Source organism: Hyperolius riggenbachi, chromosome 6, assembly GCF_040937935.1.
Source record: "Hyperolius riggenbachi isolate aHypRig1 chromosome 6, aHypRig1.pri, whole genome shotgun sequence".
Classification (NCBI taxonomy): Eukaryota; Metazoa; Chordata; class Amphibia; order Anura; family Hyperoliidae; genus Hyperolius; species Hyperolius riggenbachi.
The window spans coordinates 32,057,654-32,179,549 of record NC_090651.1 but is presented as its reverse complement, the minus strand read 5'-3'; the positions used below and the strand labels follow the sequence as shown (position 1 = coordinate 32,179,549).

Sequence of the window (121,896 nt, the reverse complement as noted above, 5' to 3'; positions counted from 1 at the left end):
ACTATACCCTGCCACTGAGCCTGCCAGGCTGGGGAAGCCACATTTCCCCAGCAGCAAGAAAAATTTGGCCCTGCAGGTTTAAAGGACAACTGAAATGAGAGGAATATGGAAGCAGCAGTATTTTTTGTTTTTCTTCTATACCAGTAATGGCTAACCTTGGCACTCCAGCTGTGACAACACTACAAATCCCATCATGCCTCTGCCTCCCTGAGTTATGCTTAGCTATCAGAGTATTGCAATGCCTCGTGGGACTTGTAGTTCCACCACAGCTGGAGTGCCAAGGTTAGCCATCACTGTTCTATACACAATACCAGTTGCCTGGAATCCTGATGATCTTTCATGCATGAGTAGTGTCTGAATCACCCACCTGAAACAAGCATGCAGCAAACTCAGTCAGACATAAGTCAAACATCTGGCCTGCATGTTTGTTCAGAGTCTCGGACTACAGCCCATACACACGGTATACAAATGTCTCTCAAAACAGGCGACGGAGGACAATTTGTGCAACAATTGCTCTGTGAGAACGCAGCACGCGACAAAGACTGCCTGCCGACAAGCCCTAGCATGAAGGATCAAACCGTCTGATCATGCACAACTTTTGTAGTGCACACCATTGCATAATTTAGAGGAGTTGTGTGTATGAATGTTTTAAAAACGGATAGCTTGGAAGCAGGCGACGATGATTAAGTCCGTTGCCGGTGTGAACTGTCGCTCAAAACCGCATGCTGCAATCGTCTTGTCTTTAGTTCCTGCCTCGCAGCTAAAGTCATTTGTATGCTGTGTGTATGTATTCTTAGGGTAATAGAGGCAGATGATCAGCAAGGCAGCCAGGCAATTAGCATTATTCAGAAGGAAATAAATATGGCAATCTCCCCTATCCCCCCTCAGTTCAGGTATCCTTTAACCTGCAGTTTTGACGGCCCTCCCATGATGCACATTTTTAGCATCAGCTCAGTTCACACTGCCCAGCTTTGTGACAGGTCTGCATCCAGTCGCCGGTACTTATAGCTTATAAGATCAGAAGCGGCGGCGAGATCCCTCTGCCTGGAACTACGTATTACTGTCATCCCCTCTACATGAGATCCACATGAAATGGGAAGCGAGGAATAGACCCAACATCTCAACACAAAACAAGTATACTCAAAAAGCAACAAAAAGAAAAAAAATATATATAAAGATCAAAAAGGACAGTAACAAAAAAAAAAACAGTATCACAATGAATATAAATGTAACGTAAATAAATAAAACAGCTGAGAAGCTATTAGTGGAAGTTAAATAACGGCCACTCTGGAAAAGAGCCGTACTGTGTGTCTAGGTATAGTGTCGTACTTAAGTCCCTTGTAAACATCTGCGTACGCCCGTAGGGCTGGCGGCTCCTCAACCAACGGGCGCACACCGCAGGCAAACTGTAAGGTTTCATTTTTTTCTGCTTTTTGTTTTGTTTTTTTGTAGTTTAAGAACACTGCAAAGTAGAGCAAATTGCTTTGAGACAATTGTCGGTTGCAGTAGGCGGCCTTAAGAACATAAACATGTAGTGTAAACGGTAACATGTACCTTCCACCGGTATCACCTGGATGAGTTCTGAAATTGTTTAACGCATTAACGATTTTCAGACTTGCGTCTGGTATGTAACGTTGTCCCCCTCCCATGTACGGATGAAAGATGGACGATGGGATGGTGACACGATCATGAGACTACAGCGTGGACAGGTCTTGTGCGCTCCTAAGTTGTACAAAAAAGGGATAAAATATATATCTATTGCTGCACCTGCAAACAAGGACTCAATGAGCGTCTGCTTTCATGCGCTCAGGCTGGTTCGTGAGGACATTACAGGCGGCGTTCTCCTAGCCATGCACGCGCTGAACATGGGGGGCGGGGTATACAAACATACAGGTAAGGAGTTTCAGGCTGGTCTCCACAGTGCAAACTTTGAGTTAAGTTGAACGAGTAAAACGCAACAAGCGAACGTCTGCAGCGATGGTCGCAATGAGGTCAATGTGTGATTCCTGATAGTAACTTGGGTAGTCTGTCTCTTTGCATCATCTACAAATTGTCTTTTTTCTCCCCATTCTGCCTCATCCACGGTCGCCCCCGGGCTTATATATATACTTGTATATTTGAAGCCTCTGGCTCCGAACTTCCCATTGGCTATGCATAGAAGATTTAAAGCGTTCTGCTGTCCACTCTTGCGTCTTGACCTAGTACACGTGTTAGCAAACGAAAAAAAGAAAGATGAATCTTCCGTGAGTAAAGTGCAAATGGTTCAGCGGGCGGTTGTTTGTGAGGAGATGCTCAGGTCATCCCTACGAGATGTTCTCCAAGATATAAAAAATGAGTTCCATGGTCACTGGGCCCTCACTGAGCTGGCATGTGCCCCCATGAATCACCGGCACCAAGGCACTGTCCAAATCATGGGTGTAGCGAGCAGGTAGAGGTTGTCCATTGCTTCCTGCTTGGTATCCAACCTGCAAAACACACAAAAAAAACCATCAAAATCCTGTAGGTAGGTTGATTTATATTACTGGCTTGTTTGCATTCCAGTGTACCAGAGATGGGGCCACATGGATAAAATATATATACCTGAGGCTTGAGGAGGATCCTTTCTGGCCTGATCACGCCAATGGCAACCTCTTTTCCCTCTCCGTTTGCCCTCTACTGGCCCCGGAAATCCATCAGTCAGGTCCAGTCGGCACATGCGCCGTCCCGACTAGGCACGCTTCCCTGTAATTGCTCCCATTGTCGGGAGCATTCTGCGCCTGCGCAGTAGTACTGCACAGACGCAGAGCTCTCCCGACAAAATGAACGCGACCTGGCTGCGCATGCGCGGTTGGCCCCGGACCGGAGGACCAATTGTGGAAGAACGGCAAGTCTGAAGAGGACAGCTTGGGAGCAATCAGGCCGGTCTAGCCACAGGTATGTATATTTTATCCATGTGGCCCCGTCTCTGGGTCACTTAAAAGACAAGATTCTCAACAGGACAGGGACGCTCTCACCTGATCAGAGTCCAGAGTCACCCGCAGTCCCAGTCTTGTCATGCCGTCTTCTTTAAGTAGTTTGAGGTGTGGACACAACGCTAGACAGAAGGCTTTGGCCACATTCTCCGTCAGTCTGCTGTGGTCAGCCGGGTCGCTAAGGCCGCTCTGTTGCTCTTCACTCTCCAGGAAAAAAACCTGACAGAGATGAAATCAGAGCGTTAAAGACCACCTCCGGTCAAAAAGTTGAATGGCAATACATGTATGTAGTCTACGCACTGTGTACAGTTAGATGAACATATATAAGTGCATCTGTTCTAACCACTACAATGTACCAGTTGTAAAGTTTATATCTGTAGTAGCACATCCATCTTTCTGATGATGATGCTGCCTTGCAAGTACACCCTCAGCATTGTGTCCTCCCCTCCAGCCTGGTGCCCTCCCTTCTGCCTGCATCGAATTACATCTCTTTTTACAGTGTGTAGGCGAGAAAAGAGACAGCAGAACCGCTGCAGCTGCCAGCTCCTACACATTAGGTAGGATTATTAACAGTAAGAAGTGCAACTCTTCATTTAGCGTTACTACTTTAAACTGTTAATATCAATGGGTATTAAGCCACTGAAAGCTTGCATATATTTGTTTTAGCATTTCCCAGGTTGAAATAAACAGAACACGCAGACAAGAGAATTATCACTAAATATAATGTATTCTTGTGATAATGTACAGAGAATATACAAAAATTACATATAAAAAGTATATGATTAAGATGCCTATTGCTAGGATATCTGCTAACATATTATTAGGTCCACCCAAAAATATTGCATGAGATACATTACCAGTTCCTAGAAAACCGTTTAAAGAGAGTCTGAAGCGAGAATAAATCTCGCTTCAGACCTCATAGATAGCAGGAGCACGTGTGCCCCTGCTAAACCGCCGCTATCGCGTGGCTTAACGGGGGTCCCTGATCCCCCAAATCTCCTCCGTACAGCCGGGGAGCGCTTCCTGGTTGGGGCAGGGCTAACCGCCGCAGCCCTGCCCCACGCGTGTCTGTCAGCGCGTATCTCCGCCTCTCCCCCGCCCCTCTCAGTCTTCCTTCACTGAGAGGGGCGGGGAAGAGGCGGCGATGCGCCGCTGATAGACGCGACTGGAGGCAGGGCTGCAGACGTTAGCCCTGCCTCCAGGAAGCAATAAATCTGCGACCAAAAGACGACCAAGGTTTGCGGGGGGTGGGTTTGGGGGTGAAGGGACCCCCGTTTAGAGGCGCGATAGCGGCGGTTTAGCAGGGGCACACATGCCCCTGCTAACTATGAGCTCTGAAGCGAGATTTATTCTCGCTTCAGAGTCTCTTTAAGCAAGAGCAGCAGCAGCCTAAAAATCTCTCTCGTTACCTATTTTTATAGTGTTAGAACAAAGAAAGAAATCTAACTCCTCCTGCTGATTAACATATGCGTATGTCATAGCATATTACATCATCAGAAATAATTTCTGGAATGCGATCTGCTTTCACTTTCTCTTTCTAACCTATGAGTCATACTATGAGACCTCTGCCAAGTATTAGCTAATGTGCTTGCTAAAATATTTCAGCTATTGGTTAGGTCATTTTCAGCGTGGGAATAAATGAGAATAATTTCACATCATTACACTTTAAGCCAGATACACAAACTGGTTATACAAGAACTGATTATTAATCATTTCAACAGTAATGTAGAGTCTATGACCTAAAAGAAAATCAAAAGATAAAAATTAATGACATAGGGAAATAATGCAATGTTATATATTTGACACAGCCTGTCTTATGTCTGTTTGCCTGCGTGGATTACATTACATCTCTTTTCACCGTGGGTGTGGGCTGGGAGCATGAAGTGGGAGGTGGAGTCATAACATCAATCTCCCAGCATCCTTTGCACCCATGTCTTGAAAAGAAAAAAAAAATGTCAGGCCCCCTTTCAGACAGGGGGTGGGGATTTCAAGACCATATGTGGAATACGGGCCCTGGGGTTAGAAAATCACACTTTATTATGTGTGATTTCATACATCTTGGCAACTTATTAGGTTTAAAGCAAACTGTCATTTATAATTTAGGTACTCTTTAAACCAACCCTAAAACTAGTCAAACAGTGAAAGGTTAACACTATTCTCGTTAAAGGATACCTGACCCTAGGTCCCCAATGCTGGATCGCTGGTCTTGAGGAGGGAGTGAGAAGCCTCTGGAGGACCCAGAAGCTTCCCTTTACCGGGGTCAGTATGTGACTAAGTCACAGACTTACATTAAGGAGGTATGTTCATGCTGGACCCACATACCTCTGTGCATTACCTTACCCTCTCCTCGTTTTCCCCAGTCACTGTAATCACTCCTTGAAAAATATTAATTTTGGCTAAAGTCAAATTTTCAGACAGGAAGAGGCGGGCTTGCTGTGATGTTCTCCTCTTTGATTGGAGGGACTATCACTGCAAGCCCACCCCTTCCTGTCTATAAATCTGACTTTAGCCAAAAGTCACATTTTTCAAGGAGTGTTTGTGAGAATCAGGAGAGAAACGGACAACTCACACCAGTGTTGCATGAGTCTTTTTTTAAAGGGCTACTGTAGGGGGGTCGGGGGAAAATGAGTGTAAGTTACCCGGGGCTTTTAATGGTCCCCCACAGGCATCCTGTGCCCGTGCAGCCACTCCCCAATGATCCGGCCTCGCCTCCGGTTCACTTCTGGAATTTCAGACTTTAAAGTCTGAAAACCACTGTGCCTGCGTTGCTGTGTCCTCGGTTCCCCTGATGGCACCAGGAGCGCACGGCGCAGGCAGAGACCATACAGGGCCTGCGCAGTACGCTCCTGGTGCCATCAGCGGGAGTGAGGACACGGCAACGCAGGCGCAGTGGTTTTCAGACTTTAAAGTCTGAAATTCCAGAAGTGAACCGGAGGCGGGGCCAGAGCATTGGGGAGTGGCTGCGCAGGCACAGGATGTCTGTGGGGGACTATTAGAAGCCCCAGGTAACTTCAACTCATTTTCCCCTGACCCCCCCCCCCCCCCCCTTACAGTATTCCTTTAAGGGCAACTGAAGTGAGAGAGGTATATGGAAGCTGCCATATTTATGTCCTTTTAAGCAATACCAATTGTCTGGCTGTCCTGCTGATCCTCTGCCTCTAATACTTTTAGCTATAGACCCTGAACAAGCATGCAGCAGGTCAGGTGTTTCTGACTTTATTGTCAGATCTGACAAGATTAGCTGCATGCTTATTTCTGGTGTGATTCAGACACTATTATAGCCAAATACATCAGCAGGATAGCCAGGCAACTGGTATTGTTTAAAAGGAGGTAAATATGGCAGCCACCATATCATTCTCACTTCAGTTCCCCTTTAATGCAATATTCATTTTTCCACTTGATTCGGTGGCCAGCTACAAACTTCAAAAACTGACTAAGCTGAAATAGCACTTTGCAAGCATGCGTAATCTGTACACCCTCTGAAGAATGCACGGTCTAAAAATGTCCACCTTTCTGCATAAGTAATAAGCTAAAGAGAGCAGAATTGCAGACAGCAGACATACGGTACACATTTGCTTGTGCAATTTCTTAGGAACACTGGGGAACTATTGTGCTTTATATGAAGAAAAATAAAACAAGGTCTTGTCTAGAACTCATGGAAAAGCATGTGATCAGTTTGGTGATAGATATGGAAGTCTCTGATTTGCTACTCATAATCATGTGATAAAGCAGGATGTGATCACAGTAAATCAGAGCCTTGCAAATCTATCAGTTGACCAAATCACATGCTTTTCCATGAGTTCTCCCAGACATGACCTTCACTATGGCTAGGTCCACACTTGTCCCCTGCAGAACGGATCCATTTTTGTAAACATTTTTTTTCTCTCTCTGTTTTGAGAGAAATGGGGATTTTTGCAGGGACGTTTCTAGTCCGTGAAAACGTCCCCAGCCCTTGCCGTGGGTGGGTGGGAGGGGCGCAATGCTGAAGGGGAGAGCAGGCAGGGAGGGGGCAGCGGTGGGGAGTAGGGTTGGTCCCCCCCCTCCCTCACCTGGGTCCCCCCTTCCCCGCTCCCCCTTCAGCTAGTTTCAATCATTTAAAAATCGTCTAAAATAAATATAATGTAGCAGGCGGCGAGCGGGGAACTTACTTCCTTGCGCTCCACCGCTTGCCGTGTCACTTCCTGTAATGCCGTCCAATAAACATCAGAGGAAGGCATTACAGGAAGTGGCGCGGCAGCGGTGGGACGCAAGGAAGTAAGTTCCCTGCTCGCCGCCTGCTACATTATATTTATTTTAGACGATCTTTAAATGATTGAAACTAGCTGGATGGGTAGCAGGATGGGGGGGCCCAGGTGAGGGAGGGCACTCTCTCCCCGCCGACCAGTGCCACCCCCGTCCTGGCTGCTATCACCCTCCAGCATGGCAGCCCCCCATCCCCGCCCCCCCCCCCCCCCCCCCAGATAAGTTTCTGTGTCAAAATTTGCCTGTGTAGAAGGGGATCCGTTTTCCCATTGCCTGCCACTACTCCTCCGTGTATCCGGGTCCAGATCCGTTGCGTGAAAATGCAGCAGATCCGGACCTTCCGTTCAGGTTTTGAAAACGGGTCCCCGCACACACAGACAGATCAGTTTTTTTTCTTGGGTGAAGACGGATGCGATTTTTAAAGAGACTCTCTAACAAAATGTTTATCCTTATTTCTTCTATTCTATAAGTTCCTATACCTGTTCTAATGTGGTCTGTGTTACTGCAGCCTTTCCTAATTGCACAGTGGCTGTGTTATCTATGTTATATGATGTAATCTTCTCTATTCTGTCGGCTTGGCTCTGTCGCTGAGGCTGGAATGTGTGGAATGTGCTGCACTGCTTGTCATTGGCAAAAGCTATACACACCCTCTCCACACTGTGTGAGTCACAGTCTGAGCCTATCACAAGCTGGTTAGTTTGTTTGTAAACACTGCCTAAAACTCTCAATTACAAGGCAGGATTGCAGCAGGGAGTGGCAGAAACAGCTCAGAGGGGCCCAGGAGAACATAATGAAGAGAATGGTATGCTTTCTATTGTAAGAATTTTAGAGTACAGATTCTCTTTAACATTAATATCCGGGGCTCCGTTTTTAATCAGGGCTTAAAAACGGAGCCACGGATATATTTCCGGACCTAGTGTGGACTAGGCCTAAGGGGCCCGTTTCCATGAGCTGCCGTGTGTCCTGCAAGACGTGCGGCGGCACTTCCTCGTAGAGCGAGTACACAGCCGAATCCCGGAAGCCGTGCCATACATGGCTATTGGATTCCCTGCCACCCACATGTAAAAATGCTGCAATGTCGGCAAAAAACGCTAAAGCAAGTGATTCAGACAGCGGCAGCATTATAAAGCGATTTGCTTGCGGGGAAACTGTGGATTCGGCCCGATTTCCGCAATAGTGGAAAGGGCACAAAAAAAAAAAAAAAGCACAGCAAACTAATATTTCTCAATCATCTTTCTAAACAAAGAGATTTGTTTGCTTCTCAAGAGATTGCAGTTTCACTTTAGAGTGGGCTTTAACTCTGCAATGATTCAATCTCAACATGCAGGCCAGCAAAATAATAATTACATACAACCTGCTCAAAGCAATAAATTGTGTACTTTTTATGGTTAAAAAAGACCATTTCCTGGTTCTAATGGAGATCTGTCATGTGATTCTGCCGAAAGAACTACAGCCTGTCTTGTTGGCAGATGGAAAATTACCAGCAGTCTTTCTCTGCTGCTTCTGCTTACACACAAATCATTCTGCTACAAACAAACTAAATTGGCAATACCCATAAGATTTGGTCGGTCAGGACTTGAGCTAGTGTACTGAAAATGAAGCAATGTATTGCTCCGTGGGTTGTAAGCCAGCAGTGTTCAATGACTTATGGGTTACCTCAATAACTTAAAAAGAACTCAGTGCAAGTGGGAGGTCCTTGCTTATCTCTATCCCCCCCCCCCCCCCCCCACACACACACACACACAGCAATAGCAAATTTATTGGAGATAGAAGTGTGTTGAGTGTAGCTATTCCCACTACAAGGAGAAACTCAGTTGTGTCTTGAAGGATGGCCCCGCTCAACCACAACTGAAACACAAACCAGCAAATACAAATGGGTGCACTTAAAGCGGATCCGAGATGAAAAACTAACTATAACAAGTAACTTGTCTATATATCTTATCTAAAGTTTAGATAGTTTACACAGCAAATCTGGCTGCAAACAGCTTTAATAGAATATGATTATTTCTTCCTGTGATACAATGACAGCAGCCATGTTGTTTGTAAACATTACACAGAGGCAGGCTTATCTGAATCTTGAGAAAAAAACCTAATCCCCCTCCTCCTCCCTCCTGCCTCTGAAATCTCTGGCTAGTAATACCTCCCCCTCCTCCTGCCCCGACTGAGCTCCCATGAGCCCTTGCTACTGTCTGAAAGTGCCTTGGCTCTCTGAAAACCTGTGGGTGTGGCTTATTTAGCTTATAGGGAATTAGAGTATTAAAACAAAAACAAAGTATTTGGCTTGAGGAATGCCCTATAAACTATATGAAAGGAACACAATTATGCAATGTGTAAAAGTTCACCTCGGATCCACTTTAAGTATTAAAGTAGACCCTGTGGGGTTACTTACCTCTGGAGGGGGAAGCCTCTGGATACTAATGGGGCTTCCCGGGTCTCCCTCCGCCAGTTCGATAAATGTAGAGCCACAATAATATTTACATTCCCTGCCTTGCGCAGGTGCAGTAGCGGCTCCCTGCCTGGGCTCCAGTAGAAATAGCTGAGACCGATCAGCTCTGCTCTACTGCACAGGTGGCTTGTGCTTACACAGTAGAGCAGACCTGATCAGGTTCAGCTATTTCCGCCCAAGCGGAGAGCTTCTAGTACCCCTGCCCAAGACCCCCCGACAAGCAGATCCTTAGAGGTCCCAGCGCTGAATCCTCTCTGCTGAGGGGGAAGCCTCTTTGGGATCCAGAGGCTCTCCCCTCCTGATGCAAGTACTCCCTAGGGCCACTTTGTTTCACTACAGGTGCACTTTGGACAGAGGATAAGCAGGTCAGCCAGGCAATGTGCATTCCATCAGAGGTGGGAGTTATATGGAGGTTGTCATATTTATTTCTGATATAACTAATATTGTTTAACAGGAAATAAATATGGCAGTCTCCATATCCCTCTCTTGTCGGGTGTCCTTTAAAAAACTATTAAAGGGAACCTAAACTGAGAGGGATATTGATGTTTGCTTTTAAACAATACCAGTTGCCTGGCAGTCTTGCTCCTCTCTTTGGCTGCAGTAGTGGTTGAATCACACACCTGAAACAAGCATGCAGCTAATCCAGTCTGGCTTCAGTCAGAGCACCTGATCTGCATGCTTGTTGAGGGGCTAAAAGTATTAGAGACACAGGATCAGCAGGGGAGTCAGGCAACTGGTATTATTTAAAAAGGAAAAATCCACATCCTTCTCAGTTTAGGTTCCCTTTAATGCTGAGAATACACAATGAGTTTTTTTTGGGCAGATTTACTTTCTGACCAATTTTTAGATCATTTTTTCAAATAAATTTTCGAATCGATTTCCATTCACTTCTATGAGAAAATCAAAAAGAAAAATGATCGGACCTGTCAGAAATTATCTATCGAGCCATCTAGCTGCTGGAAAAAAACCTCATACACAATAGGAAAGGAACACAATTATGCAATGAGTAAAAGCTCATCTTGGATCCACTTTACATTCAAATTCAATTAGAGCATAGGCCACATTGGTTCACCTGCTACTATGCACCTCACTTCAGCTGGACCAATAAACATAACCTTCATAGAAGGGGAAAAATGCTGAAGTAGTAAGGGTGATCATAAAGGCTGTGCCTATACATATAGACAGTGTTAGTGTCAACTAGTGCTAGTTTCACTCTATACGAGCGTTGTCAGGAAAAATTAACAGTGTAAAGAAAATAAAAAATAGCAGAGCATCCCACCACCAACATAACATCCCCCAGCAATACAGCTCAAGTCAGAGCTCTACACACAAATCATTCTGCTACAGTTCAGAGCACACAGTATGTCAAATGGATTGGGCATGGCAGCGTAAGGTACATACACACCTTCAAATTCTGTCACCCGCCGGGATTGGAACTTGATCCCTCGGGCGACAGTCCAAGGAACATTTACTTTGGGATTACGCGACCTCTGAGGAAGTGGGCGTGGCCGACGACACGAATCAGGTCTAGGTCTGCGGACACTGCTCCTCGCCCAGGTATATTATTGCACTCTTTACACATCGTAGATCACTCAGCTCATACTGCTTTTTCATTCTTTGATCTAGGCATTCTGGTACTCTCTATTTAGCTGCGATTACTCATATTTTCAGGCGGTTTGCTGCACACTGATTCTGGTTTGCATCTTGGATCTTATCCATACGTTGTCTATATGAGTTGTGGCACTATGCACTTTATAGTCTTCTGACTCTTCATTTGCACATGCATGTTGCACTTTTTAGCGTGTGAGTTGATTTCACTTTTTCTGCCAGATTGGTGGTTTTCTCTAACACACAGATATACATATTTCACTTGTTGAGAGATATCAGGTACTCCCCCATTGGTATATATCTATTATTGCAATAATTTAAAACTGCAAACTATGGGGTGTTTTTTATAGTCTATTATGATTTAGGAATGGACACCTGTTATATGGATTGGCAAATTAAATTGATACAGAGGGTGTTGCTGCCACACCTTCCAGCTCATTTTTAAACTGTTTTAGTCCCATTTTGTGTCTAATAAAGGACTAAATTATTCATATTATCCTGGTGCGATCTGCTCTTTCTTTGTATATAAAGTAGAATGGCTACTTTGGCATTGGTCAACCACCAGATCAAGTTGCTGTCTGGGACGGGCTTCTACCACATCTAGAGCCAAAATAAATTATGGGACAGTAGTTATTCTTCCAAATGGTGCAACGTTCTCCAGTAAACCATACGATGGCGGGCTTCCAAAACGCACTCTTTCCACTGTTACTTCAATCATAATTCTTTCTATAATATCAGATGCAGCTTAGTTTGGAGATCTTCTGAAAGATCCATACAGAAGAATAACTGTTATATTTCTGAAGACAGAGGGCCAGATTTATCAAGAGTGTCTGAGACAAAATATTAGTAGGTTTTTAGAAATCTGTGCAGAACTGTCTCAGACTGCCTAAGATATCATTAGATAGTGCAGATTCCTTCTAAAACTGTTGTATAATAGGAGGAGCTAGGAGGAGTCTCTCAGACAGTGCAGTGTGTGAGGGGAATTGCTGTTGCTGAGGTAACCAACACACCTGCTGTATTGATAGCAGCAGGCTCTAAGGAGGAATTCAGCAGGGGGGAGGAGCACATCACAAATCATGTCTAGCCTGCACTCTGCAATCTTGTCTAGCCTGCAGGTCTACAACTGTAGAACTGCTATCAAGTACTTTTTAATCTGCACCAGTTTAGGGATGGATTTGCACTTTTCTTTGCAGCTCTAGAAATTCACGCTAAACTGCCACTATTACCTAGGATTTAATAAGGTTCTTATTATCATGCAGAACTGTTCTCCCTGCTGGTTAGAGATCACAGGACTATTCTCCAGTGAGAGCTGTCCCCATATCACCCATTTCTGTTACTTATCTATGGCAGGTGGCATGGCGGTTGCGCGCTACATGCTATATATACATCATGAGTTTTCTCAGCAAAAGCCTATATTTTTTGCCGCGTCACACGGCGTGGAGATCCTCACCTCTGTCCAGCGGATAATCTTCCCGTTGGCTTTGTATTCTGATCCATGGGAGATCTTGACGCTTGTGACAGATTCCATGGATTTCCCGTCGATAGGACTGATAATTCTGTGACAAAAAGAGAAACGAGAGTAAGGGAAGTGAACCCGAGGTGAAAATAAACTGGTGAGATAAACAATTGTATTAATCCTCCTACTCCTAAAAATGACTTTTTTTATTTAGATATTTTATGGTTTTATTTTATATTTAAACATTTACAAAGTTTTGTTGTCTCTTCTCAATAGCAGCCTATTAAGTGTCCTTGAGTGAAAATACATGAACTATTGACCTTTTCTATTCCCCTTCTACTATCCGAAGTTGTATTGTGCCAGGAAAACTTTTATGGCTGTAATCTGCTTATCAGTGATGTTTACTATATTCCTCACAAGGTACCGACAAGACAGAAGCCGTCACTTTCATGCCTAGACATTAACTCTTTTAGGCAGCAAAATAAAGCAAGTAAAACTGCCTGGTTATTAATACATTTTGCACTGTACAGACACATTTATCTCATCATGTCACATATCGCCTGGATGCACTTTAAGCTCTGAATGCAAATACAAAAGCATTGTATTTATTTGTGGCCCAGTGTCTCAAAAGAAAAGACAAAGTTTCAACGAATAAAAAAGATGATAAATAAAAGGATTCTCTAGGTAAGTGCAAAATGCACCAGTAACCAGGGGCGTAACTACAGAGGAGAAGCCCCTGTGACCGCAGGGGTCCCAGGGTTGTAAATAGATCCCAACTACTACTTTACTCCCTCCAATAAAGGGGTCGATGGACCTTCAGATCAGGGCCGGTTTTTGGGCAGTGCGGGCAGGGCGACTGCCCTGGGCACAGACCGGCAAGTAGAAGAAGGGGGGGTACAGAAGGACATAACCGCTAGGGAGCTGGTGACATGCGCTGCAGCCAAATGGAAGAAGAAAGAACATTACCAGCGCCATCATCTTCCTAGACTCCTCCTGGGCTGCCTGCGTCAGACGTCAAGTCATCATCACATCACCACCGCGGGACGACACCTGATGTCCTGTAGCGGTACTGCAGGCTGTCAGTGCGCGCAGCCCATGGAGGAGTCGGCTTTCCGGGCTCCCTTCACCTGTGTGTTTTCCTGGTCCCTGCTTCCTCCTGGATGAGCAGCTGGTCACTAGTAAGTAGGCAGATCTACTTGTGACCGGTGGCTGTGTGACTGTCCCTAAAGATTAAGGGTTCACGAGTTCAAGGGAGTGAGGGGGAAGAGCCACAATTTTTAAACCCTCGCCCTGGGTGCAGTTTAGCCTTGAAACTGCCCTGCTTCAGATCAGGTGTTTTCATGGCTACACTGGTAATGGGTGTGAACATTATGATGGGCACACTTGTTTTATGACCCTTGCCAACTGGGCCTCAGGCTGTGAGGGTCACCAGGGGAAGGCAAGGGAAAGGGGGTGTAAACATTGCCCCATCAAAGTTTTGCCAAGGCCCCCATGATTTGCCCCTGCAAGTAACTTCCTTGGCATGAGAAGGAGAATTAGTGTGGCCACCATGGACGAGAGATGACACCTACAGCAACAGGAGGACCTCCACTTACCCCTTATTGAAGTTCTTGTCATCCTCCACCCACTGTACATAGACATGTTCCTGGGTCTCCTCTGCATCTGCCTTCCCACAGGTAATGGTGTAATCCTTCATCTCCCTCAAGGCTTGTCTCAGGGCATCCATGCTCTCTGCTGTGATCTGCACCATCACCCCATCTGCATCAGCAAAGGAAAACAAATTGGTTAGTTTAGGGAACTCAGAGTAGCAACAGGTTAGTCCTTTTACACAATCATTCATTGGCAGACTGCAAGCTCCTGTTCAGGAAAGAAGGATATTCACTCAAGTCACAAGGGGTGAGATACATGGGAGTTACTAAATTAGATCCTGTAAGGACAAAAGTGCCCCTGGGGGGTACTTACCTTGGGAGGAGGAAGCCTCTGGATCCTAATGAGGTTTCCCCCTGTCCTCTTTAGCCTCTAGATCCAGCATTGGCTCCCCCAAACTGCGTGGCAATATAACCTACCCGCGCTCCTGCGCAGGCACAGTACAAGCTTCCTCTCGGGCTCCAGCGGAAACAACCGAGCCCAATTGGCTCCGCTGTACTGCGCATGTGCAAGGTGCCTGTGCAGTAGAGTGGACCCAATCAGGCTCAGCTATTTCCACCAGAGCCCGAGGGGACGTTTGTACCGTGCCTGCGCCTTGCCTTTTTAAAACAGAAGGTATTTGCAATTATTCAGGTTGGAGTGAGCTCTGATGTTCCCACAATGCATCACTGCTGAATATGCAAATCATTTCTTTGTTGTCTCTGAAAGCTTAACACACTTCCAGATCCGCTGGAATGCAATGATGTAACAGCTTGTTAACAGTACAGAGTCACACTAATTCAACATGCATACTGACTGTTTGGGATTGGTTGATCCTCATCAGTGCATGGCATGGATTAATATGGCTCTATGGGGGTAGGACTTGAAACACCCAGACTAACAGATTGCCCAGCAAGCTCATGGTGAACCAGAGTGTGTAAGGGACTGAAAAGGACCAAAAAAGCCCTCTTACTAAAAAGGCTATGTTAAACAGAATTTTATGTGATTATTCAGGTTGGAGTGACCACATGAGGTGTCCCACAATGCATCACTGCTGAATATGAAAACTGTCTTTCTGTTGTCCCTGAAAGCTAAACACACCTCCAGAACCGCTGGAATGAATGGTGTGTGCCGGCTTGTTAAAGCGGATCTAAACCAAACATTTTTTTAATTCAAAATATTTAGTTTCACCACTCTGACACATACAAAGATAAATAAACACTCCTTCAAGCCTATGAGCATTTCAGTGCATGCTTTTCACCCTTCTCTTTCCATAACTAGGGTTATACAGGTGGCAGCCATTACTTCTCAGCTTAGTAGGAGGTTTTAAGCCCCATCTACACGATGGGACATTGCAGCGATCCGGCGGCTCGATTAGCCGCCGGATCGCCTCTTCCGCGTGCCCGCCGCGTCCCCGCTCGCCGCGCGTGCGCCGGCATCAATACCCGCTCGATTCCCGCTCGTCCCTGCGCCGCGCCGCTTATCTTCCGCTCGATTCCCTGCCATTGTCCCCTAGCGGGGAGCGAGCAGGGAATCGGCGGAAGCAAGATCCGTCCTGTTGGATCTTATCAATCGAGCCGCATTACGGCTCGATTGATAAGGAGCATCGCGGCCAGATCTACTCGTGTAGATGCGGCTTTAGATCATGGTGCGTTTGTCATCAGCTACCCTTCCTCACAGGGGCGTCGTCTATGTAAAATCTCACACAAGCTGAGATCACCTCCCCTGTGACATCATCAGTAGCAGCCTGTGTTTTGTTTTTTATCTCCACCAGTCTGCCGGATTCTGTCCCGGCAATATAAAAGGAAAGGAGGGGTTCCTCTAATAAATGTAAAATATTTTATATTTGTCATCATGCAGCTGAAAAAGGGCTGCTATTTATTATTATAAGTTAGAAAATAGATTTTATTTCTGAAATCTTGTATTTTTTAATTTGGGTTTAGCAAAACAAGTTTGCATAAGACAGAGCCTGCTTCTCCTTGGCAAAAAAAACAACACTGGGTTAAATGTCCTTTTAAACGGACTACAAAGGTGAGATGAAATGGCGAGTTTACGCTGCCCTGTCTGCCGGCGGTAGCAGGAACTGGCACCGCACTTGTTTGCGGTTACACTAATAAATCCTAGGAGAAAACACTGTATGCTCCAATCATTTACTTGCCTTCTACAATGCTGGACTTTGCCAGGAACCCAGACGATGGCTTTAGGGCTCCGCTGAAGACAAAGAAGCTGGCGCCGGTCACTAAAGAGAGACAAAAGATTGTGTAAGGTCATCACAAGCTTGGGTAAAACCATTTGGAATTGTGGAGCGGGGATGGGCTTTCGAGTAGCGTACTACTCGAATTCGGAATTCAAATGAAGTCTAATGACTTCATGCATGACCGAGGGATGGGGGTGTTAACTTACCCAGAAGTCTTTGAGACGTCTGCGTTCCATTACGCGTCATAGGCTCACTATCGCGCTTCCTCTTTCAAGCCGGAAGGAGTAAGCGCGGAAGTGAGTGGTGGAACGCGGCTTTCATTACACCTATGACGTGTAATGGAACGCAGACGTCCCTGAAGACTTCTGGGTAAGTTAACCCCCCCCCATCTTGCAGTCACACGTGAAGTCATTAGACTTAATTTGAATTCTGAATTCGTGTAGTACGCTACTGGAAAGCCCAAGCCTGTTGTGGAGTAACCTGAATTGAGCAATAAACAGCATAGAAAGCCGTACCTTTCCTTGGCTGCTTGTGAATACTGATGGCTTGTGTCTGATAATTGCCGTCATCGTTCTGCACACACACCAGGTGGGAGTCGGCCTTCTGGTTGAAGCACGTTCCGCCGGCCAGGACATGCTCATTGGATTTATTCATGGCTTTCATCATCTGTGAATACAGGAGGAGAGCTCAACACGGGAGGCAAAGTAACCAAACAGTCAAGACACGGGTCAAAACACCAGAAACACCTATCAAGACAAAAAGTCCTCTACCTTGTAAGAAAGGAATAAAAAAGGAAACTATCCCTTTGTTGCTTTCTGATCAGAAAATGAAGTCACTCTTCGGGTTGTAGTGCACAGTCTAGCTTAAATAGTATGAAAACATGTCTGCCTACGCAAGTTCAGCCATAAGTTCTCTGCAGATTGTCCAAAGTGAGGCTTCAAGGACACAGGACAATGCAGAAAAGGAATTACTGTATTTTTTGGACTGTAAGACTTTTTCTCCCCCGAGAGTCACTGCGTCTTATAGTCCATATGCAGGGAGTTCCTGCAATATCGGGGACTACCTGTACTGTGCCCATGCAGAGGATGACACAGGGGGACAAATGGAGGACATGGGGATATAAAGGGGCATAGAGAAGGACACAAGGGGGACACAAAGGGGCATAGAAGAGGACACAAGAAGCAGACACAGAAGGAAACAAGAGAGACATAGGAGAACACAGGGAGACAGAGGAGAACACAGGGAGACACAAGAGGTACAAGGGGACATGAGGAACAAAGGGGCATAATCCACAAGATGCCCCATCACCATGGATGCACCAGGTTTAGTATATATTTTTTTTCCCTAGTTGTTGTCCTCTAAACCGAGGTGCGTCTTGTGGTCAGGAGCCTCTTATAATCCGAAAAATACAGTACCATTTTTAGTACACCCGCCATAAAAATGTATCGAAATTGCAACTATAGTCAATTTGCTACACCATAACAACTTGTTATGACAGTTAAGCTGGCCATACATCTAGCGACTTTGTGGCCGATCGCTCATCTAATTCGATAATTATTATTGAAATGGATGAAAATCTGTGCCGCAACAAGCATGTCGATTGACGATTCGACTGATTTTGGGCTGAAAACAATTGAATGCATCGATCAACCAAGCAGGAAATTTCCGATTTGGTGCACGTCCATAGTGCAATATCAGGACAAGCAACAAAAGCGAAAGAACCCACAGCTGATGTCCCATTCCCCCGGTCAATCACAGTGATCGGGAAGTAAAAAAAATGAAAGAGAGGCTCTGGTCATTAAAGAGCCAGTGCATTTCGGTTCGCAGCGTGTTGAGTAGCAGAATTACATACCCCAAAAACATAATCCAGTGTTCTCCCCAGGCTCTTTTAACCGGGTGTTCCACCCGTCTAGTTTTGGTGAGCACCCGGCTGTCATTGGCTCAGCTCCTCCGATGGTGTAAGCAAAGTTGTGCAGAGAAGCGCCAGCCCTGCATTCTCTCATCTCGCCCCACCCGGCTACTTTTTCATGCCACCCGGCTGGAAAAAAAATTCTGGGGAGAACACTGTAATCTAGTATACAGGACAATGCAGCTCTTGCAGTAACACATACCTCATTATATCGGTTGCTGGGAATTTTAATGCTGGTTTTTCTAACTTCCATATCCACCACCAATCCCTGGACCACTGGCAGTGTGTACTGGTAATTCCTGAAATCCTGGCATGGTGAAAAAAAGTTAAAATTAGGAAGGATGAAGACGCTGCATTCAACAACAAAGTACTCCTGTCTACACTTTCATTCATTTTTAAATCTATCTAATTAAAACTAAAGAGTGAATTCTTCAGTGCCTCAATGGGTCGTGCAAATGTATGGAGATAGGAATAGGACCACACACACTAGCTGATGATTGGTACAATTCAAGCTGGACACATTTACATTAAATTTGCAAAATCGTTTGCATCCTATTAACTATTCCAAGAATCCACAGATGAATTCCAGGTCAGGTTTAAAGGACAACCAAACAGAGTGATATGGAGGCTGCCATATTTTTTTCCTTTTAAACAATGCCCATTGCCTGGCTGTCCTGCTGATCCCTCCCTCTAATATTTCTTGCCATAGACCCGAAATAAGCAGGCAGCAGATCTCATGCGCTCTGACTGAAGTGTGACTAGAATAGCTGCATGCTAGCGATGCATGAAAGATCAACAGGATGCCAGCTAACCGGTATTGTTTAGAAATAAATAAATATGGCAGCCTCCACATCCCTCTCACTTCAGGTTCCCCAGGTGTCATTCTCAAATTTCATCTATGGTCTGAAGCATTAAACGCAGCATAACATTAACAGCTAAAACCGTTTGTTTAGTTTTAGGCAGGTACTGGAAGGGTTAAAAGGTGGCCTTACATCTCTCAACTTGGCGGCTGATCGACCATCCGATTCGATACTTATTATCGAATTGGATGAAAATCGGCGCCGCCAAGAGCATGCCCAATCAACAATTTCACCAATTTCAGGCCCAAATTGGTGAACGTATCGATCGGACATGCTGGGATGCATGCATGCCAATGTCGATCAGATGCACGGCGCTAAGGATAATCACGGATGAGATGGAAACCCCTGGCTGCAGTCCCCCTAAACGCTGTATGTGCCCCCTCCCCCTGCGCGTTTACACTTTACCTGTCACACCGTGTACACACTGTATTTTCCCCACGTGATTACCAGCATATAGAGCTAGGGCGTATGTGTGACATCAAACGAGCCCCAACGTGCTATAAGCCGGTAGTCACGCAGTGTGCCAATGAGGGGACAGCGGACAGGTATGAATGCACAGGCACCGGGGGGGGGCGGGGAGATGCACATAAAACATTTGGGGGAACGCAGCTGGGGACGGTGAGGAGACATGAGGCCGATTGGTGAAAAATGTCATGCTAAAATCAATTGAGAATCGGCCTGTGGTGTATGGGCAGCAAACAGATCTCTCTGATCAAATTCGATCAGAGAGAAATCTGTCTCTTGGTCAAATCTGCCCATCATCGCCTGATGTATGGGTACCTTAAAACGCATGCTTTTTACCCCATTAAGCTGCTAATTGATAAGTTCATATATTCTGACCAACATTATCAGATTGTTTTGGAAGTGTAAATGCTAGGTACACATCATACAATTTTCTGGCAGATTTACCTGCCAGATCAATTATTTCCAACATGTCCGATCTGAATTTCGATACATTTTTTGATCGTTTTTTCGATCGATTTTTGTTCAGTTTTATGAAAATTGATACAAAAAAAATAAAAAAAACACAATAAAAAAACGATCGAAAGATCGAAAAATCGATCAGAATTCAGATTGGACATCCTACCTAATAAGACGCAAGTGTCTCTGTGTCCCAAGTCCCTGTGTGTGTCCTTTTCTGCTGTGCGCATGTGCAGGGAGGGACGCAGAGATACTGAGGAGAGCTGGGGAAATGACGCGGCGGGGGGCCAGGAGGGCTGGCGTGTGTGCGGGCATGCACGTGAGCGCGTGCGGCGTGCGTGCGCGGTGACAAGGACACTAGTTTTGAAATAATTGATCTGACAGGTAAATCTGCCAGAAAATTGTATGGTGTGTGCCTAGCATAAAAACTGTGTAAACAAGGCAGAAAAGTTTCTGCTATATCCAGAAGCACAGAACACTCTCTCCTTTATTTGCTCACTAATTACTTAATTAGGAGTCAATATGATCATTTGTCCTGCAGCCACCAATGATATAAGTTAGCTGTAGTGAGGTGCAAATATGCCTCAAAGTAGTCTTATAGTGTTTCATACTGTGTTTTAATGCATTAGGGCAAAAAATTGATTTTGAGTATAATCCCACTTTAACCCATTAGCATCTTGTTTTGTTTGAAAGGTGCTAGTGCAGTGTGAGCCTCTATCGGCTTATATCATTTGACTGCCAAGTGCAGCAAAACAAATGCGTGGCAGTAAGCAGTTATATTTGCCTGCTCCGGATGGCTTCTTATCTCCTTCCACCAGACGCCTTGAACTTCCGGCAGGTCTTCTGGGTCCCAATCACATGATATGACGTGATTGGGATCCAGGAGGCTATGTCGGCGTTACAGCACCACCCAGTGGTGGAAAAAGGGTAATGGAAGAGACTCATCTCTTCCATCACCCTACCTCCACCAGGGGTTGGCGCTGTAACGCTGACAGGTCTCCTGGATCCCGATCATCATGTGATCGGAACTGAGAAGACATGTCGGGAGTACATCGCCACTGCGGTGAAGGAAGAAGAACCCGATCCAGCCTGGACAGGTATGCATGAAAGCTCCCTGCTGCCACCCCAACCCTGCCGAGCCTGCCGTCAGGCTGGGGAAGGCACACCTCCCCAGCGGCAGGAAAAATTTGGCTGCTAAGGGCCCTTTTGACACCGGGGTGGTGCGGTATTTTTACCCATCCCCACCACCGGGCAATGAGTCTATGGAGACTTTCGTACTTCCGCGGTACGGTGTGATGGAAGTGACGTTTTCACCGCATCCCTGATGGTGGTCTAAAACTACGCTACTGCTGCGGTGCTGCGTCAACTTCCAGTGATCTGTATCGTCCCGGTAGTCACGTTAGTCTATGGCGACACATGTTTCTTTAACCACTTAACCTCCTGAGCGGTATGGACGAGCTCAGCTCGTCCATCACCGCCGGAGGCTGCCGCTCAGGCCCTGCTGGGCCGATTTTCTTCAAATAAAGTGCAGCACACGCAGCCGGCACTTTGCCAGCCGCGTGTGCTGCTTGATCGCCGCCGCTCTGCGGCGATCCGCCGCGAGCAGCGGCGAAAGAGGGTCCCCCCACCCGCCTGAGCCCAGCGTAGCCGGAACAAAAAGGGCTGGATCGGAGGCGGCTGACGTCAGGACGTCGGCTGACGTCCATGACGTCACTCCGCTCGTCGCTATGGCGACGATCTAAGCAAAACAAGGAAGGCCGCTCATTGCGGCCTTCCTTGTTTATTCTGGGCGCCGGAGGCGATCGGAAGAACGCCTCCGGAGCGCCCTCTAGTGGGCTTTCATGCAGCCAACTTTCAGTTGGCTGCATGAAATAGTTTTTTTTTTATTAAAAAAAAACCCTCCCGCAGCCTCCCTGGCGATCTCAATAGAACGCCGGGGAGGTTAAGGACTGCAGTCTTAAAACCCCTTAAGGACCAGACACTTTTTTTCCATTCAGACCACTGCAGCTTTAACGGTTTATTGCTCGGTCATACAACCTACCACCTAAATTAATTTTACCTCCTTTTCTTGTCACTAATACAGCTTTCTTTTGGTGCTATTTGATTGCTGCTGTGATTTTTAGTTTTTATTATATTCATCAAAAAAAGACATGAATTTTGTCAAAAAAATTATGATTTTTTTAACTTTCTGTGCTGACATTTTTCAAATAAAGTAAAATTTCTGTATACATTTTTGTCCAAATGTACTGTGCTACATGTCTTTGATAAAAAAAAGATCCAATAAGTGTATATTTATTGGTTTGGGTAAAAGTTATAGCGTTTACAAACTATGGTGCAAAAAGTGAATTTTTCCATTTTGAAGCATCTCTGACTTTTCTGACCACCTGTCATGTTTCATGAGGTGCTAAAATTCCAGGATAGTAAAAATACCCCCCAAATGCCCCCATTTTGGAAAGAAGACATCCCAAAGTATTCAATAAGAGGCATGGTGAGCTCATAGAAGATTTTATTTTTTGTCACAAGTTAGCGGAAAATGAAACTTTGTGACAAAAAAAAAAAAAGTTTCCATTTCTGCTAACTTGTGACCAAAAAAAAAAGGAAATCTGCCACTGACTCACCGTGCCCCTCTCTGAATATTTTGGGGTGTCTACTTTCCAAAATGGGGTCATTTGTGGGGTGTTTACTGTCCTGGCATTTTGGGGGGTGCTAAATTGTAAGCAACCCTGTAAAGCCTAAAGGTGCTCATAGGACTTTGGGCCCCTTAGCGCACCTAGGCTGCAAAAATGTGGTATCGCCGTACTCAGGAGAAATAGTATAATGTGTTTTGGGGTGTATTTTTAAACATACCCAGGCTGGGTGGGAGAAATCTCTCTGTAAATGAGACTTTTTTTAAAAAAAAAATTTTTACACACAATTGTCCATTTACAGAGATATTTCTCCCACCCAGGGGGATCTGAGGGTTTGGCCGAGTGATCAGGAGCCAATTAGGGCCCGATCTGATGGGTAGGTGTGCTAGGGGGTGACAGGAGGTGATTGATGATGTCTCAGGGTGTGATTAGAGGGGGGAATAAATGCAAGCAGTGCACTGGGGAGGTGATCAGGGGGGTCTGAGGGCAATGTGAGGGTGTGGGTGGGTAATTGGGTACCCGCAAGGGGCAAATTAGGGTCTGATCTGATGGGTAGCAGTGACAGGTGGTTACAGGGGTGATTGACAGGTGATCAGGGTGTGATTAGAGGGGAGAATAGATGCAAGCAATGCACTGGTGAGGTGATCGGCGGGGGAGGGGGGGGGGTCTGAGGGCGATCTGAGGGTGTGGGTGGGTAATTGGGTGCCCGCAAGGGGCAGATTAGGTTCTGATCTGATGGGTGGCAGTGACAGGTGGTTACAGGGGTGATTGACAGGTGATCAGTGGGTGATTATAGGGGAGAATAGATGTACACAGTACGCTGATCAGGAGCCCCCAGGGGGGAGTTTAGGACCTAATCTAAAAAATAGCGTTGACAGTGACAGGGAGTGATTGATGGGTGATTAGGGGGGTGATTGGGTGCAAACAGTGGTCTGAGGGGGTGATCGGGGGGTCTGAGAGGTGCTGTGGGCGATCAGGGGGCAGGATCAGTGTTTGTGTGTGCTTACTAGGGGGGTTGCCTCCTGCCCTGGTGGTCCCTTGATCACTGGGACCACCAGGGCAGGAGGCAGCCTGTATAATACACTTTGTATACATTACAAAGTGTATTATACGCTTACTATGCAGCAGATCGGGGGTTAACAACCCGCCGGTGTTTCTAAATGGCCGGCGGGTTGACGTTGCGGGTGGGCGGAGCCTAATGCATCCCCGGCTGTTCAGTCCCCCAGGAGCCGCCGCCGATCGTCGTTACGCAGTCGTGGGGGTGCCCCTTTGCCGACGCCCATAGGTAGTGGGCGGTCGGCAAGTGGTTAAACATGTTGGCGTTGCAGCACGCATGTGTGGAAGCGTATTTTAACAATACCCTTCCACATACCCGAAGCAGGAAGTGACAGCAAGCACGTGTCACTTCCTGCTTGGCCGGTGGCAAGAGCGCGGTGTTCCTTGAAGGCCTGTTATTGGCGGTTCATCGCTAGCGCTGGTTTACAGAGTGATAACCAGCCTAAAGTGACACTGAAGCAAAAAAATTATGATACAATGAACTGTATGTGTAGTACGGATAATTAATAGAACATTAGTAGCAAAGAAAATAGTCTCATTTTTATTTTCAGTTATATGTTTTATAGCATTGCATCATTCTCTAATATTTGCAATTTACACACTACACTCTGCATTCTAAAATGAACTTTTGAACTTACTCTGCAGAAAAAAACAAAATACAGTGACAGACACTTGAGATAATAAGCTTCAGAAGACAGAGCTCTCTGGGACTTTGAAAGTCCTGGAGCTAAGATAAGCTCTTTTGCATAGTTAACTGGAGTTTTCTAACTCTTCCTGTACTGGAAACAATATTAGACTTACAGTATGTCTCTGCTGCTAATGTTTTATTTCTAAAGGTACATACCCACGTCGGATTTTTTTAAACGAAACACTTGGCAGATCGTTCAAATCCAGTCTTATTAGCTGAATGCCCGACCGTACACACGCCCGATTTGACGTCCAAACGACGTGTGTATTTACCTTTAGATGTACTACACATACAAATCATTATATTATAAGTTTATTTTCACTTCAGATTCCCTTTAAGAGCTTTCATGGTAGAGGCTGAACTCGCATAAGGAGGCAGAGTTTCAGCTACACCCCACACTAAGCACATGACAGCATCAGCACTGCAGGTAACAGGCAGCATTTTCTCTCATTTTACAGTCAGTTTGGGAAAAAAAAGAGCAGGAAATGCGATTCAGTTAAAGAATGCAGGAAGTGGATTCCTTCGGCTGCAGACATACAGGGATAATAGCACACTCACAGCCAGGACATTGATGATGGTGTGGCCAGTCTCTCCGAATAACGGCTTCCTGAATCTCACGCTGAACAGCGGACACGGATACACTGAGTGGAAACAGAGAACAGTCTTTAAGGACACACCCTGCCGGCTCGTGACTGCAGTCATACTGAAGAGCATACAGAGCTGGGTACAGACACCTGAGGCTTGCCAGGCACAATAGGACGGACCTGAGGATAGAACACCTACTGAGTGTCGCCGACTGGGCTAACACTGGGCTTAAACCAGCCATGATTGGCATCTCTAAATCTTGGGAAAATACCCCTACATTAGAGGACGGATTAACAAACGAGATAAGGACTGTAGGTTCGTTAACCTGAATCCGTTCTTAAAATGATCCTGAGGTGAGAGTGATAAGGAGGCTGCCATATTTATTTCCTTTTAGAGCTGGTTCACACTAGGCCCGGAAACGTATCCGTGGCTATGTTTTTCAGCCCTGATTAAAAATGGAGCCGCGGATAGAAAGGCTAAAAATAGCAGCCGTCTTCACCCAAGAAAAAAACGGATCCGTCTACGTTTGCAGGGACCCGTTTTCAAAACCTTAACGGAAGGTCCGGATCTTCTGCATTTTTACGCAACGGATCTGGACCCGTATACACGCAGGGGTAGTGGCAGGCAATGGGAATATGGATTTCCCTCTACACAATCAAATTTTGCCAGACCCCAAATTAGGGAACTGTAATTAACCACTTCAGGACCATAGGCTTACACCCCCCTAGTGACCAGGCTATTTTTTACAATTCAGGCCACTGCAGCTTGAAGGGCTCGCTGCAGAGCCGTACAACTCAGCACACAAGTGATCACCCCCCCCCCCCCCTTTCTGCCCACCAACAGAGATTTCTGGTGGTGGGCTCCGATCACTGCTGTGATGTTTATTTATTTTTTTTATTTGTTTGTTTTTAATACGTTTGCCTATTTTTTTTTTTAATTTATTTTTATTAAGACCCTCTCTCCCTCCCCCCGCCAGCCAATCCCAGTGATCAGCTCTTATAGGCATCAGCCTATGAGAGCCGATCGCTCTTGTGCCTCTCCAGAGGACAGCCGAGTGACACGGCTGTCCCCAGTACAGTGCTGTACAATGTAAATAGACGATTGCCGCTGTTAGACCGATGACGGAGCGGAGCCATTCAAGCGGTAATGCCCATGCATTTGACGCGCACGATCCCCTGCAAAACCCCTCCCCAGGACTTGACGCCAATTGGCGTTAGGTGGTTGCAAGGAGGTTAACACCACCTGGAGTTTCAGCAGCAGCAAGATGAGGCATCATTAGGCTCACCCTGTGCCAAAGTGACCGGGTGGCAAACTGACAGCTACGCATTAGGGCCCTTTTCTACTGGTAGCATTTTGCAATCAGATTCTGATTCGCTTGCAGACGAGAAAAGGCTAACTAATGGAATCCATGGCAAATGTCTTCATTAGTGCGATGCATTTCAATGTAATTTTTCCCCATCGCAAACACCTTCCTGCTGCATTTTTGTGTGCTATATGAGCGCAGGAAATTCGTAAAGCAGTCGCTGTCAGAAACCGCAAATGCTCAGCAATCACGCCATACACCTGACAGACTGAACGAAGATCGCAGCAGAATAACAGTACAGTAGTGGGAAAAGAGTAATGCCATTGCATTTCTTTGTGGAAAAGGGCCCTTATAGAGATGTTTGCCTAAAGCCTAGCTGGATTTGCAGCATGCTTGTTTAAAGGACCATTATCATAAAAAAAAATCTGACAGAACTGACAGATTTTGGGACGGTCCATCTCTTCTTGGGGGATACTCAGGGTTTTCTTGGTTTTTAACAGCATTTCCTGAACAGCAGCTGCAAAGTCTCAGGCAGGGAACACACTTGACTTTCAGTTTTCCGCACGTGTTTTTCTGCATACTTTTCCTGCACACCAAGGGTGGTTCTATGCAGGAAACCGCGCGTTCTTTCACAGCAGCTGATGTAATTGATAGAGAAAACTGACAAAGTGTGCAGAATTTTTTCTGCGCGCGAACAACTCAGTAAGTGTGTACTAGCACAATGATTATCATGAGTTCTCAGTTTTTCTGTGCAGCAAACGCGCACGAAAACAGTCAAGTGTGTTCCCTGCCTAACTGACAAAATAGTGTGCAAGTGATTAGGGAGGCTGGCTGGTATCTTACTATGTTGGCAGTTAAACTGCTGTTCAGGAAATGCTGTTGAAAACAAAGAAAACCCTGAGAATCCCCATGAGGAAATGGACTGGTTGGTTCTTTCAGATTTTAAAGGCCTACTTTTTTTGCGATAGTGGTCCCTTAAGGAGTGCGATTTAGACACCACTGATGCATGAAAAAGCAGCAGGACTGCCAGGCAACTGGTATTGTTTACAAGGAAAATATGGCAGCCTCTATCTCACTTCAGGAGCCCTTTAACCTTATTGTAGATACATGGAGATGCAGTTATCACCAACATCCACACTAATAATTACTTTTCTCGTCGTCTGTGCTTATGTACTCACATCTGTATTCCGCTCCCAGCCGCAGCATCAGCCGCATGGGGAAGACTTTGGCCCAGGGTGTCTCCCACTTTTGGATGAGGATTCCGAACAGGTAGGGCTGAGCAGGGAGCACCAGGTCCTGCAGAGACTGGTAGGTGGGTGTGACGTACAGGAATCCTCCGTGCTCCTTGCTGCCCAGGAAGCTCTGACTCACAAATGAGTGTCCCAGGTTCCCCACCAGGTTGCCTGGAGGGAGAGAAGAAGAATAAAACTCATCACACCTGGGAGAGGCCGCTAATGAAGTGTGTGTACTGCTACAGGTTACAACACCGCGAACAGCTAACAGGCATTACTCTGTAGCTGCTATTAAGCCCCTTGGCGATAATCCCGAGTCAGGCTCGGGGTGGAAAAATGAAGCCAAGCGCAACAATCCCGAGCCTGACTCGGGATGGCCGCTGGGAGGTATGGGGAGACAATGCAGCGTGGCAATGTTTCTAACTAACTTCCCCTGGGCTCCAGATGCTGAACGCCATTCTCCAATCCGGTCTTTTGGAGGTTCTGGATCCCTCGGGTGAGATTGCCGTTTGTCGTCATGATGACAAATGGCGATGCCACTATAAAAACTGCACCGCTTTTAGACACTAAAATATTCATACTGCCAGGGCAATTAAAGGAAACCAGAGACGAAAAAATAAAGGTTTATACATACCTGGGGCTTCCTCCAGCCCCATAAGGCTCGGATCGCTCTCACGATGCCGTCCTCCACTGTCTGCAGCTTCATGACCGGGTCCCGTAACTTCCTCCAGTCGCGGCCAGTCTGAGCAAGAGAAGTGCGCCCTCTATGTATCTCTCCGGCGACTGCGTCGATATGTAGAGGGCGCACTTCTCTTGTGCAGACTGGTCGCAACTGGAGGAAGTTACGGGCAGGGCCGGTTCAAGTAACAGTTGGGCCCTAGGGCAAAACTAGCCTGGGGGTCCCCCAACAGACACCCCCCCGACCAAAAAGCGTCATTAGAGGCTCTTTGTTGCAGCCACATTTCCCTCCTGGGCCCCTGAGCTGGCTGCTGACCCTCCCCCAATCACCTCCCAACTTAAAAGACTCTGCAGAGTCCCTGGGGAGCAACAGTTAACATGGGGAGGGACAACTTGGGGACCCCTACAGGCTCTGGGGCAGTTGCCTATTTTTTCCTATGGTAGCTCCGGCCCTGGTTACAGGAACTGTCATGAAGCTTCAGGCAGCGGAGGACGGCGTGGGAGCGATCTATGCCCATGGGGCTGGAGGAAGCCCCAGGTATGTATAACATTTTTTTTTTTGTCTCTGGTACACTTTAAAGAGGAACTGTAGTGAACAGGGCCATGCCGAGGCATAGGCTGGAGAGGCTCCAGCCTCAGGGCGCAGTGTAGGAGGGGGCGCAGAATTCATTCAGCTGTCATTCCTAATTGTGTTTGAAGCAGAAAGAAATAAGGAAAGGGGATACATAGCAGTGACTGCAAGCCAGATAACTAGATATTAAGGTGTTGGGGAGGTTGTGGGCCCTGTGGCCCTCTTAGTGTAATAGCAATCAGTGTGTGATGGCTGGGGTGGGAGGGATGGAGGGGCGCACTTTGGTGTCTCAGCCTTGGGTGCTGGAGGACCTTGTCCCGGCTCTGGTAGTGAAAATAAAGCAATGAATAAAATTGTCAATTTTACATTTATAAATGAATTAGTCAGCTTTTGCCCATTGTAAAATCTTTCCACTGCCAGATTTACATTCTGAAACAATCACTGGTGGTGACATCTTTAGTCCTGTCAGGTGCATCTCTGTGCAATGTTCGGTTACTGAGAGTTCTAAAGCCTGTAGTAAATATACCTGGATTCATATCTGCTCGGGGAGGGGTGGCCATTGGGTACTGAATCCAGAAAAACACACAAAAGAAGCTCTACTTGTCCTATTCTTTGCGAATCACATTACAGTGAGGTTGGATAAATCCTGCTGGTTGAGTTCAGAGTGTGTAGAGTAAGGGAACAGTGATTCAGTACGTTTAGCATTCCTGCCTTGATGAACCCGGATTCCCTTCCCCTTACCTGCCAAGGCCTCCCGATAGAGGTCCACAAAGTGGCTGAATATATCTCTGGGTAAGCACTTCTCATCAGGCAGGCACTGCAGCAGGATGACGATCTCTGCCTGGCCAACGGCGTGCATGCCTTTCGTGGTGAAGCACCAGCACTTCCTGTTCACATCTGTAGGGAGGAAGATGGCGGAAACATGAACTGAGGTCAGGATCGATCATGTTTAATCATGCAAATGCAATCTCAAGTTTCTTCCCAGATCAGTAAGGAAGTTTTAATCTGTTATCAATTTTGCCCTGCTTGAGAAAATCTGCAAATACCTCCCTGCCCCACTCATTATTTAGCTTCACCAATATGCCAGTCTGTACACCACACATCTTATGGGTCAGCCTGCTGCTATGACACCCTGCCTCCCCTTCCGACACACATAGGATTAATCCCATATCTGGGATCTGCACATCAGGTCTGACTAATGGTATCATGCCCAGATCATGGCTCATCAGACCAGTTTTACAGAAGTGAGTAAGGGTGCTCATACATTACTCGATTTTTGGCATCAATTTCCAGCTGAATTGATCATAATGATTGAGTCTGGCAGATACCGATGCCACAACATGGCCAAATGATCAACTGTTTCTGGCTGAATTTGGTTGAGAGGATTGATCGGGCTTGCTGGAAAATCTCGGTCATAAGGGCTCGATCGGGTGCACACTAGTAATGGCGTTTGATTTCCTGTCGCCCGACGGACCCCCAACTGGTGTCCCTCCCTCGATGAGTTATGAAAGCTCACTTGTCACACACTGGTGTGAATCCTCGCTTCCTCCGAGCACCTCTAACACTTGATACCTGTGCATGTACTGATGTCACTACAGGTGCCGGAGTCACATGGTACAGGTACTTGTGGTAACAATAAAAAAAACAAAAAACAACGCAGGACACCAGGATTCCCGCTAGCATCACAGGTGAGCTTGCAATACTAACCATGGGCACACGGGGGAAGGACTGTAGACATACCACTTAGGCCCGGCAGGCGGCAGAACTAAAGTTAGCCATATATCTATCGATGATTGGCAGATTCGACCAAGAGACAAATTTCTCTCTAATCGAACCTGATTAGAGCAGGTGTGTCAAACTCAAACACAAAGTGGGCCAAAATTAAAGACTGGTGGCGAAGTCTCGGGCAACCTCAATGTCTAAGAGCCACCTTCATCCCTTATGAAGTTCCCTGGTGTCTAATGGTGTCTAATGGCCCACCTCCAAACCATATACCATTCCCTGGTGTCTAGTGGACCCCACCCTCCACTATTAAATTCCCTAGTGTTTAGTGCTTTCCCCTAACTCCCCCAAATGGCTTCCCTGGTGTTCTAGGGCTTCACCTCCAATATAGCTTTCCCGGTGGTCTAGAGTGGGCCAAACATAATGCAAAGTGGGGAAACCCCCTGAGGGCCAAACTTAATGGCACTGAGGGACAGATTTGGCCCGCGGGCCGGAGTCTGACATGTATGGATTAGAGAGAGATCTGTCAGCTGCCCATACACCGCAGGGTGATTACCGATCGATTTCATGCTGAAATCGATCCGGAATCGCCCTTGTGACGCAGCATCCGCCGCTGTCCCCCCTAATGTTCAATGTGCCCCCCTGGTGCCTAGGTGCACTATACTTTACCTGACCGTGTCCGCCGTTTGTCTGCCACTGGCTCCGGTTGCCGCCTATACACGCACCCTATGTGGTTGCTGGCGTCACGTGGGCGCGTGTGACGTCACACCTGCGCAAACGGTACTCCGGCAACCATGTGGGGTGCGTGTATAGAGGAAGACCAGAGCCCGGAACAAGCTGCGTACAAAGGACAGGTAAAGTATAGTATACCGGGGTACATTTGATATTATGGGGGACAGCGCCGGGGGTTTCATTGCATTTGTCGCTCATCCTGATATCGCTCCCAGCTACCGACGTGCACTCAATCAAGCAAGTCGGCCCTACATCTTGCAGCACATCCGACTGATTCATGCGACCAATATCGGCCCGAAATTGGTTGCATCGTCAATCGGGCATGCAACTGGTGGCACCGATTTTGATCTGATTATGATAATCGATTCGGATGGTCGATCGGCTGTCAAGTCACCTGATGTATGGCCAACTTTAGACAATCGATTTCATGCTATTGTCTAAAGTCAGTAGTGGCTTATATAGCTGGATTACTGATCAGGGGACAATATGGCACTGAATAGGTATTTCACTTTTTTTTTAGGTGTTCTTGAAACAAAATGAACATGCTTCCTTCAGGGTTATATGTAGACCTAAATCCATCTGTAGCATTCAGGACAGAGGGGTCAGCAGAGGTTTGCAAGGATTGATAGTCTGGCTCCGTAGGCTGCAGCGTGCTTCTCAGTATACCGAAATAATAGAACTACAGCTCACAGCAGAGCGGAGGCCCAGACAAGCTCTGCAGCTCACTCAGATCACTGAATTATCTCTATTGGGTCAATCAGTGGCTCAGCAGGAGCTGTAAATTATCCAGCTACACTCGCTGCCCTGGCACAGTCAATAAAAATGCTGGCTGGATGGAAATATCCCTCTGGCATTATACAGGCTGCCATCTACTCCACAAGATCAAAGCTTGAATTGAAATGGGGGGGGGGGGGGTAGAAGAGCACTTTTACACTAGCAGGCCAACTTTTGTAGAAAAATAAGCAATCCCGTCTGTTTCGCTCCACACATAGCTAGAAGGAATGTCATGCAATTTCCTAACAATGGGCTCTAAGTGCTCGAGAGCTGCAGCCACTAAGGCAAGCATGGGCGAACTTGGCCCTCCAACTGTTAAGGAACTACAAGTCCCACAATGCATTGCAGGAGTCTGACAGCCACAGCCATCACTCATAAAGGCCAATGCATTGTTGGATTTGTAGTTCCGTAACAGCTGGAGGGCCGAATTTGCCCATGTCTGCACTAAAGGGCACACTCTAGGGGCCACTCTGCAGTGTTAGGAAGTCTTACTGGATAGGTACTGACCCTCGCCAGGATTCAAACCCTGGTCTCCCATGTCAAAGGCAGAGCCCTTAAAGTGACACTGAAGCAAAGAAATAAATAAATTATGATATAATGAATTGGTATTATGTATTAGGTATATTTATTAGGTATTATGGATATGTACAGAGAATATGTCTAGAGAAAAGACGCCTTAGAGGGGATCTAATTAACATGTATAAATACATCAGAGGGCAATATAAAAGCTTGGCGGATGAGCTTTTTGTCCCTAGGCCTTCCCAAAGGACTAGAGGACATGATCTGCGCATGGAGGAAAAACGTTTTAGCCATTTATTTAGGAAAGGGTTCTTTACAGTAAGAGTGATTAAGATGTGGAATGCATTGCCACAGGAAGTAGTTATGGCAGATTCTTTACCTGCATTTAAAGGGGGCTTAGATGCTTTCCTTGCGTTGAAAGACATTCATGGCTACAATTACTAGGTAATGCCCCGTGGTGTTGATCCAGGGATTTTATCTGATTGCTATCTGGAGTCGGGAAGGAATTTTTTCCCTTTTGGGGCTAAATGGACCATGCCTTGTAAGGGTTTTTCGCATTCCTCTGGATCAACAGGGATATGTGAGGGAGCAGGCTGGTGTTGTACTTTGTTCTCTGGTTGAACTCGATGGACGTATGTCTTTTTTCAACCCAAATAACTATGCAACTATGGTACAGAACATTAGTAGCAAAGAAAGTCACACATTTTTATTTTCAGTTAAATGTTGTTGTTTTTTTATAACATTGCCCTCAGTCTCTAATATTTGGAGTTTACACACTACACTCAGCATTCTAAATGATTTCGCAGAGCAGGCTAGTGACCTTTTGAACTTTTCTCTGCAGAAAAGACAAAATACAGTGACAGACACTTGAGATAACAAGCTTCAGAAGACAGAGCTCTCTGCGAGTTTGAAAATCATGGAGCTCAATGAAGCTCTTTTGCATAGATAAAAACTGGAGTTTCTTAACTCTTCCTGTACTGGAAACAATATTTGACCCATATCTGTGCTGGTAATGTTTTATTACTGAGCTGTACTACACAAACAAATCATATCATAAATTTATTTTCACTTCAGATTCCCTTTACCCAGTATGTCTCAAACTGCATAGCTTGATCCTGAAAGCAAAATCCCCCTGGCCCTGATCCTAACAGACTGTCAGACCACGCCTTGGTGTACTGCACACTGCAAAGCAGTGCTCAGCTGACACATGACATCAACATGTGGGTGGGTCTTCTTGGTTCTTGGGATGCCCTGTACAAAAAGCTCAAAGGCCTTACCTTACCCTAAAGGCTTATACACACAATACAAATTAAAAAGAGATCGATTTTGAGATACGTATTGCACAAAATCGATCCCTTTCTCGATCGGAAACAGATCGAACATGCTGGACATTGTCAATTCTTTGATCTGACAGGAACCCCGCATGGTGTGTATATACCTGTAGGCCTGGTGCACACCATGCAATTTCCACTTCAGGTAGTAGTCAAGAAAGTTCCAATAGATTTCACAGTAAACATTGATCGCAGGTAGAAGAATGTTAGCGTACATACATATACGATTTTTTTGTAATTTCGATAATTTTTCTGGTTAGATATCAATTGAAAATGAATCAATAGAAAAACTCTCCTAGAATTGGACACACACACAAAACACCAGTATTTTGATTCATAATTTGCAATCTGTCTGATTTGCAAAAAGAAAACGATAAATTCTGAGCTTGGGGTCGATCACTGGCGATCGATAGGCTGTAGATTTGTCTGCCTGAACAGATCCAAATGAAAATTGGATTCATACTATGCTGAAGTGGCAGCACTATATGATCCATGCGTGTCTTCTACACCCACTGCATGTTTGTACTGTTCCTTTTGCTTGTTTTCTTAATTACTTTTATTGGTTTAGTTTGAATATATTTGGTCACTAGCTGATGACCCGGCGTTGCCCGGGTATGTATTTGGCTGGTGTCGGCTCCACCCACTTTTTCTAACCCTAACACACAATTACTCAATGACCAAGTTTGTGAGCTTTGTAGTCTTTGGCATCAATAATTTGCTTTGAAATTAAAAAATCTGATGGGTTGTTTGTGGCTCCACCCCCTTTTCTGAATTTGAACCCCAGTCACCCAATGACCAACTGTACCAGGTTTGAGGGTCATTACACCATTGACCTTTTTGGTTAATTTGGTTTATGGTTAACCAATTACACAATTTGTATCATTTAAACTGGCTTGTGGATGTCTCTTCTTTATTTCTCATCAGTGAGGAAGTCTCTGTCAACAAAAATGTCCCTTGTTTACATATAAGTAGTGTTTCTGTTGCTAAAAAAAACAGGATGATTAACGTAAAAAAGGGTATCCTGAATAATGTATTCTAATATAGGTTGTTGTGGCGCCTCCTGTGAAAGGGGGCTGCTGCTTTTCTCTGCATCATTCTGGGAAGAATTCAAAGCAGACGGGGACAATCACAGCCTGTAGGGAATGGCTGTGAAAGGGCTACCAATCAGGTACTCTAAGGCTGCTTTCACAGTGGGACGTTACAGGCGCACGTTAGAGCAGCCTGTAACGCAGCCCAACTCACAGTAATGAATAATCAATGGGCTGTTCACAGTGCCCTAGTTAGGTTACAGTGTAACGCTGCACGTTCAAATAAAGTGCTGCATGCTGTGCGTTATATGCGGTTTTAGCCGCGTTAGACTGTTTGCACATGCTCAGTAATGTGTTTTTTTAATTTTTTCGTGCAGGAGAGGAGGAGGGGAGAGTCCGCTATTGTGGCCAGCCACATAACTAATTAATATGCACTGCACTGTTTACTTCCTGGAGCGGTTGCTTATTGGATAGCGGGACCACGTGATGCGGAGTGTTCCGATCACGTGGTCTCCACAGTCTATACAACAAAAACGGCGCACCAAGAGCCGCATAACGCAGCTCTATGTAGCGTCCTACATTAACACCACCATGCGTTGCGTTAGGGGCACGTTTTGCCACCTAAACTTCCCCTCGAACGCAACGTCCCACTGTGAAAGCAGCCTAAAGGCTCAGACACACTATAAGCGCTTTTCTTTTTTTCTTTTTTTAAAAGAGCTTTTTAAAAAATGCACCGATTGACTTACATTAAAATCGCGGTAAAATCGCGATAATATCACGCGATTTTAATGAAAGTCAATGGGAGCGTTTTTTATAAAGCTCTTTGAAAGTTCTGGAGGGCAAAAAGAGAATCTGTAATGTAAAAACATCCCTCTGGGGGATACTTACCTCGGGCGGGAGAAACCTCTGGATCCTAACGAGGCTTCCCCCATCCTCCTCTGTCCCTCCGTTCAATTGCCGGGGTCCCCCGAAGTGTGGCAAGGTAATTATTTACCTACCCATATCCTGCGCAGGCGCACTAGCTGCTCTTCATCTGGGTTAAGGCGGAAATAGCTGAATCCGACTGATCTGCTCTACTGCGCAGTCCTTTTGCGCCTGCACAGTAGAGCGGATACGATCGGGCTCGGCTATTTCCGCCAACCCCGAACGAAGATCCGCTGCTGCGCCTGCGCTGGATCCCGGAGAGGTAAATAGATCATCCCTTGTCAAGCCTGTCGGGGGAGGATTCGGGATTCCCTGAAGCCAAAGGGGAGGGGGAAGTCTCATGGGGACCCAGAGACTTCCCCCTCCCGAGGTGAGTACCCCCCAGGGGGGTTTTGTAAGTACAGAGTCTCTTTAAAGCAGGCCTGCCCTCAGAACTTCCTCTCTGCTCTAAAAGATAAGCAACAACATAATAACCTTTAAAGAAAACATTCTTTGTTACAGCTGATACAAATCCTGCAATAAATCTGCAGTGTTTCTACTTCCTGCTTTCATGGAAGCAGAGATAGGGTTAACACCCTGCGTTTGCAAATGAGCAGCTCTGCCAAGGCAGCCAGCTGACACAGTTGAGAGATCAAATCACAGTTGTGATTGCAGTGGTGATTGATCACAAATGATGGGGAATTAGACAGGCTAAACTCTCTAAATACATACAAGGTGCATTTCTGTATGTTGTCCTTGTGTCCTGTGCAACAGTTCAGGTCAACCTTTAATGTACACCAGCTAACATGTAGCCTCCACCCTGGTGAAATCACGCTTTACCACCAAGTGCTGGTTCACACCAAGAGCGCTTGAGCACTTTTAAAGCAGTAGGATCAGCCATACTATGCCAGGGAAAGAAAACACATATACAAGTAGATAAATACTTAATCTACTTACATAACACATGTATTATACTGTCCACGTTTTGATTTCAGTGAATGTTATATAGTAAATTACGAGAATTCTGTTCCTGGTGGGGGCCATGTCTTTGCCCACAGTTAAGGCTAACTCGTGATGTCATTTCTGCCCTTTACTTTTTTTCTTGTCTCCTCCAATCACTGAGTCGCCTCAGCCTTGCTTGTAAACACAAGTTAGTAGGGGATTAGGTTTCAGATAAGCAGCTGGCAGGGAAATAAAGGAAAGAGGAGGAATAGATTATAGATAAAAAGAACCCCCAGCATGCAATTCTTTGGCACGACTACTAAAGGGCCAGTGCTCCTTAAAGAGGAACTTCAGCCTAAACAAACATACTGTCATTAAGTTACATTAGTTATGTTAATTAAAATAAATAGGTGATATAATCTCTTACCCACCCTGTTTTAAAAGAACAGGCAAATGTTTGATTTCATGATGGCAGCCATCTTTTTGGTTGAAAGGAGGTGACAGGGAGCATGAGACACAGTTCCAACTGTCCTGTGTCCTGAGAACCTCTCCCAGTTTCTAGGCAACGTGAATAACAACATAGGAAATCCCATCATGCTCTGCACAGCATCAGGGAAAAAAAGCCTGGGCTTTTTTTCTTTGATAGGTGGAGCTTAGGTAAAAATGCAGCTAAAAATGATGCTTTGGTTAGAAAAACAAAGTTCTGATGCTGTGAAACTGTTAAAGAAACACCAAGCCTTTTCAGTTCTGCTGAGTAGATTTGTAGTCCGGAGGTTCACTTTAAGTATGTGATAACTCCAAATCATAACAGCAGAAAAAGTTTTGAAAGTTATGAATGCAGCATTAGCATCTTTGTCACTTAATACACTCAGACCAGTTGCTGTTGAAATTTGATTTTTATGGTGATGATACTGCTTTAAAAGTGCCAGCGTTTTGAAAAGTGCTTGGCTAATGTCCTTCTGTTCACACTAGAGCAATTTTTGCCCTAATGCAAAAGCGGGTCCTGCAGCATTTTGGAGGTGATTACCCCTCAATGTAGAGTATAAGAAAACAAATCGATTTTTGGTGTGAACTAGCCCTTAGTGCCTACACAGTGCTAAAGAAAACGCTTGTGCCTGTAGAATATGCAGTAATTTAGCTTATTGCACATATCAGCCACATTCTCAGAATCCCTGCGGCCCTGCGGAAGATGGAGAATGGTTTGTGAACAGCACAAGTGTGAAGTGACAGCGCAACTAAGGTAAACACAGCGTTACAAAAGCAGCTTTCACAAGACATGGGAACCAGTTAAGCAGGTTTACAATTCAGTAGCCCTGGTGAGTTAACTGGCAAATACCACAGACTGAACAACCAAACACGTACAATTCACAATCTTCACCATTGCTAAAAGGTTTGCGTTTAGCACAAAGACTAAGGGGTCTGGGCCGCCGTCTTCCAACTGCTGCATGACTGACATCTGCGAGGGCCGCTCCTCCACCGCGTAATCTGCGAGAGAAGAAACATTCCAACGTCATTACCGCAACTCAGCCATATTTAACACACATGCATTTTATTTACAAACACTTTCAACAAACTTTAAAGCAGATCCGAGATGAAAATCTAACTATAATAAGTAACTTGTCTATTTATGTTATCTAAAGTTTAGATAATTTACACAGCATATCTAGCTGCAAACAACTTCAATAGAATATGATTATTTCTTTCTGTGATACAATGAGAGCAGCCATGTTGTTTGTAAACATTACACACAGCAAGCTTATCTGCATCTTCAGCACTCAGCCTGTGAAAATAACCTAATCCCCCTCCCCTCTGCCTCTGAAATCTCTGGCTAGTAATACCTCCCCCTCCTCCTGCCCAGACTGAGCTCCCATGAGCCCTTGCTACTGTCTGAAAATGCCAAGGCTCTCTGAAAAACTGTGGGCGCGGCTTGTTTAGTTTATAGGCAATTAGAGTATTAAAACAAAAACAAAAAAAGTATTTGGCTTGAGGAATGCCCTATAAACAATAGGAAAGGAACACAATTATGCAATGAGTAAAAGTTCGTCTCGGATCTACTTTAATTATACATGCCAGCACTTGACACAGCCATTCTAACACTGTTCCATTTAATATAAACACCAGTATTATGGTATCACACTTTACACATCACTAACACTTTTTTCAGTTCATTATATAATTACATTTTTATTGCTACTTAAATCTTAAAATAAGTAAATTACAACTGCCTCCCCTTCTATAATGCGTCCCCCAACCGGCCTCTACCCAATGGAGAACCAATATTTAAAGGGAACTTAAAGTGAACATTAAAAAAAAAAAAAAAAAAAAAAAAAAAGGTTTCACATACATGAGGCTTCTACCAGCCACCTGCAGACGCCCTGTGCCTGCGCTGTCACGGAATGACCCTCCGGTCCCCCACACTAAGTTTCCATTTCGGCGACAGAGCCAGTGGCCAGCCACTGTGCCTGAGTGGCCCTGGCTGTGCTTCAACGATCTTGCTCCCGCCCCCAGGAGGGTCCTGCGCATGCACAGGACACTCCTGGCGGCAGGAGCATGATCTAATTCGCAGCCATGGCCGCGCAGGAGATGTGACCAGCGACTGGCTCTGTCGTAGAAATCGAAACTTAGTCAGTGCGGAGGACCGAAGGGTCATTCCTTGACGGTGCAGGCACAGGGCGTCTGCAGGTGGCTGGTAGAAGCCTCAGGTATGTGAAAAACGTTTTTAGATGTTCTATTGCATTTATAAAGCGCCAACATTTTACGCAGTGCTGGACAATAAATATATACAGCGATACAAAGATGACAGACAATACAAGGATGACAGACAAAGGATACAAAACCTTAGCCCCCCGAGGACCTCCTTTGACCCCAGTAAAGGATTGGGGGAAGGCCGTCCCCTTGGGGAAGGGGTGTTTGCCTGCCATAAAATACTCACCGAGTCTCTTGCGACGTCCTGTGGTTCCTATCAGCTTCCAGTGTCTGGGCACGGTTCCCGGCATGTCATGTGATCTGATGCAGGTCAGGTGACATGCTGGGAGCCGTACACGGAGGATGTCAGAGAGCCACTAGGAGCTACAGGACGTCGCTGGAAGCTTGGGGAGTGCTCTATCCAGCACGGGGAGGGAAGGTTTGTGCTTTTTTGGCCGGTTTCTTTAGCAACCGGAGAGCACATGTATCCGGCACCAGGTGACCCGCCGGGACTTTTCTGTACATAGAAACCTAGAAGATCTAAAAAGTGTACCCGAAGTCTAGATGTTTTTTTTCTTCTTTCTAAATAAAATGTATTTGTAAGTTCTCCTTCGAAGCAAGGTTAGCTACATACCTTTACTTTGTCTCAGTGAGGTGAGCGTCATTACTTACCTATGGGGGCTGCTCCGCTTTTTTTTCTTTTTCCTGAACGGGCACTAGGGTCCCTTTAAGACTAATGAATAATGCAAACCACTCAAAAAAATAAACAAATGAAAATAAAGTAAGTCACCTCCTTTGACGCCAGTGGAGATGAGGATGGGGGGAAGGCCGTCCTCTGGGATGAGGTTCATCGCACTGCCGACCTGAGTTATACTGCCACAGAATCCAGACGTGTTCTCAGCCTAAGGAAATGGAATGGAGAACATTTTGGACAGTTAGTGAAGAGGGTCTGGCTTGGTAACCCATCTACAGCCACAAGTTTACCTCTCCAGAGAAAGAAGAGCTCCGCCTCACCTCTGAGGATGGGGAGTTGCTTGGGGTGGCGGCCTTGTTGGCATCATGTGACACTGCCAAATTCCCGGCTGGTGCTGTGCTCACTTTCCCTCCATCCGCAGCCTCTCCGTTAGGTAGGATACCATCAGCAAACCAGACCCTCCGCTGCTCTCTGGTCTGCGACCCTAAAAACAGAACAAAAACTTACTTAGTCTCAATCTCACTCTACAGTATACATGTCAAACTCCGGCCCGTGGGCCAAATCCGGCCCTCAGAGCCATCAAATTTGGCCCTCAAGCGGTTTCCCCACTTTGCATTATGTTCACCTACTCTAGACCACCAGGGAATCTATATTGGAGTTAAAGCCCTAGATCACTAGGGAAGCCATAAAGGGGAGGGAGGAGAAAGCACTAGACATGAGAGAACTTGTAGGGGAAGGAGGACCACTAGACACAAGGGAACTAAATAGCGGACAGAGGAGGCCACTAGACACCAGGGAACTGTATAGGGGAGGGCGGAGGCCTCTAGACATGAGGGAACTACATAAGGGAGGGAGGACCACTAGACACCAGGGAACTGCATAGGGGTTGGAGGGGGCCATTAGACACCTGGGAACTTTATAAGGGAGGAAGGTGGGCAGTAGACATTGAGGTTGACCTGCGACTAGGTCTCAGTGTACAATTTCGGCCCACATTGTATTTGAATTTGACAGCCCTGCTCTACAGGATCACTGAGGACGGCTGATTAGGTCTTCTGTTCTGAAGGATTGACATGGCAATGCTATGCATGGATATAAACGAATAGTTATCCAGCCTTACTATCTACCGAAGTCTTCAAAAGGGTAATCGGTGTGCCCATCCCATGTGCTCCTGACCAGACTGTGCTAGAGGGAAATGCACCAGGAACTTATCCTACTGATTAATAACAGTCAATAGCTGCTGTGCTACAAAATCACAGATGTGCAGCGCACAAAACATTATGCATTGATAATTATTGCAAATTTACTATAATAAGTATTAAAAAGTAGTCACTGAACTAGTGTTTTTTTTTAAGAATCTGCAACGGGGGTGTAGCAATTGCCCTTGTAGTTGCAGAAGTTGTGATGGGACAATGTGGACCTTAAAGGGACCATGAGCAGACGCAGTGGGTTTATTTCAGAGTCACCTATTATGATGTAATTTATAGCGGCCAGCCCGGGAGCAGGAGCGCTTAGATAAGGGGCCGGTGAGTGTCTCTAAATAGACGTGGGTATGCTTATATGCATACCCACAGCCTCTACTCAGTGTGCCTTTAAGGCCTCTTTTACACTTGCCTTGCTTTACCCTGTTTGGCCACAGGGTAACGCAATGACAATAGAAGGCAATGAGGCATAGCGCACTCACTGCCACTAACCCACCACAAAGACGACAGCGCGCTGCTGCGGCGATGGTGGAATGCATTTAAGTCAATGGGTGACGCAGGGATTTCAAATTTGTTGGGGGCAGTGAGCATGCATGGAACGATGCAAATACAACAGTGAACCCGGGAGTCCCAGTGATGTACTTCCTGTCCAGAAGGGAGTACGCCATGTGAAGACGGGCCGTGAAGGGCCGTTCGAGGGGGGAGTTGCTATGCATATGATCCTGTCGGCGCAGGGTCATATGAATTAAGTGTTGCAGTGCAATGGGTATGGGGTGTGTGGGGGGGGTGTGTGTGCCCTGTGGCAGGGTCCTCCCTTCCATAGTGTATTCTACGTGATCATGTGCTCCTTTCCTATGACCGCCACATACTTGTATTACTGGGCCTACCTAACCAGCCCAAAATCACATGATCATGTATCTTGTACCCCGTGTGCCTTGCATAGCTTTGTATTATGTTGTATAACCTTGTTACGTCTGTCATCCATTTATTTATTGACCAGCGCTGCATAATACATTGTCGCTTTATAAATACAATAATTGAAAATAAGACAAATTCTTCTACAGTATGAGCTCAGTTCAGTTTCCTTGGTATCCACTAGGGGAGCCAGAGATAGAGTAATCAATAGATAGGAAAAGAGGGGAAAGATTTCCACCGACATGGGTAGGACCCTGAGCTCTGCCTAAAGTTGCCATATGGACATACCTGGGGCTTCCTCCAGCCCCCCCCCTCTCCCACTGTAGCCTGCAAGGTCCCCCTGTGTCCTCCTGGCTCCTCTCCCAGTTGCATCCTATGCGTCATCACGCCAGCCGGCATGAGAGTCCGGCGCGGTTCAGTCTTAGAGAACCACGCATGCGCAGGACTCTCACACTGGTGTGATGACGTGTAGCGCGTGCGCGGCCAGGGCACGCATGGGCAACTTTAGGCCAAAGTCGCCAATTAACGACAATGCACTACAGAAAGTGCATTGTCTCAGCATGACAAATATTGGCCAATCAGAGAGGAACAGAGGTGTGGCAGGGGAAAACAGGATGGAAAGAGGCTTCAGCCAATCAGGCTACATTAGTTAAGTCTGCGGGGAAAGTAGAGAAGCAAAAAAGGACAACCCAGCATGCCCTGCTCTAAGAGTCAGATAAACTGAGGAATGATCATTTATCAACAAGAAAAGTAATAGTGATTATAACTTTTGGATTGCCTGGTTAGCATTCTTATTACTTGTTTACCAGATAAAAATAAAGAATTGATTTTTGATTTTATGCCCGACAGTTACACAGGGACATAAATGTTATCTTCTGTATAATACAGCAGAAAGCAATTGCCCTGTATAGTTATGAAGGAATTGTGCATTTGGCTTGGAGCTCCTCTTTCATAAACCACCTGCGTTGTTCGACACATTCACTGACCCAAGTTCAACAAATCAACATTCCAATCACTGCCTGCAGACAATAGCAGGGAACGGAGAGAGGGCCTCCGGAGAGAGAATGGAATTCACAGGAAGTGACACACCTCACAAAGGGGGCCGGCGTTACAAGAACGGGAGGAATGCATCCTGCCCTAAACAAGCAACTAAATCTTAGAAAAGTTAAAGAGGGACTGTTGTGAAAATATCATAAATAAAATTGCTTATTTGTAAAAATCTCCATCCCCCCACACATTTTTAGTCCTGTCTTGTGCAGCTCTGCTGAATGTTTGTTTTCTTAAAGTTCTGAAGCCAGTACAAAGAATACACCGGTTCTCCCAGAATGCTCTGGGGGGCAGAATTCTGCATAGCTAAACAGCATAGGCCAAGCATCACCGGGAAGGTGGGTCTACTTACCAATATATACTGTAGATATAGTTAGTGTTTCTGATTATAAAACCAGTGAAATTACAGTAAAAGTGGGTATCCTGAATAATTTACTGTATTCTACTTTATGTCACTACAGTGCCTCTTTAAAGGGAACCTGCAGTGAGAGGTATACGGAGGCTGCCATATTTATTTCCTTTTACACAATACCAGTTACTCGATGAAGCATGTTGCTAAATCAATTCAACACCTAGTATCGTCTGTTAAAGCTATATATCGCTTTTCAATGAAAACAACAAGATCTACACTTTACAACAACAACAGATAACATTTGTAAAGCGCTTTTCTCCCGAAGGACTCAAAGCGCGTAAGCATGGCTCTGACCAATAATTTATCGTCTGTTAAAGCTATATATCGCTTTTCAATGAAAACAACAAGATCTACACTTTACAACAACAACAGATAACATTTGTAAAGCGCTTTTCTCCCGAAGGACTCAAAGCGCGTAAGCATGGCTCTGACCAATAATTAATTGATTGGCAAGTTGTGGAACAGAGGGAGAATTCTATAAGTCTGGAAATGCCAGACTAAACAGGTGACTTTTCAGTCTTGATTTGAATAACTCCAGGGATGGGGCTGTCTTTACAGGGTGTAGCAGGGAGATCCAAAGAGTAGGGGTTGCATGACAGAAAGCTCTGTCTCCAAAGGTTTTGAGGTGCACTCTGGGAGTGACCAAGTTTATAGAACTTGCTGATCTGAGGTTGTGAGAGGTGTGGTGCAGCTTCAGCAAGTCCTTCATGTATCCAGTGCAGTGATTTGAATGTCAGCAGTCCAATCTTGAAGAGTATTCTCCATTCTACTGGTAGCCAGTGCAGTGAGCGAAGAATAGGTGTAATGTGACAGTGGCGAGGCTGGTTTGTTAGCAATCTGGCAGCAGCATTCTGCAGCCATTGTAGGTGGAGCAGCTCCTTTTTGGGGAGGCCAGCATAAAGGGCATTGCAGTAGTCCAGCCGTGATGTGATGAAGGCGTGAACTAGGGTTGGAAGATCCTCTGGGGCAGTGGTCCTCAAACTAAGGCCCGCGGGCCGAATGTGGCCCCCTGAGGCTTTTTTACCGGCCCCACACACACAAAATGTATTATAGATGCGGTCTGCTACATCTTTAAATATTGGTGGTCTGCATATAGAATGAAGCCAGTAAGCAGTAAGTCATTAGTTTCCAATCAAATTCCACATCAGGTGACACTGCTGTCCAATTGGACTGCAAGTTGTCACCTGGGAATGCTTCACTGTCTGGTACACAAAGACTTCTACATCATTTTATGTATAACCCCCCCCCCCCCCCCCCCCCAGCAGTCTGAAGTATGTTGACCCGGCCCCCAACTCAAAATGTTTGGGGATCCCTGCTCTGGGGGAATCAGATGTTTAATTTTTGCAATGTTCTTCAGATGAAAGTAGGAAGATTTGACTACAGCCGAAATTTGGTTTCTGAAACTCAATTCCCCACCAATTAGCACACCAAGGCTGCACACGTCGGAGTTGTTTATGTCTGAATTTCCTATCGTGACTGATTTAAGGATAGAGCTGTTTTGATGGCAAGCGCTGGATTTGGACAACAAGGACCTCAGTTTTGTCAGCATTCAGTTTTACTGCTATCCTAGCTTGTATCGACAAGAAAATGGTCTTTGAATGCATCAATGCTAGAATTCAAGATACTATGCACCACTTTGAAAAAAATCTATAGACCATGGGCAGACTACAGAGGAGGTACTCCGATGTATGACTTATTAAATGGTTGAGCCCCCATGTCTCCCTTCTTACCTTCTGTCAGTTACCCATCCATAAAATTTTGTCAGCTATCTATGCTTTTCTCGTTTTACTAGCCGCTATGTTACATACACTGCCGTAACCATGTTATCATAATGCGCTGTATTCCTCTGCACGTGATACTGAAGTTTATGACTTACTGTGAATTCGCACTGTCTTAGTTTAGAGACTTACATTTGTAGGTTGTTTATAATGTTCACTGTTTTGATTACTTTTTATGCTGACATCAATAAAGCATCTTTTGAACACTGAACGATACCAGTTGCTTGGCAGTCCTGCTGGTCATTTTGCTATCAGTAGTGTCTGGATCACATACCTGAAACAAGCATGCAGTGAATCTTGTCAGATTTGTGTCAGAAACATCTGATCTGCATGCTTCTTCGGGGTCTATGGCTAAAAGTATTAGAGGCAGAGGATCAGCAGGGCCGCCAGGCAATCTGCATTGTTTAAAAGAAAATAAATATGGCAGCTTCCAGATCACCTCAGGTTCACTTTATAAATCTTGTGGCAATCTGAAATGTAACTAGCTGCAGCGTAGAGCCAAGTTTCCCAGAGGTGGCAGGTTTAATATCTCCCACCGTAGATAATATTCACCTTCAGCTCCTGGATGTTTTAGGACGCCGACGGGAACCATGACAGTTGGAGGGGGTGAGCTGAGGGCTCCGGACGCCTGAGCCTGCTGCATGGGGGGAATGGTGGAGCAGTACTCAGCGGGGTTGTTTGGGTTGGGGCTTTGGACTGATGCGCTCAGCATGTTGTCCCAGGCTTGAGCTGAAATACAAACAAGAGCCATCAGAATAGATTATATTAAACTTTAATAGGGATAAATTCATTGCACAGACAGTGGCCTGGACAATATAACTCACAATTAAATAACTGTATTTTACTAACTGCAGATCATCATAATAAGCACAGCAAAACAAAACAATCACGCAAATGTGCCTGCGTAGGCTTCCCATACCACTACCTCCCCCCTTGACCCCGTCCCTTCTGACTTACTCCGTCCTCACTTCCCAGATTTGGCCCCAGACCTCTCTGCCCTGTTTAACCTCAGCCTATCCACAGGCACCTTCCCCTCAGACTTAAAGCAGGCCACTGTACTACCCCTGCTCAAGAAACCCTCTCTCGGCCCCTCACTATCCTCCAAACTACCACCCTATCTCCCTCCTCCCCTTTGCCTCAAAAGTCCTTGAGCGTCTGGTTCATAAACGCCTGAACTGCTGCAATCTGGATTTCAGCCTGCCCACTCAACTGAAATAGCTCTCACCAAAGTGGTCAATGACCTCGCATTAGCTAAAGCTAAAAGGCAAATACTCTATTCTCCTCCTCCTTGACCTTTCAGCAGCTTTTGACACAGTGAACCTTCCCCTACTCCTCCAGTCCCTCCAGTCCATGGGCATTCACGACCTCGCCCTGACCTGGCTCTCATCCTACCTCTCCAACTGCTCCTTCATGACCTCCTTCAATGAGTCCTCATCCACCCCCAATCGCCAGTCCTTGGCCCCCTACTGTTCTCCCTATACACATCCTCCATTGGCAAGGTTATCTCCTCCATGGGTTTTAACTATCATCTGTATGCAGATGACACCCAGATATACTTCCACACCCCTGACCTATCTACCACTACCATGGACAAGGTCTCCTCCTGCCTATCAGCCATCTCTTCCTGTATGTCCGCTAGGTTCCTGAAACTAAATCTAGACAAAACGGAATTTATGATCTTCCCACCCCGGCCATGCCTAAACCTCCTAGATGTGCATGTCACTGTTAACCACACTACCATTCGCCCTACCTCTCAAGCCTGCTGTCTCAGTGTCACCCTGGACTCCGCACTCTCCTCACCCCCCACATCCAAACCCTCACAAAATCCTGCAACTTCTACCTCCGTAAAATCTGCAAGATCTGCCCTTTCCTGACCTCTGTTACCACCAAACTCCTCATCAATGCCCTCATAATTTCCCGTCTTGACTACTGCAATGCCCTTCTGTCTGGTCTCCCTATGACCCGAATTACCCCGCTGTAGTCCGCCATGAATGTGGAAGCCAGAATTATCCACTGCTCCCATCACTCCACCAGGGCGGATCCCCTCCTTGAATCCCTACACTGGCTTCCTATCCAGTCCAGAATCAGATTCAAGATACTGTGTCTGACCTACAAATCTTTCCACAAAACCTGTCCAACCTACATTTCCAATCATACCCAGAGGTACACACCTAGCCACTCATTCCACTCCAATGAACTTCGCCTGACTGCACGCCTCCAGGACTTCTCAAGAGCTGCTCCAACACTATGGAACTTCCTACCTTCCCCCATTAGGGTTTCCACCTCCTTCAACATCTTCAAGAAGGCCCTCGAAACTCACCTTTACACTCTGGCCTACCCCACCGCCACACTAGTGCTCTAAACCCGCAGCTGAATTCTGGTCTCCTATCTTTCGTGTCCCTACCTCTCCCTCTAGATTGTAAGCCTTCGGGCAGGGTCCTTATGTCTCCTACCTGTTCATGCACCCTCATTACCATACACCCATCCTATAAATCAGAGTGAACTCTTGAGTTAACTCGACTTGCCTAATCTCCTTGCTCCAATCCAGTGACTGACTAAGCATTACCTTGTACTCATACTGTGCTGCGTGATCTGGTCTGCATGTATTCCTGTATTGTCATATCGCTGTATGTCACCCCTAAATATTGTCTGTAACCTTAACTAATGTACAGTGCTGCGTAATATGTTGGCGCTTTATAAATACAATAAATAAAATTGCACAGTACAGCGCAAAAGTGTGCCTGTCAGACTGTGCTGTTTATGCACTGTACAATCTCCCTGCATATCGCACAGCCATATGTAAGTTTGCTAAGGCCCTATGTAACGATCTCCAGACATGTGAGGTGTGTACAATGTGTTCTGTTCTAGAGAGGAGACAGACCAAATTAGTAGCACCCAGATGTGAGAACTTCAAAAGGCATTCCTGCAGCAACAAGTTATCCATCCCGCCTGACTGCTCAAGAAGAAGGTCAATGACAGAGACGACTGCGTGTACACACTTCCCAAGCCTTTCCTTTGGGGGTGTACCACTTTAATGCAGTTACATACAGGGCTGTGGAGTCGGAGCAATTTCTGTAGGAGTCGGTTGATTTTTTGTACTGACTCCACAGTCTTGGTTACATGGGAACAAAACCAGGATGCTGTCTTTTTTGTTGCTATGTAACCGCATTAATACTAATACAAATAAATTTGGAATATTTTTTCTAAAAAGGGCCGGGTTTATTTAGAGTCATTTTGTATGCATTGGATGTGTGTAAAGGTGTGACAAGCCATTTACCCACCTCCCCAAACTCCCCATGTAAAGACTGGAGGAATGAAGGTTATCAGCACACTAATTTGCACTTTTTACTGTGCCAAAGTTCACAGTAGGTCCAACAATTGTTTCGGGAGCCGCTCAGGGTCTCCCTTTATCAAGTCTACCTGCGCGGCTGCCAAAACAATTGTCGGACCTACTCTGGACTTTGGCACAATAAAAAAAAAGTGTGCTAGAACCTGCAAATTGGTGTGCAGTTAACTTTCGTTCCTGCATTAACCTGTGGTATTGCCTGCTCCACTTTATCAAGCGCCCAACAATATCGACGGTGAACCTGCTCTTTCTATTAACAACATGTTAATTAATAGGACTCAGTCTTTACATATGTAAAGAGTGAATCAGAGGCCTACAGACTGTGCATAGAGTCTAGGTTGCTTTACCTGGCACTGTCCACGTTTTAGAGTTGCAAGACCCCCCCCCCCCCCCCATGCACAAACCCCAAAACCAGTGCCAGCTTTTGGCTAACCAAGCCAGTGTATGCGATATGTGCTGCACCGTTTTTTACGTACCACAAAACAAACATTCATCTGTGAATTTAGACCACAAAAGCTTCTAGTAACTGTTCCGAGTCAAGGGACTCACTCACCATTGATGAGCACAGCATGGCATATTACACACACTCTGGCCTCCTTTTTGTCCATGTAGATCAGCTTGCACTTCAGACTGCAGCAGGCGGCACAGAATACCTGCAGAGAAGAGGAAAGGGAAGGGAGCCAGAAAAATACATTATATGAAACGGACTGCACAGACACACACACACACACACACACACACACTGACTGACACACTGACTGGCTCACCAGAGGTTCAAGTATGGCATACAAAATATGGCAGCATTTGTATCCCTCTGCCTACAGTCACCTCAAAGTGTACCAGAGCTCAAGCTGTAAGAAGAACCTATACTTACCCGCTGCTTCCTCCAGCAGCATAAACACGTGCGAGTCCCTCGCCATTCAGCCACGATCAACCCCGGTAATCGGCTCAGTCGGGATCATTCTGGGACTTCTGCACACGCGCAGTATACCAGGACTGACGCGACTGAGCCAATTACCGGGGCAGACCGTGGGAGGACGGCGAGGGACTCGCAGGTGTTTATGCTGCATGAGGAAGCAGCGGGTAAGTACCGCTTCTTCTTACAGCTAGAGCTCTGGTTTCCTTTAATATCTGGTACACACAATGCAATTTCCTGTCAGATAGACGGGTCGAAACGATTATTTCTGACAAGTCCGATTTGATGTCCCGATTGTTTTTTTGTTCATTTTTGTATAGAAGTGATTAGAAAATTGTTTAGAAAAATGATAGGAACTCAGATCAGACATGTCAGGAATAATCGATTCGACAGGAAATTGCATGGTGTGTACCAGGCTTTCGAAACGGAGGCCCTTCTGTCTCAAGAGCGTCTGCTCTATTTACAAAGAGGCAACTTCAAGCTGGGCACACACTGACAGATATTTTATACATCAGGAAAATTATTGATATTTATCACATATTGATCGTTTATGTGGTCTACCATCTTTATCTGATAGAAATTAGGTCAGATTTAAACCACTCCACCACTACTGCTGGTTTGGCTGGATACTCAGGCAATAAGATCCCGTTCGCACCGGGGATTGCAAAGCGCCAGCAGAATCGCTAGGGCTTTGCAGAGTGATTTTTTGGGGGGTTTTGAATTGAACACAAACTATTTTTGAGCGATGATTCGTGGTTTTTTTTTTTACACTTGAATCGTGATCACGTAAAACTCACAGAAAAGCGATGCATGCACCTGGTTTCCGATTTCCACAAATCTCTTGCGATTGCTGCAGTGAGATCACTACCATACACCTCTAAATTACACTAGCATTCAGCAGCAATTGAAAGCGCTGCGGAAATCGCACAAAAATCTCCCCAGTGTGAATGGGCTCTAAAGCCCCGTCTACATGGGGAGATGTGGAGGCGATCCGGCGGCTCGATTAGCCGCCGGATCGCCTCTTCCGCATCCCTGCGCGTACCCGCCGTGTCCCCGCTCGCGCCGGATTCGATTCCCCGCTCGTCCCCGCCGGCGCCGCTTATCTTCCGCTCGATTCCCTGCCATTGTCCCCTCGCGGGGAACGAGCAGGGAATCGGCGGTAGCAAGATCCGACCTGTCGGATCTTATCAATCGAGCCGCGTCAGCGGCTCGATTGATAAGCCACATCGCCGCCTCATCTACCCGTGTAGATAAGGCTTAAAGCCCCGTCTACACGTTGAGATGTGGAGGCGATCCGGAACACCTCTTCCGCGTCCCCGCCGCGTCCCAACTTGCCGCGCGTGCACCGGATTAGATTGCCCGCTCGTACCCCGCATCAGCGGCTCGATTGATAAGCCACATCGCCGCCTCATCTACCCGTGTAGATAAGGCTTAAAGCCCCGTCTACACGTTGAGATGTGGAGGCGATCCGGAAGACCTCTTCCGCGTCCCCGCCGCGTCCCCACTTGCCGCATTGCCCGCTCGTACCCCGCATCAGCGGCTCGATTGATAAGCCACATCGCCGCCTCATCTACCCGTGTAGATGAGGCTTAATACATATTAATAATAATACATATTAAACAGATCTCTTCTCCTGTAAAAAGTTTAAGAAGACCCGGCAGGTAACTACAGGAGAAGATGATCTGTTCAGTATGTGTTATTGGCTGGGTATCTGCTTTAACCATTTAAGGACCACAGGCTTTACCTCAACCCCCCCCCCCCCCCTCCCTCCCCCCAGTGACCAGGCTATTTTTTTCTTTTACAAATTAGGCCACTGCAGCTTTAAGGCCTAGCTGCAGGGCAGTACAACTCAGCACACAAGTGATTCCCCAAGACTGAACTGTGTGCTCAGCAAGCAGATTCCAAGCAGCAGTGAGCAGTTATCAGGCAGCGGCAAGCAGTTGGGAGAGTTTGAGAGGCATTTCACTGCCTATCAACTGTCCGTGGAAAAGAGACCTAAAGAGGATCACTGGTGAAATTATAATCCTGTGCAAGAGCCTGCAATGTAAGGATCGCTTTAAGGCCTAGCTGCAGGGCCGTACAACTCAGCACACAAGTGATTCCCCAAGACTGAACTGTGTGCTCAGCAAGCAGATTCCAAGCAGCAGTGAGCAGTTATCAGGCAGCGGCAAGCAGTTGGGAGAGTTTGAGAGGCATTTCACTGCCTATCAACTGTCCGTGGAAAAGAGACCTAAAGAGGATCACTGGTGAAAATATAATCCTGTGCAAGAGCCTGCAATGTAAGGATCGCTATTCACTCACCTGTAGTTCATGAATATCAGAAACTCCGCCCCTTCTTCTGCAAGACGGCCGCGGCCAATCTTCCGAAGCCCTGTGCCCCCCCCACCTGCGTTGCCGTGGTCCGCCCCAGCTCGGCAGCCACCAGTTAGGCCGCGACTGCCAAGCTAAGGGCTGGGTCAATCTGTGCAGAAGGAATAGAGAGCCTTACACTGCAGGCTCTGTATTTTTCACCAATGGTTCTCTTTAATTTGGACAACACATGTACATTTCATATTTAATACTTTGTTTCTAACTGAACCTGGGTTTTCAAATACATAGAAGTTATAGAAAATGCATATTTTATATATAATAGCCTTGAAAAACACATTAAAGCCTTAGTTCAAGATCATTTTTTTTTTGTGTGCGTTATTCATTTTAATTATTACTTGCCTGGCCGGGTTTGCAATGCTGACTTCATTCTCTAAAGTCATATATGCCTTGGGTGGACTAAGCACATCTATGAGCTGTCCAAACTCCTCCCCTATCCCATCAACCCCCACAGGAAGTGGACAGGGAGGAGCTAAGAGAGTATCGAGCAGTGTTTTCCTGCGAAGACAGAACTAGCCCACCCACCTCTTCCCCGTGCTGCAAAACAATAAGCAAAGGAAAGGAGTAGGTGGGGCCAGTTGATCTGCTCTGTGCAGAGGAAGACACTCCCACTCTGTGGCAGCTCTATAGTCTGTAACTAACCAGTCATGTGACTGAACCGTCCAAAGGAATTTCTCTGACACAGCTGCATCAAATAGAATAGTTGTGTGAGAAATGGCATAGTCCACTCTCCACCTTTACTAATAACAAAAAAATATCCGTGAGGATGAACTAGGGCTTTAAGCGAACCATTTGGATTGGAATTACCTTCCCACACGCTCTGCAGTGGTGCCTCCGTTTGGTGAAGGTAAACTTGGCTTCACACTTCATACAGTTGGGTGCTTGAGAGTCAGGGACCCAGACTGGCGCCACCTCCCCCAGTGTTGTGAATACCTTGGAGTTAGGAACACGAAACTGCCCCGCTAGGAGGTCATTATCAGGGCTGTCTGGGGACACTGCAAGGCATGGACTGTTGGGGCCCCTGTAATCTCCAATGAGGTCACCATTTGCATCAGTAACTGGGCTGCGCAGAGCAGCTTCTTCACGGAGGGCTTCCGAGACAATGTTGTCGCTCTGGTTTGACTTGTTCAACAGGTCATTTTTGTTTTTGGAGCTACAGCCGGCATTGGGGGGAACCAGGTCACTCTGTAACATATCGGATAATGGCTTTGGAATCTGCAGCTTCAGATGAGTTGGCTGCTTTGGGCGAGCTCCACCATAGGGGACACTAATGGGTTGCGTGTTGCCAGCCAATTTGGATGAGGTCTGCCCCGGTGCCACCTGGACACCGAGGTTGTGCAAGTGGTTCTTCCTTTGGTCACCACCGATGTTCAGTGGAAGTCCTCTCCCTTCCGTGACATCATCTTCCCTTTGCTGGTCGTAAACACCAGCATAACATTCGGACTTGCACTCCTCAATTTCTTTCTCCTCCGTCACAGAATCTTCTTTTGATGGTAAACTCTTTGGGTTATGAGCTATGTTTGGGTTCTGCATTCCATAGGAATCACACCCATTGAACAGTGACATTACTGCGTCAGTCCCGTTAGCCGTAGGAAGGATCCTATCCAAGCCATCAACAGGACCAGAACCTTCCAAGAAAACATTACCTAGCTTGTTGTGTCCATCACTCCCAGGACAAATGTTGTCCTTTTTTTCCTTCCCTTCACTCCATGTCAAGTTCAAGTCCCCATTGGTTACACATGACTCTGAGAAATGCCCCAACACAAGCTCAGGGGTTATATCGTTCTCCAAGTCATCATTAGTTAAGACAATCTGATCAAGGTCAGTTGGACCAGATTCACATGCAAATACGCTAGTATGATGTCTATCTGTATTAGTAAATGGGAAGGAAGGTTTCCGCTGGTTTTCGTGGCACATTTCATCTACTATTGCCGTGAGGACAACACTTGGACTATGCGGTGGACAGAAGTCTTTATTGTCAGTTTGCCCATTGGGGACAGGGGGGTTACCAGGAGAATTTTGGAGACCATCAGACTCTAGAACGATTTCATTAAATGGACTCTTAAGATCCTCGTTACTAGGATCATTGAATGCCCCCACGTTGATAAGGTTCTGTCCCTGCGATGAAGCAAATACGGCACTAAGTTCATCATCGGCAGAGTCATTTATACTCATTTTACGGTGATTGTTATTTTCTGGTTGTTGATTGGAGTCTGTAACATGTAATTGGCTTTGCATGACTCTAGAGTTATTGAACGATAGACTTGTAGGGCTATTGCAAGGTGAAAAGCACTCACTTACTACAGGGCTTTTAGGACAGCTATTATTAAGAGCAGCGTCAACTGAACCGGGTTCTTCTCCGCACTGCACGTTAGTGTTACCGCACACAGTTTTTGGTTGGGCTTTTGTATCTACTAGATGGACTTCGGCCATGTTGGCACTTTCCGTCACCATGACGGACAGTTCCGAGGTTACGCATTCGATCCCTCCATTGGAACACAGCGTCTTGGGTGGGGGCGTCAGGCTGGGTGATCTGTCTTTGAGGTGTGCCTCGATGTTGATGATTGATTTGCTGACATTGTCTAGAGCTGGATTATCGCTTAGCCGATGGGGAGGTGGATTTAGGATCTGATTCCACTTGCCATCTAGTAGTCTTGGTGAAACGGTCTCATCTAAAAAAGGAAATTACCGATATTACCAAAAGATCAATACATACAAAATGTATTTCACATTAATCAATTAGTGAATAAAACAAAATAAAAAAAAAATTGGTGAGTAAAAAAAAAAAATACACAACAAAGAACAGTTTTAGTGGAAGTAAATTATTTGTGTTGTCCTTTTAATCAGGCAAACCTCCATGCAGAAACGTTACCAAGTACTGTACAGGGCTGTGGAGTCGGAGCAATTTTGGGTACCTGGAGTCAGTGGTTTCAATAAACTGAGGAGTCTGAATCCGATGTTTTTTGAACCAAATCCATAGCCTTTGCAAAAAGGAGTCTAGGAGTCAGAGCAATTTTGAGTACCTGGAATCGGAGATATCATAAACTGAGGAGACTGAGTCAGATGATTTTAGTACCGACTCCACAGCCCTGGTAATGTATCTTAAAAAGTACTAAAATGTATATAATGCCTGTATTTGGTTTAAAAAAAATTACTAATATGTAGCGTGAGAATTTTTTTTTTGCTTTAGGCAGATCTCCAAAATGTGTAAATTTAACAGGAAGCAGAAGTGAAAATTACTCCTGTGAGAATTGCCAGGTCAACCTAAAATCTGCACACAGTCAAAAATATTGCAGAATACATACTGTACATATAAAGCACAGTTAAATTCAATACTTTTATCCAAACTAATGACTGATCTATTAAAAATGTCTTATAGTGGCCACATTGCATTTTAAATGCTGATCTATTGGGCATCACTTGAGAAGTTTATTGTGAGTATACTGTTCTACTGATAGATTTATTGTATGTTTTTTTTCAAACTACTGTACAAAAGTTGTAGCACATGGTTTAGTTCCTATTTATGTATATTATAGGCTGTACTCTTCGGACAACCATCTCATTTGGTTTGTCCTTCCTTTATTGTTCTTTCTCTGATTGTAGTTAGCATTGCATTTCTTTTTTCTGAGGGCAGGTAGTGAGTGGCTTGTTTTAGGAGGTGAGAGCCCTGGAGCAGGCTATTTGCGCCTGTCCGCCCCTTATGTGTCGCGCCCAGGTTATGCGCATACAGCAGAACGCAATGGACGTTGAGGTAAGTGCCTGTTTTTAATCTTGGGAGGTGTGTGCGGGCGGCTCTGCCCGGCGCTGGCCACGCTGGGGAGATCGCCTGCACCCCCCAGCCTCCGCCTCCGGGGTGCCGCTGTGTGGGTTCCAGGCGGTGAGAGTGCCTGGGACCCCTGCGGCCCCCCGGTTGTATGGGGGCAATGGGAAGCCTCCTCGTGGCGCCCCTGGATAGTGCTGTATAGCATGAACTAATTCCCGCAGGGCGATTGTTTTGCGGTTTTTGGTTTTGACCCTGCATATTTAGGCATGCGAAAGCAAATGCTTATTTGCATGAGCAATGTCTCGTGATTAGCCAATAGGCCAAATTTGCAAAGCCAGATTTGCCAGGTTCACTTGGTTGATGCACACATGTTCTTTCTCTGATTGTAGTTAGCATTGCATTTCTTTTTTCTGAGGGCAGGTAGTGAGTGGCTTGTTTTAGGAGGTGAGAGCCCTGGAGCAGGCTATTTGCGCCTGTCCGCCCCTTATGTGTCGCGCCCAGGTTATGCGCATACAGCAGAACGCAATGGACGTTGAGGTAAGTGCCTGTTTTTAATCTTGGGAGGTGTGTGCGGGCGGCTCTGCCCGGCGCTGGCCACGCTGGGGAGATCGCCTGCACCCCCCAGCCTCCGCCTCCGGGGTGCCGCTGTGTGGGTTCCAGGCGGTGAGAGTGCCTGGGACCCCTGCCGCCCCCCGGTTGTATGGGGGCAATGGGAAGCCTCTTCGTGGCGCCCCTGGATAGTGCTGTATAGCATGAACTAATTCCCGCAGGGCGATTGTTTTGCGGTTTTTGGTTTTGACCCTGCATATTTAGGCATGCGAAAGCAAATGCTTATTTGCATGAGCAATGTCTCGTGATTAGCCAATAGGCCAAATTTGCAAAGCCAGATTTGCCAGGTTCACTTGGTTGATGCACACATGTTCTTTCTCTGATTGTAGTTAGCATTGCATTTCTTTTTTCTGAGGGCAGGTAGTGAGTGGCTTGTTTTAGGAGGTGAGAGCCCTGGAGCAGGCTATTTGCGCCTGTCCGCCCCTTATGTGTCGCGCCCAGGTTATGCGCATACAGCAGAACGCAATGGACGTTGAGGTAAGTGCCTGTTTTTAATCTTGGGAGGTGTGTGCGGGCAGCTCTGCCCGGCGCTGGCCACGCTGGGGAGATCGCCTGCACCCCCCAGCCTCCGCCTCCGGGGTGCCGCTGTGTGGGTTCCAGGCGGTGAGAGTGCCTGGGACCCCTGCGGCCCCCCGGTTGTATGGGGGCAATGGGAAGCCTCCTCGTGGCGCCCCTGGATAGTGCTGTATAGCATGAACTAATTCCCGCAGGGCGATTGTTTTGCGGTTTTTGGTTTTGACCCTGCATATTTAGGCATGCGAAAGCAAATGCTTATTTGCATGAGCAATGTCTCGTGATTAGCCAATAGGCCAAATTTGCAAAGCCAGATTTGCCAGGTTCACTTGGTTGATGCACACATGTTCTTTCTCTGATTGTAGTTGTCCTTCCTTTATCCCAATTTTTGCCATGAACTTTTATTGTATGTTCATATACTGATAGATGTATTATTATTTTGGATTTATATAGTGCCACCATCAAATTATAAAGAGTTAAGGCCGCTTTACACTAGGCTTGAAAACACCAGTGTCGGAAGTATATGTGTGAACACGGTGCTCCTCAACTGGCAGCCCGTGGGCCGCACTCACTTGCCCAGACTACTTTTTGTGTCAGTCGCCTTCCTTTGGCAAGCCCACCCCTTGTTCACACTTGCTCCGCCCCCCAAAGCCAGGACAGTGATGTTCTGCCGCCTCCCACCGAAAAATCTGATGCTAGCCACACCCCCTGCCCATGAAATTAGGCAGCACTGTGTGAATTGATCCTGTGTTAGGCATAGGATCCTTTCACCCTTTCCACTTATAGCAGGGGTCTCAAACTCAATTTACCTGGGGGGTCGCAGGAGGCAAAGTCAGGATGAGGCTGGGCCGCATAAGGAATTTCACAATCGCGGCGCATCGCCGCCTCTGCCCGCCCCTCTCACTCTTCCTTCACAGAGAGGGGTGGAGAGAGGCGGCGATCTGTGCGGCGATTGACGTCAGGAGGGGCAGAGCTGAAGCTGAAAGCTCTGCCCCTTCCAGGAAATGCCGGCAGATTGCCCCCTGGGCGATTTGGGGGCTCTGCAGCCCTCGTTTAGCGGCGAGGATGCGCCGGATTACAACTATAAGGAAGCTTTTGCTGGCGAGGGCCGCAAATGGCCCGCGGGCCGCAAGTTTGAGACCCCTGACTTTCATTTGGTAGTATATGTGAGATGGTACATACTGCAGTATTTATACTTACCTGGGGCTTCCTCCAGCCCCATGTGGCCTGTGTGCTCCCTTGCCGTCCTCAGCCACTCCATTGTCCCGTGGTCCCCTCAGGTAATTTCTCTAGTCATGTGTGGCCGGGCAAACGGACCACATGGGGCTGGAAGAAGCCCCAGGTAAGTATAAATACTGCACTATGTGCCATCGCAGGTTTACTTTAAAAAGATGTGCAACAGAAGCAGTAGCGAAGAGCACATTCCCGACGGGCATGCTTTTCTGGAGCCCGCATATGCTGCAGATGCCCACGGAATAAGTGCGAGCCTATGGGAACACAATGTTGGTTCTCACTAGGCTGTGTTCCCCCTCTATTCCAGATATACTCACCTGCCTTCTGCCACCATTCGTGTCGCTGGGTTCTGGGGAAAGGGGCCGGTCTATATGACAGAGCTCTGGCAGAAGCAGGGGAGGGGGGGGGGCACACTAAACAGATTCATGTGTGTATTACCACATGCTGCAAGATGCACACTGCCGCACCGGCCACTGATTTGAAGGCCTTCTCGGGAATGAATGTAGTTTACATTTTGCGTGCACATTTTTTGCCACAATCTATAGCGGAACTGCTCTACGTTCTCTCGCAAAACACATGCGTTCCTGATTCAAATGTATTTAATTACATCTGAAAAATCATGAATGAACACAGAAAATAGTATGTGGAAACTAAGCGAACGTGAAGTGCTGCAAACCTGGACAACTCCAGTGAAACTGCGATGGCAAGTGTGCTTGTAACCTTAAAGAGAACCTACCTGAACTGAAAATAAAAAGTCAAAATAACCATACACAGGTCATACTTACCTCCTGTGTAATCTACAACTCAATCTCTTTCTCCTCTCCTGCGTCCCCATTTGTCCACTGTCATCAATGGATTTCTCCATCCTCCATTTTAAAAATGGCCATTACCCCCTAACAGTTTCCTGGTCAGCACACTATTAAACTGTAATGTCACCCACTTGAGCAATAGGGAAACAGGGACATTACATTGCACATTCAGTTGTAACTGACAGCTGCTGATATATAACTGACAGCAACTGATATATATCAGTTCTGACAAAATATTGTCAGAACTGGAAGGGATCACTGTAAGAAGAAAATGGTGAGCTTCTGAGAGGAACTGACGGTGAGGTTAGTAGGTAATATTCATTTGCAGCCACGTCATGTGTTCATTTTACATAATTTTCCTCGCTTCAGGTTCCCTTTAAAGCGGGATTGTCACCATAAAAAATCAAATTTCAACAGTAACTGGTCTGAGTGTATTAAGTGATAAAAACTTTTTCTGCTGTTATGGTCTGGAGTTATCACATACCTTAGGAGCACTGGCCCTTTAATTGCCATCGGCTGGCAAAATAGTTGCATGCTGGGGGGTCTTTATCTATTATATAATCTAAAGGTGCGTACACAGACACTCCCGCTGGGCGGGCATTCCAGCGACAGTAGTGCGTGTGTTTTATTTTAGCTATGATTAAGGACCAGTAGGTCTGAAACATGTTAGCTACTGATGCGTGATTGGTGTTTTGGATACGTCCATAATAAAGGATCATTTTAGGACAAGTGCGGATCCCTTCCTTTTGCTACAGTAGTGCGTGTGTACAGTCTGTCGGCAGGCTGATAAGGCTGTTTCTGAATGATCAGCTCAGCAGATTGTTCAGAAACAGCCTTATCAGTCTGCCGACAGACTGTACACACGCACTACTGTCGTTGGAATGCCCACCCAGCGGGAGGGTCTGATGGACCCATCGTTCATTGCTGTAGTGCGTGTGTACGCACCTCTACTCTTCCCTTTATCTTCCCCTCCTGACATAAGACAGGGCACTTCCTAGAATAGACCTCAGTGGGAGTGTCTGAAGACTCTGGGAGGAGGGCAGGTAATGAATACACAATTAGCAAGAGGACAAAAAAAGAGTGAGGGAGGAAATGATGTCAGGAGGTCAAAGGTAACAAAGATGGAAACTGTCTAGAATAGGATTCTCTGCTTTTCCTTTATAAAATTAACAAGAATCATATCGTGGACATTGCAATACATCTGTTATGCAAGTAGAACTAGTATTTATCTACTTACGGTATATATGTGGGTTTTTTTTTACTTCTAGGTTAGCATGGGTGTCACTTGTTCTTTAAAGCTACAGATGAGATTAAGAATAGAGTCCAGGGAAGTTAAGTCCTCTATCATTTTGAACCAACAGATGTCAGTATTTATTATGGTAACAGTCTTCCGGACTTAGCAGAGCCAAACACAGATGAACTTCATGCAAATTTAAAGGGCCACTATAGCAAAAAAGTAAAAAATAAGCAGTTAAAATCGGAGAGAACCGACAGGATGAATCACCCATCGGACATGCCTGTTGCAGCATCTAATCTACTCAAATGGTGGATCGGTAGATGTATGGCCACCTTAAGACTCTGTGCACTAAGCTTTGCTGCCTCTCTGTCACAGAGATTTTGTATAGCAGAAGGATCTGCACACTCAGTAATATGTTGCAAAACTTTAAGCTCTTTTAATACAAAAAAAGTTTCCAAAAATGCATATTTATTGGCTTGAAGATGGGCTGCTGCCCGAAACAGCATTAGGCCAGTGTCTGTCGCCATGCTTTGAGACACATCTTTTCTGGGAAGCGTGGATCTGGGACTCTACTCCCTCACGACTCTTTATGCAAGTTGGCCAGCAGGAATTTGATGGACTTTGGGTGTCTTTGGTGCTTATCTACTGCAAGTAGCTGGTCCTTGTTGTACACGAAGTGCATTTTTGGAAACTTTTTTGTATTAAAAGAGCTTAAAATTTTGCAACATATTACTGAGTGTGCTGATCCTTTTGCTATACAAATTGTCGATTGCCACCTGGTGCTCTGGTGGTTGGAGATCCTTCTGCTATAAAAAATTGTCGATTGCCACCTGGTGCTCTGGTAGCTGGATCGTTGCACCTTACATACGACTAGGGGAGTGCGGCCAGATACTACTACTTTACTCTCTGCCACAGAGAAACATGTAATTGGAAAAGTTCTGCCTCGTGATTGGACAAGCAGCTAACAGGTGCATTTATCACTCTGTTTTTGCCTCCCGACAGCACTTTGCAATGCAGTAAACAGCAGTCCGGATTTCAGACAAGGCCTCAAAGGCCAGGCCTAGGGCACAAGGAAAGCAAGGGGCGGGCTGTGGGCAGGAGGGTGGCAGCAGCAGTTAGCCTGCCGAACATTCGTTCCGCTACACACAGTTTGCACATAGCGGTGGGTGGCTACCAAAAACCGACACCTGGAGGATGAGGGGGCAGCAAACGAGCATTAACTGTCCTCAGAGGAGCTTACAACCTAATCCCTGCAGTGTTGTGGGAAGTTTAGGATGCTGTTGGTCCGGGGGCAGCTGGTGATAGTGGGCCTTGGGTGGTAAAACAGTACAAATCCGGTCCTAGCAGTAAAGTTTGATTGGCTCACAGTGCAGCTGTGAAAGGATAACTTTTTTTAAAAAATATTTGCCTTGAGTACATCTTTAGCGAATGTTTCAACTTGCTGAACCTGTTTCTTTTTCAGACTGTTTAAAAGGGCAGATTAATTACTGTTCTGCCATCAACGCAACAGGTCACAGTGTTCTCTAGCAGAGCCATTTAAATGGGCACAGTTCTGTTTTATCTCTTTAGACATCTGAAATGCCTGTCTACTCTGGATTTCACCTGCTGCGCAGTAGCGGATTGTGGAAAAGTTTTCTACCATAAAGTGAAAAACTTGTTAGTTTTGAACTAGTTAAAGCAGTATTAAACATTGCTTTTAAAAGCATAATTAAAGTGGACCTGACCTCAGAACTCCTCTCTGTTCTAAACAGGGCTGTGGAGTCGGTACAAAAATCTTCCAACTCCCACTCAGACTCAGTTTCTGAAACCACGACTCCAACTCCAACTCTGACTCCGGGTACCCTTGCTCAGACTCCGACTCCTTACTTAACAGGGCTGTGGATTTTGTACAAAAATCTGACGACTCCGACTCCCGACTCCTCAGTTTCTGAAACCGCGACTCCGACTCAAACTCCGACTCCAGGTGCCCAAAATTGCCCCGACTCCTCGACTCCGACTCCAATTCCAACTCCACAGCCCTGGTTCTAAACTATACACAACAGCATAATAACCTTTAAACATAAAACATTTCTGCTAGGTCCACACTAGACATTACAGCTGATACAAATCCTAAAATAAATTTGCACAGTTTCTACTTCCTCATTCATGGAAGCAGACATATTGTTTACAGCCTGCGCTTTCAAATGGGCTTATCTGCCGTGGCAGTCATGTGACACGGGGGAGGGATCAAACTACAACCAGTAATTAGACACAAATGAGGGGGGATTATACAGGCTAAACTCTATAAAAACATACAGGGTGCATTTCTTTAAGTTTTCCTTCTGTCCTGTGCAAGAGTTCAGGTCCACTTTAAAATTTATACACAGTGGAGTTTTGGTTATCTGGCACTGACGGGGCTCGGCTGATCCCGGATAAGAGTGCTTTCTGGTTTGAGGCTTAATGTTAAAAATAGGCCCAGCTAATACAGTACTATAGCTCACTCTTTATACATACCATGATCTCTATATTCAATGTTAAAATACAGTCACTGGAAGTATATTACCCTTGGGGGAGCTATGGAATCACAGCAAAGCCCACAAACAGCCTAAGAGGTTGGCCCTCACCATTGAGTACTGATGGCGATTTGTGCTGGTTGGTCGAGTTCTGGATAACCGGGATCAGGGGCGTAACAATAGACTTTGCAAGAGTTGCAGCTGCAGGGGGGCCCAGAAGCCTCAGGGGGCCCCTTGGGGGGAGAAGTTTCTTTTACCTGTCCTGGGACACTGGCAATTAAGGACACGAAGAGGAAAAAAAACTTTCTGCTCTCTGCTCAGTTGTTCTAATGACTGCATCTGCTCAGCCACTGATAATCATACAAAGTTTTGCACAAAGAATTGTATACAGTCCCTATTCAGTGTTCAGCAGGGTCTTGTGTACAGTGCCCTGGCCCCAACCTCTCTACCCCTTCCAAAGTGCTCTGTACTGTAGTGATGCTGGAGAAGTCTGAAGAGCCAGCTGTGCTCCATCAGAGATGGACAGAGTGAGTGTAATAAGCTGAGGCTGGGAGCACACTTGTCAGTCAGTTTTCTGTATATGTTTTCTGCACACCACGAGTCTGTATGTGTAAAAACATGCACGTTTTATCACAGAAGCTAATGTCATTGATAAAGAAAATACCTGCAGTGCTTCACTGCTGTTTTTTTCTGCAAGGAGAAAACACATTAAAGTGTGCACTAGCCAACTGAATAACATTGGTTCTCAGTTTACCTGCGCAGAAAAGGGAGGGGGAGAGGGGGCTCCATCCAAAGTTTCACAGGGGGACCCAGTGATTTCTAGTTACGCCCCTGACCGGGACTCTTCTGTAAATCATTTCTCCCCCAATAACTAATAAATGCACAGCCAGGAGTATGTACCTGTTTGATCCTGCAGTCCCTTAGTGACCTATGCTAAGTGGGAGGACGTAGATTTTTCTGCAAATACAACTTTGGAGCGATTGTGTTTTTCATGCTGAAGTGAGCTCAAGGAGGACCCTCACTCAGGATAAATATAAAGAATTTACCATGGTGCCAGGCTTAGGACACAGGAACAGGTGTTACAGGTGCAGTACATTTATTGTGAGGGTGCCAAATAATGTATTTTTTCAATTCATGCCACAGAATTTAATCTCTGGAGACAGGAATTGTTTCTGCAAGGCCAGAGCAGAGTGGCGCTGGCTCCTCAGCACTGTTTCTAATCAATGATTGTAATCAGAGATTGTTTACCAGTCCGCATTGTGTCATCAGCAGCTGACAGTGTTGCTTAAGTCACACACGACTCGAGAGCTGGTGACAGGTCATCCTTTATGCATATAGTATTTAGGCCAAGTCCTGGAGTCACTGTAGCCTGCATTCTATTATAGCAGTGCTGGATCTTACATGGCTGACTAGTCATACACAGCTTTACTGCCCCCCACAGTCCCCCAGCTACCTGGCCATGTGAAGCCTTGCTGGCCCGCACCCAGCAGTCTGGGCATCCACAGCCTTGTTACCCCCCCCCCCCCCACCCAGCAGTCTGGGCATCCACAGCCTTGTTGCCCCCCCACCCACCCAGCAGTCTGGGCATCCACAGCCTTGTTGCCCCCCCCCCTCACCCAGCAGTCTGGGCATCCACAGCCTTGTTGCCCCCCCCCCCCCACCCGTCTGGGCATCCACAGCCTTGTTGCCCCCCCCCCCCCCCCCCCCCCCACCCAGCAGTCTGGGCATCCACAGCCTTGTTGCCCCCCCCACCCAGCAGTCTGGGCATCCACAGCCTTGTTGCCCCCCCCCCCCCACCCAGCAGTCTGGGCATCCACAGCCTTGTTGCCAGCCCCCCCCCCCACCCAGCAGTCTGGGCATCCGCAGCCTTGTTCCCCCCCCCCCCACCCAGCAGTCTGGGCATTCACAGCCTTGTTGTCCCCACCCAGCAGTCTGGACATCCACAGCCTCGTTGGCCCTCACCCAGCAGTCTGGACATCCATCGCCTTGTTGGCCCCCCCGACCCAGCAGCCTGGGCATCCACAGCCTTGTTGGCCCTCACCCAGCAGTCTGGACATCCATAGCTTTGTTGGCCCCCCCGACCCAGCAGTCTGGACATCCACAGCCTTGTTGGCCCTCAACCAGTAGTCTGGACATCCATCGCTTTGTTGGCCCCCACCCAGCAGTCTGGACATCCACAGCTTCACTAACCCCTACCCATTGGACACATCATATCCCGGTGGCTCTAACGAACAACGCTTGTAATGTCAAAACAATAATCCACCTCTACTGTCTTCCAATATTTTTACTAATTCTAGGAGTTGATTATCATATAAAAATTAGGAAAAGATAGTGTTAATTCCATGAAAAAGCTTTTCAGCCAATCATACTGGAGAGCAAATAAACAGTTTTAATTGAACTTGTGTATGTCGGTTTCATCACATGGAAATATTCTCCATCCTACTTTTAAACAGTAAGTTACGAGGGTGACAATATTTGCTTTATATTTCTGTATAGAGTCCTACCATCACAGTCAGGCATTTGAACTTGATTATGGTCTTGATTTTGGATTCCAGACACAAGTCCACACACGGGCCAGACCAAGCTCACTTTAAATCTGGAAAATGCTCAAAGTTCTTTTATCTCGTTTAAAAGTTCTGACAGCAATCTGCCAGGTATATAAGGATATCATCCACACATAGGGAGGTCTTACCGTCTAAAGCCCCTTTTAAAGTAGACTGTATTGGAATGGCTCTGTTGCCATAGCAAGTAATCAAGATTATAAAGGACAGGCCTTGCCTAGTTCTTTTTATATGCATTATTTATCTTTGCTTTTGCTATTGGTGGAATTATGACATTTTTGAAAGACAGAGAGCAAGGAGGAGGAGGGGAGAGGATTTTTTTTTTAACAAACGTGGAGGTTCATATTAAATTCAATGCAGCAAGAAACCGGGCACCTTTCGGGGTAGGCTTTGTTGTGCAGAAGTTGCTGGCGTTACAAACATGTTCATTACATCCATGCGATAAACAGCAGGAGAGTAGGTATGGTCAATGAGATGCAAATAATTTGAGTTGATGCAGCATTATGCAAATATAAAACTAACTTCTGGTCAGAAGTCGCCAACGCACTCTTGTCAGGGCCGCTAACGGGATGAATTAGGACAGTGGGTGTATATAAGAGTGGAACAAGCATCCCCCCGTAAGGATAGCCAGACCAGACCCCCCTAATGTAAAGCCAGACCCCCACCCCTCTTGTGTATAGCCAGATTTCCCCCGCCCCCCACCTGGTTTATGGCGAGACTGCTAATGTATTGTAAGATCCCCAACTCCCTAGTGTATAACCAGACCCCCCTAATGTCTCTCCCCCCCCCTCCCTTTTTCCTGTGGCCGCTTTACCTCCTGCCACCCTTCTGCTCCAGAGAGTTGTATTCCCGTGCTCATAGTCCGACCCCCAGCGGCATAATTCAAACCGCAGATCAGGGGTGAAGTCAGCTGGAGCTGACGGGGATGGTTTACTGCCGTTGCCACTAGGGATTATTTTAGGGCAGGGCTTATATTTCGAGCATGCTCCTTGATATCTTACTTTAAGGGTAGGTCTTACTTTTGGGGGAAACACAGTATATATAGGCTTGACATAGATCATTTATCTCACTCACCCACATCTCCATAGCTGAGTCACGTGACACGCTGGCACTCTCTCATGGTGTCACATGACGCCACAATGGCCATGGAGATTGGTGCTAGAAGATGAGATTAGATTAGTTAACCCTATCATTACACACCACTCGCAACTCTGCAGGGTGCCCTCTAGTGGCAGGCCCGATACAACCCATGGGCCGTAGTTGGCCCAGCGCTGCTTTAGGAGGTAAATTTTCATCTTCTGTTTAAAATAACTTTCCAGCAATCTGCAACTGAAAAAGTACCAAAACGTTATTGAAAACGTACTGTCAAAATGATCTGTACTTTTTTTTTTTTTTTTGCTTGCTGGAGTATTTTTTTGTTTGCCGGTGACTTAAAAAACATTTTATTGATAAGGTATGGGAGAAAATGTAGGAGAAAAGGAGAAGAGAATAAGGGCCAGTACACCTCTCACCTCTGTAACATGTTCATTACTGCCCTTGGTATGAAATGCCTGCAGAAAACACATACAGTGCTGCCCATAATTATTCATTCCCCTAGCAAATTATTTATTATTACTTTGCACTGTAGCCACTGGAACTTGAAAACATTTAGAAATGGCCTTGTAGCTCTTTCCTGACTTGTGAGCAGCCACAATGCGCAGCCGCAGGTCCCCACTGAGCTTCTTTGTCTTAGCCATGCCTGTCCACAAACCAACTGCAGAGAGCTGCTGTTTTTCACCTGTTGAGTTGATTAAAACAGCTGTTCTCAATATTCAGGGTAATTAAGATGCTTTAGAACAGCTTGGACTATTTGGAATGGTATAGAACTTTGGATTTCCCCACAGACTGTGATAGTTTGTGAAGGGTATGAATAATTATGGACTGGAGACTTTTTGCTCAAATGTAAATAAAAGCTGAGAAATGTTTTTTTCCCACAATAATGCCTATTGTACATATTATCTTTTGGGAGACACCAATGTAATTTCCCATCAAAAAATTACTTGCTGGATGAATAAAAGCAACTTTAAGTCAAAATTTGCCAGGGGTATGAATAATTATGGGCAGCACAGTATCACCTACTATGTTTTTGTTACGCATGAAACAAGGAAAGCAAGTGTCTGATTGGCTGATAGATCTCTTCTTTGCTTTATTTTACAAGTCGTGCTGTTCTTGTGACTGCATAGCCAGAGAGCCGTCAAACCTCCAGTGAGCTGGTCTATTCCTATCATACATATTTATCGCTGCAGCAGAGAATATAATTCCATGTTTTCAGTAAACAGTGAGATCACAGCAATCACGACTTCCTATGGAATCACCTTCAGCGCGTATCCGAGAGACAACGCAAGGTCACCGCGGCTATTTCAAGATACATCTTTTCATGCTAGACGGCAAATCCAGCGATAAGCCTGGGAGAGCGTTTTATCAACAGAAAACTGCAGCAACACACACGGGATTCCCAGCATTAAATCTATACTGCTGATTGTCTTTTTACACACTGCATTCATTCTGCTGCTGCACACTGTACTCACCCAATTATATTGTAGATATAGATGGACCCCTTAGATCAGTGGTCCTCAAACTATGGGCCGTGGGCCAAATGTGGCCCGCCTATGCTTTTTCACTGACCCCAAACACAAAATGTTTAAATTATAGATGTGGCCCACTGCACCTTTACATATCAGTGGCCCACATATAGAATAGCGGTGCTGGCACCACCCATCCACATACTGTAGAAGCCAGTGAGCAGTCATTCACTGGCTTCCAGTCTAATTCTGCATCAGGTGACACTGCTGACCAACTGGACTGCAGGTTGTCACCTGGGTATGCTTCACTGTCTGGTGCACAAAGACGTTCTTCGGGCGCCGCATGACTGAATGGCTGCTGCTGGGAGGTCTCCTCCAGGCATGATTGGGAGAATCAATACCTAGGTTTAATGTAATGTTTTCCAACATCATTTTATGTATGTTCCGGCCCCCAGCAGTCTGAAGTATGGTGACCCGGCCCTTGACTGAAGTTTGGGGACCCCTGCCTTAGACTGTAAGCTTCTGGCAGGGTCCTTCCTTCCCTAGTGTAGTCTACAGAACCATGTGCTCCTTTCCTATGACAGCCTGTACTTGTATTACTGGGCCTACCTAACCAGCCCATAATCACAGGACCATTTATCTTGTACTGTCTGCCTTGTATAACCTTGTTATGTCTGTCATCCTTGTATTATTGTATATATTTATTGTCCAGGGCTGCGTAATATGTTGGTGCTTTATAAATACAATAAATAATAATATATACCTTTCCATGAATGCTTCCATCTGCAACTGACAGAATATTACTATGGACATGCTTCAAAGTACTTCACGCAGGCTGTAGTCATGTTATTCATGCTCCCTCAGAGGGGATCACAGTCTAATCCTTTTCATAGTTCCCAGTGTACTGTTCCTTGGGGGGAGAGATAATGGAGAAGCGCAGATGGAGGGGCACAGAGTGGGCGGGGCGAGAACAATGTCCTCAGCCAACTCACCCAAGTGCAGAGGGGCATTGGGGTCTTATACCCCTCCCTCCCTTCCCCTGGCAGCCAATCCCAGCGATCGACTCTCATAGACATCAGCCTATGAAAGCCGATCGCTCTCTGAACCTCCCAGGGGGACAGCCGTGTACAGCGCTGCCTTAGATTACAGCATTGTACAGTGTAAATAGCCGCTGGGAGACTGATGACTAAGCGAATCTCCGTCATTCAAGTGGAGATAAGCGTGCATCGGCTTGCGCGATCTCCTGCAAAAACACGCCGCCAGGACTGCACGCCAGTTGGCGTTAGGTGGTCCTGGGGCTGACGCCGCGTCCACGTCAACTGCCGTGGAGTGGTCTTTAAGGAGTTAAACAATACCAGCTGCCTGGCAGTCCTGCTGATCTCTCTGGCTGCAGTAGTGTCTGAATCACACACCTGAAACAAGAATACAGCTAATCCAGTCAGACTTCAGTCAGAAACGCCTGGTCTGCATGCTTGTTCAGGGTCTATGGCTAAACTTATTAGAGGCAGAAGATCAGCAGGTCTGAAAGGCAATGTGCATTGCTTGAAAGGAAATAAGTATGTCAGCCTCCATATTCCTCTCACCTCAAGTTCCCTTTAAGGCCAATTCTGGAGAGAGCCCATTTACATATTAGCATGCTTTGGGGATATGGAAGGAAGAAGGAAACACAACCTCCATGGCAGAGAGCAAGCTACAACCTCCACGCAGAGAGCAAGATACAACCTCCACGCAGAGAGCAAGCTACAACCTCCACGCAGAGAGCAAGATACAACCTCCACGCAGAGAGCAAGCTACAACCTCCACGCAGAGAGCAAGATACAACCTCCATGCAGAGAGCAAGATACAACCTCCATGGCAGAGAGCAAGATACAACCTCCACGCAGAGAGCAAGCTACAACCTCCACGCAGAGAGCAAGCTACAACCTCCATGGCAGAGAGCAAGCTACAACCTCCACGCAGAGAGCAAGCTACAACCTCCACGCAGAGAGCAAGCTACAACCTCCACGCAGAGAGCAAGATACAACCTCCACGCAGAGAGCAAGATACAACCTCCATGCAGAGAGCAAGATACAACCTTCATGCAGAGAGCAAGATACAACCTCCATGCAGAGAGCAAGATACAACCTCCACGCAGAGAGCAAGATACAACCTCCATGGCAGAGAGCAAGCTACAACCTCCACGCAGAGAGCAAGATACAACCTCCACGCAGAGAGCAAGATACAACCTCCACGCAGAGAGCAAGATACAACCTCCACGCAGAGAGCAAGATACAACCTCCACGCAGAGAGCAAGATACAACCTCCACGCAGAGAGCAAGATACAACCTCCACGCAGAGATCAAGATACAACATCCATGCAGAGAGCAAGATACAACCTCTATGCAGAGAGCAAAATACAACCTCCACGCAGAAAGCAAGATACAACCTCCAAGCAGAGCGCAAGATACGACCTCCAGGCAGAGAGCAAGATACAACCTCCATGAAGAGAGCAAGATACAACCTCCACGCAGAGAGCAAGATACAACCGCCATGCAGAGAGCAAGATACAACCTCCACGCAGAGAGCAAGATACAACCTCCGTGCAGAGAGCAAGATGCAACCGCCATGCAGAGAGCAAGATACAACCTCCGTGCAGAGAGCAAGATACAACCTCCATGCAGAGAGCAAGATACAACCTCCATGCAGAGAGCAAGATACAACCTCCACGCAGAGAGCAAGATACAACCTCCATGCAGAGAGCAAGATACAACCTCTATGCAGAGAGCAAGATACAACCTCCACGCAGAGAGCAAGATACAACCTCCACACAGAGAGCAAGATACAACCGCCATGCAGAGAGCAAGATACAACCTCCACGCAGAGAGCAAGATACAACCTCCACGCAGAGAGCAAGATACAACATCCACGCAGAGAGCAAGATACAACTTCCATGCAGAGAGCAAGATGCAACCTCCGTGCAGAGAGCAAGATACAACCTCCGTGCAGAGAGCAAGATACAACCGCCATGCAGAGAGCAAGATACAACCTCCACGCAGAGAGCAAGATACAACCTCCGTGCAGAGAGCAAAATACAACCTCCGTGCAGAGAGCAAGATACAACCTCCGTGCAGAGAGCAAGATACAACCTCCGTGCAAAGAGCAAGATACAACCTCCGTGCAGAGAGCAAGATACAACCTCCATGCAGAGAGAAAGATACAACCTCCATACAGAGAGCAAGATACAACCTCCATACAGAGAGCAAGATACAACCTTCATGCAAAGAGCATCTTGCCCAAGATTCGAACTTGGGACTCCGATATCATCTTACAATTTCTACTTGTGGCCTTATATGCTGAATCAAAGTAAAACGCACACAGCCTAATAGACAGAAGTCCTAACAATGAATGTGGTGAAAACATCCATACTTCAAAAGTGCATTTGCCTGTTTGTATGTAGATTCTAGTTATTCTGAGCCCGCAGGCAATGATATTTCTATCAAACAGCAGCTCCTGTAAGGAATTAAGCATTCCAATAGCGGGAGTGTATCCAGGTCATCTGCCTGTATGGCTCACATGGATTCCACCAATCAGAATGCACAGCCAAGGTCATGTCTATGCAGACACACTCTCAAAGTCTCTATTTGCCTATGAACTGTAGAGAGCTGCAGAGGGTGCACAGAGCGATCATGCAGCCACGTTACAACACTCTGTGGTGCCCGCTGTAATGTAGTGTTACTCTCTGATGTACGTTTTATAGCCTGAAGGCCCGCTTACCATTGAGAAAATAAAGGCAAAAATTATCAAAATGATGAAGGGCGGGGGGTTTGGGGAAGGGAGGGAAGTATTAGAGCTAAGCTACATACACAGGCTAGATGACACTCAGCTGAGGTAGCCGTTAAAGTGCACCTGTCACGAAGGGAACAAAAGGATTCTTACCTACTTGGGGCTTCTTTCAGCCCCCTGTATTCTGTCAGTTCCCTCGTCGTCTCTCCAGTACCCTGCAACTCGGCTTAATCGCGGACTACTGCGCATGCACAGTCCCAGCTAAGTGCCCATGGTTGGGGCCATTCTGCGCTTGCGCAATTTGTAAGACTTGTAAGTGTACTAGCGCAGAACACTACTGGTTACAGAAGCACAGCCCATAACAGCGCATGCAGTAGGCAGAAACCCAGCTGGATAGTGGATTTCCCAGCAGCACAGAGGATCGCCCTGGGAGGACACCGAGGGAGCTGAGACTGCAAGGGGCTGGAAGAAGCCCAAGGCTTGTAAAAATATGACCAGCGATTTTTTTTTTGAGTGACAAGCGATCATTTTCACGATCACGCAATGCGGTTACAGGGGCACGATTACACTAACGACCCTTAGCGATGTGCGGCGATAATGACCATCACGGCGGATCATTAAAAAACAACTATCAGGGAAACTGTACTGTACTGGTTGAACTCGATGGACGTATGTCTTTTTTCAACCAAAATAACTATGTAACTATGAAACTGTTCTTCTGTAAACCTCACATACCTATAGAGCTTTTAGCCAGCAACACTAGAACACTTTTCATAGGTCTCTCATCACAGCCTGTGTAAAAAAATGCCTTGTTTATCAGCTGTTTGTAACAATTTGTGTCGGCATTGATGCTAGAACTATACCATGTAGATAGGTTACACTTCTCTGTCACTATTCACTGAGGAATGATTTACTATTTGTTGACACGTGTGTGACACTTCTGTCCCCCTGGGAGGTCAAGAAGCGAGCCGATCGCTGTGATTGGGCTGGCAGGGGGAGGGAGGGATATAAAAATAATGAAAAAAAGGGAAAATATATTATAAAAACAACAACAAATAAACAAATGAAAACAAAACAAACACCAGATCAGAGCCCACCAACAGAAAACTCTGTTGGTGGGCAGAAAAGGAAAGGGGTGGCAAATCACTTGTGTGCTAGGTTGTACGGCACTGCAGTGAGGACTTAAAGCGGGATTGTCACCATAAAAATCAAATTTCAACAGCAACTGGTTTGAGTGTATTAACTGATAAAGATGCTAATCCTGCATTCAAAACTTTCAAAGCTTTTTCTGCTGTTATGATTTGGAGTTATCACATACTTTAGGAGCACTGGGCCCTTTAGTAGTCAGAGCCAAAAAGTTGAATGCTGGGAGTTATTTTAATCTAGAATATATTCCTCCTCTTCCATTTATTTCCCTGCCTAGCTGCTTATCAAAAACACCCTCTGATCACTTGTGTTTACAAGCAAGGCTGAGGTGACTCAGCGATTGGAGGATAAGAGAGGAGTTCCTAGTATACACCTCAGTGGGAGTGACTGAAGACTCTGGGAGGAGGGCAGCTAATGAATACACGATGAGCAAGAGAAGGGAGGGGGAAAAACAAGTCAGGGAGGATATGATGTCAGCATTGGCTTGGCAAGATGGCCACTGCCTAGAATAGGATTTTCTGCTTTTCCTTTATAAAATTCACAGGAATCATTACGTGGATAGCACAATACATCTGTTATGTAAGTAGAAGTAATATTTATCTACTTAAATATGTGTTTTTTTATTTCTAGGTTAGTATGCGTGTCGCTTGTTCTTTAACCTTCCTGGCGGTAAGCCCGAGCTAAGCTCGGGGTAAGCCGCCGGAAGGCACCGCTCAGGCCCCGCTGGGCCGATTTGCATAATTTTTTTTTTTTGCTGCACGCAGCTAGCACTTTGCTAGCTGCGTGCAGTGCCCGATCGCCGCCGCTACCCGCCGATCCGCCGCTATCCGTCGCGCCGCAGCCGCCCCCCCCCCCAGACCCCGTGCGCTGCCTGGCCAATCAGTGCCAGGCAGCTCTATGGGGTGGATCAGAATCCCCTTTGACGCCACGACGTCGGTGACGTCATCCCGCCCCGTCGCCATGGCGACGGGGGAAGCCCTCCGGGAGTCGCCGGCGATCGGAGGGGCTGGGGGGATGCCGCTGAGCAGCGGCTATCATGTAGCGAGACTTTGTCTCGCTACATGAAAAAAAAAAAAAAAAAATTTTTAAAAAAAGATTTGCTGCCCCCTGGCGATTTTTTTGCAAACCGCCAGGAGGGTTAAAGCTGCTGTAGCCTAACTTGTAAAAAAACAGCCTGGTCACTGGGGGGTGTAAGCCTATACTCCTCAAGTGGCTAAGGGCTTCTGTTTTGGTTAAATCACCCCTAATTTATGCACCAACAACAACATTCCAGTGATGGCTGAATAACAAGTGGATTATCAGACAGGGAAGAAATGCATCATACCAACCTTCGTTTTTCTCAAATTCATCCAATACTTTGTCCAGGTTACATGATTCTTCCTCAAAATAGTTCTCCATTTGTTAAGAACCTTTCAGGCTTGGGTCTGGGCCTGTAAGAGAAGATAGCAGGCTACAGTCAGGGTAAACGCACTGAACAACCGCACGATGCCATATTACATGCATGTGATGGATCTAGCAGCGTGGAACCGCAGCAGCGCCCACATACTGCAGGCAGTGGCATAGCAATAGGGGATGCAGAGGAAGCGATCGTAGCGGAGCCCCTGGATCAGAGGGGCCCTGCCTCAAAACCTGTACTAGCGATTGTGCAATACTGGTAAAGATCACCTCTGAACTATGCTCTTTGAATAATTGCTACCCACATGTCCCCCTCCTCCCCCACCTCAACACTGGCTGTCCTTGGAGGTTTTGGGGGCTCCACTTCAGTTATGTATAGAGTTCTTGGGGGACCCAATGTAAAACTCTCACTAGGGTCCTTTGCTCCTTACCTACATCACTGACTGCAGGTTATAAATTATAAAAACTTATGAAATTAAAGGGGCACTATGGCGAAAAATTGTAAAACGTAAAATATGTGCAAACATATACAAATGAGAAGAACGTTTCTTCCAGAGTAAAATGAGCCATACATTACTTTTCTTCTATGAAGCTGTCACTTATATTACAGTAGGTAGTAGAAATCTGACAGAAGTGACAGGTTTTAGACTAGTTCATCTCTTTATGGGGGATTCTCCGGGATTTATTTATTTTCAAAAGCACTTAGTGAATGGCAGTTTCTCTGTCCAACCGCCAAAAAACTGTGTAGCGATCAGGGAAGCTGACCAGCATCATTGTTTAAATCCTTTTTAGGGAATATCTTTATAAAGAATAAAAGCCTTGCTGAGAATCCCCTATGAAGAGATGGACTAGTCCAAACCCTGCCCCTTCTGTCAGATTTCTACTACCTACTGTAAGTGACAGCAACATAGGAGAAAAGTAATGTATGGCTCATTTTACTCGGGAAAAAAAACATACTTCTTATTTGTCTATGTTTGCACATATTTTAAATTGTACAATTTTTCGCTATGGTGCCCCGTTAAATTTTATTGATGGAACATCAGTCTGGCTGAATCTGCGTCTGTACAGCCTTCAGCCCAGCAATATCACCCAGGGGATCCAGTCCTGATCCCCGTTGGGTGACATCCATCTATCGTGTGTGCAGGTCCTTTATTCATTCCTGAATGCCTACGGAGATATTTGGCTGCCTCCCAGAGAGAAGACAATGGCATGGCAACTGTCACTTGGACAAAGGCATGGCAACTGTCACTTGGACAAAGGCATGGCAACTGTCACTTGGACAAAGGCATGGCAACTGTCACTTGGACAAAGGCATGGCAACTGTCACTTGGACAAAGGCATGGCAACTGTCACTTGGACAATGGCATGGCAACTGTCACTTGGACAATGGCATGGCAACTGTCACTTGGACAATGGCATGGCAACTGTCACTTGGACAATGGCATGGCAACTGTCACTTGGACAATGGCATGGCAACTGTCACTTGGACAATGGCATGGCAACTGTCACTTGGACAATGGCATGGCAACTGTCACTTGGACAATGGCATGGCAACTGTCACTTGGACAATGGCATGGCAACTGTCACTTGGACAATGGCATGGCAACTGTCACTTGGACAATGGCATGGCAACTGTCACTTGGACAATGGCATGGCAACTGTCACTTGGACAATGGCATGGCAACTGTCACTTGGACAATGGCATGGCAACTGTCACTTGGACAATGGCATGGCAACTGTCACTTGGACAATGGCATGGCAACTGTCACTTGGACAATGGCATGGCAACTGTCACTTGGACAATGGCATGGCAACTGTCACTTGGACAATGGCATGGCAACTGTCACTTGGACAATGGCTTGGCAACTGTCACTTGGACAATGGCATGGCAACTGTCACTTGGATGCATCCTTTCACTGACTTGCAGTAGTATCACTGCCATCACAATGGGGATACCACTGGGAAAGACAGTTAAGTCTGTGATTACAGTTGGCACAGGCCCCTTCTGTATTAATAAAGGAAAGCAACAGGCTAACAGAAAAAGAAACTACATGATAAAACTTAATACGGTCGTGTTACTCACCACAATATCCCATATAGCTGTAACAGAAGATCATGCAACTATAAAAATGTATGGCTACATTATTTTCTGTAAAACAGCCCCTATGGGTCACTTCATGGGGACAGGAAAACCATGTGATTACACAATATTACAAGACATTTACTATGTGGTTAAAAGCTGAACTGCTGGATATCCACTGGCATACAGTTGCTGTATACGGTAACCATGTTTTTGTCAAATGCCAACTGCGCTTTGTGTCCTTATTGCAGTGCAGTGTCAGATTAGCATGTACTGAGGCACATATATATTGGATGGATGGATAAATGGTTGATTAGACAGACAGACATAGATACTAGGCAGTGGGTGCTTTTTGTCTTCTGGGAAAAATACAAAGCAAGTCTGGGGAGAGTCTTGTGATTCCCCAACTCCAGTGTTTATTTAGTGTTCTACATACTATTTACAGGATATTTACACTATATACGGAAAACAGATAAGACAAAACTGGATGGGCAACTAACCACTTATCTCTACAAAGTACAAGCCTATAATGTTTTTCCTGAACAAAATGACAACCTCCCTGGCGATATGAGGATTTCCAGCTTAAAGGTAGCCATACACTGGTCGATTTGCCATTAGATCGACCAGCTGACAGATCCCTATCTGATCGAATCTGGCTGCCTTTACTGCAAACAGATTGTGAATCGATTTCAGCCTGAAACCCAGTGGCGGACATACGGCCGTGCAGGCCGTGCCGCTGCACGAGGGCCCCTGAAGTTACGCTGCTTCAGGGGCCCATTAAGTATTGCAGGTTTTTTTTTATTTAAATTTTTTTTTTTTTATGTATTATTTTTTTAACCTGGGGGGCCCAACTCCTGTCCTCCCCCCTCACCTCGCCCCCCCCCCCCCTCATGCGGCGGGAGAGCGGAAAATACAAGAAGTCTCCGGCCGGGGCGGCAGCTGCCGCTTGGTCTCCAACTTGGAGACATAGCGGAAACTAAGCAGCAGCTGCCTCTAGCGTCTGCTGCAGCCCCGGCCGGAGACTTCCTGTATTTTCTGCTCTCCCGCCGGCTGCAGCGCATACCGGGAGGGGGGCCCCGAGGTGAGTGAGGGAGGATAGGAGTCGGGCCCCCCACCCGGCTACCTTACCCACCAGTGGCGGACATACGGCCGTGCAGCTGCACGAGGGCCCCTGAAGTTACGCTGCTTCAGGGGCCCATTAAGTATTGCAGGTTTTTTTTTATTTAAATTTTTTTTTTTTTATGTATTATTTTTTTAACCTGGGGGGCCCAACTCCTGTCCTCCCCCCTCACCTCGCCCCCCCCCCCTCATGCGGCGGGAGAGCGGAAAATACAAGAAGTCTCCGGCCGGGGCGGCAGCTGCCGCTTGGTCTCCAACTTGGAGACATAGCGGAAACTAAGCAGCAGCTGCCTCTAGCGTCTGCTGCAGCCCCGGCCGGAGACTTCCTGTATTTTCTGCTCTCCCGCCGGCTGCAGCGCATACCGGGAGGGGGGCCCTGAGGTGAGTGAGGGAGGATAGGAGTCGGGCCCCCCACCCGGCTACCTTACCCACCAGTGGCGGACATACGGCCGTGCAGCTGCACGAGGGCCCCTGAAGTTACGCTGCTTCAGGGGCCCATTAAGTATTGCAGGTTTTTTTTTATTTAAATTTTTTTTTTTTTATGTATTATTTTTTTAACCTGGGGGGCCCAACTCCTGTCCTCCCCCCTCACCTCGCCCCCCCCCCCTCATGCGGCGGGAGAGCGGAAAATACAAGAAGTCTCCGGCCGGGGCGGCAGCTGCCGCTTGGTCTCCAACTTGGAGACATATCGGAAACTAAGCAGCAGCTGCCTCTAGCGTCTGCTGCAGCCCCGGCCGGAGACTTCCTGTATTTTCTGCTCTCCCGCCGGCTGCAGCGCATACCGGGAGGGGGGCCCCGAGGTGAGTGAGGGAGGATAGGAGTCGGGCCCCCCACCCGGCTACCTTACCCACCCACCCGGCTACCTACCCCGCTACCTAACCATCCACCCGGCTACCTAACCAGGCTACCTACCCACCCACCCGGCTACCTAGCTACCCACCCGGCTACCTAACCACCCTGCCGGCTATCTACCTGGCTACCTACCCACCCGGCTACCTAACCACCCTGCCGGCTATCTACCTGGCTACCTACCCACCCGGCTACCTACCCACCCACCCGGCTACCTAACCACCCTGCCGGCTACCTACCTGGCTACCTACCCACCCGGCTACCTAACCACCCTGCCGGCTATCTACCTGGCTACCTACCCACCTGGCTACCTACCCACCCGGCTACCTAGCTACCCACCCGGCTACCTAACCACCCTGCCGGCTATCTACCTGGCTACCTACCCATCCGGCTACCTACCCACCCACCCGGCTACCTAACCACCCTGCCGGCTACCTACCTACCTGGCTACCTACCCACCCACCTGGCTACCTACACACCCACCCGGCTACCTTACCCACCCACCCGGCTACCTACCCCGCTACCTAACCATCCACCCGGCTACCTACCCGGCTACCTAACCAGGCTACCTACCCACCCACCCGGCTACCTAGCTACCCACCCGGCTACCTAACCACCCTGCCGGCTATCTACCTGGCTACCTACCCACCCGGCTACCTAGCTACCCACCCGGCTACCTAACCACCCTGCCGGCTATCTACCTGGCTACCTACCCACCCGGCTACCTACCCACCCGGCTACCTAGCTACCCACCCGGCTACCTAACCACCCTGCCGGCTACCTACCTACCCGGCTACCTACCCACCCACCCGGCTACCTAACCACCCACCCGGCTACCTACCCACCCGGATACCTACCTACCCACCCGGCTGCCTAACCACCCGGCTACCTACCCACCCGGATACCTAACCACCCACCCGGCTACCTACACACCCACCCGGCTACCTACCTACCCACCAGGCTACCTACCTACCTACCCACCCGGCTACCTACCAACCCACCAGGCTACCTACCCACCCACCCAGCTACCTAACCACCCACCTACCCACCCACCAGGCTACCTACCCACCCGCCTACCCAGCCACCCACCAGGCTACCCACCCGGCTACCCAGCCACCCACCAGGCTACTTACCCATCCGGCTAAGGGCTACCTACCTACCCACCCGGCTGCCTACCTACCCACCAGGCTACCTATCCACCCAACCACCCATGGGAGCTGCGCGCCGGATGGAGGCTGGGACAGGAGGTCTGCTGCTGCAGGTGAGTAAATGTTTTTTTTTTATTATTTATTTTAGCAGGTGTATGTTCTGGGCAGGTCTGCCACATGATTGCGTGTATGTTCTGGGCAGGTCTGCCACATGATTGCGTGTATGTTCTGGGCAGGTCTGCCACATGATTTTATGTATGTTCTGGGCAAATTTGCTACATGATTGCATGTGTTTTCTGGGCAAATCTGCCGACATGATTGCACGTATTTTCTGGGCATATCTGCCGACATGATTGCAGGTATTTTCTGGGCATATCTGCCGACATGATTGCAGGTATTTTCTGGGCATATCTGCCGACATGATTGCACGTATTTTCTGGGCATATCTGCCGACATGATTGCACATATTTTCTGGGCATATCTGCCGACATGATTGCACGTATTTTCTGGGCATATCTGCCGACATCATTGCACGTATTTTCTGGGCATATCTGCCGACATCATTGCACGTATTTTCTGGGCATATCTGCCGACATCATTGCACGTATTTTCTGGGCATATCTGCCGACATCATTGCACGTATTTTCTGGGCATATCTGCCGACATCATTGCACGTATTTTCTGGGCATATCTGCCGACATCATTGCATGTATTTTCTGGGCAAATCTGCCGACATGATTGAATGTATTTTCTGGGCAAATCTGCTCACATTATGTGTATTTTCTTGAGAAAACCTGCACAATTATGTGAATTTTCTGGGGAAAGGGTCACCAAAACTTGGGCCCACTGTCTTTGCGTTGCACTTTTCAAGGGAACCTGAGGTGAGAATAATATTGAGGCTGCCATATTTCTCTCCTTTTAAGCAATACCAGTTGCCTGGTTGCCGTTCTGGTCCTCTGCCTCTTATTCTTTCAACCATAGACCCTGAACAAGCATGCAGCAGGTCAGGGGTTTCTGACAATATTGTCAGAACTGAGAAGATTAAGCTGCATGCTTGTTGCTGGTGTAATTCAGTTTATTACTGCAGCCAAATAGATCAGCAGGGCCGCCAGGCAACTAGTATTGTTTAAAAGGAAATAAATATGGCAGCCTCCATATCACTCTCACCCCGGGATCACTTTAAATTACAGTTAGCTCCGCCCTTATCCGGTCATTGCCACGCCCATTTTTCTATCCACGCCCATTTTTTGCCGCGGGCCGCCTTTGCGCGCCGCAGGTCAAGGGGGCCCACAATTCATATTTTGCACAGGGGCCCACTGCTGCCTGTGTCCGCCACTGCTGAAACCGATCACAATCTGTGGAGCCGCCGCTGCTGCCGCTGCCCCCCCCTGCATACATAACCTGAAGCTGGCTCCGGGTCCTCTTCTCCGCGCTACACCCCGGCACCGCATCCCAGCGTACACTGTGTCACTCCGTGACCAGGAAGTTCAAATAGAGCGCCCTCTATTTGAACTTCCTGGTGACTGGAGTGACACAGGAAGTTAATGTACGCTGGGATGGAAGCAAGAGAGAAGCGCGGAGAAGATGCGGAGAAGACGCGGAGAAGATGCCCAGGAGCCAGCGTCAGGTAATGTATAACTGTATCGGATCGTCCCCCGCTAGCGACGCGCTCCCTACCCGCGGGCGATCGATGGAAGTAACTCGCACGGCGCGATCGACGGACCGATCCGATTTTGGGAGGAAATCGGATCGGCGGGTGCGTTTAGCGCAAACGATTGGCAGCAGATTCGATCCCAGTGATCGAATCGGCGGTAAATCGGGCCAGTGTATATGGCCAGCTTTAGGGTCTAAAAGCCATGTAATTTTAAAGCATTTAGACCCTAAAAACAAAAAAAAAATACCACAGAGAGATCTGCAGCCGCTCCTGCATATAACTCACTCAGGCTCGAGATTACTGCTCTGAGCTGCGGATTTCCGCCCCGAGCCTGACTCGGGATTACCTCTAATGCTGGGAATATACAATAAGATTTTTCATCAGATTTACTGTCAGATTGGTTTTCCGACTGTTTTTCTGATCGATTTCCATTCACTTCTATGAAAAATCGATCAGAAAAACGATTAAAAATAAGATCGGACCTGTCAGAAATTATCTATCAAACCATCTATCTGCTAAAAAAATTCATGGGGTATTCCCAGCATTAGGAGGTTAAAAAAAACAGCAGTCTTTAGCAGCACAAACTTGAAACGACCTTTGTTTGCCGATTTCTCTCAAATCAGGATGATTCTAGGCTGAGCTAATCAGCCTTTTATTCCCCACCTGATCACACCTCTCAGAGAGAACAGTAAAACCTGGTGTGGATCTCTTCTTTTACTAGTTCTCAGGGAGGGCACAAAATCCTGAAGCAGATAAGAACGGCAGTGCAAATGAGAGAAATCTGGGACATATATTTACAATCAATCACTAGACCTCTCTTTATATGTAGGATTACTGCGAGATGATCACAGCTCTGCTTTCAGGGTCATAACTATATGACAGCGTTCAGCATAAAATTAGAATATTGGGACTTTCCAAGTAATCTGGAGAATTTGGTGAAATTTCAAATCTAAAGGTGGCCATACATCTGTAGACTTGGCGGCCAATCGACCATAAGATTTGATAACTATTATCAAAACTGAAGAAAACTGGTGCTGTCAAGAGCATTACCGAACAACAATTCAACCAATTTCGGGACGAAATAGGTTGTATGTACCGATCGGACATGCCTGAAAATATTGGGCAGACATGCTCAGCTGGGTGTACAGTGGTAATGGCATATGATAATCGCAAAATACGAACGTAACGGAAACCCCTGGCCGAGGCCCCCCCCCCCAAATGTACAGCCCCCCCCTCCCGGTGCCTATGCCCTAATACTTTACCTGTCCAGTGTCAATGTCTCCGTACTCTTCTTCAATCACGCCCCATGTGGTAGCTGGTATCTTGCACGTGGGATGCATGTGTGCAATATGCCGGCAAACACGTGGAAGGGAATGAGGAAAATGAGAGTGGAGACAGCAGCGGACAGATAAAATATATGCATGGGCATAGGAGGAGGGGTTGTATATGTCCATTTGGGGGGGGGGGGGGGCACAGCTGGCCAGGAAACAATGTGGTGTCAGTAGGCCGATTCACGAAAGATTTCTTGCTGAGATCGATTGGGAATATGCCTGTGGTTCATGGTGGACAAAAGATCTCTCTCAGATCTGATTCAATCAGAGCGAGATCGGTCTCTTGCATATATGGCCACCTTTACTCATCTACATCGATTTGAAGGTAAGAGTGACGGACGCCGGTAACACAAAGATGGGCATTGACCTGTTTAAAAAGGAAACCTTTATATTGGCCCGCTCTTTCCCGAAGACAGGTTTCTGAAATATACGGTATATTTACCGGGAACATTCAGGCCCTTTAAAGGAAATCTGAAGTGAAAAACTTATGATATAATGAATTGTATGTGTAGTACAGCTAAGAAATAGAACATAAGCAGCACAGATATGAGTCTCATATTGTTTACAGTACAGGAAGGGCCCATTCACACTAGAAGCGTTTTCCGAACGTTTTGCAATTGATTAGTGGTTTTTAAAATCACTCCCATTCACCTTCATTAAAATCACGGTAAAAATCGCAGCGATTTTTGCATATGCGCTCACGAAATCGCTGTGATTTTTACTGCAATTTTAATAAAAATGAGGGCCCTTTTCCACTATTGCGGTGCAAATTTGTTGCAGAAAACACAGAGGCGAATTCGCATGCGTTTTCGTGTACTGTTCTAAGTAAGCGATTTTAAACAGGTCATTGCCAGGGTGCTTTTACATTGTTTTTTACACGAAAACATATGCGAATTCGAATGGAAATTTGCATGGCAAAAGCGCATGCGAATTTCCTATTAAATACATTATAGGCGAATCGTGCGTGGCGTGTGCGGCAAGAAAATTCTAATGACTCTGCTGTGCAGATTTTTTTTCTGCACAGCAAAACGCTCAGATTTCCTGACAAGCGGAAACAGGCCCATTTACTTGTATTAGCTATGCAAATCCGCATGCAGATTCGCTGTAGTGGAAACGGGCCCTGAATGGGAGCGATTTTAAAAACCGCTAAATCGCAAAACGCTCAGAAAAGTGCTTCTAGTGTGAATGGGCCCGAAGAGTTAAGAAACTTCACTTGTTATCTATGCAAAAGAGCTTCTCTGAGCTCACCAACTAATTTAGTCAGAGAGCAGTGCTATTTTCTGAAGCACTTATACATCAAAGAGACAGTGAAAGACAACTTCAGATAAGATTTTACTGCAGGGAAGGTCACAGGGTCATTAGCTCTGCTCTGTTTCATAGTTTAAAATGCAGAGTGTAGTTTGAAAACTGCAAATATTAGAGCACGATGCAATGTTATAAAAAAGAACGCTATATGACTGAAAATAAAAATATGAGACTTTTCTTTGCTACTAATGTTCTATTAATTATTCGTACTACACATACAATTCATTACATCATTAGTTGTTTTTTTTTGCTTCCGTGTCACTTTAAGCATTTGAGATTTCCATTGTATTGCCTCCCTGAATTATATTGCGAAGCAATGAGGATATTTTCTGTGCCACAATGCTGGGAAGGGGTCAGAGCTGCGGGGCAAGGACAGACCATTCTGAGGACATATGTCTGGAGATAGATCTCATTACGGTGGGTCACTGTTACCCCCCCTGCTGCGGCTGATGGGAGATGAGTTACAGAGAAGACGCATTGGCCCTGCCTCCAGGTCCCCGGGAGTGTGACGTAAATTAATGGCAACGGCTAAAATTAAACCGCCGTCCTATTTGCAATTCTCAGAAGAAATCGCAGAGAGATGACACATATTTAACGGCAGCATAAAACTGGGAGAAGATGTCTCCAATCACACGCTGAACTCTGAGCACAGGGACAGCTGAAAAATCGGGAGAACAAGGGGGACCAACAACACCCAATAGCTAGTGCTGTGGTTCAAATTCAGCATAACGACCTCAGAACACCCGAATACTGCCAAACATCCCACTTCAGTAGCATTTCAGCACCAAGAGGACAAGGTCGGGAGAGTTCACTACGCGTTTCTCAGGACTTCTACGCACTTCACGGCACATTTCGTGAGACTCCTATACTTTCTCCTTTCATCTTTGAGCCATGATGTGCAAGTAGTGAACTTAGAGGAGGTCAATTGGGAGCTGCAACTGGCTGTTCATTTTTGGTAATCAGGTGCCCAGGTGGTAATTTCGGCGCCTGATGTGACTAGTAGCCGATCAGCTACCACATAGTATTTACTGGATGTAACAGCTCATAGGTAGTTGGCTTCAGCCATTTGTCCTGTGGGCACTAAGGTTAGTGGGGGGTTAGGGTTAGGCACTTATATCGGAGGGTCAAAGTTCAGGTTCAGGTGTCTGGTAGTGCATAGTAAAATATTGGTAATTTAAAGAAAATCTGAAACGTAAAAAATTACTCTTTTTACATTGCAGTCATCTTCAGCAATAATGCCATAGCTGAAACGCCGCATTCCTGTGGAAGACCGAGGCCCTAATCACCCCGAAATCCCCGGGGCAAAATTCGGGGCTGCATACGGGTAGAGGCAGAGCTTTGTGTAGTAGCTCTGCCTCTACTCGTGTCAATCTCCGCCTCCACCTGCCCCTTTCAGTCTTCTTTCACTGAGAGGGGCGGGGAGAGGCGGAGATTGATGCGACGGGAGGCAGAGCTACAGCCCAAAGCTCTGCCTCCCCCGGGCAGTAAAATCCACGACCTGGAAACTTGTGGATTTTTGCACCAGGATTTTGGGGATAAAACCTTGTTGTGCCACGGGGATGCTGCAATTCAGCTCTGGCATTAATGCTGAAGAGGACTGCAATGTAAAAGAGCAATTTTTGTACACTTCCGACTCTCTTTAAATCACTGATACCCTACTATTGGCAGCACCAAACGGGCACCCAACCATGGGGCCACCAGTTATGCAAGCTGCATGGCGGCACCAAAAATATTGGCCGGGCTTAGGCATCGCGGGGGGGGGGGTTAAGATTAGGTGTTGCTGTGGGAAGGGGGTAAGCCCCAGGGGGAGATCAGTAAGCGTTAGGCATTGAGAGGAAAGGCTTGTGTTAGGGTAAGGTGAGGTCATGGTAAAAATATTGGTAAAGATTACCGTTATTTTACTATAGCAATTAACTAGTAGAATGCAGGGCTGTAGAGTAGATACAAAAATCTTCTGACTCCAACTCCGACTCCTCAGTTTATGAAACCACCGACTTCAAATCCGACTCCAGGTACCCAAAATTGCTCCAACACCGACTCCACAGCCCTGGTAGATTGTCAGTAATTTCACCAAAATACTAGCGGATTTCTCCAGTGCCCTTTTGCCGCAGCGCCTATTTAAACATAAACGCTGCAGAGAGGCTGTCAGCAGCTACCCAGAGGTGGCCAAGGTAAACACTTAGGGACTGTTCTCACTCGGGCGATTCCTGCTAATCGCCAAAGCGCTAGCGCAATATTAACCCATGACTGGGATCTCACTGTCGCAATTGCCGCTGATCGCAGGTGTTTCGCGATTAGAGGCAGTTGCAAACCGTGTTCCCTGCAGCATTTTGGCGCAATTCAGGAGCGATCACGAAACAGTGCTTATAAAAGCGCTGATCGTGATCGCTCTGAATCGAGAGAGTGTACATTGATTTTACCGTGCTAATCACAGTAAAATCACTCACGCTAAACTGTAGTTTTGCGCTTTTAAGTGTGAATGGGCCCTTAGTGCTAAAATCTATAGATTTTCCTTTTCTATTGGATAAAGCCTACCATGTTTAGAACATTGTTATGCATAGAGGTATATGGAGGCTGCCATATTTATTCATCCTTAGGCAATACCAGTTGCCTGGCAGCCCTGCTGATCTATTTGGATTCAGTAGTATCTGAATAACACCAGAAACAAGCATGCAGCTAATCTTGTCAGTTCCGTCATTAATGCAGGAAACCCCAGATCTTCTGCATGCTTGTTCAGGGGCTATGGCTAAAAGTATTAGAGGCAGAGGATCAGCAGGACAGCCAGGCAACTGGTATTGTACAAAAGGAGAAAAAAACATGGCAGCCTCCCTACAGGTGTCTATTAAATGCACATACAGAAATAGTGCCACAACTTTTCCCAGATGCTTTAGGCCATTTTCATTTGTCAGTGATCTCTTCCTGTCCATCTTGCGCCTCTGAAATGCCCATCTAGAGAATAGGAGCCGTCCTCTGCCTGGCCAGCAGCTGCTTAGCCTCTGCCCTCCCATCATTCACATGCATTAGTAGTAGAGCCAGCGGAAGGCGAACCCGCGGCCCCCAATGGACTGTAAAACACATGATAGATTTTACAGCATGCTGCAGCTCCGTGTGTCGGTTCCTGTTACAGCACAGATCGCAGTCATTCTATAGTCGTTCACCCAGCCGTGCAGAGAAGCTGTACAAATGGCTAAGCATCATTGTCTGCCCTGGAAATTAGGGACAGCGGAGATTTGCTGTTCGGCTATATCGCTATATCGCTGACATTACCAGCAAGCTATGCTAAGCAAGCGAGTAAACACAGCCGATCGCAGTGACTGCTTTACCGCCACCGGTCATGAAAAAAGGGTCAGCAAACTACAAATACTCCATGGTGTGGAGTCTATACAGAATCTCACGAAAAGGACAACACCTCTCACATTTTTGTAAATATTTTAATATCTTTTCATGGGACAACACTGAAGAAATGAATGACAATTTAATACAATTAATACAATTATTATTTAGTATTTATATACTACCTACATCTTTTCCACAGCGCTGTACAAAGTATATTGTCTTGTCACTTAAAGGATACCCGAAGTGACATGTGACATGATGAGATAGACGTGTGTATGTACAGTGCCTAGCACACAAATACCTATGCTTTGTTCCTTTTTTTCCTTTTTCTGTCTGAAAGAGTTAAATATCAGGTATGTAAGTGGCTGACTCAGTCCTGACTCAGACAGGAAGTGACTACAGTGTGACCCTCACTGATAAGAAATTCCCCTTTTTATCTCTTTCTTGCTCTCAGAAGCCATTTTCTGCTAGGAAAGTGTTTTATTGTTGGAATTTCTTTTCAGTGAGGGTCACCCTGTAGTTACTTCCTGTCTGAGTCAGGACTGAGTCAGCCACTTACATACCTGATATTTAACGCTTTCAGGAAGAGAAAGAAAAAAAGGAACACAGCACAATTATTTGTGTGCTAGGCACTGTACATACCCATGTCTATCTCATCATGTCACTTCGGGTATCCTTTAACTATTCCTCAGAGGGGCTCACAATCTAATCCCTACTATGGTCATGTCTATGTATATATCGCGTAGCTGTAGTCTAGCGACAATTTTTTGGGGAAGCCAATTAATCTCCATGCAGATAGTGCCCTAACTGGGATTCGGCACTGCAAGGTGAGAGCGCTAACCACCACACCACTGTGCTGCCCTTAGAAATGTAAAGTAGTCAGTGTACAGGTTGTATAACACTGCAAAGTTGCTGTTACATCAAAATAACTGAACGCACAGCCATTAAAGTCTAAACCACTGGCAACAAATGTGAGTACACCCCTAAGTGAAGAATGTCTAAATTGTGCCCAAGTGTCAATATACTGTGTGACCACCATTATTTTCCAGCATTGTTATCCTCTTTATCCTCCATGATGAAGCTTGAGGATGCCACACAGATGCTCAATGCAAATAACGATCTCTAGCCCTGTTTGTAAATCACCCCTTCAGGTGTTTGCATCCAGGACATCTCACTTGCTTCTCCCCTTCTCTGGAATTCTGTACTACACATGACATGGCACTCCCCAGCCCACCAAACCTACAGCTCGTCCTAAATTATAAGCTCCTAAGAGCAATTGCCCCCATAATCTCTTCACATTGCTGCCACAACTATATGTAGCAGATATGATTATGTATTTCTATAACCACTTCTATGACACACCTACATTTGAATCCTACTCTGTAAAACGCCTTAAAGGGAACCAGAGACGAAGCACCCTCATGTATTTTACCATATATATAAATGGGAAAATGAGAGTAAACACCTACCCTGCTCTCGGTTTCATTCTTCTCTGCTAAATCTGCCTGTTATCAGCCCTGATAAGAATCCCAGACTGAGCATTCAGTCTAGCTTTCACGGGAATGATTATAGCTGAGTCAGTCTTCTGTGATGTCTTTTCAAGCCCAAGCCTGCCCCCTTATGGTTCTGATTTCCTGCGATTTATCTTCGAAGCAGCAAAGCAGAGCCACAAGGGGGCAGGCTTGGGCTTGAAAAGACATCACAGAAGACTGACTGAGCTATAAACATTCCTGTGAAAGCAGGTGTCAGTCAGGGATTCTTATCAGGGCTGATAACAGGCAGATTTAGCAGAGAAGAATGAAACAAAGAGCAGGGTAGTTGTTTACTATCATGTTCCCATTGATATATATGGTAAAAATAGATGAGGGTGCTTCGTCTCTGGTTCTTTTTAAAGGAGTTATCAGGCAATCTAAAGAAAAAAAGTGCTACTTACCCAGAGGTCGGCCTGACATCATCGCCGGGGACCAGGAGCGAGCTGCGGTGAATGGCTGAAGGGAGAGCTGCGGCGAGGGACATGCTGGGAGCTTGGGGCTGGAGGAAGCCCCGGGTAAGTAGAACTTATTTTCCTTAGATTGCCTGATAACTCCTTTAAAGATATACTTATAGATATATAATTTATATAGTGCTGACATTTTCCGCAGTGCTGTACAGAGTATATTGTCTAGTCTCTTAACCATCCCTCAAAGGAGCGCACAATCTAACCCCTACCATAGTCCTTTGTCTATGTATGTATTGTGTAGTGTACGTATCGTAGTCTAGGGCCAATTTACTTGCCAATTAACTTATCTGTATGTTTTAGGTGTGGGAGGAAACCAGAGTGCCCGGAGGAAACCCACACTCCACACAGGAGAACATACAAACCCCTTGCAGATGTTTACCTGGCTGGGATTCGAACCGGGGACCCAGCTATGCAAGGCGAGAGCGCTAACCACTACGCCACTGTGCTGCCCCCATGCCACTGTGCTGTTATACACATCAAAAATCCCTGCCCCCTCCTTCCAGGTATAATCTGAAAAACTGATGATGGGACTGATGAAGTAATCAGACTATCAGTAATGCTAGGTACACAAGATACAAGTTTCTGGTAGATTTACCTGCCAGATCGATTTTTTTTTTCAACATGTCCGAATTTTGATCGCTTTTCTGATCGATTTCCATAGAAGTGAACAGAAAATCGATCAGAATATCAATCAAAATTCAGATCGGACATGTTAGAAAAAAATCGATCTGGCAAGTAAATCTGCCAGAAAATTGTATCATGTGTACCTAGAACAAGAAGAAAACCAAAAACCCTCTCATTGACGTGTTTACAGTGTGAATGCACACTGTATGCCACTAAGAACATGCACTTCCTGCTGATTTTGGTTACAAGCTACACAATTTGCATTGTATATGCATGCAAGCCAGAATTTTTAGCGTCCTATTAGCTATCTCCAAACTTGACTCTTGCATGCGAGTTAATCACTGCATTCCCTTCCTGTCTGTGCCCTACCTATGTACTGCTGATAACAGGTAAGACTGTCAGGCCAAAGGAATGTAAACAATGAGGCTACACATAGCAGCACAGGGGTTTGCAAGTGCAGGTATGAGCAAGTGATCAAAGTGTCTGTTTAAAGCGGACCTGAACTCAGAACTTCCTCTCTGCGCTAAGAGATAAGCAACAGCATAATAACCTTTAAAGAAAAGCATCTACTTATTACCGCTTACAGAACTCCTGCAATAAATCTGCAGTGCATCTACTTCCTGGTTATTTGGAAGCAGACAAAGGGTTAACATCCTGTGTTTACATATTAGCTGTGTCTGCTGAGGACTGAAATGTCTGTGCTGACACAGCTGAGAGCTCAAATTACACTTGTGATTACTTGAAGATGAGGGGGAATTAGACAGGCTCTTCTCTCTAAAAACACACAGGGGGCATTTCCTTATGTTTTCCTGGCATCCTGTGTAAGGGCTCATTCCCACTAGAGCGTTTTGGCGTCGATTTCGGCAAAACGCTCAAGCGCCAGCGCTTTTTAAATCGCTAATGCAATGATACCCTATGGGCCCATTCTCACTTGGGCGATTTGCGTTAATCGCCGGCGATTGACGCAAATCGCCAAATCGTGCTGGTGCAGCACGGTGGCATCGTGGTTAGCGCTCTCGCCTTGCAGTGCTGGGTCCCCGGTTCGAATCTCAGCCAGGTCAACACCTGCCTGGAGTTTGTATGTTCTCTCCGTGTCTATGTGGGTTTCCTCCGGGCACTCCGGTTTCCTCCCACATCCCACAAACATACATATAAGTTCATTGCCCCCCCCCCCCCCCCCCAATTTGACCCCAGACTACAATACATACATAGGACTCTGGTAGGGATTAGATTGTGAGCTCCTTTGAGGGACAGTTAGTGACAAGACTATATACTATGTACAGCGCTGCGGAAGATGTTGGCGCTATATAAATACTAACAATTTTTTTAAAAACGCAAACGTGTAGCCTGCACCATTTTCAAGCGATTTCCTGGTGATCGCATTTCAGTGTTATAGAAACGCTAACGTGATTGCGGGGGAAAAAATAAATAAATAAATCACTGCTGTGTCCACTTATTTTTCAACATTAAATCGCGGAAAAATCACTCCCGCAAAACGCCGGCAGTAATAAGAGTTCAGGTCCACCATAAAGAGGAACTGTGGTGATAATAATATAATGAATTAAACTGATTATTTTTGGGATGTTGGAGGAAACCCAGAGTGCCCGGAGTAAACCCACAAACTCTGTGGAGGTAGTTCCCTGGCTGGGATTCGAACCGGGGACCCAGCACTGCAAGGCAAGAGTGCTAATACCTACAACTCCATGCTTCTATCTCATCTTTATGGACGTGTCAAAAACCCTTGCCTTGAATTCTGGTCATGTTTGCCCATAAAGCATACTGGTTCTCTTCTCTGTGTGAATAGCTAATCAACTGTTTTCATCATAGAACAGATAAAGCAAAAACACCAGCTGTCAGCAACACAATGTCCATCCAGAAGATGACTGTAGCTCAGTATTGTGGTATATAGTAAATACCAGCCCCGCTCTCCACCACCCAGAGCCACACATCTCAGCAGGATACTGACAGGAGCTCACAAATTACTACCACTATGGGCAATCTGTCCGGAAAGACCGCAAGGTTATAGATCCTGCGGAAAACCTGCATAGGCAACACATGAGCAGAAGGCATTTCTGCAGAGTTGTCAGTTACCCGGGCTGCTGTATCAGCCGTGGAGCAGGTGGGATCACTGACCTACTGACCAGGCAAACCATACTGCCAACATCCACGGTGACGGGGCGAAAGAGCAGACAAACAACCTCTGGAAAATCAGATTACTGATAACGGACGTCAACCTCTGCAAAATGACAAAGAAACTGTTCAACTAAAAAAAGTCAGACTTGCAAAATGACAGAGCAACGGCACAACTACAAAATGACAGAGCAACGGCACAACTACAAAATGACAGAGCAACGGCACAACTAAAGTCAGATCTGCAAAATGACAGAGCAACGGCACAACTAAAGTCAGACCCTACACAATGACAGAGCAACCCCAAAACTAAAGTCAGATCCTACAAAATGACAGAGCAACGGCATAACTGAAGTCAGAACCTGCAAAATGACAGAGCAACCGCACAACTAAAGTCAGACCTTCAAAATGACAGAGTAACGGCACAACTAAAGTCAGACCTGCAAAATGACAGAGCAACTGCACAACTACAGTCAGACACTGCAAAATGACAGAGCAACCACACAACTAAAGTCAGACCTGCAAAATGACAGAGCAACGGCACAACTACAGTCAGACCTGCAAAATGACAGAGCAACCACACAACTAAAGTCAGACCTGCAAAATGACAGAGCAACCGCACAACTAAAGTCACACCCTACAAAATGACAGAGCAACCGCACAACTAAAGTCAGACCTGCAAAATGACAGAGCAACGGCACAACTACAGTCAGACCTGCAAAATGACAGAGCAACCACACAACTAAAGTCAGACCCTACAAAATGACAGAGCAACCACACAACTAAAGTCAGACCCTACAAAATGACAGAGCAACCACACAACTAAAGTCAGACCCTACAAAATGACAGAGCAACCACACAACTAAAGTCAGACCTGCAAAATGACAGAGCAACGGCACAACTACAGTCAGACCTGCAAAATGACAGAGCAACCACACAACTAAAGTCAGACCTGCAAAATGACAGAGCAACGGCACAACTACAGTCAGACCTGCAAAATGACAGAGCAACCACACAACTAAAGTCAGACCCTACAAAATGACAAAGCAACCGCACAACTAAAGTCAGACCCTGCAAATTGACAGAGAAACCGCACAACTAAAGTCAGACCCTACAAAATGACAGAGCAACCGCACAACTAAAGTCAGACCTGCAAAATGACAGAGAAACCGCACAACTAAAGCCAGACCCTGCAAAATGACAGAGAAACCGCACAACTAAAGCCAGACCCTACAAAATGACAAAGCAACCGCACAACTAAAGTCAGACCCTGCAAATTGACAGAGAAACCGCACAACTAAAGTCAGACCCTACAAAATGACAGAGCAACCGCACAACTAAAGTCAGACCTGCAAAATGACAGCGAAACCGCACAACTAAAGCCAGACCCTACAAAATGACAGAGAAACCACACAACTAAAGTCAGACCCTGCAAAATGACAGAGAAACCGCACAACTAAAGTCAGACCTGCAAAATGACAGAGAAACCGCACAACTAAAGTCAGACCCTACAAAATGACAGAGCAACCGCACAACTAAAGTCAGACCCTACAAAATGACAGAGCAACAGCACAACTAAAGTCAGACCCGACAAAATGACAGAGAAACCGCACAACTAAAGTCAGACCCTACAAAATGACAGAGAAACCACACAACTAAAGTCAGACCCTACAAAATGACAGAGAAACCGCACAACTAAAGTCAGACCCTACAAAATGACAGAGAAACCACACAACTAAAGTCAGACCCTACAAAATGACAGAGAAACCGCACAACTAAAGTCAGACCCTACAAAATGACAGAGAAACCACACAACTAAAGTCAGACCCTACAAAATGACAGAGAAACCACACAACTAAAGTCAGACCCTACAAAATGACAGAGAAACCGCACAACTAAAGTCAGACCCTACAAAATGACAGAGAAACCACACAACTAAAGTCAGACCCTACAAAATGACAGAGAAACCGCACAACTAAAGTCAGACCCTACAAAATGACAGAGAAACCGCACAACTAAAGTCAGACCTTGAAAAATGACAGAGAAACCGCACAACTAAAGTCAGACCCTGCAAAATGACAGAGCAACAGCACAACTAAAGTCAGACCCTACAAAATGACAGAGCAACTGCACAACTACAGTCAGATATAGAGATCAGCTGAGAATTCATCAACGTCACAGGAGAGACAATTCTTATGGACACAGGATTTAAAAGTTCATTGGAAGAGCGGAGTGAGTGGCTAGGTGTGTACCTCTGAGTAAGATCGGAAATGTAGGTTGAACAGGTTTTGTGGACAGATTTGTAGGTCAGACACAGTATCTTGAATCTGATTCTGGACTGGATAGGAAGCCAGTGGAGGGATTCACGGAGGGGGGCCGCCCTGGTGGAGCGATGGGAACAGTGGATAATTCAGGCTGCCGCATTCATGATGGACTGCAGTGGGGCTGTTCGGGTCATAGGGAGACCAGACCGCAGGGCATTGCAGTAGTCAAGGCGGGAAATTATGAGGGCATGGATGAGGAGTTTGGTGGTGGCAGAGGTCAGGAAAGGGCGAATCTTACAGATGTCACGAAGGTGGAAGTTGCAGGACTTTGTGAGGTTTTGGATGTGGGGAGTGAAGGAGAGTGTGGAGTCCAGGGTGACACCCAGACAGCGGGCTTGAGAGGTAGGGCGAATGGTAGTGTGGTTAGCCATATATTGGTTGTATCCTGTGCCCAAGTCTCCCGTCAGCCAATTCATAGGTATGCTGCCTAGGGCCCCATTACCTCTTAATCCATCTCTGACAGTGAGCAGTAGTTAGCACTCTAGTTAGATGATTCTGAAATTCAGATAAGTGGACATGTAAGTGTGAAAAGTAACACTAACGTTGAAGTTGAACTAATGAAGTTCCTGTACAGTAGATGGTGTCACAAAATTTAGTGTTGTATGATTGTGTTGGATAACGATTTACGGTACCTCAAAATATCTTTACATTGCTAACTTCTAAAAACAGAAGCCACAGGCGCACACACTTCCTTCGATACATAAAAAGTGATATAGAGCTACCTGGAGGAAGTTAACACTACTTCATACCAAAATACCGAAACATTCGCTCAGCTCTGTAACCAGGTCAAGACCAGGTAAGTTACTTGGGCTCTTTTATGTTTTGGCATGACTCTACCGGTAAGGCCATTCATTAGATAATGCCTTAAAATGGCTGAATGGCCGATTTTTAAGAGATAATGAATTTATTTAAGTATGCAAAGTAACTATAGCAAGTGGAACAACAAATGTAGTCACATATCCCTATTTTCAGGGGTTACATTTTAATGTTGAAGTTTGCACAGCAGCCATTTCTGAGTGATGTAAAATATGGTTCACTTAGCTGCCAACGAAAAAAAAAAATGAACATTTAAAGAACAACTGAAGTGAGTGGTACATGGAGGCTGCCATACTTACCTCCCTCTAAGCAATACTAGTTGCCTTTGCTTAAATGTGCACCTGTACCAACATTGTGAGATCGTGAAAACGATCGATTGTCGCAAAACTTTTTTTTTTTTTTAAAAGCCAGTCGGCAAAAAATGCATAGTGAGTATGGGCTTTAATTAAGACACTACTGGAGCCATAGAGATAAGCCAGATTGCCAGGCAACTGGAAACTTTTATAAGGAAATAACTATGGCAGCCTCCATTTCCCCTCAGTTCAGGTGTCCTTTATGATGCATACTGTCGCACTATTTGTGTCGCCTGTCAGGATCTCGCTCGATCTTCTGGGCAATACTCCACATTTATGCTCTGCAGTGATCTCTAGGAGATTTTTGGAAGATAAAGAATAAAAGTTTTAGTGTTTGCAAATTTGCCTACAGCAGCAATAGTCCCGAGGCGGGAAGGAGGAGGGAATGGGAGGGTGAGGAATATTGCTGTAACCCCGCCTCTTCCTGCCTGAAAATCTGACTTTAGCCAAAAGTCTAATTTTTAAAGGATACCCGAGGTGACATGTGACACGATGAGATAAACGTGTATGTATAGTGCCAAGCAAACATAAAACTATGCTGTGTTCCTTTTTTTTCTTTCTCTGCCTGAAAGAGTTAAACATCAGGTATGTAAGTGGAAGTTCCTGTCTGAAGGTGCGTACACACATGCGACTATAGTCGTTTGAAACGATCGCTCCCCGATCCTTTCAGACGACGATCGTTTGAAAAAATGCAGCCAACGACCATGAAGTCTAACGACGGACGAGCTAGATCGTTCAAAACGAACGATCTAGCTTGGCGGATTTTTCCCAACGACGATCGTTTGCAAAAGTAGTACATCGTTGGAAACGGTCGTTCGTACTAGGCTTGACATGCGCATTTCACTATTTCTTCATGGAACTTTTCATTTTTATGCGCAGGCGCAATAGTTACTTTTACGTAATGTAACGCTCGTTCTAACGATCAGATCGTTACACACCTTTTAAAACTAACTTTACTTAGGTCGTTCTTTCATCAATTAAAAGTTCGTTCGTCGTTGACAACAAACGATCGTTGTCGCATGTGTGTACGTAGCTTGAGTCAGGACTTGGTCAGACTACAGTGTGACCCTCACTGATAAAGAATTACAACTATAAAACACTTTCCTAGCAGAAAATGGCTTCTGAGAGCAGGAAATAGACAAAAAGGCTAAATAGTTCATAGATTTTAGCTCTGGCATACTTTAATAAATGTGTCATCAAGCAAAAACAATAAGACAGTAACAACTTAAAAAGTAGATTTAAATATAAAATAAAACTGTGGAATATGTTAAAAGGTCATTTTTAGGAGAAGGAGGATCGATACAATTGTTTATTTTATTAGTTTATGTTCACCTCTGTTGTCCTTTAAGCAGTGATTGCTGGGACCCGGAGGTACACAGAGGGTCTATGGCTAGAAGTTTTATGACTTGTACACACCATATAATTTCCAGTCAGATTTCAGGTTAAATTGATCATTTCTGACTGATTTCCGATCGTTTCTCTGGCCGATTTTCCAATCACCTCTGTATAAAATCAATCAGGAAAACTATCAAAAATCAGATCGAACCAGTCAGAAATGATAAATTTAACCTGAAATCTAAATGGATATTGCATGGTGTGCAGGGCTGTGGAGTCGGTACAAAAATCTTCCGACTCCAACTCTGACTCCTCAGTTTATGAAAACACAACTCCGACTTCAACTCCGGGTACCCAAAATGGCTCTGACTCCGACTCCTCGACTCCGACTCCTTAGTCTAATAGTTAACAGGGCTGTGGATTTTGTACAAAAATTATCCGACTCCCACTCCCGACTCCAACTCCTCAGTTTATGAAATAAACGACTCCGACTCCGGGTGCCCAAAATTGTCCCGACTCCTCGACTCCGACTCCACAGCCTTGATGGTGTATACCAGACATTAGAGGCAGAGGATCAGCAGGGCTGCCAGGCAACTGGTGTTTAAAATTTAATAAATATGTCAGCGTCCATATCCCTATCACTTCAAGTTCCCTTTAAAAATCCCTTGCACACATATAGCTGTCCCATAAATACATAATAAAGTAAATAATCCATTCCATTCATTGCATCACAAAGAAGCAGCCAACCTCCCACCGCTGCATGCAAAACCATCCGACAAGATGATAAAGCGAGGATTGTGCAGCCTAAACAGAAACCCAATAAAAGGAAGACAAATGAGATAAAATGGAATAACAGTAGGCAGTGGATTGCAGCCAGAAGCTGGGCATGGTCATTGTACGGGAGAAGCAGGGTGCAGCCATGCAAGTGAATGGAACAGTTTGCTCACAAGACTTGTGGCCCACATCACTCCATTCACAGATCAAAGTCTCCGTTCATAGCTGGGAAGGAGAAGCAGCGTATCTAAGGCGTCGCTGAGGTCCTCAGCCTCCTCGGGAGCCCAGATTACACGGGCCCACCCATATAATGACACACGCTGAATGGAGATGACCTCATGCAAACAATGACCTACAAAGCATTGCTGTCTTCTCGTTATTCATCCACACGCAGCGTGCACAGCGGCCGCATGATTCACAGACACCGGCCGCGCTGTAAACTCCTGGCTACAAGCAGCTCGTTAACTTCTCCCATTACATACCTTTTGTGTGAGGGGCGTAAAAGCAGGTTTTGATCGCTATGAATGCCCTTCGCTGCGCGGGCTGCAAATATATTCAATCTTTTCTATCTTTCATTTGATGGAATTTTTAACTCAATAGCACGATTGCATCTATGCGAAAACAAGCAGGGAGATGGAAAAGTGGGATCTACAGTGCATCCGGAAAGTATTCACAGCGCATCACTTTTTACACATTTTGCTATGTTACAGCCTTGTTCCAAAATGGATTCATGTAAAACTGAGACAGATAAAAATAAAAAAAATATACATACCCGGGGTTTCCTACAGCTTCCTTCAGGCTCATAGGTCCCTCGCCGTCCTCCTAGGATCCTCCGCAAGATCAGGGGCGTAACAATAGACCCTGCTAGGGGTGCTGCTGCAAGGGGGCCCAGAAGCTGCAAGGTCCCCGTGGAGGGAGAAGTTTATTTTCCCTGTCCCGAGAAAACAACAACTGATTGCACAGAAGGAAAAAAAAAATTACATTCTATCTACTCTCTGCACAGTTCTAATAACTGCATCTGCTCAGCCATTGTTAAGGAATCATACAGTTTTGTTTGTGGAAGGGGGGGGGGGGGTTGACGCTTATCCTTATTTGTTTTCTGAGGATTCAGCTTTTGTTTTAGTTCTTCTTAGACTATTATATAATAAATGAGTTCATAGTTCAACGCAAACCATGATGCAAACCACCCCCAACCATGGGAGGGTCCTGATGAAGCCAAGCTAACAGTTAGGACATGGCTTTTTAGTAAAGCTGCTGAATGTTTGCAAAAAAAAAAGAAAAAAAAAAAAGAGAAGGAATAAAAAAGTGAAAAAAAAAAAAGTTGTGTAGACAAAGTTTTGCAGACAGCCCCTATTCAGTGTTTAGCAGAGTTCTGTGTACAGTGCCCAGACCCCAACCTCTCTACTCCTCCCCAAGTGCTGTGTACTGTAGTGATGCTGGAGAAGTCTGTAGAGCCAATTCTGCATGGGAAAAACACATTCAAGTGTGCACTAGCCACATTCAAGTGTGCACTAGCCAATTGAATAACATTGGTTCTAGTTTACCTGTGCAGAAAGTCGGGGGGGGGGGGGGGGGGGAGGGGGCATCCAAAGTTTTGCAGTGAGGCCCAGTAATTTGTAGTTATGTCCCTGTGCAAGATGCTCCACTAACTCCATGAATTGAAGCGTACAGCGCACGCACGGCCAGGCCACACGCGCTCTCTCACCGGGAGAGTTTCGCACCTAAGCACAGAACGCTGCCGGCCGTGCGACGGGGAAGCGCGCTCAGCCGGACTGCGTCCAAGTTGTCCCGACTGGCGGCATTACTGGGCCACCTAGTGGAGGATCCAGGCGGCTTGAGAAGATGGCGAGAGTACAATTAGCCTGAAGAGGGCTCCGGTACACTTGAAATTCATGATTTTCCTCAGAATACTACACACAACACCCCATGATGACAACATGAAAAAAGTTTACTTGAGATTTTGCCAAATGTATTAAAAATAAAAACAACTGAGAAATCCCATGTACATAAGTTTTCACAGCCTTTGCTCAATCCATTGTTGAAGGATCTTTGGCAGCAATTACAGCCTCAAGTTGTTTTGAATATGATGCCACAAGCTTGGCACACCTATCCTTGGCCAGTTTTGCCCATTGCTCTTTTCAGCATCTCTCAAGCTCCATCAGGTTGGATGGGAAGCATCAGTGCAACCATTTTAACTACTTTAATAACACAGGCTTACACCCCCCTAGTGACCAGGCTATTTTTTCACAATACAGGGCTGTGCAGCTTTGTCAGCGTGTTGCACATCCCTACAACTAAGCACACAAATGAATTTTTCCTCCTTTTCTTGGTGCGCTTTCCCTCGTAAATTGCAGTTCCAGGACTTGACGCCAATCGGTGTTAGGCGGTCCTGGGGCTGTCGACGCGTTCAAGCCCATTGGAGTGACGTGGTCATTAGGTAGTTAAAATCTCACTGGAGATTTTCAATTGGATTTAAGTCTGGGCTCTGACTGGGACACTTAAGGACATTTACAGAGGCCTCGGAGCCCCGCCCTGCTCTGTTACTAAGCAATACCACCCCGGACTAGGCCCTGATTGCCTCGGGTCAGGACCTTTGAACCGGATACAGTACTGCGCAGAACGATCCTAAAGGATGTGGTGGCTGCGTTCCCAGTGGCCTCTTCAGCGCAGCACACGTGCTCTCAGCACAGGCAGCAGTGCACGTGAGGCCACGCCTACTGTGGGGGATCGTACTGCCCATAGTGACAACAGGACGAACTTCGGGGTCACATGACTCCGACATCCAGCGTTCTGGAACACTAAATCATCTGAAAGACTTATGACATAAATGCAGTGAATGCCATATTTTTATAACGTATCAAAGCTAAAAGTTTCATTATGTTCTACAAAGTGGACCTGTCACTAACCTACAAAGATGTGTTAGTATGCGGGGCAGACAAGCAGCTGTGATATATATGGAGCAAGAGATGCCATACTTCCATTAGCTACATCCTGTTTATACTCACCATAATATTCACTTGGCTTATAGCGGGTAGCAGTAAACAGCAGCTAGCTCGTGTCTGGCGGATCGCTCCAGAGCATGTGCATGTTTAGTATAAAGCAGACTGTTTATATGTCACAATGACAATATGAGGAAATAGAGGCACTAAGCATGGGAATGTGACAGTAGCATCTGATCTCACACGCATGATCTAAAGCCACAATAATAATGCTGTAAGACATAAACTCTACAAAGATAACCAGGTAGATCCTAACGTAAGATTCTAAAATGTATCATGCTGGGTACACACGATGTGTTTATTCGGTCGATTTTCCATCTGAACGATTTCAGTTTCGATTTTCCAATCAATTTCCGATTCGATTCTGTTATCTTTTCTTATTTCCATTCACTTCTATGAAAAATATTGATCAGGAAAACGATTGAAAATAAGATCCGACATGTCGGAAATTATCTTTCGAACTATCTAATGCTTGACATGCGCGGCTCAATTTTCCTGCTCGATCGTTTCGCCACTCGATTCCGCAGTCAATTCTCTTATCTTCCGCTCGTTTTTCTTATATTTTCCCATTCACTTCAATCCGGAATTGATCGGCGAAACGATCGGGCATGTCAGAAATGATCTATCGAGCCATCTTAATTGCTCAAAATCGAGCCGTGTATTCCCAGCATAACACAAAATTGTATGGTGTGCATCTAGCATTAATTATACTTAATGTGGACCTGAACTCAGAACTTCTTCTCTGCTCTAGAAAATAAGCAACAGCATAATAAACAACATCTCTTTGTTACAGCCGATACAAATCCTGCAATAAATCTGCAGTATGTCTACTTCCTGCTTTCATGGAAGCAAACATACGGTTAACATTGTGTTTACAAATTAGCTGCTCTGGCAGGCTGAGGTCATTCCTGAGCAGAAACAGCTGAGAGATGAAATTACACTGTGATTTGTCACAGATGAGGGGGAAATAGACTAAATACATACAGGGTGCATTTCTCTGTGCTTTTCTGTCCTGTGCAAGAGTTCAGTTCACTTTAAAGCCCTGATTCAGCCTCCTATTTTTCATCATGCATAGGATAGTCAATTTGCATTAATCAGCAATAAAGTTTTTGTGAATTGCACGTCTGAACACGTTTACAATAAAGATATTCAAAATACCTGGCTGGATCTCACGCTGCTTCTGTAGATCCAGGTTGCCAGCAGAGTGAGGGCTCGTTTCCACTATTGCGGTGCGGAATCGCCTGGATTCCACCGCTGATGAAATCGCATGTAGGTGCGTTTTATTACGCCTTATTTTACGCGATTACGCATGCGGTTAGGCTATATGCGTTTTTAACCATGTCACTGCATGTGTTAATTTACATTGGTTCCTATGCGGAATCGCACGCGTAATCGCGTAAAAAACGCGTAAGAAAAACGCATGCGATTTCCCTAAATACATTGCCTGCGATTCGCATGCATTCCACTCGCAGGCGAATTCTGCGGCTCTTTTGTGCGTTTTTTCACAGCTGAAAAAACGAACCTCAACAACGCTACAGTGGAAACAGGCCTATCCACTTGCATTACATGTGCGAATCCGCATGCGTTGGACGCATGCGGATTCGCGATAGTGGAAACGAGCCCTGAAGGTTTCTGCCACAGCCCAAATCACCTGACCCTGCTTGTCGCCTTCCAGTGTTCAGAGAGATTCTGGGCTCTTTCACACCAAAAATCAGAATTGCATTTGGTGATTTTCACTATGTTGGCCTCAATCGAAAAACACAGGAAGAATGCAGCAGAACTACAAATGCCTTTTTAGGAAATAAAGAACGCATTCAGTATGAATGCATTCCTACGATTCCAATTGTACCTTTACTATACCTGCGTTTGAAAAATTACAAGCCGTTAACACCCCCCCCCCCCTCCCCCCCCCCCAAAAAAAAAACCTGCAGCCAGTGTGAAAGGACTCACCTTCTTTGTGGCCAGTGCGGAAGATTCAGTATGTTGTAATGCATTTAACATTTCCTATTAATAAACCACACGGGTACCTCTCGTCCTCCTAGCCTGTTTGCAAAAAGAAACCTTTTTTCTCTTCTAATTAACCTTTTCTAATTGCTAAAAACACTGGAAGGCTGTGTAAAGGGTTAAATGCTTATAGGAAGATGATTAGACTGCTGGGATGCAGTGCTGGCCACAAAGTGTCAAACTCTCTCAGTAGTGGGAGGAGATGTGTTTGGTCAGGTGATTTACTCAGTGCTGGGGAAGCAACTCTAAGGCCTGGAACCCACTGAAATCCGCAAACGCAAAACGCAACCGCTAGCATTTTGTCTGAGCGGTTTGCAAGCGTTTTCGGTCGCGTTTTGCAACAGTGTATTTTTTTGCTCAGCGGTTGTGTAGCGTTTTGCGTTTCGCGTTTTTATCCTGATTGGTCCTGTGAATTATTTTTAATTTTGTTACAGTGTGCTGAACCGCAAAACGCTAGCAAAAACGCTCAGTTTAGGTTTTGCTGAGCGTTTCTGCTAGCGTTTCAATACTTTACATTGAAGCGCTAACGCTCCCAAAATGCTGCAGGTCCTGCGTTTGCGTTTCTGGGAAACGCAAACGCTCCTGTGGAAGTTGCCCCATCCACTAACATCAGCTGAGCGTTTTGGCAAAACGCTAGCGTATCGCAGCGCTGCCAAAATGCTCAAAAAAACGCTCTTGTGGATTCCAGCCCTAAGGCCCCGTTTACACTTAATCAGTTGCTCTCAGTTATAACTAAAAGAAAACTGATTTTCAAAGTTATGTCCATGTTTTCAAATGACACCTTTCACACTTAAAGGGATACTGTAGGGGGGGTCGGGGGAAAATGAGCTGAACTTACCCGGGGCTTCTAATGGTCCCCCGCAGACATCCTGTGTTGGTGCAGCCACTCACCGATGATCCGGCCCCGCCTCCAGTTCACTTCTGGAATTTCTGACTTTAAAGTCAGAAAACCACTGCGCCTGCACGCCGGTGTCCTCGCTCCTGCTGATGTCACCAGGAGTGTACTGTGCAGACACAGACCATACTGGGCCTGCGCTGAGCGCTCTTGATGACATCAGCGGGATCGAGGACACGGCAACGCAGGCGCAGTGGATTTCAGACTTTAAAGTCTGAAATTCCAGAAGTGAACTGGAGGCGGGGCCGGAGCATCGGTGAGTGGCTGCGTCAACACAGGATGTCTGCGGGGGACCGTTAGAAGCCCCTGGTAAGTTCAACTCATTTTCCCCTGACCCCCCTACAGTATCCCTTTAACGCGTTTTAACTGAAATCTTTTTCACAATGCACTGCTATGGAAAAAACACGTACCAACGCGCACTAACTGATTAAGTGTAAATGGGCCCTTTATCACTTGGTATGTGTTAGTGTGCGTAAGTTCGCGTTTTTCCCAGTGTTCTCCCCAGAATTTTTTCCAGCCGGGTGGCATGAAATAGTAGCCGGGTGGGGCAAGATAAGCGAGCGCAGGGCAGGTTCTTCTGTGTGCAACTCTGCTTACAGAATAGGAGGAGGTGAGCCGATAACAGCCGGGAGCTCACCAAAACTAGCCGGGTAGAGCACCCAGCTAAAAAGAGCCTGGGGAGAACACTGTTTTCCATAGCAGTGCATTGGGAAGACGATTTCAGTTAAAACAAATTAAGTGTGAAAGTTGCCATTGGAAAACATGGGCATTACTTTGAAAATCAGTTTTCTTTCCGTTTTATCTGAGAGCAACTGATTAAAGTGGTCCCAAATTAAAAATACAAGAATTTAGAAATAAAATCTATTTTCTAAATTATAATAATAAATAGCAGCCTTTTTTCAGCTGCATGATGACAAATATAAAATATTTTACATTTATTGGAGGAACCCCTCCCTTCCTTTCAAATTGCCGGGATTTTTCCGGCAAACTGGTGAAGTAGATGGTGTCCAGCAATGGAGGAATTGCTAATGGCTGCCCCCAGTATAACCCTAGTTATGGAAAGAGAAGGGTGAAAAGCATGCACTGAAATGATCATAGGCTTGAAGGAGTGTTTATTTATATTTGTATGTGTCAGAGTGCTGCAACTAAATATATTGAATTAAAACATTTTTTGGTTTGGGTCCGCTTTAAGTGTAAAAGGGCCCTTACGGGCAACAAGGAATAACAAAATAAAGCCAGCCAGATACTTCTAATATATTCACTTCAAAAACTCACAATACCCCCTTTACTAACTCAGAATTTGTGATTAACTAACTCCACCACACCACTGTTATCAATTTCCAAACACAAAAAGGAAACCTTCTGAAAATCTGATCATCTGGAAGGTGAAGTCAAGTTGAAGCTCATCAAAGTCCAAAATTCAACAAGGACAATTCTAACACGAATAAGGATGATAGTTTAAAGAAAACCTGTATTAAGAAAAACCTTCCCTGGGGAGTACTCACCTCGGGTGGGGGAAGCCTCCGGATCCTATTGAGGCTCCCCCCCTTGTCCTCCTGTGTCCCACGGCGGGGATGTAAATATTTACCTTCCCGGCACCAGCGCAGGCACAGTATCGGCTCTCTGCTCGGAGATAGGCAGAAATAGCTGATTGTTGTCGGTCCGCTCTACTGCGCAGGCGCAAGTCTCCTGTGCCTGCGCAGTAGAGCGGTCCTGACAGAGATCGGCTATTTTCGCCTATCTCCGCGCTGAGAGCCGCAACAGCGCCACCCGCTGGAGCCAGGGACAGTAAATATATCAGGCTTGTCGAGCCAGGATTGCCGGAGACTTCGGGGGAGCCAGCGCTGGATTGACTGCAGCTACAGGGGAGGGGGAAGCCTCATTGGGACCCTCAGGCTTCCCTCTACTGAGGTGAGTACCCCCAGGGGAACTTATTTTTGTTAGAGTCTCTTTAATATAAACAGTGCACAGAAGCACAGAATGCTGGACAGAAGAAAACATTTCATGAGTCATGTGTTCTGGGACCTGCTGTACAATTTGCCTCTGCCTTCTCTGACTTCACACGTCGGGTGGGTAAGTCGGTTGGCCATCTGTCCCAAAAACTATAAGGCCCTGTTCAGACTGCACGCGTTTCCAACCGCGTTTTGGAAACGCGTGCGGGAGGCCGACACGCACGACATCAGACAGTGCATAGAGTGCACTGTCTGATGTTCACACTGCATGCGTTCCGGACCTGTGCGGTCCGGGAACGCATGCTGCATGCATTTTTTGCCAAAACGCGTGGCTGTCCCATTCACTTTTCAGTAATGGGATCAGCCACGCAACGCATACAAACGCGGATGGCGTGCGTTCCGCACGCATGGCCATCTGCGTTTGTAACGTGAACGGGGCCTAAGTATAGGCCAATAAACATGTCCAAAAATTAAAGCGGACCTTAACCCTTGCAGAGGAAACAAGAAGAACACAGAGAAATCTACCTTGTGTGAGTTTATAGAGAACAGCCTGTGTAGAACTTCTCCCTTATCAGCAAGTAATCAGAAAATGTAAATTAAGCTGTCAGCTGTCTGTCAAATTCTGTCAAATTCTGAGCTTATATGTAAACACAGGAGGTTAACCCTTTCTATACTCCCAGGATACCAGGAAGTTACCACACTACAGAATCTCAATAGGAGTTCCATAAGCTGTGACAAGGCAATGTTACGGTATCTTACTTCAGTTAAGAATTTTCCTTTCAATGCTCCAGCAAGTGAGCACAGACAAACAATAGATCAAATTGCACAGTGCTCAATATGCAGGGATTGGCGTGCAATAATCACACAACAACTTGCACAGGAAGCATATTTCTCATCAGTTCATGTAAATACAGTACTGATAGTGTGCTACTCTGTCAACATTTCTGTGCAGCTTGGATGATACTGTAGCATTGTAGCCATGCACGGGCAAGTCACAGATGACAGACACTTCCCTCAGCAATCCGGCAGCAGCTTACAGTTAGCACAGGTCTCACCAGTTAATGTAAATATAGTATTGATAGTGTTCTCCTCTGTCCACATTTCTGTGCAGCCTGGATGATGCTGTAGTGTTGCAGCCATGCACGAGCAAGTCACAGCTGATGGACAAGTCCCTCAGTAATCAGACAGCAGGTTACAGAGGTAGCATAGGTCTCACTGGCTGGTGCTTTTGAGGTAATCTACATAGGCCCGTGAGTAGCGTGCAGATAGCGAGCGGGCTACAAGAGCCTGCCAGCCCACCCATAGCTCATGCGTCTCCAACTGACGCACAACATATTTAATAGGAAATTTGCATGCATTTTCATATGCAAATTTTACAGTGAATTTTACCACGAATTTCCGGGCGTTTTCGCATAAAATCAATGTAAAAGCACACAGGCACTGGCATGGTTAAATTCGCATACTTACTAACATATGCAAAAACGCCCGCAAATTTGCGTTAAAATTCGCATATGCGTGCAAATTCGTTTTGCGTTTTCCGCGACTAATTCGCACTGCACAAGTGGAAACGGGCCCTTAGGCACTTTTTCACTTGCTAGGTGCTAAAAAACATATTTTAGAGATAAGAGGAGAAATCATCCTGTAAGAAAACTCATGAGTAAAGTTCATTGAATCCAAGCCATTGTATCCTATGATATTTAATGATTACTTATGTGGTGATAATGCAGGAAATGACAATGGAAGTGACAAGAGGGAGATAGAGACTATGGCATGCAACAGAAGTGTGAACCTGAGACGGTCCATTAAGTTTTACTGTAGATAATAGAGAATCAATCCCGACGCAATAAAAGCCAGCACTGTGCGTGACGAGAGGGCCGCCGCGCATGCGCTCCTGCCAGACGCAAGCCACTGCCAGAGGGAAGGGGGGAGACACATTCCCAGCATCGTACTGCAGCTCTAGAGTCACACATACTACAACTATCATAACACAACTACAGAACTTTCCTTTAGGAAAATCACACCAAACATCAGTCAAACCACATAGAAATAATGTATGCCAAGTTTTAGGCTAGGTTCACAGTTGGACAATCCATTGAGCTTCCAGTTCAACAGGAAAACAACACAACAAAAAAGTCGTATTGCACATTACCTCCACGTGACGTTGAATACAGTAGGTACAGTAAAGCATACAATGAAAAGTATGCTTCCCTGTACCTGTTAACGTGTGCGTTGAGAGGTAACGCCTGCATGCAGTGCATTACCATTACGCAACACATTGCACCGCACTGTGATCATCAGATCGACTTATCATTGCCATGCGGACTTCTCACCGCACAGCATGCTTTGTGTTATGCCGATAGAATCCACTTGCACTGCTATCGAGCCAATGTGAACTGAGCATTACGATATTGTGACATGACGTTAGCAATGCAGTTATATTGTCAGACGCAACGCACTGCAAACACCCCGGGATACTTGGGCGCAGGACACTGCTGGTATGGCTGATCCTGCTTCTGCACAAGTCCGGGCTGTGTTAATTACTATTCCCCCTCCAGGCCGCCATGGATAGTGGGGAATGATATAATTCAGCTTCCAGCGATTTCTGGAGGTCGAATTACTGTGTTTTTTAAGCAACTTCGGCTTCGTCTTCTGAGGGCGCCGACGTTACTCACTGAGCGCCGCTATAGATGTGATTCCTATAACACTCTATGGTGGCGCTGGCTGCGCCCAAATCTATCAGTGCTGAAAAGCACTGCTCCCCTGCTGAGACACTAATTATCTCACCTGTGCATGCGTGTGCTTTTCTGCAAAACATGTACTGTTGGTGGGCCTTGAGGACAGGGTTGGGGAACTCTGCTCTATAGCACCAACAATAGCTGGAGACATGCGACAGCTCTATAGTGCCCCATTAGCTAAAGACACCCACTTATAATGGCAAAAAAACTTGCAATAGTAGTATGATGCTCTATGGCACCTCCAATAACTAGAGAAACATGTATGATGGTACTGAAGGACAGCAATACATGTACTGGCACCTCCTAGTACTGCCCCTATAGAATGCCACTGTTCCGAAAAGTCCATACAGCCCCCCTGCAGGCAGAGGCACATGTATGCAGGGGAGAGCGGTGCTGCCCCCTGCAGGCACAAGTACATGTATGCAGGGGAGAGTGGAGCTGCCCCCTGCAGGAAGAGGCATGTGTGCAGGGATAGTGGTGCTGCCTCCTGCAGGCAGAGGCACATGTATGTAGGAAGAGAGGTGCTGCCCCCTGCAGGCAGAGGCACATGTATGTAGGAAGAGAGATGCTGCCCCCTGCAGGTAGAGGCACATGTATGCAGGGACAGAGGTGCTGCCCCCTGCAGGCAGAGGCACATGTATGTATGTAGGAAGAGAGGTGCTGCCCCCTGCAGGCAGAGGCGCATGTATGCAGGGGAGAGCGGTGCTGCCCCCTGCAGGCAGAGGAACATGTAAGGAGAGCAGTGCTGCCCCCTGCAGATAGAGGCACATGTAGGGAGAGCAGTGCTGCCCCCTGCAGACAGAGGTACATGTATGTAGGGAGAGCAGTGCTGCCCCCTGCAGGCAGAGGCACATGTATGTAGAGAGAGCAGTGCTGCTCCCTACAGGCAGAGGCACATGTATGCAGGGAAAGAGGTGCTGTTCCCTGCAGGCAGAGGCACATGTATGCAGGGAGAGAGGTTCTGCCCCCTGCAGGCAGAGGCACATGTATGCAGGGAGAGAGGTGCTGTCCCCTGCAGGCAGAGGCACATGTATGCAGGGAGCGAGGTGCTGCCCCCAGCAGGCAGCGGCACATGTATGCAGGGAGCGAGGTGCTGCCCCCTGCAGGCAGAGGCACATGTATGTATAGAGGTGCTGCCCCCTGCAGGCAGAGGCACATGTATGTATAGAGGTGCTGCCCCCTGCAGGCAGGGGCACATGTACGTATGGATAGAGGTGCTGCCCCCTGCAGGCAGGGGCACATGTACGTATGGATAGAGGTGCTGTCCCCTGCAGGCAGAGGCACATGTATGCAGGGAGAGAGGTGCTGCCCCCTGCAGGCAGAGGCACATGTATGCAGGGAGAGAGGTGCTGCCCCCTGCAGACAGAGGCACATGTATGTAGGGAGAGAGGTGCTGCCCCCTGCAGACAGAGGCACATGTATGCAGGGAGAGAGGTGCTGCCCCCTGCAGGCAGAGGCACATGTATGCAGGGAGAGAGGTGCTGCCCCCTGCAGGCAGAGGCACATGCATGTATGGATAGAGGTGCTGCCCCCTGCAGGCGGAAGATGGAGCTTTGCCCTTGTTGCGGCCACTTACCAGAAGGCGCCTCATGCCGACTCCCCGCAGCAGCGGCTCCGTCTCACAGACAGCCAGGAGAGCTGCTCAGTACAGCCCGGTGTCCTCCGGCCTCCTCCGCTTCCAGCCCGCCGTGCGGCCCGTCTGCCCCCAGCTCCGCTGTCACTGCCATGTCCGGCCCGCCGAGAGGAGAGGCGGGGGAGAGAGAGGCTGGCACCGGGCGGAGAGCGCCAGCCCCACCTGCTGGCCGGGAGGGGGCACTGCAGCCAGCCTGAGATGGGGCGAGGAGACTGGCAGGCAGTTTCTCTCTAGTGAAATTATGTTATTTTTCTTTTCTTAGAAATGCTGAAGAGAGCATGCAGACATATGATTTTATTTTAATGTATATATTTATTTGTGCTCTGGCCTTGGTTACCTTTGTAATTGCTGGAGGGTCTGTCGATCACAAATGCTCCATGCTTCTTTCTCATGTTAGTCAGAATCAGAATTTATTTCGCCAAGTAAAACGCGAGTTGTACCCGGAATTGTTTTTGGCACAACAGGGTCGGTGATAATACAGTAGATGATACAGCAGATATACAGTATACATTGCATACAGATACACAGTAGATACATACAGTTACATCATTAGATACATACAGTACGTACAGTGCATATGCAGCAGTGGCGCGCTCCAGGAAATTTTTTTAGGGGGTGCTATGCAGGTGCTGGACCAATTTCTGGGGGAGCTGACGACCTGCGGCGCGCAAAGCGCGCCGCGGCAAAAAATGGAAAAAAAATGGGCGTGGTCATGACCGGATGAGGGCGGGGCTAACTGTAATTTAAAGTGAACCCAGGGTAAGAGTGATATGGTGGCTGCCATATTTATTTCCTTTTAAACAATACTAGTTGCCTGGCAGCCCTGCTGATCTATTTGGCTGTAGTAGTGAACTGAATTACACCAGAAACAAGCCATGCAGCTAATCTTGTCAGTTCTGACAATATTGTCAGAAACCCCTGACCTGCTGCATGCTTGTTCAGGGTCTATGGTTGAAAGAATAAGAGGCAGAGGACCAGCACGGCAGCCAGGCAACTGGTATTGCTTAAAGGGAGATAAATATGGCAGCCTCAATATTATTCTCACCTCGGGTTCCCTTTAAAAGTGCAACGCAAAGACAGAGGGCCCAAGTTTTGGTGACCCTTTTCCCAGAAAATTCACATAATTGTGCAGGTTTTCTCAAGAAAATACACGTAATGTGAGCAGATTTTAACAAAAAACACGTCCAATGACCCCAATATGCACAATCGGTAGCAGATATGACCCCAATATGCACAATCGGTAGCAGATATGACCCCAATATGCACAATCGGTAGCAGATATGGCCCCAATATGCACAATCGGTAGCAGATATGGCCCCAATATGCACAATCGGTAGCAGATATGGCCCCAATATGCACAATCGGTAGCAGATATGGCCCCAATATGCACAATCGGTAGCAGATATGGCCCCAATATGCACAATCGGTAGCAGATATGGCCCCAATATGCACAATCGGTAGCAGATATGGCCCCAATATGCACAATCGGTAGCAGATATGGTCCCAATATGCACAATCGGTAGCAGATATGGTCCCAATATGCACAATCGGTGGCAGATATGGTCCCAATATTCACAATCGGTGGCAGATATGGTCCCAATATGCACAATCTTTATCAGATATGGCCCCAATATGCACAATCGGTAGCAGATATGGTCCCAATATGCACAATCGGTGGCAGATATGGTCCCAATATGCACAATCGGTGGCAGATATGGTCCCAATATGCACAATCGGTGGCAGATATGGTCCCAATATGCACAATCGTTATCAGATATGGCCCCAATATGCACAATCGTTATCAGATATGGCCCCAATATGCACAATCGGTAGCAGATATGACCCCAATATGCACAATCGGTAGCAGATATGACCCCAATATGCACAATCGGTAGCAGATATGACCCCAATATGCACAATCGGTAGCAGATATGACTCCAATATGCACAATCGGTAGCAGAAATGACCCCAATATGCACAATCGGTAGCAGATATGACTCCAATATGCACAATCGGTAGCAGAAATGACCCCAATATGCACAATCGGTAGCAGATATGACTCCAATATGCACAATCCGTAGCAGATATGACCCCAATATGCACAATCGGTAGCAGAAATGACCCCAATATGCACAATCGGTAGCAGAAATGACCCCAATATGCACAATCGGTAGCAGAAATGACCCCAATATGCACAATCGGTAGCAGAAATGACCCCAATATGCACAATCGGTAGGAGAAATGACCCTAATATGCACAATCGGTAGCAGAAATGACCCCAATATGCACAATCGGTAGCAGAAATGACCCCAATATGCACAATCTGTAGCAGATATGACCCCAATATGCACAATCCGTAGCAGATATGACCCCAATATGCACAATCCGTAGCAGATATGACCCCAATATGCACAATCCGTAGCAGATATGACCCCAATATGCACAATCCGTAGCAGATATGACCCCAATATGCACAATCAGCATCACCTGAAAAAGAAAAGAAAAACCCATTTACTCACCTACAGCCAGAAGACCTTCTTTCCCGACCTCCTGTCCCGAGTCCCGACCTCATTGTGGCGCGCAGCGCCCGCGCACCCACGATCCTCTTCCTTCCCGACGTCACGACGAGACTTCCTGCCTGCATGCAGAGAGCAGGGCTACGGGAAAATGGCCGCCCGAAGCCATGCACTGCAGACTCGAAGTCTGCAGAACAGGGCTCCGGGCGGCCATCTTACCGTAGCCCTGCCTGCTGCTCCGTGCTGCCGCTGTGTGAACTGACTTGGCGTCTTTTAGACGCCTGAAGTCAGTTCACTCCAGGGGGTGCTTTGGGGGTGCTTGGACAATTCTAGGGGGTGCTCGAGCACCCCCTTGCACCCCCCTGGCGCCGCCCCTGATATGCAGAGCATATAGCATAAGGCATTAGTAGAAGGATCCATAAAAGATAGGCCCAGGAGAAAGGACCCAGGGGAAACCCGCTGCCATATTAGGCATTCAAAACGCTTCTGCAGCGATAACTTGAATCAGATACCCCCTAGTCTATCCTGAGAAAGAGAGAGAGAGGAGAGGAGAGGAAAGGTAGTGAGGAAAGATAGAGAGAGAAAGTGAAAGAAGTGAAAGTGAGACCCCTTCGGATTGCGTTGTGACCCGTTTGTGTCCTGTTGCTGGCTTTGCAACATTGAGGGATCCGCAGCTGCTGGTCTAGTATCCTCTTAGTAGGGAAGGACCTATGATGTCAGTCTGGGGAGCCAGTGTGAGATGCCGGAGTGTTGGCTGACCCTGTGGGGACCAGGAGCGGGGTGGGTGACTCGCAATGAAGCTGGTGGACACAGCAGGCTGGGGCTGGTGGTTGCACAGGCTGTACGATGGAGCTATCGGCCGATTTGGTGGAGCAGGGACCAGCAGCCGATGGGCCAGGAGGACCCCAGCAAGTTCAGCAGTGGATGGCCAGGCTTACCAGGGGACAGAGATGATGGTCTGGCTTGGGGGCACAGCAATGATATCAGGCTCACCTGGGCAGGGCAGCAGCGATGTTCCCCAAGGGATTGTTGTTATCTGCCCTGCAGTCTGTAGAAACTCAAAATCCTCCTGAGGCCCCATTCACACTTACAAAATCCAAAATGCCAGCGATTTCACGCGGAAAAATCACTGAACACTGCGGCGATTTTGTCGCAATGCCGTTTAGAGCTTCTATAGCACTAAAACACGATTGCCTGGAAATCGCCTGAAAATGATGCAGGCGACGCGTTTGCGTTTCGCGTTTTTGAGCGATTTGCAGCGATTAGCGCAAATCGCCCAAGTAAGAACGGGCCCATAGGGTTTCATTACGCGCTAGCGTTTGAGCGTTTTGCTGAAATCGCGGCAAAACGCTCTAGTGTGAATGGGGCCTTAAATTAAATTTCCGCTATACAATAGGAAAGACAACAGGCCGGGCACCAGCTGAGTTACTATGCCAATTTATTTCATCCCATCCAATGACAGATACAGAGAAAAAGTCAGGCAGCAGGCCTAACAGCCGTTTCGCAAGCTTACAATGCTTGCTTCCTCAGAGTGAGGCCAAGGACCCCCCAAAATCTTTGCCATTCCAGCATTTGGTGCCGATTTTCTGCCAAGGTCTGATCCTTCTACATGTACAAATTAAATTTCCACCTTGGGCTTTGTTTACATCTAAAATCAAAATCGCTGACACCAGCGATTTTTGATCTTTTATGCAATTTTTTTTAGCGTCTCCCGGCGCTTATATGCAAGCTGCAGATTTTTTTATAAAGCACTTTTCCAGGGCGATTCTGTTTATTCATTTCCTGACGTCAGTCAGAAAACCGAAAATGAATAAATATAATGTATTCATTCATGAAAGAGCTGGGGAAATCGCTGTACAAAGCGTTTTTTTTCAAGCGGTTTGCGACTTCCCTATACCTTCCATTGAGGAAAATCGCCCCAAAAATGGTACAGGCAGCGCTTTGCTGAGCGGATCGGAATTGAACCGCTCAGATGTGAACTCTCTCATAGGGAATCATTTTGAAAATTGACGGCACTTAAAAAAAGATGAAAACGCCCTAGAGGTGAACAATCCCTTCGTGGAAACTGTTCAATCAAAAATGTCTCTCATAATGCTAGTTAGCCTTCTTTATGACAAATTTAGAGGGGAACTGTAGTGAGAAGAATATGGAGGCTGCCATATTTATTTCCTTTTAAACAATACCAGTTGCCTGGCAGCCCTGCTGGTCTATTTAGCTGCAGTAGTACTTGAATAACACCAGAAACAAGTATGCAGCTAACTTGTCAGATCTGACAATAATGTCAGAAACATCTGATCTGCTGCATGTTTGTTCAGGGTCTATGGCTAATAGTATTAGAGGCAGGGCTGCTAGGTAACTGGTATTGCTTAAAAGGAAATACATATGGCAGCCTCCATATTCCTCTCGCTTCATTTGTCCTTTAAATGCACAGCTTGCATAGCAGCCAGACACTAAGGGCCCTTTCACACTTCCTGCAGTGCATCGCATCGCAGAAAAATGCTGCGTCCCGTCACTTAAGCAGGGATAGTCCTACGTGGTATTACTTTGAATGCAGCGCAGCGGGTCTAGCCGTGACAACCAGGACAGGCACTGCCATTAAGGCAAAGTAGGCAATTGCCTCAGAGCGGGCCTCTGACAGCTACCAGGCATCTCTGAGTCACTGGAACTCCAGGTGGTCACTTCCCAGACTGTTCCCGGGGCCCCTGCAATATGAGGCTGGCTGCACGGCATTGCAGCGCTGCGTAGGGGATGCGTAGGCCACACGTGCCCGCTCCACAGCCCCCATAATCCCTTGCATCATCTCCAGCTTGTATCAGGGGACTGCTCATTGGCTAGGAGCTGTCACCTGATTTGAGCAGTAAGAGATGTAAGGGATAGTGAGGACTATAGAGCAGACGCGTATGGCCTCGACAAGTGCCACGATCGGGATGGACGTTCAGGGCTCGCCTCTGGGGTCTATCTTTGGTGGTGGGGTCCCCAGGTTAACTTTGCACCAAGGCCCAACCAGAGAAGAGGGGAAAAAACTTTTATACATACCTAGGGCTTCCGCACCATATATCAGTCAGTCCTCAAAGTACTGCACGTTACTGTTGCAGTGTGACCAAACAGTGAGGCATACTGTCCAATGAAAGTATGACTTGATTCCTGGTGAAATGTGCACAATGCACAGGAACTTGTGTATTGTCACTAGGGCCAGATGAAAGTGTACCAGAGACAGGGACAAAAGTTTTATACATACCTGGGACTTACTCCACCCCAAGCGCATGGATCGCTCCCACGCCGCCATCCTCCGCTGCCTCTAACCTCCGGTACTGGGTTCCGTAACTTCCTCCAGTCGCCGCCAGTCTGCTCAAGAGAAGTGCGCCCTCTACGTATCTCTCCAGTGGCTGGCTTGCCGTGTTAGTTCTTCCTTTTCTCTCTTCCCCGCCCTTTTTATACCCCTTCACCTCCCCATTAAGTCCCCCCCATGTGTACCCAATCCCTGCGCGCATTAGTTAAAAGAAGCTTTGACTCGGAACGGAAGTACTTCTGGGGTCAGCACCATTTTGAAGATGACGAAAAGTATCTGCAGGTGGTAAGTATTGAGCTCATATATTTATCTTAATTGTATTAGTTCCAGTTAGTTGCCCTTTAAAACACCTGAAAAAGGGACTTTTACCTACCAGAGGCTACTTCCATCCCCAATCCTCTCTCCCCCTTAAGTATCAGGTTCCTCGGCGTCCTCTGAGTCCCCTCCGTTGCAGCTCCGAAATTCTTGCAAAATGTGCATGTGTTTCCATGGGAAACATCTACGCATGTGCTCAAAAGAGTGAACCATGCATGCGCAGTTGCAGGAATTTCAGAGCTGACTGCGGTAGAATGAAGTAGAGCCAGTGGCGTAGCTAAGGAGCTATGGGCCCCGGTACAAGTTTTACATAGGGCCCGCCAAGCACTCTATACATTGATGCGGTGCACCAAAATCTGCAAATGACAACCACAGTGTTAGAGTTGCAAGAAGGGGATGGAGAACAGCTTGTTAATGATTACTACTATCCAAAGCATCTATAAAAGTGATTATTACCAGCACAGGACCAATAGAGAGCCAATACCGTGATAGAAAGTGCACCCTTTGGGGCCCAAGGGCCCCGATGCAGTCGCTACCTCTGCACCGCCTATTGCTACGCCACTGGCCAGAGCATGCCAAGAGATGCGATAGACTATGGCCTAGTGCACACCAAAAACTGCTAGGGGATCCGCCAACGCTATCGGTTTTTGAGCGAGGCATGTGTAGAGCGATTTTCTAAACATGCCTGCCGTTTTTTTGGAGTGTTTTTGTGTAGCAGATTTTATATATTGTTACAGTTACGCTGTTACTAAACAGCTTCTGTAACAAAAACGCCTGGAAAACCGCCCCGATCTAGCGTTTCTCAGAGCGGTTTTCCACTTTCCTATACTTAACATTGAGGCAGAAACACCTCAGAAATCCGCAAAAATGCTGCAGGACCTGAGTTTGCGTTTCGGGAAAAAACAAACCACTCTGGTGTGCACCATCCCATTGAAATACATTAGCCAAGCGGTTTTCAGCCTGAAAGTGGAACGCTCAGAAATGCTCTTGGTGTGCATCAGCCCTTAGGGTGGCTGGAAGAAGGCCTGGGTAAGTAAAAGTCAACAATTTTGAGCCCAGTACATGTATACTTTAAAGTGTACCAGACACGTACAACAAGAAAGATTTGATACTTACCCGGGGCTTCCTCCAGCCCCATAAGCACGTCTGAGTCCCTCACCATCCTCCCGCGGTCTGCCATTCAGCTGCAATCAGCCCCAGTAACTGGTTCAGCCGGGGTCTTCTGCGCAGGCTGGCCCTAGGTTTCACAGAGCCCTGAGCGCCCCATTGTGTTACACGCTGGTTTGGGGGTCCCGGGTAGTGGCAGTGCTCGGGGCCCCCACCTGTCATGTGCACCAGTGTTTGCATGTGAAAATATCACCTAGGAGAAAACTTAGGAGAAAAAGTGTATTGAATAAGACAAGACAAGACAAATAACATTTACTGTATATTGCGCTTTTCTCCTTGCGGACTCAAAGCGCCAGAGCAGCAACCACTAGGGCGCGCTCTATTGGCAGTAGTAGTGTAAGGGAGACTTGCCAAAGGTCTCCTACTGAATTAGTGCTGGCTTACTGAACAGGCAGAGCCGAGATTCGAACCCTGGTCTCCTGTGTCAGAGGCAGAGCCCTTAACCATTACACCATCAGCCAACTGCCAACAATAAGGACCATAGCCTTTTAAAGAGAGACTAAAGTCTCTCAAAATTCAGGTTTTTATTTTAAAAATCTCTTTAATATCAGTGCCCTAACTGAAACGCTGCACAGCCACGGCTGAACACTAAATAAATCACCCCAAACTCCTCAGGGCACATTGCGGGGAGCGATTCCGTGAAAGGGCAGAGCTTTGGGCTGTAGCTCTTCCTCTACATGCGTCTATCAGCGCAGATCGCCGCCTCCGCCCGCCCCTCTCAGTCTTCTTTCACTAAGAGGGACGGGGGAGAGGTGGAGATACGTGCTGATTGACAATCGTGGAGGCAGAGCTACAGCCCAAAGCTCTGCCTCTCCGGGCAGCAAAATCCACGACCAAGAAAGTCATGGATTTTTGCTGGGGAGTTTGAGGTGATTTAGTTAGTGTTCAGCCATGGGGATGCAGTGTTTCAGTTAGGGCAATCATGTTAAAGAGATTTTTAAAATAAAAACCTGTATTTTGAGAGACTTCAGAGTCTCTTTAAAGAGAACCCGAGGTGGGTTTGAAGAATATTATCTGCATACAGAGGCTGGATCTGCCTATACAGCCCAGCCTCTGTTGCTATCCCAAACCCCACTAAGGTCCCCCTGCACTCTGCAATCCCTCCATAAATCACAGCCACGCTGCTGACAAACAGCTTGTCAGAGCTGGCTGTGTTTATCTCTATAGTGTCAGTCTGCTGCTCTCCCCGCCTCCTGCAGAACTCCGGTCCCCACGTGCATCTCTTCCCTCCCTGCTGATTGGAGGGAAGGGACGGGGCAGGGACCTGAGCTATGCAGGAGGCGGGGGAGCAGCTGAGACTGACACTACAGATGTAAACACAGCCTCACAGCATGGCTGTGATTTATGGGGGATTGCAGAGTGCAGGGGGACCTTAGTGGGGTTTGGGATAGCAACAGAGGCTGGGCTGTATAGGCAGATCCAGCCTCTGTATGCAGATAACATTCTTTAAACACACCTCGGGTTCTCTTTAAGAAGAAAGATAATTCCATTTGCAAGAAAAAAAGAAACATTTTCACCTATACAAGTTGGCAACTGACCCTGGCAGAACGGGGTAGGAAACAAGTTGAAATGTTCAGAAAAGTAATACTGGCAGAATCACAGAGAATTTACGAGCTGGGGACAAAACTGGGAAATAGTTGGCATGACTAGCAAGGGAGCAGTCTCCTTCCACTGATATTTCCTTCATCCAATTTCCTTAAACCCGATTCTAATTACCAAAGTATTTACAACCTACTACCAGTCTCTGTATTCAATTAAAATTAAATTAACCAGCGGAGGATCTGGAAGAGCTTCTAAATAAGGGTGAGTCTCTGAAATTTACATTAAAGTAGACCTGAACTTACAACGTCATCTGCTCTAAAAGATACGCAATAGCATAATACCCTTTAAACAAAAAAACATTTCTTTTTTGCAGCTGACACAAAACCTAAAATAAATTTGCACTTTTTCTACTTTCTGATTCATTGAAGCAGACAGACTGTTAACAGCCTGTGCTTTCAAATGAGCTTATCTGCCATCTTTGCCATGGCAGTCATGGGACACAGGGGAGAGATCAAATTACAGCTTGTGATTAGACACAAATGAGGGAGAATTAGACAGGCTAAACTCTCTAAATACATACAGAGTGCATTTCTCTCTGTTTTCCTTCTGTCCTGTGCAAGAGTTCAGGTCCACTTTAAAATAAATGTAAACTTTAGATTCAGAGAGTACAGACGAGGTCAGTAGGGCAATTAGCTTATTCTTGGCCAGTAAAATACCTGGGATTTATAAATTGTTTGGTAATATTCTGGTCTTCCACCTAATGAAACTTTCAATAATGCCTTAAAGTGGATCCGAGATAAAATTTACTTGCATAATTGTGTTGCTTTCATATAGTTTATAGGGCATTCCTCAAACCAAATAGTTTTTTTGTTTTGTTTTAATACTCTAATTCCCTATAAACTAAACAAGCCTTGCCCACAGCTTTTTCACAGTGCCTTGGCACTGTAGCAAGGGCTTATGGGAGCTCAGTCTGGGCAGGAGGAGCAGGTTACTAGCCAGAGATTTCAGAGGCAGAGGGGAGGAGGGAGGAGGAGAGGGGACTGAATTTACACACAGGCAAGCTGATAGCATCTCCAGCCCTCAGCCTGTGACAATATGACAAACAGAACATGGCTGCCCTCATTGTATCACAAGAATAAATAATCACAAACTGTTGAAGCTGTTTGCAGCTAGATATGCTGTGTAAACTATCTAAACTTTAGATAAGATATATAGACAAGTTTTTTTTCTTCTTCCACTATATAGACAAGTTACTTGTTATAGTTAGTTTTTCATCTCGGATCCGCTTTAAAGGTACCCAACCGAGCACCATCATTATTTTTTTAATGAACCGTCTTAATTGAGTGTGCTGTTCAGTGTGCTGAATTCTTTGCGTCATGTATCGCTGATAAGGAGCTAACTTCATCGGGGGAATATCTAAATCAATTATCAGCAGAAACTGTCAGTGGGCACCTCGACTGATAGAAGGAAGATGTCTTGCCTGTTTCACACGGGAGGCTGAATTACTGCTTGAGACGAGCATGTAGCTGAATGGCAGTGTTTGCAACACAACATGTTTAACATGCAGTGGTGTAACGGCAGAAACCACGTGATATGTCACAACTGAGCATGGCTGCACTCATGTTCTCCATGGGGTGGTCACCTCTTCAGCATCCATACTAAGCGCTACCAAGCACCCGGTCGAAGGACGGGAGCTGACAGGTGGTGAATTCCCCACCTTAAACCTCCTGTGTGAAGGAGGCCTAACTCCAGCTAGCTAACCTCTTTACAGTATGTAAAGTCTGAGCCAAAGTTACACCACAAGATAGACCTACTTCTTGCTCCAATGTTCTCTTATAGAGATAGGTAGTCATATCATGAAGAAGCTGTTTGGTCGGGTGATGAACAGGGCAGTTTCTAGGCTAAATTGCACCTAGGGCAAAAAGAAAAATTGTGCCCACCACCACTGTGGACTCGACTCATGAACCCATACTATGCCCCCAGTATAGGTAGCTAGGCATAGGTGTCCCCAGTATAGGTAGCCACTAGCCAGCTGTAGGAGTCCCCCAGTATAGGTAGCCAGCTGTAGGTGTCCCCCAGTATAGGTAGCTAGCTAAGAGTAGAGATGGGCCGAACGGTTCGCCGGCGAACGGTTCCACGCGAACTTCGGTGGTTCGCGTTCGCGTCCCGCTGGCGAACCTTTGCGGAAGTTCGGTTCGCCCCATAATGCACCTTGAGGGTCAACTTTGACCCTCTACATCACAGTCAGCAGGCCCAGTGTAGCCAATTAGGCTACACTAGCCCCTGGAGCCACTCCCCCCCTTATATAAGGCAGGCAGCGGCGGCCATTACAGTCACTCGTGTGCTGCCTGCGTTAGTGAGAGTAGGGCGAGCTGCTGCAGACTGTCTCTCAGGGAAAGATTAGTTAGGCTTAACTTGTTCCTGTCTGGCTGCATACCTGTTCTGTGAACCCACCACTGCATACCTGTGCTGTGAACCCACCACTGCATACCTGTGCTGTGAACCCACCACTGCATACCTGTTCTGTGAACCCACCACTGCATACCTGTGCTGTGAACCCACCACTGCATACCTGTTCAGTGAACCCACCACTGCATACCTGTGCTGTGAACCCACCACTGCATACCTGTTCAGTGAACCCACCACTGCATACCTGTGCTGTGAACCCACCACTGCATACCTGTTCTGTGAACCCACCACTGCATACCTGTGCTGTGAACCCACCACTGCATACCTGTTCTGTGAACCCACCACTGCATACCTGTTCTGTGAACCCACCACTGCATACCTGTTTAGTGAACCCGCCACTGCATACCTGTTCTGTTCAGTGGATCCGCCACTGTATACCTGTTTAGTGAACCCGCCACTGCATACCTGTTGTGTTCAGTGAACCTGCCACTGCATACCTGTTCTGTGAACCCGCCACTGTATACCTGTTCTGTTCAGTGAACCCGCCACTGTATACCTGTTCAGTGAACCCGCCACTGCATACCTGTTGTGTTCAGTGAACCCACCACTGTATACCTGTACTGTTCAGTGAACCCGCCACTGCATACCTGTTCTGTTCAGTGAACCTGCCACTGTATACCTGTACTGTTCAGTGAACCCGCCACTGCATACCTGTTCTGTGAACCCACCACTGCATACCTGTTGTGTTCAGTGAACCCGCCACTGCATACCTGTTCTGTTCAGTGGACCCGCCACTGTATACCTGTTTAGTGAACCCGCCACTGCATACCTGTTGTGTTCAGTGAACCTGCCACTGCATACCTGTTCTGTGAACCCGCCACTGTATACCTGTTCTGTTCAGTGAACCCGCCACTGT

The 121,896-nt window shown here is 46.5% G+C and overlaps 1 protein-coding gene across 1 annotated transcript; it reads right to left on the bottom strand.

Moving 5' to 3' along the window:
- Nucleotides 1–1,120: 1,120 nt before the first annotated feature.
- ZFYVE9 (zinc finger FYVE-type containing 9) lies at nt 1,121–109,851 on the bottom strand. The gene is made up of 18 exons (XM_068239077.1): nt 109,686–109,851; nt 74,281–74,382; nt 53,074–54,938; nt 49,537–49,636; nt 46,190–46,366; nt 40,607–40,770; nt 40,383–40,494; nt 38,270–38,392; nt 29,698–29,853; nt 27,654–27,878; nt 25,146–25,228; nt 18,638–18,742; nt 17,042–17,192; nt 16,488–16,568; nt 14,299–14,461; nt 12,698–12,803; nt 2,994–3,170; nt 1,121–2,465 (listed from the first exon to the last, which is right to left on the bottom strand). The coding sequence occupies exons 2-18, from the start codon at nt 74,348–74,350 to the stop codon at nt 2,304–2,306; spliced, it is 4,020 nt and encodes a 1,339-aa protein (XP_068095178.1). The 5' UTR covers nt 74,351–74,382; nt 109,686–109,851; the 3' UTR covers nt 1,121–2,303.
- Nucleotides 109,852–121,896: the final 12,045 nt, after the last annotated feature.

Excerpts from the sequence above, each read along its gene's own strand:
- ZFYVE9 (XM_068239077.1), bottom strand. The coding sequence starts at position 74,350 with ATGGAGAACTATTTTGAGGAAGAATCATGTAACCTGGACAAAGTATTG. Across the intron at positions 49,637-53,073 it reads ACTGCAGAGCGTGTGGGAAG|GTATTCTGTGCCGCCTGCTG; the intron begins GTAATTCCAATC and ends TCTTCTCTGCAG. Across the intron at positions 12,804-14,298 it reads GACAAGAACTTCAATAAGGG|AATTATCAGTCCTATCGACG; the intron begins GTAAGTGGAGGT and ends TTTTTGTCACAG.